At 41.7% G+C, this 121,896-nt stretch overlaps 2 protein-coding genes across 3 annotated transcripts; one reads left to right on the plus strand and one right to left on the minus strand.

Moving 5' to 3' along the window:
• The first annotated feature begins 10,160 nt into the window (after window positions 1-10,160).
• On the plus strand, window positions 10,161-35,937 carry LOC144503492 (neurexin-4-like). Its single transcript, XM_078227861.1, has 8 exons — window positions 10,161-10,290; window positions 11,559-11,716; window positions 17,170-17,296; window positions 19,707-19,892; window positions 25,111-25,260; window positions 31,442-31,596; window positions 32,423-32,549; window positions 34,150-35,937. Exons 1-8 carry the CDS (start codon window positions 10,269-10,271, stop codon window positions 34,344-34,346), a joined length of 1,122 nt encoding a protein of 373 aa, XP_078083987.1. The 5' UTR covers window positions 10,161-10,268; the 3' UTR covers window positions 34,347-35,937.
• A 2,942-nt stretch (window positions 35,938-38,879) lies between these two features.
• nfx1 (nuclear transcription factor, X-box binding 1) lies at window positions 38,880-119,389 on the minus strand. Of its 2 annotated transcripts, none has more exons than XM_078237523.1 (24): window positions 119,177-119,389; window positions 115,205-116,266; window positions 111,271-111,432; window positions 107,691-107,768; window positions 104,271-104,376; window positions 101,884-101,955; window positions 95,084-95,223; window positions 88,196-88,295; window positions 85,136-85,353; window positions 83,003-83,100; window positions 82,184-82,214; window positions 80,858-80,940; window positions 78,705-78,813; window positions 77,813-77,932; window positions 73,276-73,355; window positions 69,848-70,078; window positions 67,423-67,496; window positions 60,135-60,236; window positions 59,733-59,774; window positions 57,773-57,871; window positions 53,586-53,652; window positions 49,988-50,133; window positions 48,977-49,081; window positions 38,880-39,392 (listed from the first exon to the last, which is right to left on the minus strand). In XM_078237523.1, the coding sequence occupies exons 1-24, from the start codon at window positions 119,205-119,207 to the stop codon at window positions 39,314-39,316; spliced, it is 3,435 nt and encodes a 1,144-aa protein (XP_078093649.1). In that variant the 5' UTR covers window positions 119,208-119,389; the 3' UTR covers window positions 38,880-39,313. The 2 variants fall into 2 exon arrangements, with proteins under 2 accessions (XP_078093649.1, XP_078093659.1); XM_078237533.1 differs by having other exon boundaries at window positions 38,897-39,392; window positions 80,858-80,937.
• Window positions 119,390-121,896: the final 2,507 nt, after the last annotated feature.

Genomic DNA, 121,896 nt, shown 5'->3' on the forward strand with positions numbered 1-121,896 from the left:
GTAAATATAAAATCAAACATTATTTTAAATAATAACGAAGAGAAATCATTTGGATCCAGAGTGAACGATGGGATTAAGTTATATGCACCTGTTACTCATAATCCAGAATCACAAGCAACAGTGAGTACCGAAAGCAATGCATATGTAAATGGAATCAGTGAAACAAATACACTTCAACCAATTACACACAGTATAGATCACACATTTGAACCTGTGCTAACAGTAAATAGTTCTGTCCTGTCCAGAATCACCACGTCCGTGGGTAAATTTAAGCAATCCACACACAGTGAAAGTATGGAATCTATCATATTCACTGGAGAAATTCAACCAACCATTTCCAGTGGAGATGCAAGACAAATGCAAAAGAATTTGGCCCCTCAAAGAGAAAACCTAACCAAAGGTAGTCTTTTTCAGACGCTCATACCCTCCCCCAGTGATGTACAACAGTCCATTACCTCTAAAGCAGAAAATAAAGCACCTGTAAATGTAACAACTACTAAGAATAATGTATTCATGAACAGAAAAGTTGGCAAAGTTCAGCCTTCAGTAGACAGAGTTACAAGTACACTCCAGGAAATTACAACTGTTGCCAACGTCTTCAAGTCATCATCCGGACTTAGTGAGATGAGTATAGTGCATCAAAGCTCTGCTGAAGGTGTCAGTGAAGCCATTTCACACACATCCACTGGGACACATAGAGATCAGGTGGTAAAAGGCACAGAAGAGGCTCTGTTACCAAACGAGGAAACTAATCAATTTGTGACACATTTGACAGATATGGAGATCTTTTCCTCATTGGGTGTAAAAGATGCTAACATCACAGACAATGTCACTGAGTTTTTATCCTCAGCTGCCTCGTCTGTGCAAACACCTGCAGCGTATGGACATCTCCTACCTACATTAGCCACTCCTGTTGTCACCACACCAAAATTAGACAATGTACATCCATCTACTTCCTCATTTGTAACTTCAGGTAAGTGAAGGTTTATTTAACAATTCAGAAAATAAATATATTACTTTCAATTATAAAAATGTACCTGATGAAGCCATCAGATTCTGCACATTTACAACTGATCCTGCAGGGTTTCAAATTATTCTAGTAGGCAACTTCCTACCTATAATTTCCAAATTGCTCGCAGAAATGTTGCTTATTCTTCCCCTTTTGCACAGAACCTATTGACAAATCCTGTCAAAATAATATTGGATTCAATAATAAGTCACAAAGATGATACTCATGAGGTAAAGTTCTGGATCACAAAAGTTTGAATAAGAAAGTGCAGGACAAATCTGGAATCCTGTTATTTGGCATGGTATTAAAGCTGTCATTGTTCAGTGATAATTACTTCCAGCATAACATTTATTGTTTTGAATGTTATGGATTACTGTTAAATAATTCATAATATGCAATGTGATGGATTGTACCCAGTAAGCAAACTGCAAATCTCCTTGTGCATTGTGCTTCATTATAAGATTCTTGTGGCAGAGTAATGAGGCAGAGCAAAGGAAGATTTCAGACACCACACTATCCACAATCCTACCCGAGTAATATGAACTGCACCTGGGAGATTGAAGCTCCCCCTGGATATCTCATCCATTTGGATTTTACATCCTTGTTTATCGAAGAACACAGAACATGCAAGTATGATTATGTGGTTGTTTATGACGGCAAAGGACCCAGCAAAGTAGAAATGGGCAGGTAACCATTGATAATTATTCATTCTAAACAAGAAAAGCTGTAGGACACCACAGGGGTGTCCTAAAAACAAATAATTAAGACCTGTAAGAAGATAATTAATTCCTGTAAAATAAATGCTGGTTATAGGAGTCTTATTGTGTCCTGCATAATTACAACGTGTGTAGGGAGTAATTGTTTTTCATGAATTTTTTATTAACTTAAGAACTTCTACTGTATTGAACAATTTTATGAAGCTTAATAGTTCTCAAGCAAAATCATCCACAGCTATAGTTACAATAATCTTTTGTGCAGCTTTTGGTTATGATGCTTGTGATTAGCAGCGATGCGAACTCTAAATGCCAGTGCAGTGAGATATGGAATCAAAATCAATCATTTTGACATTGTAGGATGAAGGTTAAAAAGTAAACTTTACAAAATGTGTTACAACTTTTATTAAGCACCACTGGTCACTTCTGGTAAAATATGGTTTAACCTTACTGACTCAGATTCTGTGGATCTGAAGTGCCACCACAGCTCCAGGGGTCTTCCAACACAATGAGCATCACAATGATATCGGACTCCTCGATGGAACTAGAGGGATTTTCTGCTCAGTTTAGCACTTTTCAAATCCCAGCAGGTAAATGTTATTTTTGTGGACTTCACAAATTGTTCTGTTTGTTTGTTTGTTTGCTGAAGTACAAATGATAACATTTGGAGTTAATCTTTTTTATTCAAGATTTAGAATCTGGAATTTAGCAATCTCCTGGGGGGAGATGGTGGTGTGGTGATTATCTCACTGGATTAGTTATCCAGAAACCCTGGTTAATGCTCCAAGAACATTGGGTCAAATACCACCAGAACAGCTGGTGGAATTTAAATTCAGTTAATGAATCTGGAAGATAAAGCTATTCACATGAAACTATCATTGGTTGTCATAACCCTGCTGGTTCAGTACTTCCCCTATAGAGAAGGAAATCTACCTTCCTTACTTGGCCAGGCCTACATGTGACTTCTGGCCCACAGCAATGTGGTTGACTCTGAAATGGCCAAGCAAACCACTCAGTTCAAGAGCAATTTGGGATGGGCAACCAAAAGCTGGCCTTGCCAGCGATGCCCGCATCTCATGAAAGAATAATGAAAATAAACCTGAAGGTGCAGACATGGTGGTTGGCACTGCTGCCACACAGTTCCAGGACTCAGGTTCAATTCCGACCTTGAGTGACTGTGTGGAGTTTGCACATTCTCTCTGTGTCTGTGTAGGTTTCCTCCAGGTGCTCCAGTTTCCTTCCACAGTCCAAAGGTATGCAGATTAGGTAGATTGGCCAAGCTAAATTGATCCTCAGTGTTCAAAGATGTGTAGGCTAGGTGGATTAGCCATGGGAAATGTGTGGGTTTACAGGGACAGGGCCTGGATAAGATACTCTGCCAGAGAGTTGGTGCAGACTCGATGGGCCAAATGGCCTCTTCTGCACTGTAGGAATTCTAAGATTTTACGATTTTTGTACATTCTCATTTTCCTGCTCTCTATCTCTGATCCCTGTAGGTCATATCCATCTGGTTGGAGGAAAGAATAAATGTAATGGTGTAGTAGAAATTGTGTCCAATGGACAATGGGAAGGAATATGTGCTAAACAGTGGAGCAATAGAGATGCCATGGTGGTGTGTCGTCAACTTGGCTTCAGTGGACCAGCACTAGCTACAAGGTAAATAAAACGTGTGAGCTGAGTGTTGTACACGAAAGGATCTTTTTCATTGTTGGCATTTACAGAAATAGTACTGCAGACCTTGTAGTGTAATGTTTGGGAGATGCTAGCTCAGAATTAGTGGCCTCACATACATAAGTTCTCCTCCAAACGCATTGGAACCAATAGACCCCTCCTCTCTCATTCTCAGAGCTGTTATCTCAGAAATATGAGGGCTGACATAGGATATATTAAAACAGATTTTGTTTTGGTTTTCAAAACCTGAGTGGAACATTATTCATTATTGTTGTGCCTATTTATGGGCATGAAACATACACAAAGATCCTCAAATTAGTAGGACAGAGGCCTGGAAGACTTCTGAAGAAGAGTCATATTGGACTCAAAACATTCACTCTGTTTCTCTCTCCACAGGTGCTGCCAGGCGTGCTGAGTTGTTGCACTTTCTGTTTTAATTTCAGATCTTCAGATTCCGCAGTATTTTCCTTTAAATATCCTGCGAAGCCCATTAAGAATTCTGTCTGTTTCAATTAGATCACCTCTCATTCTTCTAAATATAGGTTACTCAATCTTTCTTCATAGATTCCCTCATCCCAGGATCCAGTTTCACACCCTCCAAGACAACTATATTCTTCCCTAGGTAAGGAGGCCAAGAGTGCACATACTACTTCAGCTGTCTTTCCAATCCCTTTGTAACAAAGGCTGCCATTTACTTAAAAGTGGATAAAAGCAAATTTTGCGGATGCTGGAATCTGAAACCAAAAGAGAAAAAGCTGGAAAATCTCAGCAGGTCTGGCAGCATCTGTAAGGAGAGAAAAGAGCTGACGTTGAGTCCAGATGATCCTTTGTCAAAGCTGTTTACTTAAATAATTACTTGCTGTGTCTGCATATTAACTTTCTGTGGTTCAAATACAAGAACATGCAAATCCCTCTGATCATCAATTTCCTGGTATCCCGCCACCTAAGAAGTACCAATATTTTAATTTTATATTTTTCTTACCAAAGTGGATAACTTCACACGTCCCCACCTTATATTTTATCTGTCGTGTTCTTGCCTGATCACTTAACCTGTCTAGTTATTTTTACAGACCCTCTGCATCCTCCTCACAGCTTATTTTCCCATCTAACTTTGTATCATCAGCAAACTTGGGTAACTTCAACTCGATCCCATCATCTAAGTCATTGAGAAAGATTGCAAAAAGCTGAGTTCTAAGAACTGTTCCTTGCTGCACCTGACTAGTTATTGCCTGACACTCAGGAAAATGACACATTTATTCCTGCTCCATGTCTTCTGTCTGTCAACCAATCCTCAGGCCATGCTAAATGTTAGCTTCAACCACATGAGCTTTAATTTTGTGTAATAGAGCAGTTTGTGGTGGACAGTTTATGGGACTGGGATTAAATTGTGCCTTCTCTTTTTCTCAGGGTCAATGTGAGTCAGCAAGATAAGCCAGAAGCAATTCCTTACATTAAATGCAAGGGAGATGAGATAACACTGCAGGACTGTGATATCAGAAGGACTGGTAAATGTACAACCAAAGAACGTGCTGCAGTGATCTGTCAGGGTGAGCCATTCTGTCCAGTTGCACTCATACCATACTGGCAACGTCTGAGGTTTGACACTCTGGTTTCCTTATTGGGATAGAGGACGGGTTTACAAACAGCCTTTATCTATTGTACTATGATGTACAAATAGAATATACAAATATTTAGATTAATCATTGTGTGACACAGAAACCGAATTTTTAAAAGAAAAATGGACATACTTTTCCCATCTCTGTTATCTTATTCAGAGAGTATTTCAGTGCACGAATGCAAGCTGCATTTCCCAATAGTCTATCCATGTTTACCATAATGAAAGTCTGTAGGTAAGTTTGAACATGATGTGAGCTAAAATGTGTGCAGGGTGAACAACCTACACATATCCTGGATCATGTAACAAACCTACTATGGGATAGCACTCTGACACTCTGAATTGATGAAGAAAATGACAGACCATATTTTTCTAGCTAAACCACTAAATCCCCTTAAGCAGCAAATAAATGTTTACAGAAAGAATAAATCAGCAGATCAGATGCCAATCAACAATATTTTGCACTCAGTATAACAATTCAGTTCAGGCTTCTTCGTCCCTTTGCAGAGTTTGTTAACTAAAGTTACAGGTGTATGTGGGCAAGCCGTACCCTGGTGTTTCCATTCACGGCTGTGATGTGCAGCCAAGTGGATGAGTCCCTTGAATCGAAAAAATATCAATCAAAATCAGAACAAGCACAAAGGTCAAATGCATAGTCACACCGTACAACTATGCAATAAAGGTTCCATCTTGGGAATTCAGCTATCTGTTCCACTTTGTATGATTTTCTGTCCATTGAAACTTAAATTGTGAATTCACAACCTATTAATGAAAGCTGTGAAATTGAATAAATCTGGTCATTATTGGACTAAACTGGCCTCTAAAACTGCTGATTAAAAGCTCTGTTCTTTCACAGAGAAAGACAATGACCACCTCTACCAGGTCCAGCTCTCGTCTACACCAAGTGATTTGACTCTTGTTTGAAGTGATCCTCCAATCAACTCACTTGTAAAATAAAATCCTAAAGGAGGCCGACTATTACCTTCACAAGGCAACTAGGGATGGGCAATAAATGCTGGTCCGGCCTGTATCACTACATCTCGAGAACAAACAAAAATGTACTTTTGATGCATTTAGCTCAGCCTTGAAAATGGAAGCACACCCCTCCATTACTGAGGAAATGATAATCTGTTCCTACATACTTATCGTCCCTTATCTAAACAGTTATCAGATCAACAACCCAGCCTGCTTTTCCACAGATATCTGGTGGTCTGATGAGAACAGTTTCTATTTTAAACCTACATATACACCATAACTTTCTGTGAAAAACAGGGAGGATCCTAAAACTATCACACAGACTTTCAAGCTGTTACTTTGGAGATCAGTAGGAATTAGTGACATGGGGTGATTGAGAGGGTGAAATGAGGATACCATTATTTATTATGTTCTATAGTGAATGAACTGTTTGTATTCCAATGCTACATCCTGTTAGCATGTCACTGAATGCATCTACAGCAAAGCTATGATGGTTGTGTAACAAAGGGCATTGGTTGAGCTGAATTTGCTAATTTTACTAGTAAAGATAGTCATTTGGGCACCTCAGATGTATGCAGGCACTCAGAAAGCTTAACACTCTGTTTCCTGAACAAGGTTCACTGTTAGAAACAATCAGAACTTTTTGAGCTCTCATCTAGCTGCCAGTGCATATATGTTTACAAAACCCCCCTTATCAAAACTGTGTGAAAAGGCTCCTTGGTTCATTTTTCTTCAAACCTTTTTTCCCCTTCCTGGGTATCGCCATGTGATGTTCCATTCCACAGCTGAGAAGGCATGGATGTAGATAAGCTGTGAAATCAGTGGAACAGTGAGATCAATAACTCTCCGTACCATTCTCTCTCCTTCTTGAGCTGATTTGCTTCCAGTGCCTCCCACAGACAGGAAGGAGAGAAAATTGGAGATTGAATCTAAATACAGAGAGGGTGTGAGTTCATGTTGCACCACACGACAGCATTCATCCGGTGCTTATCATGGTTGGATTGATAAATGTGCTAATGGAGTTGACCATCACTTTGACACTGGAAAGCATGGGCTTTAAGCTCTGATTAACCTGTGCCATTTGAGGTTATGCTCCTCCATGCTTTTTGACATTGCAGACTTCCTGACAAGCCTGCCAGTGCACCAAGCATTTCACTGTACATACACATCAGCTTTCTTCTAAAGACATCCCCATTACATTGTTGATCTGTTTCCTCTGCAGCAGAATCCATGTGTGATTTTGCCCTCTGGTGAGCTGGCACTTGTGTTATCCTTGCCCGCGGACTTGTGCCTGATGTCTCACCACATACAGATCTCACCTCTGTTCTTTCCTTTAGATTACTCAGTTTCAGTTTATAGCCGGTGGCTATGCGAGTGAAATCAAGTGATGGTGCATCTTCATCATTACTCCATTCTGGGTGTTCTCCACTGCCTCTCAACAAGAGGATGCATCTCTTGGGTATCTGAAAGACAAAAGGCACAAGAATAAGGTTACAGTGCAAGGAGGGGGAAGTAAAAAGCACATGTTTACACCGTCTGCAATTGTTAATCAGGAGAAAGTTGGTGGGGAGAGGAGTGGGTGAGAGGGAAGTGAGATGTGAGAAGCAGGGTTAGGTAAGAGGATACCATCACCTTTGATGGTTTCAGTACCTTCGTTAACAATGACCTCAGCAATGGCTGTCCCAGTAATGGCTACCACCATTTCTTCCGTCTGTAGGAGGTTGGTTAGCTCAGTTGGCTGATGCTGGTTCATGATGTGGAGTGGTGCCAACATCGGGGGTTCAATTCCTATACTGATTGAGGTTATTAGTGAAAGCCCCGGCTCCAGTCATGTGCACAAAGCAAAATGTGTAAGTGAATGTTATGCAATTTGTTTAGCTGAGGTAGTCATGCTTGAATAGCTAGCGCTGTGAACAAACTGTGAGAAGTTGGTGTGAGGTTTGATTAGTGTTCGCCGTCTGAGAGTACAATGCAGCATCTGAATGTTGAGGGTGAATCCTGACTGATGGAGATTGTTGGTAAGCGATGGGCTGTGCTAAATTGAACAATGTCTGATGCTAGTGGTGCAGTTGGTGGAATATAGATTGTGAGGATGCATTCAATAATGTTGACCACTCATGTGAGATCAATTAGCTTCTTGAAGCTTGGACCTTACGGCTTGACACTTGGCATTGGCCTCCACGGTGATTTGCTCCCACTGCCATTGGAGCTTATATTTGGAGGGTCTCTTAGACACCCACAGATATAAGGCATCTCTCCTTCTTTACCAAGGCCTCCAGTGCAGTGTCCAAGAACCTTAGAGGCAGTTCACTCCCATGTTGCGCCATTCTCGTGTATTTTCCAGGTCAGAATAAGCTGTAGGATAATTTACAGTCCCTGCTCCAACTTCAAGACACTTCCCCTTTAAGAGGTCATAGAATCTGACAGTGCAGAAGGAAGCCATTTGACCCATCTCGTCTACACTGACCACAATCCTACCCAGGTTCTGTCTCCATAACCCCATGTATTTACCCTAGCTAGTCCCCCCGACATAAAGAGGCAATTAAGCATGGCCAATCCACCTAACCCACATATCTTTGGACTGTGAGAGGAAACCAGAGCACCTGTAGGAAATCCACGCAGACATAGGGAGAACGTGCAAACTCCACACAGACATGTGCGGACTGATTTTAAGTCATGCAGGTTAGTTTTAATGTGCTAGCCTCTCATAACTTTGGGCTCCTGCTGAGGCATGCAGCCACTCTAGTGTGATTAGCACTGGCTGCACACTGGAATCATGTTGTTCAGCAGACTGCACAAAGTTGGCACACTGCCTATATCCTGTTGAACAGCTATGGATCAATTGTACATCAAAATCCTTTTGCCCATTTTCAGGAGCTATCAAATTTAGCCCTGTTGGAGCCCAAAACTGATTTTTTAACCCCTTTTTTTCCCTTGATTTTTGTACTCAGCTTGTCAAAATTGCTGTATGGAGGTAAGTTTTGCTCTGTATTAGCATCATAAAAATGGCACACATTTCCCCAAATTTATAAATGAAGGGGGTGACAAGAAGATGTGTTCACCACAGTAATGTTTAAGAAAAACAGAAAACTATGTTAATTTCACCTAAACCTTTGAGGAAATTATGTGGCTGTACAATATAAAAATAATATTTTTCATGTTAAATTCAGTTCATAACCTTTGTTTCAGCCTCTCCTATCATGAGTGAAGCTGTGTTAATTTTGCCAAGTTTTTATTCTAAGAATGGTTTCAGCAGATAAGGCCATGAAAAAGAGCTGCAGTCTGAAGTAGCATCGGCCAGAAGTTGTTAAAATATCAAAAACAAAGTGCTGCGAATGCTGAAAGTCTGAACTAGAAACTGAAAATGATAGAAAACACTCAGCAAGTCTGGCAGACCTGAAATGTTGACTCTGTCTCTCTCTCCACAAATGCTGCCTCACCTGCTGAGTATTTCCAGCATTTTCTGCGGGCGGCACAGTAGCACAGTGGTTAGCACTGCTGCTTCACAGCTCCAGGGACCTGGGTTTGATTCCCGGCTTGGGTCACTGTCTGTGTGGAGTTTGCACATTCTCCTCGTGTCTGCGTGGGTTTCCTCCGGGTGCTCCGGTTTCCTCCCACAGTCCAAAGGTGTGCGGGCTAGGTTGATTGGCCATGCTAAAATTGCTCTTAGTGTCCTGAGATGCGTAGGTTAGAGGGATTAGTGGGTAAATATGTAGGGATATGGGGGGAGGGCCTGGGTGGGATTGCGGTCGGTGCAGACTCGATGGGCCGAATGGCCTCTTTCTGTGCTGTAGGGGTTCTATGATTTCTATGAAAATGTCATCATATTTTTAAAACAGCATTGTGACAAAAATGTACTTTTTATGTCAGTGGTGGATTTTTTGCGATGTATGCTAGAAGCAACATGTAAGAGATTAATTAGTACCAAATGTCTCACATAGGGTTTCTCAATAGAAAAAGGTCCATGCTCATTGTAAAGAACATAAAGATGGCCTGCAAAGAGTAATAAGTGACACTGAATCCAACAAAATGTCTAACTCCAAAACATGAGAATCACAAATAGACCCTGGCAACCCGAAGCTGAATATTAATTGACAATACTAGGTTACATTTTGAGAAAAAGCAGTAGGGTGAAAATATATTGCTCACATTTTACTTTGAACTTATCACAGTTATGGAATCCTGTACAGCTTTAAAGAGTGCAGGCATTCTGGAGTCTGGGGTCTTCACCATAGATCCTGATGGTTTGGAGGGTGGAGTGGACCCATTTCCTGTGGAATGCGACATGATCTCTGACTCTGCAACAGGTTAGTAGTCCGGTGTAATCAGCTTCTAATTAATACTTTAAACATTTGGCAACAAGCTTGTGGAGTATTCTTCAAGAAAAGCCTGTCGTTTATGTGTTTCCTATAAATTATTTTAAAATTGTGTGTTGTTGAAATGGTTTGTAGGAAATTATGGAGGAAAATTCCTCTTAACAGAGAATTAGTTTGTTGATTAGGTTAGTTTTGTTTGCAAAAAAAAAATTCTTTGTATTTCCTGGAAGTAGGCACAACTAAATGATCACATGCCACTTTTTAAAGAAGAGTTTTAAAGGGAGTTTCTCTGATTCTGGGACAATGTTCATCTCTCAATTAACACCATCAAAACAGATGGACTAGGCTTTCATCTCCTTGCTGTTTCTGGAACATCACCATGCATAAATTGGCTGTTGCATTTCAGTACCTAATAACCATGACTAGATTCTCTTTGTGGACCAGCTGATCTTATATGATGAACAGAATTGATCTCAAACATGCCAATGTAGGAGCCAAAACAGAATACAGATAGTCTCTGTCAGTTGAAATGTCAAAAAAATGGCTCCCTTGATCGGGAGAAGGATTACTAAAAATTAAGTTAAAAAAAATTAAAGCATTTTAGCTATTCCTGTGATAGGTGTAGAAGAGGGAATAGGGCCTGGGTGGGATTGTGGTCAGTGCAGACTTGATGGGCCGAAAGGCCTCTTTCTGCACGGTAGGGACTCTATGATTAAGGATTCTAAGAGATTTTCATGTAAAATTCAGGATGATGCTTGAGATAGCTCTAAAAAAATTGAACAAAATGATGATTAGATTTCCAAAATCTGCTGTTTTGTCTCTAGATAAATTTGGCAGCAGGTCAAATATATTTTGTTTACTGCACACCACAGACTGATTTTGTTTCAGTCAGTATTTTATTTGTAATTTTTGAAATGTTATTGAGTTGCATTTTGGGTCTGTCATAAAGTAAATGGGTGATTTACACATTGTTCATTTACTATGGGGTGGACTAGTATTGATCAGGGTGTTTCTGTTCAAAGATTATACTTTAATTTGAATTTTTATACCAAGTAAGTGAAGTGGTTTGGAATATTATGAAACCGTTTGGACAAAATTAATGTACCAAATATTTGTGTGAAGAGAAGAGCAGCACAAACAAATCTTTAAGGATTAATTCAATAGTGAAAACAAACTCATCCCAGCCTTTCAATAGACTATTACATTTGCTTTTAAATGAACAGCCTGTGTGTTGAAAATTACAATCTCTATTTTTGAAGGGATTACAGTGATAGGTCATGATTCAGAGGATCGAATGCGTGTGTCTCCATGTGAAGATGCAGGGTGCTATTCTCGAACCATTAGTTACAATCAGGCATCCCTGGATCAACTTAAGGCTTTAACGGAGACCTCAAAGTACTGTGAACAGTACATCAGCGTAAGTAACTCACACACCATTACAACCATTTCACAGTCAGAGCTAATGCAAAAATAAATGAGCAGTGTGTGCTAACTTCCTGTTCCATTTAAGAGCCTGCACCAACCACAATCCCACCCAGGCCCTATCCCTGTAACCCCACATATTTATCCTAGCTAGTCCCCCTGACACTAAGGGGCAATTTAGCATGGCCAATCAACCTAACCTGTACATCTTTCGACTGTGGGAGGAAACCAGAGTACCATGAGAAGACTTTGGCGGATAGGGTTAAAGAGAATCCTAAGGCGTTCTATAGGTATGTCAAGAACAGAAGGTTGGTTAGGGCAAGTTTAGGGCCAGTTATAGATGGCAGAGGGAAGTTATGTGTGGAACCGGAGGAGATTGGTGAAGCATTGAACCAATATTTCTCTTCGGTGTTCACGCAAGGGGACATGAATATAGCTGAGGAGGACACTGGGTTGCAAGGGAGTAGAATAGACAGTATTACAGTTGATAAGGAGGATGTGCAGGATATTCTGGAGGGTCTGAAAATAGATAAATCCCCTGGTCCGGATGGGATTTATCCAAGGATTCTCTGGGAGGCAAGAGAAGTGATTGCAGAGCCTCTGGCTCTGATCTTCAGGTCGTCGTTGGCCTCTGGTATAGTACCAGAAGATTGGAGGTTAGCGAATGTTGTCCCATTGTTTAAGAAGGGGAACAGAGACTTCCCCGGGAATTATAGACCGGTGAGTCTCACTTCTGTTGTCGGCAAGATGTTGGAAAAAATTATAAGGGATAGGATTTATAGTTATTTGGAGAGTAATGAATTGATAGGTGATAGTCAGCATGGTTTTGTGGCAGGTAGGTCGTGCCTTACTAACCTTATTGAGTTTTTTGAGAAAGTGACCAAGGAGGTGGATGGGGGCAAGGCAGTGGACGTGGTATATATGGATTTTAGTAAGGCGTTTGATAAGGTTCACCATGGTAGGCTTCTGCAGAAAATGCAGATGTATGGGATTGGGGGTGATCTAGGAAATTGGATCAGGAATTGGCTAGCGGATAGGAAACAGAGGGTGGTGGTTGATAGTAAATATTCATCATGGAGTGCGGTTACAAGTGGTGTACCTCAGGGATCTGTTTTGGGGCCACTGCTGTTTGTAATATTTATTAATGATCTGGATGAGGGTATAGTTGGGTGGATTAGCAAATTTGCTGATGACACCAAAGTCGGTGGTGTGGTAGACAGTGAGGAAGGGTGTCGTAGTTTGCAGGAAGACTTAGACAGGTTGCAAAGTTGGGCCGAGAGGTGGCGGATGGAGTTTAATGCGGAGAAGTGTGAGGTAATTCACTTTGGTAGGAATAACAGATGTGTTGAGTATAGGGCTAACGGGAGGACTTTGAATAGTGTGGAGGAGCAGAGGGATCTAGGTGTATGTGTGCATAGATCCCTGAAAGTTGGGAATCAAGTAGATAAGGTTGTTAAGAAGGCATATGGTGTCTTGGCGTTTATTGGTAGGGGGATTGAATTTAGGAGTCGTAGCGTTATGTTGCAACTGTACACAACTCTGGTGCGGCCGCACTTGGAGTACTGTGTGCAGTTCTGGTCCCCACATTACAGGAAGGATGTGGAGGCTTTGGAGAGGGTGCAGAGGAGGTTTACCAGGATGTTGCCTGGTATGGAGGGGAGATCCTATGAGGAGAGGCTGAGGGATTTGGGATTGTTTTCGCTGGAAAGGCGGCGGCTAAGAGGGGATCTTATTGAAACATATAAGATGATTAGAGGTTTAGATAGGGTGGATAGTGATAGCCTTTTTCCTCTGATGGAGAAATCCAGCACGAGGGGGCATGGCTTTAAATTGAGGGGGGGTAGTTATAGAACCGATGTCAGGGGTAGGTTCTTTACCCAGAGGGTGGTGAGGGATTGGAATGCCCTGCCAGCATCAGTAGTAAATGCGCCTAGTTTGGGGGCGTTTAAGAGATCCGTAGATAGGTTCATGGACGAAAAGAAATTGGTTTAGGTTGGAGGGTCACAGTTTTTTTTTTAACTGGTCGGTGCAACATCGTGGGCCGAAGGGCCTGTTCTGCGCTGTAATGTTCTATGTTCTATGTTCTATGTACCCGGAGGAAACCCACGCAGACATGGGGAGAATGTGCAAACTCCACACAGACAGTGACCCAAGCCGGGAATCGAACCTGGGTCCCTGACACTGTGAGGCAGCAGTTCTAACCACTTTGCCACTGTGCTGCCCCCTAATAGTCAGGCAGTTAGTTGCCTGTGGTTGTGCCTTCCATCCCCATTAAGAAGGATGCTCCACTTCCAAAGGCTGCTGATAAATCAGATGGCTGGCAGCTCCATCAAGGCTAGTAGCCACTGCTGGACTGCAGTCAGTCCGCTAACAGGTGTGTCACTGGAGGCTCGCCTTCAGTGTAAGTGTGCTGACCTCACTAGGACCTGTCACTCAGGTTCCAGCAAGGTGGGCGGAGCAGCGAATGGGAGGTCAGGGTAGAGTGGGAGTTCCATCAAGGCGGGGGTGGGCTTTGAGGGGCTCAGGGTGCCCTAAATAGGAAGGATCTCCCCCTGTGCACAAAGTCAGGTTTGACTAGTGACCTTGTCACTATTTATGAGCCACTATTCATTGACCCAAAGGTTAAAATTCTAAATTGGGGCAAGGCCAATTTTGATGAAATCAGGCAGGAACTTTCAAAAGTTAATTGGGGGAGTCTGTGGGAAGACAAAGGGACATCTGGTAAGTGGGAGGCTTTCAAAAGTGTGTTAACCAGGGTTCAGGGTAAGCACATTCCTTTTAGAGTGAAGGACAAGGCTGGCAGAAGTAGGGAACTCTGGATGACACGGGATATTGAGACCCTGGTCAAGAAGAAGAAGGAGGCTGCTGGGATCAAGTGAATCCTTTGAAGAGTATAGGGGATGTAGAGTTAAGAGAGGATTCAGGAGGGCAAAAAGGCGGCAAGAGATTGTTTTGGCAGATAAGGCAAAGGAGAATCCAAAGAGCTTCTACAAATACATAAAGGGCAAAAGAGTAACAAGGGAGAGAGTAGGGTCTCTTAAGGATCAACAAGGTCATCTATGTGTGGATTCACAAGAGATGGGTGAGATCCTAAATGAATATTTTTCATCAGTATTTACTGTTGAGAAAAGCATGGATGTTAGGGAACTTGGGGAAATAAATAGTGATGTCTTGAGGAGTGTACATATTACAGAGAAGGAGGTGCTGGAAGTCTTAAAGTGCATCAAGGTAGATAAATCCCCGGGACCTGATGAAGTGTATCCCAGGACATTGTGGGAGCGAGGGAGGAAATTGTGGGTCCCCCAGCAGAAATATTTGAATCATCGATAGTCACAGGTGAGGTGCCTGAAGATTGGAGGGTGGCAAATGTTGTGCCTTTGTTTAAAAAGGGCTGCAGGGAAAAGCCTGGGAACTACAGACCAGTGAGCCTTACATCTGTGGTGGGTAAATTGTTGGAAGGTATTTTGAAAGACAAGATCTACAGGCATTTAGAGACACAAGTACTGATTAGGGACAGTCAGCATGGCTTTGTGAGTGGAAAATCATATCTCACAAATTTGATTGAGTTTTTTGAAGGGGTAACAAAAAAGGTAGATGAGGCAGTGCAGTTGATGTTGTCTACATGGACTTTAGCAAGGCCTTTGACAAGGTACCGCATGGCAGGTTGTTGCATAAGGTTAAATCTCACGGGATCCAGGGTGAGGTAGCTAAATGGATACAAAATTGGCTTGATGACAGAAGCCAGAAGGTGGTTGTCGAGAATTGTTTTTCAAACTGGAGGCCTGTGACCAGCGGTGTGCCTCAGGGATCAGTGCTGGGTCCACTGTTATTTGTCATTTGTATTAATGATTTGGATGAGAATATAGAAGGCATGGTTAGTAAGTTTGCAGATGACACCAAGATTGGTGGCATAGTGGACAGTGGAGAAAGTTATCTTGGATTGCAATGGGATCTTGATCAATTGGGCCAGTGGCAGATGGAGTTTAATTTAGATAAATGTGAGGTGATGCATTTTGGTAGATTGAACCAGGGCAGGACTTACTCAGTCAATGATGGGGCGTTGGGGAGAGTTACAGAACAAAGAGATCTAGGGGTACATGTTCATAGCTCCTTGAACGTGGAGTCACAGGTGGGCAGAGTGGTGAAGAAGGCATTCAGTATGCTTGGTTTCATTGGTCAGAACATTGAATATAGGAGTTGGGACGTCTTGTTGAAGTTGTACAAGACATTGGTAAGCCCACATTTGGAATACTGTTTACAGTTCTGGTCCCCCAATCATAGGAAGGATATTATTAAACTAGAAAGAGTGCAGAAGAGATTTACTAGGATGCTACCGGGACTTAATGGTTTGAGTTATAAGGAGAGGCTGGATAGACTGGGACTTTTTTCTCTGGAGCGTGAGGGGTGATCTCATAGAGTTCTATAAAATAGTGAGGGGCACAGATCAGCTAGATAGTCAATATCTATTCCCAAAGGTAGGGGAGTCTAAAACCTGAGGGCATAGGTTTAAGGTGAGAGGGGAGAGATACAAAAGTGTCCAGAGGGGCAATTTTTTCACAGAAGGTGGTGAGTGTATGGAACAAGCTGCCAGCGGTAGTAGCAGAGGCGGGTACAATTTTGTCTTTTAAAAAGCATTTAGACAGTTACATGGGTAAGATGGGTATAGAGGGATATGGGCCAAATGCGTGAATTGGGACTAGCTTCGGGGTTTAAAAAAAAGGATGGCATGGACAGGTTGGGCCGAAGGGCCTGTTTCCATGCTGTAAACCTCTATAACTCTATGACTCTATGACCCAAGGTTGGGCTGGCTGTCTGGCACTTACCCCATCACTGGTGAAATAATAGCAGAGGCAGATAAGTGACAGGCAGCACCCCATCCCTCCCACCCCCACCCAACCCACCACCATAATTTGTACAATTTTCTAATTCTACCTGTTCAAACCAATTTTCATGTGTTAATTTTGAAAAAAGCATCTTTATTCTTCTGTTTCTCTGGTAAGCACTGCATTTTACAGATGGAAGAAAAGACAAAATGCACTAGATGATTTACTTTAAACTGACGCTAAATGGCAGGGATATCAATGATTGACAGGCTCCAAACATAGAAGTGCCAATTTCTGATGTATGTAAACCATGAAGAGGGCTCTTGACAAGTGTACCTGCTGCAGTCCCAATTGTCCCTTCTAGTCAACTCGATCATGGAACTTGAAGGGTTAAAGTAACTCCAGTCTCATTGTGCAGACCTGCTTACATGATTGGAATCTTGATAGGACTGTTATGCATCAGCGGATGGGGATATAAACAGTACAAGAGCACAGATAGGAAAAGCAACAAACTTGGACCGCTGATATTGTCTGTCACACCGCAGTGCAGTTAGAAATGTGCTGGACTATTCATCCTCATAAGGATATAATCATTAAACAACTTTTTCTATTTTGTATTGTTTAGTTGGAATGTCGCCATATCCGCTTCCTTAAGCTGAGCTGGGGTTGGTGGATGTCTCGTGATGGGCATAAAATACATTCCTGGGGTGGAGCCTCTACTGATAGTGGCAAATGTGCTTGTGGGGAGAATGGTAAGAGGAACTGTGCATAATCGGTAAAAACAGGTAACCTTTTGTCCTCGTCAATGAATCTGAAACACCCCATTCTTTTTAGAAATGCAAGTTATCCTTTCTTTCCTTCAAAATTATTGGGAAAATTGAAATCATTGTCCTCAGTCCCTGCTCCAAACTCAGTTCCTGACCAATTCCATCCCTCTTCCTGGCTAATCCAGGCCATTCCCAGCCTTGGTGTCATATTTTATCTGGAGATGATCTTCCAACCAAAGATTCACACCATCACGAAGACCGCCAATTTCTACCTGAGTACTTTAGTCCCATCTCAGTGTATCTGCTGCTGGTACCTTCATTCAAGCCTATGGTATCTGTAGACCTGACTACTCCAATGCACTCATAACTGATCTCCCACTCCCTACCTTATGTAAATTTGAGCTCATCCAAAACTCTGCTGCATCTCTTCACTCGCACCAAGTCCTGTTCCCCTATCACCCTGTGCTCATTGACCTACGCTGGCTCCCACTCAAGCAATGTCTTCATTTTAAAATTCTCATCTTGTTGTCAGTTCCTTCCATGGCCTCACCCTTCCCCATTTCTGTAATCTCACCCAGCCCCACAATCCTCTGAGATTTCTGCACTCAGCTACTTCTGGACTCTTGATGATTCCAATTTTAATGGCCTGACCATTAGTGGCCATGCCTTCAGCTGCCTAGGCCCTTAGCTCTGAAATATCCTCCCTACATCTCTCCAGCTCTTTACCTCATTTTCCTCCTCGAAGAGACTCCTTCAAACCCACCTCTTCAACCAAGCTTTTGGTCCACTCACCTAATATCTCCTAACGTGGCTGGTGTTACATTTTGTTTCAGAATACTTTGAGGAATCTTATTATGCTAAAGGCATAATTAAAAGATAAACTGTAGTTGTTGTTTTCTTTCTTTATAACTTGTTCACAAATTATAAATGAATATAATACATCTCTCCCAAATACTTTATTATCTAGTTTCTAGATACTGTTAAAAAATAAGAAATAATGTGAGGTATATTATTTTTTTACAATTGGTCATAATTTATATTTGGAACTGGAGAGTTTCTCTAAATGTTGAGTTTATAAATTTTGGTTATTCTAAGTTTGTCTTTCCCTTCTGTATTAAGTTTCAATGCTGCTCCCGTTAGCTACAACTTCATACTGCTGATTTGTATGGGTCTTTCCTAACTTTCTGGGAAGATTTGCACACATTCCTTTGTGAAAGAATTTGAGTTCAGGAGGAGAGATGTCTTGCTGCAATTATACAGGGCCTTGGTGAGGCCACATCTGGAATATTGTGTGCAATTTTGGTCTCCTTATCTGAGGAAGGATGTTCCAGCTATAGAGGAAGTGCAGCAAAGGTTTACGAGGCTGATTCCTGGAATGACAGGACTGATGTATGAGGAGAGAGTGCGTCGCTTAGGATTATATTCGCTGGAGTTCAGAAGAATGGGGAGGAGTGGGGGAATCTCATAGTAACTTATAAAATTCTAACAGGACTAGGCAGGGTAGATGTAGGAAGGATGTTCCCGATGGTGGGGGAATCCAGAACCAGGGGTCATAGTCCAAGGATAAGGGGTAAACCTTTTAGGACTGATATGAGGAGAAATTTCTTCATGCAGAGTGGTAAGCCTGTGGAATTTGCTACCACAGAAAACAATTGAAGCTAAGACATCGTGTGTTTTCAAGAAGGAGTTAGATATAGCTCTTGGGGCGAAAGACATCAAAAGATACGTGGAGGGCGGGGTGGGGAGGGGGGGGGAGGTGGAGGGGAGGAGGCAGGATCAGGCTATTGAGTTGTATGGTCAGCCATGATCATAATAATTGGTGGAGCAGGCATGAAGAGCTGAATGGTCTATTCTTGCTCCTATTTTCTACGTTGAAAGTTATGATTCTGTGTGCTGGAAGCCAACCTGCAATATAATTGGCAGAGTAAGAAGTCTCACAACAACAGGTTAAGAGTCCAACAGGTTTATTTGGTATTGCAAGCTTTCGGAACACTGCTCCTTCACTCACCTGATGAAGGAGCAACACTCTGAAAGCTCGTGCTACCAAATAAACCTGTTGGAGTTTAACCTGGTGTTGTGAGACTTCTTAGTGTGCTTACCCCAGTCCAACGCCAGCATCTCCACATCATGTAATATAACTGAAACAGTCTTCACGCATCAACAGTATAAAACAACAAACACTTCAATTTGAAACAGTTCTAAGCAGTTGAAAAGCTACTTGGTCAACTGGGTTGTATTATTTGAAGAAGTTTTTTGCATGAATATCCTAGTAGTTAATTTTAGATACATGTACAGTATGTTTAGGAGTCCTATTTTAAAATGCTAAAACTTACTAATCAGAAAATTGTTTCAATGCAGTGAGGCATTAAAATATCTAGCATAACTTTCTTCCCAGGCAACTGTGCCCTGGGTCTTTCCACATGCAACTGCGATGCAAATGATGGTGTTTGGAGACAAGATAAAGGATATCTGACGGACAAAACCGTCCTTCCTGTGCAGGAAGTGAGATTTGGAGATACAAGAGATGTACCTGTGGAGATGGCGTTTCACAAGATTGGCCCACTTCATTGTCATGGACAGGGTAAGGTCAGCTTAGAACACAAAAGTGAAACTCATTTCATTGCAAAGTCTAGGGCTGCTGAAGCAGTTTGAAATCCATCATAAAGTAACAAACAATACAACTGGATAAATATCTGAAGGAACCAAGGGTAAGAGAGTAGAACTGTTAACTGATCTCTGTGACCATGTTGGGAATGCAAGTGGTCAGGCTGAATGACATTGGTTGCCACAGGACTGAGAAATCCCCATCTCCTTGTAGGGGAGAGGGGGTGGTCATTAATATGCTAAATGGAAAGCTGTCACAAGAAGCTAAGAACACATTTGGACTCTGTAGTTTTGCATCAATCAAAACCCAGAAGTCTAAAAACTGACATGGCCAACTCTTGATTACATAGTAAGAGTTAGAGTTAACATCCAGGACTCTTGCTTTGCTCATCATTGAGGTTGAGGAAGATATATCAGAGGTGCTTTTGGTATGTTCTAATGCCTGTCGCTCCTTCCCAATGGAATCAAGTTAAATTGGGGTGGGCGGGAATAATTTTGAGCAAAAAGAGGAGAATAAGGACAAAGTCATGACATCACAAATATTAATATGAAAACATACAAGAATGAATCTGTAAAGATGATTTTAAAAACTGTGGTGCAGCTCTGCGTGTGATCCACAAGGGGTCAAAGTGTTGAGTATAATGAAAAATTAGATCAGGCAATTCCAGAGACTTCCAGGCAATGACTTTAGCTTGGACATCTCAGTAGGGCCCATTTTCATTTCCGTTCCCACAAGGACTGAGAAGTTGGTTTCTTCTTGCCTAGGGCTGAAAGGAGATTGGAGCTGTGGAAATGGACAAAGTGATCGTCTTGGTGTTATATTGTTATGGCACCAGGAGTGGTTGTATCTCTGCCCAGCTTGGACCCACGTCATGACTGATCGCCGATGCTCTTCTGTGCAGAGATCTTTGCATCTCGGTCCTGCCGGACTTTCCTCCTCAGCCCTTCTGACCAATTTACTGTGGAATGTGTCCAATTTCATTACCAGCAGAGTAACACTTACATTTCAGTAGCAGCGATGCTGTGAGAAGAAAAAAGTTGAGATGTTTAAATGTTTTGAAAAACTCAAGGCAAAAGGCCCGTTTAAAAGATTTATGAACCCAATATTTCGATTTTAACTTTGATTTAATAGTGTGTAAATCTTGTGGAAGTTTGTGCCTCTGATTTGATTACAGCTTGATTCACAGCCACTACTTTTCCTGACATGTTAGATCTCTTGCAGTATGAGAAATCCAGCTGTAAATCTTCCCATAGTCAAAAAACATCTAGGGCGCAATTGCAACTAATGTTTTATTACTCCGCTGTGCAATACTCATTCAGTGGTTGTTGTAGATTTGCTGACAGACTTTATGAACTGCAGATGTTCTTGCAAGTTGACTGATTAGTTACAAACTGGAAACATGATTAACCTCAGAAAGCACAAAGGACAAAAAAAAGAACATGGCTTTGTAACATATTTTTCCTTTCCTAATAATTCATAATTTTACTGTGAACTTATTAAAACCAGATTTTACACAAGATACTTTCTATCTGAAGAATATGTTAATTCTTTGTTGCCCTTTTCTCACAACCCACATTAGAGTAGTTGTTTCTCTCCCCACAGCTAGTGGTACACAAGGCAGATTTCCAATTGTTCCTATAGCGAGGTTTTTCCTGGAACAAATCACTAGCCTGTTGCCAGAGGCCTATTTCTTGAGGGGCGCCACTCCTCATCAAGCATGGCTGACCTGGAATCTCTCCAGCTCTTACCACCAGCCATTGGCGTATTGGAAGGATTTTGCTGGTTGATATTCAGTCTGTTTGGCCGGGTGGTGACCTTCCTTGACCATCAGGTCCTGGGGTGGGACTCGAACCCAGAGCTTCTGGCTCCTAGACATGGACACTACCCACTGCGCCACATGACCTATCATTACAGAATTACCTATCATTATTGTAATTTAACTTTTAAGTACAATTCTCAAAAGTAAAATTAAAAGGAGACCGTCTGTTCCCAGGTCAATTCCTTACATTGCTTTTAAACCAATTACTGGAAACTAGAGTTTAATTGTCATTATTTCCTTTCTAGTTGGTTAGACTTTGGCGACAGCATATAAATGCAGTTCTTTCTCTTTGTTTCTTTAATCTTACCTCCCTTAGAAAGTTTGGCAAGGATTGGTAGCTCTTGCTGAGTCAACTGTAGTTATTTACAAGATGGTTTGATCACAAGACTGGGTATCAGGGTTAGCTGGGTAATGTGCAAGATGTGGGCAATCCTGTACCCATGGGTTATATAGGGGAACTACACTTGCAGGAATTGTTAAAGGACTGTGACTCTTGATTAGAACATTGGGAACAATTGTCTATGAAATTCAACTTATGAAGCTGAATTTCCTTGGGAAGCGCGAGGCTGGCAGGTGAACAGGGGGTATAAAATATGATGGGTGCCATTCTTGGAGCCTACCCACCTAGACCTGCCCGTCACAATTTTGCAGGTGAGGTGTCAAGCAGCTGGCCTGCCCACGGGTTAATTGAGACCCTTGGGTGGCCAATTAATAAGGTCTCACCCTGTCTCACTGCAATATTTCCCACAGTGGTGGAGGCTGGCACCAAGTGTGAAGCTCAGCAGCTTTCATGACTCGAGTTGGCGGCACACAAAGTGCGGAGGGGAGGGTTATCTTCTTTTACTGGCTCTCTTGAGCCATCAGAATAACCCCAACAGCACTCCGCACACACCCCTGTCACTTGTCGACACCAGCCCTGCACTCCATTCCACCTACTTGGTCAAGCCCTGACCCCAGTGATGCCACAGTGCTGGCTTCAATAAGAATCTTTAATGGGTATTTCTTGCAGTCCTAGCAGTAACCACCACTCCTGGTGGCGCTGCTGGGATCAGAGTGCTGCTGGCCATTTGATTAAATGCAAGGAAAGCCACTGGAGTAGAGGTAGTTGCGCACCAGACATTTACACCGGGAGGTGTGGGAACCCCAGTGCAGGAAAACATTTCAGCCATGGGATGGGGGAACACCCACGTCACATTGGCGTCATCCCACTGACTGAAAAACCGTCGAGTTGGATAGTGAAATGAAATGGTAAGTAAATGACTGCCAATGATGGGAACAGGGGCATAAAAATGAGGGCAGTCATAATCTTAGAATCCCATAGAATCCCTACAGTGCAGAAGGAGGCCATTCAGTCCACTGAGTCTATACCGACTCTCTGACAGAACATCTTACCCAGGTTCAACCCTCCTTCCCCAACTCTATCCCTATAACCCTACGCGTTTACTATGGGCAACCCACCTAACCTGCGCATTTTGGACTTCTAACACTGTTTTGTAGGTACATGGTTTTTAATTGCTAAGCAGCAGAGAGTGATGGTGAGTCAGGGAGGGTAGTCAAGATTGTTATCACGGCATAATGAAGCAAAGGATTATCTGAGGGAAGAAAAGGGAGACAGAACAGAAAGGTCATAATTATAAAGACTATAAATAGAAGGACCAGTAGTTTTTTTTTTACAGTTATGGCTGGGAGTCGTTGAAGTAAGAGCTGATGACAGAATGGAGCAGGTAGAGAAACTGTACAAAAAGGAGGAAGAATTGTCAGAGGTTTTAGTTCACTTAGGAATCAACTATGTATTGATAAAAAGCGGGTTCAGGATGTTTAAATTAAGATTTAAAGGGCAAGGAATATACAAAAATCTCCAGGATAAGAATCTTGGGATTACTAAGAGTGCACAAGATAGGAAGAGAGAAATAAATTATGTGAAGAAATTAAGGGGATGGTGTAAAAAGAACCACATTACGTTCGGACTATTTCTAGGAAAGGAGGAAACTGTTCAGCCAGGGTTAGTTTCAGCAAAGAGATGCCTATCTTTGCTGAGAAGGTAATGAATAGTTGCAACATAAGATAGATGGCCTTATTTTTCAGTGCAAAATACAGGAGAGTGATTGGCAAACACTGGGGGATAAATCACTGAAGGTATCAACACACTGTGCAGCAGTAAAGAGGGGAAACCAGGATCTTGGGATGTATAAACAAAGTAATAAAGCACATATTTCAGTGATAGGGCACTAGCTCAACCCCATGAGGGGGGACTGTGTACAATCAATCATATGAAAGACATCTAAGCATTGGAGAAGATGTAATGAAGAGCACTAAATTGATCACCAGGATTAAGAACGAATTAGGAAGAGAGATTGTGGAAGTTTTGAATGTTTACAGTGGAGAAGAAAACACTTGATATTAACCTTATCGGAATTCAAAATTCTAAAGAACGCACACTCAAAGCAACAAGAGGAAGAGGAGGACTGAAAAGGCAGTTGAATTTAGTTGCAGAAAGATGATGAGTGTATGGAAAGGAAGCAGTAAATAACGAAACATAGCTGACACCTGAGGATAGGGCAGCTATTGGGATGTGGTATTTCTTAAACGGCGATTGGCCAGATGGACAACAATGGTTTTGGTCTGACACAATACATATATTGCCTCAAACATGTGTGCTTGTGGAATTTTCACTTCAGGATTTATTTCATCACCTTCCCTTACATCAGCTCCCCATCCAACACCTTAAATATTAAATATAAAACTTTTCCTTTGCTTTGCCAAATCTGATCTTGATTATCTCCTCCAGACCCGTATCTCCCCATTCTGATCCTTTGACTCAGACATTTAAATATCACCACTCCCCCCACCCTGTGTTTGGCATGGAGCCATCAGCTATTGGGGTATTACCTACTAGAATTTCCTCCCCAGCAGAGGATCTCTCGAACCTCCCATCTCTTCAGCCAAGCATTCAGTTCCTCTACCCTTGCACCCCCTAAGCATAATACATGGTGGCACATGGTTAGCACTGCTGCCTCACAGCGCCAGGGACCTGAACTCAATTCCAAGTTTGGGTCACTGTCTGTGTGGAGTTTGAACATTCTCCCCATGTCTGCATGGGTTTCCTCCAGGTGCTCTGGTTTCCTCCCACAGTTAGAAAGATGTGCTGGTTAGGTGCATGAACCTGAACAGGTGCCAGAGTGTGGCGACTAGGGGAATTTCACAGTAACTTTATTGCAATGTTAATGTAAGTCTTACTGGTGACTAATAAATAAACTTGAAGAGTGTGAAGGTAGAAACCAAAGCTGACAATCCTTTTCCATTAAGGTGATGATACTTGATATAAATCTTCTTTATCCAGCCAATTTTAAATCTGGACTGTGTTGTGGTTTACAGGATCCAGAGTCTCAGTGCTGGAGTCGTGTGCTGCATTAAAGGAAGCAGGGTTCCAGAAATCACAACATTACATCATCGACCCGGATGGAGTTGGAATAGGAGTTTCGCAGTTTGAAGTTTTCTGTGATATGACCTCTGACCAGTTGACTGGTAATTAGACTCTGTCAAAATGACAAGCAATATTAGCCAACATAAGATGCTCTAGGTCCAAACACAAGCCCACAATCAACTGAGCTGATTTCAAAATCACAGAACAATAACAGGCCTTTCAAGTCAACCAGCCCACCTGTAGTTTATCCTTCATAGAATCCCTACAGTGCAGAAGGAGGCCATTCAGCCCATCAAGCCTGCACTGACAACAATCAGGCCCCATAACCCGATGTATTTACCCTGCTAGTCTCACTGACGCTAAGGGGCAATTTAGCGTGGTCAACCTAACCCACACATGATACATTTTAATAGCATCACATTCTTGCTAGCCTAAAGAACCTCAGGAGGTGAATCTAATGATGAAATCTAAACTTAAATACTTCAATACACATAATTAAATAATAGCACAGGTTTACCAGAGATACTCTCAGCAGGGCAATTATGTTAAAACATTGGGGTGAATTTTCCCTTCTCCGCCCACCACGGGAATTGGAGTAGGCGAGGGGCGGACCATGGAAAGGTCTGTTCTTCAGGCAGGATTTTATGGTTTCAGGATGAGCATAGCTGTAAAACCCCGCCAATTAACTTTTCTGAGATGTAGTACTTCCACACAGGTTTAGATTTCCAGGGATTAGATAATATGGATGCTCCTACAGTCAGCAAACTGCAGTACTAGTCTCCACACGTCATGTATATCTGCACATGATTTTTCAATCAAAAATAACTAATGAAAATCCTGGATGGTGGAAATGGAAACTGGCTGGCAGAGAGAGGTTGTTGTTGGAGGGTGAGGACTGTTGCTATTCTGGCCCAGATGTTTAGTTTGTCAGGCAGCTGAATACTAAAATCAGACAAACATTTACTCAGATGAATTTACAAAAAGGACGTTTGTTTGTATGTCTAGTTGATAAATTTGACATTAGCTTTGTAAACTAAATTTGGAAAATTTCTGAGACACTGACTTGGTCCCCAACCATGTCAACTTAAATCAATCTGAATTCCCCCATCTCCGATTTTGGTACCATTCTGAGTGATGCAGCGACTGGTGAAACGCTGCATGGTTGGCAGCATGAGACATAAGTGCAGCAGTCAAGCCTAGTTGAATGGTGAAAGCTGTTATCGGATCCAATCAATGACTTGCCAATCACAGAAACAGAACCTGCCATAAACTGTGTTAACCCTGTCATATCCATCTCTTCCTGAAAGGCAGTGTTGTGAGCAGGAACTGTATTTTAATGTACAACCCTCATGTCTGAATGACAAAATTCACAGTAGTATATTCTGATGAATGGAGTAATTTTGCCATCCACTAATTTTTTGCTATACTATGCATGAGCTATTCTATATCATTAAAAGGAAAAATGTGTAATTGTTGAAAATACAAAATGTCATGCTTCATCTATTTTCACAAAGCTGCCTTCCAGAAAAAAACAGGTCTGAAAGGTTTAACACAGCATATGGCACATTCTGTTTCAGTATTTAGAACATAGAACATAGAACATTACAGCGCAGAACAGGCCCTTCGGCCCACGATGTTGCACCGACCAGTTAAAAAAAAAACTGTGACCCTTCAACCTAAACCAATTTCTTTTCGTCCATGAACCTATCTACGGATCTCTTAAACGCCCCCAAACTAGGCGCATTTACTACTGATGCTGGCAGGGCATTCCAATCCCTCACCACCCTCTGGGTAAAGAACCTACCCCTGACATCGGTTCTATAACTACCCCCCCTCAATTTAAAGCCATGCCCCCTCGTGCTGGATTTCTCCATCAGAGGAAAAAGGCTATCACTATCCACCCTATCTAAACCTCTAATCATCTTATATGTTTCAATAAGATCCCCTCTTAGCCGCCGCCTTTCCAGCGAAAACAATCCCAAATCCCTCAGCCTCTCCTCATAGGATCTCCCCTCCATACCAGGCAACATCCTGGTAAACCTCCTCTGCACCCTCTCCAAAGCCTCCACATCCTTCCTGTAATGTGGGGACCAGAACTGCACACAGTACTCCAAGTGCGGCCGCACCAGAGTTGTGTACAGTTGCAACATAACGCTACGACTCCTAAATTCAATCCCCCTACCAATAAACGCCAAGACACCATATGCCTTCTTAACAACCTTATCTACTTGATTCCCAACTTTCAGGGATCTATGCACACATACACCTAGATCCCTCTGCTCCTCCACACTATTCAAAGTCCTCCCGTTAGCCCTATACTCAACACATCTGTTATTCCTACCAAAGTGAATTACCTCACACTTCTCCGCATTAAACTCCATCCGCCACCTCTCGGCCCAACTTTGCAACCTGTCTAAGTCTTCCTGCAAACTACGACACCCTTCCTCACTGTCTACCACACCACCGACTTTGGTGTCATCAGCAAATTTGCTAATCCACCCAACTATACCCTCATCCAGATCATTAATAAATATTACAAACAGCAGTGGCCCCAAAACAGATCCCTGAGGTACACCACTTGTAACCGCACTCCATGATGAATATTTACTATCAACCACCACCCTCTGTTTCCTATCCGCTAGCCAATTCCTGATCCAATTTCCTAGATCACCCCCAATCCCATACATCTGCATTTTCTGCAGAAGCCTACCATGGTGAACCTTATCAAACGCCTTACTAAAATCCATATATACCACGTCCACTGCCTTGCCCCCATCCACCTCCTTGGTCACTTTCTCAAAAAACTCAATAAGGTTAGTAAGGCACGACCTACCTGCCACAAAACCATGCTGACTATCACCTATCAATTCATTACTCTCCAAATAACTATAAATCCTATCCCTTATAATTTTTTCCAACATCTTGCCGACAACAGAAGTGAGACTCACCGGTCTATAATTCCCGGGGAAGTCTCTGTTCCCCTTCTTAAACAATGGGACAACATTCGCTAACCTCCAATCTTCTGGTACTATACCAGAGGCCAACGACGACCTGAAGATCAGAGCCAGAGGCTCTGCAATCACTTCTCTTGCCTCCCAGAGAATCCTTGGATAAATCCCATCCGGACCAGGGGATTTATCTATTTTCAGACCCTCCAGAATATCCTGCACATCCTCCTTATCAACTGTAATACTGTCAATTCTACTCCCTTGCAACCCAGTGTCCTCCTCAGCTATATTCATGTCCCCTTGCGTGAACACCGAAGAGAAATATTGGTTCAATGCTTCACCAATCTCCTCCGGTTCCACACATAACTTCCCTCTGCCATCTATAACTGGCCCTAAACTTGCCCTAACCAACCTTCTGTTCTTGACATACCTATAGAACGCCTTAGGATTCTCTTTAACCCTATCCGCCAAAGTCTTCTCATGTCCCCTTTTAGCCCTTCTAAGCTCGCTCTTCAACTCCCTCTTAGCCAATCTAAAGCTTTCTAGTGCACTACCCGAGTGCTCACGTCTCATCCGAACATAAGCCTCCTTTTTCTTTTTAACCAACAAAGAAACTTTTTTGGTGCACCACGGTTCCCTAGCCCTACCAATTCCTCCTTGCCTGACAGGGACATATCTATCACAGACTCGCAGTAGCTGCTCCTTGAAAAAACTCCACATGTCGGACGTTCCCAGTCCCTGTAATCTCCTAGTCCAACCTATGTTTCCTAATTCTCTCCTAATAGCCTCATAATTACCCTTCCCCCAGCTAAAACCACTGGCCCGAGGTTCATGCCTATCCCTTTCCATCACTAAGGTGAACGTAACCGAATTGTGGTCACTATCACCAAAATGCACACCAACTTCCAAGTCTAGCACCTGGTCTGGCTCATTTCCCAGCACCAGATCCAATATAGCCTCACCTCTAGTTGGCCTGTCTACATACTGAGTCAAAAAACCTTCCTGCACGCTTTGAACAAAAACTGACCCCTCTAACGAGCTAGAGCTATAACAATTCCAGTCAATATTAGTCAAGTTAAAATCCCCCATAACAATTGCCCTATTACTTTCACTCCTAAGCAGGATTGACTCCGCAATCCTTTCCTCAACCTCTCTAGAACTTTTAGGAGGTCTATAAAAGACTCCCAACAGGGTGACCTCTCCTCTCCTATTTCTAATCTCCGCCCATACTACCTCAACAGATAAGTCCTCATCAAACCTCCTCTCTGACACTGTGATACAATCTCTGACCAATAATGCTACCCCTCCCCCTCTTCTACCTCCTTCCCTACTTCGACTAAAACATTTGAACCCCGGGACCTGCAGCATCCATTCCTGCCCCTGCTCTATCCATGTCTCTGAAATAGCCACAACATCGAAGTCCCAGGTACTGATCCACGCTGCAAGTTCACCCACTTTATTGCGAATACTCCTGGCATTGAAGTATACACATTTCAAACCCTGCTCCACCCCACCTCTGCAATGCCGTGCATTGCAGTCCCCATCCATGCATCCCTCACTTTCAGCCCCACTACTCAGGATCCCTCCCCCCCCCCGAATCAGTTTAAACCTCCTTGCATGGCCTTAGCAAATTTACCCCCCAGGATATTGGTCCCCTTCTGATTAAGGTGTAGACCATCCTTCTCATAGAGGTCACACCTTCCCCAGTACGAGCCCCAATTGCTTAAGTACCTGAACCCCTCCCTCCTGCACCATCCCCTCAGCCATGAATTCAAACCTTCCCTCTCCCTATTCCTCTCTAAACTATCCCGTGGTACAGGCAAGAGTCCAGAGATAACCACTCTGTCAGTCTTGGCCTTTAGTTTCCACCCCAACTCCATAAATCCCTGCCTAATATCCCCTTCCCCTATCCTCCCTATGTCGTGTGTCCCCACATGTACAATAACTTGTGGTTTATCTCCCTCCCCCCTAAGAGTCCTGAATACCCTGTCAGACACATCCCGGACCCCAGCCCCTGGTAGGCAACACACCAACCCTGAGTCCCTACCTTTAGTTCCGACCCTCCTATCTGTCCCCTTAATTGTGGAGTCCCCAATCACAAGGCCCAGTCTTTTACAGCCCCTAACCACCTGAGCTTTCTCACTCGGCTCACCCCCAGAGATCTGCTCTCTATGCTCAGTTGATTCCTCCTCAACTGTAGCCTCCAGCACCGAAAACCTATTATGGAGGGGAACCGCCCCAGGGGATTGTCTTCCCGATTGCTTCTTACCCCTCCTCCTGGCATTGACCCAAGCCTCATTTCTAGGAGTTACTATTTCTCTATAACTCCTATCAACTTCCACCTCCGCCTCCCGAATTATGCGGAGTTCCTCTACCTCCCCCTCCAGCTCCTTTACACGCTCCTCCAGAAGCTGCAATCTAATGCACTTCTTACAACTAAAATCTCCTGAAACACTACTGGATTTCCTCACCACATACATCCCACAGGAGATGCAGCATACTGCCTGAACTGCCATCCCTGAAGCCATTACCAGCAAGAAAAAAAGAAAACAAAAAAAAAAAAACAACTTCCCCACACTTCCCCAACTGTCACTCTCCACTGCAGCCCGAGCAGCACTCCCTCACTGAGACACCAACTGTCACTCTCCACTGCAGCCCGAGCAACACTCCCTCAAAATTTGGCAAATCATTGAAAGTATTGTTACAACATTTACCATTCAGCCCAGCCTGACTGCTACATTTGTGCGTCGCAGTGCTGCTCCACTCTGAGAAAGATGTTAATGTTTCAAATATTGGCCATTGATCAGAATAGGAAGCTGGAAGATAAAGCAAACTATTTAATGGAACTAAATGAAACAAAGGGTGGGGAAAAGGGAGAACGTGAGAAAGTAAGTGATGCCTAATCAGATTTTAGTGAAAAGGACACAAATTAGACAATGTGAAAGAGTGTGAGGAACACAGTTAACATCCAGAATGCAGATCTCTCTGAGCTGTAATATGATGTAGGCTCCATATATTGTAAGAAAATTAGTCTCTCCGCCTTCATAAACTATTGGACCCAGCAGGCAATTCCCCTCCCACTAAGAAAATGGGAGTTAACTAAGGTTGAAGTTGCTAAGTGAATTGCATTGGATTTTATCAATTATTCCATTTCATCAGATGACTATAAACCAGTGGGATCCAGCAGATTATATTAAATATGTCTTTACATCAAAACACATTCTGTTGACACAAAATCAGCAGCAATTGGTAGGACAATTTTGGTCACAATTTGTAACAAAGACCCTATTCAAGAGTTTTCAATGAAACACTGACTATTATGTGTTTGGTGCAGGTATAACCATTGTAAGCCATGACAGTGAAGGACGGACAAGAGTATCTCCCTGTGAGGAACCTGGTTGTTATAGAAGAGAGATAAACTATGAAGTGGAACTAATTCAGCTGAATGCCCTCACACGGATTTCTGAATCCTGTGAGCAACATGTTAAGGTGAGAGCACTGTACAAGTCCTAAAAAGTCATAGTTTGAAATCAATGCATTTTTTTTAGAATTCTCCCAGGCACAGTTCTCACACCATCCTCATACAAGTTTCAGGCTTTTAAAACGCAGACCTGCTGTTACTTCAGTACAACTTCTAAGTTTATTTGAGGACTGATTCCACCGTTGGATTGTCCTGACATTTGCCTGGAGCACTGACCGGGCAATGATGAACCCACAATGACTGATTTTCCTTTCAGTCAGCTTTCCATTCTGCTCTTTTACTCTCTTCAAACCTGGTGGTGCCCTCCAATATGTGCTTTGGCGGTTTGCATTTGTTTCTTTAATGGCTTCACTTGATCTAAAGATATGAATGTAGTCACATGCTCATCAACATGATGGAAATAACCTTTTCCTCTGCCACCCTCCCAACTCAAATAATTTTGTGGAGGTGATATTATGGGGAGGCAATGGCGTAGTGCTACTATCATTATCACTTTTCCTCAGAAAGCAGCCAGCATAATCAAGGATCCCAAGCACCCAGGACATACTCTCTTCCACCTTCTTCCGTCGGGAAAAAATCTGAGGTCACATACCAACCGACTGAAGAACAGCTTCTTCCCTGCTGCCATCAAACTTTTGAATGGATTTACTTCGCGTTAAGTTGATCTTTCTCTATACCCTAGCTATGACTGTAACACTACGTTCTGCACCCTTGCCTTTCCTTCTCTATGCACGGTATGCTTTGTTTGTATAACGTGCAAGAAGCAATACTTTTCACTGTATACTAATACATGTGACAATAATAAATCAAATCAAAATCTTATTGTGCCTATAGCTGGACTGTCGCCATATCCGCTTCATCCAAGCAGGCTGGGGCTGGTGGATGTCCTGGGATGGAAGGAGAATGTCCTACTGGGGAGGTGCAAGTCCAGAAAGCGGTGGCTGTGCTTGTGGAATGACAGGTACTGGTGGAGCTCAAACAAGCTGCTCTTTGCTTGTATCTATTCTGGAATATGGAGTATTTTATTTTAAGGTTAATTTAAAAAATACAAGATCCCACTTTGTTTATTTTTTTGTGTAAAAACGTATGCATCATCTTTATGAAGCTGAGTTAAAATATTTCCACTTCTGCTTCACTATGGGACAAATATTTTTGTTTAGTTTTAACTTAACAGTAGTTTCACTGCATTAGTTACAATATATAAAATTATACAACAGTTCCATTCAAAATTGGATCCGCAGACTGACTTGAAATAAATGTCGTAAAAAATTGATTTGTTCTCTGAAGTTACAGATTAAAGAGGAAGCCACATTTGAATAATAGCTGCTGCACTTTAATAAATTGATGTCTAGCACATACTTTTGAAACTTGGTGACAGTTATTGAAATCCCTAATTTTTGGGGAATATTTATGAGCGTGGACTTTCAAATCATTGAGTTGATTTGCAGCCTTCAAGATAAATAAATCAGGCCAATTATCTCCTTTTTTGCTGAGGCTATGCAAGAAAATAGCTCTATTAAGTTTAACTGCAAAATAGTTCTGCAAAAATGCAAACATTATTCCCCCTAAGTTAATATAATGTATCTACACTAAATATTTATGCATTATGTTACTGTTATATTTTCAACAGTAATCAATGGTATAGTTATCTGTGGAAGATCACTTTTAACCTGGATTATAGATCTTAACACAATAAACATTTACAAATACACATTACTCCACAGTAGATAACCTGTGCATATAAAGTTCACACGATTATAACGTGGACTTTGTGAAATTAAATTCAGCTTGAAGTTGTGGATTAACAATCTAAAGCTATGGCATGAATATTCAGAGTTTGAAAGGATGCAGAACTTTAAATGTTCTAGATAACAATCTGCCTCAGCTTAAAATAAAAGTGTTGCAGAATGTATGAATCCAAAATTCACGTTAAGGTAACATTCTGTGAAAGAGACTTCGTCAAAATAAGGATTTTTAATAATTAACTGTAAATGCAATTATTGCAAAATAAAACAAAATTATTGTACATCTATTTTTGAAAATTTTCTCAAGCAGGTGAGGGAATTGAGGAGGGCAGTTATCATGGAGAAAAGGCTGAAAATGTGCTCAAAGAGATAAACTTTGAGGAAGTTTTGGAAAGGTAGAGATACAATGAGAAACACAATGCAGAGTAGTTTCAGAGAATTCTGGAGTGTTAGGACATTTTGATCATAGTCCTCACCACCAATGGTGAAGCCAAAATAAAGTATGATGGGACGGAGTTGGTAAAAAGATTAAAGCAAGAGGCAGGGTCAAAGTCCTGGAGCAATTTAGTGAAGGGTAGAGTTCTGAGCAAATGGATTACATATATGAAGGAGGTTGGTGAGGAGAGCTTTTGAACAACCATGCTATAAGGATGATGAAGTTATGGATTGAACTCAACAATGAAAGAGCACCTCTCTGGTTCATATCTAGGGATAGTCCATATCCATGTCAAGATACAATATGATGAATACCTCAGTTAAAATGCATGCATCATTATATGAATTGATAGTCATCAATTCTTTTTGTTGCTCCTCCAGAATCTTGTTCTGTCTCAGGAATGCTCTGCAATTGCGATAGCAATGACCACATTTGGAGAACAGATGAAGGAACTCTTCATGATAAATCATCACTACCTATCCAAGCTGTACACTTTGGTGATACCAAGGGTGCACCGTTAGAAATGGCCTTTTATACCATAGGAAAGTTTATGTGCAAAGGAAAAGCTGGAACATAGAAGATCTACCAATCGTTGTGAAGGGACTGGCAATGGTCAACCAAAGATTAACATATTACATCCCTTGTTTCCAGCCAAGAGAGAAATAGAATTTTATAGAAGTTTAAAAATAAAGAAAAATCTAGTATTCAGTCTTGTTAGGTCTGTATACACTTTCACAAAGTGCAGCTACCTCTGAAATTCCTATATAAGATTTACAACACATAAACATATCATTTGGCACATATAAGTTTTATGTTGCTGTCTATTTAAGCTTCCTTCCCTCCCTTTTCACCCAATCCAATCAACATATCCTTCCATTTTCTTCTCCCTCATTTACTTTTCCACCTTAACTATTTTCACTCCTCCTATTCTTTGTGGGAGCATGTTTCACATTCTTACTACATTTTAGTCAAATAAGTTTTCTCCTAATTTTTTTGTTGTTGGATTTATTGGTTGCTACCTTACATTTATGGCCCCTGGTTTTGATCTCAGCCTTTGGTGAAAATATCTTCTCTACAATGACTACATCAAATCCTTTCTATAATGTTGAAGACTTCATCAGGTCGATGTCAGTTATCTCTATTTTAGAAAAAGAGCCCAAGCCTGTTCAATCTCTCCTGTTCTGTCCCAGGAATGCTCTGCAATTGTGATAGCAATGACTACATTTGGAGAACAGATGAAGGAACTCTTCATGATAAATCATACTATCTATCCAAGCTGTACACTTTGGTGATACCGTTAGAAATGGTGCACCCTTATCTGAAATAGATAAAAAGTTCTAGTCTCGTATGTTTTATTCTATTAAGACCTCTAGTCTCGTATGTTTTATTCTATTATAATCATAGATTTTTAAAATCTAAAACTTTTTTATCATATAAGAATGACAGTAAAGTCAACATCATATCTTTTATTAGCTCTGCAAAGAAGGTATCACTAATCTTTGTAACATCAACATCATTCAGGTACTTAACATGAAGACTGACTTATTCACTTTCACCAACATAAACTCCTTTGGTTTCAGAGATTAACAGAGCAATGCAACAGTGCCAAAAATGGATTTGAATGTTTTCTCCCGATGGTACAAACCAAATGAAAGGCTACCTGATCAGAATGTAATGTTTTACCTGAAGTTTAAATTTTAGGATTTGGGTTTTACATTGACATGTTAATTTTGCAACAAGTATCTATTTGGATTACATTTGGAGTATGAATTAATGATGTCTAGCAATGTAAACATACATATAATTTGCAAAAGTGAAATAATGCAGATGCTAGAAATCTGAAATATCTGATGAAAGGTCATTGACTTGAAACATTAACATTTTAACTCAGTTTCTCTCTCCACAGATGTTGCCTGACCTGCTGAATATTTTCAGCATTTTCTGTCTAGTAGAATATGTCTCCACCATGGACTTAATGGCCAAATGGCCTCCTTCTGTGCTGTAAATGACTCTTAAGTTGTTTGTACTTGGAATACTGGCGTAAAAATATAAAAATGAACAAGATACAAATGATCCTAAGTATAGTTTTTCTTCGCTACCCCTAGTCTCATATGTCGCTTTTGTAATGTGCACGATACAGAATAAATGCCAAATATGGTTCAGATATTAAATAAATATTGTGATGGCATTAACTTTTCAGAAATAACTAAATAAGCACAACTTATATTTATATGGTGTCTTTGATCTAATAAAGCGCTCTAAGACACTTCAGAGCAGCAATATGAAACAAAACATGACACTTGCCACACAAGGAGATATTAGGTCAGATGACTAAAAGCTTGGTCAGAGAGGTAGGTCATAGCTAGAATTGGACATAATAATTGAACTGAAGTCAAACTTGATTTAAAGAGGTTTAACATAGCTTACTTTATTTTGTCTCTACTTAGAGGATCACTTTTTTCCCCCAAAAAACCCTATTTAGTTTGTCCTGCCCCCATCAAAGATTTGTGGATGTGAATCCCCAGATCTCTCTTTGCTCCACATCATTTTAAAAATTGTACCATTTATTTATATTGCCCCTCCTCATTCTTCACATAATTCAACCAGTTAAATTTCACCAGTTTGTCTATGTCCTCCTAAAGCCTGCTACAAGTTGGCATTATTTGCAAACTCTGAAATTATGTCCATATAGGTCAGGTCATTATTATACATCAAAAAGAGTTTACCTCTCTCCTTGATCTGTGTCTCCAGTTGATAGAAAATATCAAGTGCATTAGTGTAGTGGGCGATGTGTAGTGGCTAGTCTGTTTGTCACTTCTTGTTTTCCACTCTCACCAGTGCTCACAGTACAACTATTGTGAAGGGGGCTGAATGTGTAAGCTTCTCCTATTAGTACATAACCTCTTCATCAGTAAACCCCATGTGGTGCCACCCTATGTGTAAACTGGGTACCTTGCAGACTCAGGCCAAACTGCAGGGACTCAGACGCATGGTGCACAGGCCCATTGGCATGCAATTGCACCCTCAAATCAAACCCCCAGTTATGGGTAGTCCCACTGCCTTGTGGATGTCTCAGTAGAGAAGTAACCTGTTTGTAAACCCTGATGCAGGCGGTAACTTATCAGACTGATTCCTGGGATGGCAGGATTGTTGTATGAGAAGAGATTGGGTTGGGTTTACAAGAATGAGTGTGGATCCCATTGAAATATATAAAATGCTGATAGGGTTGGACAGTCTGAATGCAGGATTTAGAAGAATTGGGTCACAGTCTCGAATGATGGAGTAGGCCATTTAGATCTGTGATGAGAAATTTCTTCATTCAGGAGGTAAGAAGAACTCAACAAAGAAAACACCAAATACAAGCAAAATACTGCGGTTGCTGGAAATCTGAAAAATAGAAAATGCTGGATAAACTCAGCAGGTCTGGCAGCATCTGTGGAGAGAAACAGTTAATGTTTCGAATCTAAATGATCCTTCTACAGATGTCAGGCTAACTGGCCTATAGTTTGGTGGCTCAAATGAGAATGTCTACCTGCATGCCATAGTCGACTGCAAGCTGTTCAACTTGGTACGGTTGCGCACCAAGACCAAAATGCATAATGTCCTGGTCTGTTAGTTGATGATGCCATGCATCCCAACTGAGGTTCACTTTCAACAGCTTGTAGATCTGTTCTCCCAGGCTTGCAAGGCATTTGGACTGACAATCAGCATCAGGAAAACTAAATTTATGGGCCAGGACACAGACTCCACCTTCTATCAATATTGACAACCTCATTCTGGAAATCACTGACAGTTTCACATACCTTGGGATCAACAGCAACTCGTCTGGTCTCTTGATGATGAAAATAGCACCAGGATTGTCAAGGCTGCAGCTGTCATGTCAAAGTTGAGATGTCGAGTGTAGACCAATAGTAATCTAACTGAAAATACAAACCTCGGGTGTCCTGGGCTTGTGTTCTCAGCACTCTCCTTTACAGTAGCGAGGCATATACAACTCATGCAAACCAAAAAAAAGCAGCTGAATATCTACCGCTGCCTCAGAATGTCAAGCATCTCTTGGCAAGACAGAGTGCCGCATATGGGAGTACACTAGCTTAGAGGGATCTATAGTATGTTTGCCTCTTGATTCAGCATTGAATCCATTGGGTTAGCCAAATGGATGACGGCTATGTTCCCAAAGACATGCTGTACACTGAGCTTGCTATCAGTACAAGACCAACAGGTTGCCCATGTCTGCAGTACAGGATCATCTGCAAGCTAGACATCAAGTTGGCCAGGGTTGGATGGAGTTGATGCATGTGAAATTCTCACTGCTGACTGGTGTGTCTGAAGACAAGCAGTGAGGTGGGATGTGGGAAAAAAAAGATCGGATGATAAAAGAAATGACCAGATGGTAGAAGAGAGCTTGTCAGAAGGAAAAAGGGTCAGTCGACCTCAGGCCAATGCTGTTCAACTGTGCCAGCTGTGGCAGGGGACTGCCACTCTCAAATCAACCTCTGCAGCCACAACAAATGACATTCAATACAGACATATACATCTATCTCCTGAGATGGACAGGTGCCACCATCCCTCCTTTTTTTTTTGAACAGGAGTATTACATTTGTGACTCTCCAGTCTTCTGACATAAGCGGGGCAGATCCATCAAATGGTCTCTATGTCAGTGGTGGTGGGTGTTTTTGAATGATGCCCAGAAACATTAGCTGCAATTAAACACAGAATCTCAGGTATAACCAAGGTTAATTTCAAAATGCATTTCCACAGCTAAAGAGCTTGCTGATATTCAATATGACCGTGCATTGAGATATCAGAGACCTGCCAAAGTCTGTAAGACAATATCCAATTATGTCACAGAAGTTTCAGGAAGGGAGGGGTTGGGGTCAGTGGAGAAGATCAAATTCAAAAGGGATCAATATATTATCTACTGTCTCAGTGAAGGCTCACATGCTGGGCTTCCTAAATCACTCACCTCGATGGCATTTTAAAAAATGTTAACAAATGGGAAGAGAAGGGAGTTTCACAAAAAGGATCACTTTGGTGCTCCAACTACTTGCAACTAATCTCACTGTCAGGTCCTCACTGCTGAAGAAGGTTTATTCACATACAGCTCATTGAAAGACAACATAAATTATCTGTTGAAATTTATTTCATCTTTATTGAGTGCAATTATTACACGTCACCTTTAACATCACGCTGGTTGATTTCTTTCAAAAACATAAACCAAGGGGAAAACAATATTAACCCTTTGTTCAGCACCGTTTACAGCAGCAACACAACATCTGATAGAAATGCATACATAATTCATTCCACAGATTCTGATTTAATTTCTCGTGTGTTTAACTCATGCAACAGTGGTAGCCTAACAGCAGAGACTAGCATCTTACTTTGAAATGCAGATTGAAGTTTAATAGATTGACACAATTGTATCTCCCTACAAATCTTCATTGATTCTTCTTTTGTTCACTACTGATCAGGTTACTTCCTACCCTCTCAATTTCTAGAGGATGTGAGCCAACATTTCAAATGTATTTGAAAACAAGTGATCTTCTAGTCCTGTACGTCAAAGTAATCAATGATTGGTGGTTCTTTGAATGACTTTTGCAGGGCGACTGTTCCATTGTCAATCCTGTAATATTTCAGAAAATTATTTCATTTGTGCATTTCCAGTTAAAAACACACATCACAAACATGAAAGCTTAAACAGTACTTTCAATACTCATTATTTGAATCCGTAACAATGGCAATGTAATAATTGTGGGGACTTTAATCTTCATATAGACTCACAGTCATATAGACTGCAGTAAAAGCTCTATGAACTAATCATAACTGGTCATAATACAACTGGATTCCATGTTAAGCTTGAAAGTGACATACTCCAATTACAAATAAGAATCTTAAACTTAATCAATGCAGGTTACATAAGTGCGAGGAGAGACCTGGCTAAGTTTGAATGGATAAATAGATGAAAAACTATGGACATAAATAAAACAAAGATACGTTTAATTGAAAAACAGGAGGGAAGATCCACCCATGGCTTACTCAGGAAACTAAGAATAGTATTAGATTAAAAGAAGACGTTTAGAACATTGCAAAGGATAGTATTTCTGACAGTTGGAAGTGTCGTAAGTGAGCGAAGTGCCCCCAAAATGTTGATTAAAAAAGGGGGAAAAAAATCAAATGCAAGAGCAAATTAGCCACGAGTTTTTACAAATAAAGGGGAGAGAGATTGGTCCCTTCAAATCAAAGACTGAGTTAATGTTGAGTCCATTTCACCCTTCTACAAAACACATGGACCGGAATTTTCCCCCCAAAAATTCGAAGTGTCGAATTCGCGTGAAAACTGGAGTAATTCATGCTGTTTTTTTCAGTGGGAGTTCAAAGAATCTCCCACACTCTGTGCACTGCAGAGGCCACCAGCACGAATATCATTAAATTTCAGGGGGTGGGGCCTATTCCCACTGGAGGGGCTGAAATCAGCACGCTAATTGGGCCACTGTGCACACGCTGATCTGTCAGTGCCAAAATTGACCCTGCACTGATGGCCCCCTGACTGTTGGCCAGCTCGATCGCTGGCCAACCCACAACCCCTACATCACTGGCCCTCCACACCACCCATGACCCGATCGCTATTTCCGGTATGGAGCTGATGGCGCCAGAAATCTGGTGCTGGGAGAATTGCTCGGGGCTGGACACCTAGCGCAGATCGCACTAATCTAGCCCCGCTGAAATAAATTACTGCATCAGGATGGGAGAATCACCCCCATGGATTCAAAACATTAACTCTTCCTCCCTCCAGACCCGCTGGGTTTATTCTGCACTTTCTGTTTTTATTTCAGAGTCCCAGCATTTGTGGTATTTTGCTTTTATTTGAGAAATTTATTATTTTAAAAAATTCATTCATGGGACATGGGCGTCGCTGGCTGGCCAGCATTTATTACCCATCCCTAGTTGCCCTTGAGAAAGTGGTGGTGAGTTGCCTTCTTGAATCGCTGCAGTCCATGTGCTGTGGGTTGCTCACAATGCCATTAGGGAGGGAATTCCAGGATTTTGACCCAGTGACTGCGAAGGAACGGCGATATATTTCCAAATCAGGATGGTGAGCGGCTTGGAAGGAAATTTGCAGGTGGTAGTGTTCCCATGTATCTGCTGCCCTTGCCCTTCTGGATGAAAGTGGGCTTGGAAAGATCTTTGGTGAATTGCTGCAATGCATCTTGTTGATAGTACACACTGCTGCTACTGAGTGTCGGTGGTGGAGGGAGTGGATGCGGTGCCAATCAAGCAGGCTGCTGTGTCCTGGATGGTGTCAAGCTTCTCGAGTGTTGTTGGAACTGCATCCATCCAGGCAAGTGGGGAGTATTCCATCACACTCCTGACTTGTGCCTTGTAGATGGTGCAACAGGCTTTGGGGAGTCAGGAGGTGAGTTACTCGCTGCAGCATTCCTAGCCCCTGACCTACTCTTGTAGCCACTGTATTTATGTGGCGAGTCCAGTTGAGTTTCTGGTCAATGATAACCCCAAGGATGTTGATAGTGGGGGATTCAGTGATGGTGACACTACTGAATGTCAAAGGGTGGTGGTTAGAGTGCCTCTTATTGGTGATGGTCATTGCCTGGCATTTGTGTGGCGCGAACGTTACTTGCTACTTGTCTGCCCAAGCCTGGATACTGTCCATATCTTGTTGCATTTGAACATAGAACATAGAACATAGAACATTACAGCGCAGAACAGGCCCTTCGGCCCACGATGTTGCACCGACCAGTTAAAAAAAAACTGTGACCCTCCAACCTAAACCAATTTCTTTTCGTCCATGAACCTATCTACGGATCTCTTAAACGCCCCCAAACTAGGCGCATTTACTACTGATGCTGGCAGGGCATTCCAATCCCTCACCACCCTCTGGGTAAAGAACCTACCCCTGACATCGGTTCTATAACTACCTCCCCTCAATTTAAAGCCATGCCCCCTCGTGCTGGATTTCTCCATCAGAGGAAAAAGGCTATCACTATCCACCCTATCTAAACCTCTAATCATCTTATATGTTTCAATAAGATCCCCTCTTAGCCGCCGCCTTTCCAGCGAAAACAATCCCAAATCCCTCAGCCTCTCCTCATAGGATCTCCCCTCCATACCAGGCAACATCCTGGTAAACCTCCTCTGCACCCTCTCCAAAGCCTCCACATCCTTCCTGTAATGTGGGGACCAGAACTGCACACAGTACTCCAAGTGCGGCCGCACCAGAGTTGTGTACAGTTGCAACATAACGCTACGACTCCTAAATTCAATCCCCCTACCAATAAACGCCAAGACACCATATGCCCTCTTAACAACCTTATCTACTTGATTCCCAACTTTCAGGGATCTATGCACACATATACCTAGATCCCTCTGCTCCTCCACACTATTCAAAGTCCTCCCGTTAGCCCTATACTCAACACATCTGTTATTCCTACCAAAGTGAATTACCTCACACTTCTCCGCATTAAACTCCATCCGCCACCTCTCGGCCCAACTTTGCAACCTGTCTAAGTCTTCCTGCAAACTACGACACCCTTCCTCACTGTCTACCACACCACCGACTTTGGTGTCATCAGCAAATTTGCTAATCCACCCAACTATACCCTCATCCAGATCATTAATAAATATTACAAACAGCAGTGGCCCCAAAACAGATCCCTGAGGTACACCACTTGTAACCGCACTCCATGATGAATATTTACTATCAACCACCACCCTCTGTTTCCTATCCGCTAGCCAATTCCTGATCCAATTTCCTAGATCACCCCCAATCCCATACATCTGCATTTTCTGCAGAAGCCTACCATGGTGAACCTTATCAAACGCCTTACTAAAATCCATATATACCACGTCCACTGCCCTGCCCCCATCCACCTCCTTGGTCACTTTCTCAAAAAACTCAATAAGGTTAGTAAGGCACGACCTACCTGCCACAAAACCATGCTGACTATCACCTATCAATTCATTACTCTCCAAATAACTATAAATCCTATCCCTTATAATTTTTTCCAACATCTTGCCGACAACAGAAGTGAGACTCACCGGTCTATAATTCCCGGGGAAGTCTCTGTTCCCCTTCTTAAACAATGGGACAACATTCGCTAACCTCCAATCTTCTGGTACTATACCAGAGGCCAACGACGACCTGAAGATCAGAGCCAGAGGCTCTGCAATCACTTCTCTTGCCTCCCAGAGAATCCTTGGATAAATCCCATCCGGACCAGGGGATTTATCTATTTTCAGACCCTCCAGAATATCCTGCACATCCTCCTTATCAACTGTAATACTGTCTATTCTACTCCCTTGCAACCCAGTGTCCTCCTCAGCTATATTCATGTCCCCTTGCGTGAACACCGAAGAGAAATATTGGTTCAATGCTTCACCAATCTCCTCCGGTTCCACACATAACTTCCCTCTGCCATCTATAACTGGCCCTAAACTTGCCCTAACCAACCTTCTGTTCTTGACATACCTATAGAACGCCTTAGGATTCTCTTTAACCCTATCCGCCAAAGTCTTCTCATGTCCCCTTTTAGCCCTTCTAAGCTCGCTCTTCAACTCCCTCTTAGCCAATCTAAAGCTTTCTAGTGCACTACCCGAGTGCTCACGTCTCATCCGAACATAAGCCTCCTTTTTCTTTTTAACCAACAAAGAAACTTTTTTGGTGCACCACGGTTCCCTAGCCCTACCAATTCCTCCTTGCCTGACAGGGACATACCTATCACAGACTCGCAGTAGCTGCTCCTTGAAAAAACTCCACATGTCGGACGTTCCCAGTCCCTGTAATCTCCTAGTCCAACCTATGTTTCCTAATTCTCTCCTAATAGCCTCATAATTACCCTTCCCCAGCTAAAACCACTGGCCCGAGGTTCATGCCTATCCCTTTCCATCACTAAGGTGAACGTAACCGAATTGTGGTCACTATCACCAAAATGCACACCAACTTCCAAGTCTAGCACCTGGTCTGGCTCATTTCCCAGCACCAGATCCAATATAGCCTCACCTCTAGTTGGCCTGTCTACATACTGAGTCAAAAAACCTTCCTGCACGCTTTGAACAAAAACTGACCCCTCTAACGAGCTAGAGCTATAACAATTCCAGTCAATATTAGTCAAGTTAAAATCCCCCATAACAATTGCCCTATTACTATCACTCCTAAGCAGGATTGACTCCGCAATCCTTTCCTCAACCTCTCTAGAACTTTTAGGAGGTCTATAAAAGACTCCCAACAGGGTGACCTCTCCTCTCCTATTTCTAATCTCCGCCCATACTACCTCAACAGATAAGTCCTCATCAAACCTCCTCTCTGACACTGTGATACAATCTCTGACCAATAATGCTACCCCTCCCCCTCTTCTACCTCCTTCCCTACTTCGACTAAAACATTTGAACCCCGGGACCTGCAGCATCCATTCCTGCCCCTGCTCTATCCATGTCTCTGAAATAGCCACAACATCGAAGTCCCAGGTACTGATCCACGCTGCAAGTTCACCCACTTTATTGCGAATACTCCTGGCATTGAAGTATACACATTTCAAACCCTGCTCCACCCCACCTCTGCAATGCCGTGCATTGCAGTCCCCATCCATGCATCCCTCACTTTCAGCCCCACTACTCAGGATCCCTCCCCCCCCCCGAATCAGTTTAAACCTCCCTGCATGGCCTTAGCAAATTTACCCCCCAGGATATTGGTCCCCTTCTGATTAAGGTGTAGACCATCCTTCTCATAGAGGTCACACCTTCCCCAGTACGAGCCCCAATTGCTTAAGTACCTGAACCCCTCCCTCCTGCACCATCCCCTCAGCCATGAATTCAAACCTTCCCTCTCCCTATTCCTCTCTAAACTATCCCGTGGTACAGGCAAGAGTCCAGAGATAACCACTCTGTCAGTCTTGGCCTTTAGTTTCCACCCCAACTCCATAAATCCCTGCCTAATATCCCCTTCCCCTATCCTCCCTATGTCGTGTGTCCCCACATGTACAATAACTTGTGGTTTATCTCCCTCCCCCCTAAGAGTCCTGAATACCCTGTCAGACACATCCCGGACCCCAGCCCCTGGTAGGCAACACACCAACCCTGAGTCCCTACCTTTAGTTCCGACCCTCCTATCTGTCCCCTTAATTGTGGAGTCCCCAATCACAAGGCCCAGTCTTTTACAGCCCCTAACCACCTGAGCTTTCTCACTCGGCTCACCCCCAGAGATCTGCTCTCTATGCTCAGTTGATTCCTCCTCAACTGTAGCCTCCAGCACCGAAAACCTATTATGGAGGGGAACCGCCCCAGGGGATTGTCTTCCCGATTGCTTCTTACCCCTCCTCCTGGCATTGACCCAAGCCTCATTTCTAGGAGTTACTATTTCTCTATAACTCCTATCAACTTCCACCTCCGCCTCCCGAATTATGCGGAGTTCCTCTACCTCCCCCTCCAGCTCCTTTACACGCTCCTCCAGAAGCTGCAATCTAATGCACTTCTTACAACTAAAATCTCCTGAAACACTACTGGATTTCCTCACCACATACATCCCACAGGAGATGCAGCATACTGCCTGAACTGCCATCCCTGAAGCCATTACCAGCAAGAAAAAAAAACAAAAAACTTCCCCACACTTATAATTAGGTTAGAGGAGGATGGAAGGGTGGGATCCTCTACCAGTGTAGAGGATCGGGTATCTCCTCTGCACCAATTTATAGGGCTAGGGGCCCGAGAGAAAAAAAAACTACTACTGAGGGGGAACCACCCAGGTAACTGACTTTTAAAGTTAAAATAAAAACCCTTCCCAGACTCCTTTGCTGCCCACTTCTAGTTTTCACTTTAATGCTACACATGTACTGACTGCTTCAGTATTTGAGGAGTCCCGAATGGTGAACATCCCCACTTTTGACCTTATGATGGAGGGAAGGTCATTGATGAAGTAGCTGAAGATGGGAGGACACTACTTATTATGGAAGTCTTAATAATGAACTTAGAAAAGCACAGTACGGTCAGCCAAAATCAACACTGCTTTACAAAAGGCAAATGGACTTTGCAAAATCATTACGGGTATTGAGGATGCAACCAATAGGGTGGATAAAAGGGAACCAGTAGAAATAGGATACCCAGATTTCCAAAACACATCTGATAAGTGCCACCTAATAGGCAAGATAAGGGTTCACTTTGCTGGCAACCTTTGCTAAGTTGCACTTTATGACCTAGACCATATACTAGGAAAGCCATGGGAGGGAATGACAACCCTGATCGTGGCATATGGTAAGTCAAATAGCACTGATCCTGATGATTCCTGCACGATAGAACAGCTCTGTCTACAAATTGGAATTTAATTTGTCCCATGTTGAAAGTATGGAGAAGATTAGAAATAATTGTGTTAATTCCCTACAAGGTTCAGAAGATGGCCAGGTGGAAATTCAATATTTGGCAGGCATCCTTATTAAATTAGGATAGATTCAATCAAAATTATGATTCCCTTCCTTTCAACACTCTCCATATAATTTAAAGATCAATGCAGTAGTAATCGAGTCATGGAAAAAGGATACTCCCAAGTTGTGGAGATCAACAACCTGTCCTGGTCCCTCCACACTGACATTATATTAAGAAAGCCCACCAACGCCTCTACTTTCTCAGGAGGCTAAGGAAATTTGGCATGTCCGCTCTCATCAGCTTTTACAGATGCACCATAGAAAGTATCCTTTCCAGATGTATCACACCTGGTATGGCTCCTGCTCTATCCAAGATTGCAAGAAACTACAAAGTGTCGTGAATGAAGCCCAGTCGATCACGCAAACCAGCCTCCTATCCACTGATTCTGTCCATACTTCCCACTGCCACAGAAAAGCAGCCAGCATAATCAAGGACCCCACGCACCCCGACACACTATCTTCCACATTCTTCTGTCAGGAAAAAGATACAAAAGTCCGAGGTCATGTACCAACCCACTCAAGAACAGCTTCTTCCCTGCTGCCATCAAACGTTTGAATGGACATACCTTATATTAAGTTTATCTTTCTCTACACCCTGGCTATGACTGCAACACTACAGTCTGCACCTTCGCCTTAATATTTAATAAATGTATGCAAGTTGCTACATAAAGCAGCTTTACTGATTTTGTTAATGGACACTTATTTTAAGGATGTGTAAGAGATTACTCTAGCATCGATAGAATTGTTTCTGAAGTCATTGAAATTCCAAATATGGAAGTGAGAATCATATTCCACCATCCATTTTTCAAGTCTTTGTTTGTTGAAGTGATATTCTTAGAGCCTTGGGATGATAACAGCTAGAATTATTTGATAAATCCGTTTGAAGGGCGTAGAGTCTATGCCCCCACAACATTAGGATCATTCAATTCAGATTTATAGTGCAGGAAAAAAATGGAAAATTATCTTGACAGAAAAGACCAGTTGGCCAGAATGTCAAGTAAATGACTAGTAACAATATCTTATTAAACTAATGAGTCAAAACCAGAGCCACTGAATGTGCAGTTTTTCCAAATAAAGGTAATTCGCACTGAGATGTTTATAAGAGAGTATGTTAATGTATGCAGGATCAGATTAAGATCCCAATGGGTGAGGGTAAATCACTAAAAGGTAAATTGATAAACACGCTTCAATGATCTCTAGACTTTGCTAGGTTATCTATGCACAGCCAATGCAGGTTTCATTTGATCTCAGGATTCCAAGGCTGGATGATAGTGAGGAAAGCTATCAGTCATTTCTGACCCTGTTAGAAATTTCATCTGCAAATGGCAGGCATTGGACCAGAGATGTAGACAGGGTTAGGCTCAACTATGATATCCCCCAAGCTGAATAACTTGTTGATGTTTGTTGACTATGGTCACACATTGAACTATTGGACATCAGCTACATTCTGCAGAATGCTCAAGATACATCAAATCCAACGGGTCATCAAATTGAATGTCTGAGCCAAGGCTCTTAATTGGCTTTCTTACATGAACAAATCATAAACAGCATTTCCAAGAAATGAAAACAAATGGATGGGGTGAATGTAGCAATTCTACAATGCAATGTGGCAAGAATTAAAGTTTGTTTAGTCCAAGTACTGGTCTACAAATTCTTCAACATGGAAAGTAGTGAGGAAGAGGTGAAGGACTCAGGCCAAAGACTGTGAGGAGCTCAACAGTCCCTTTACTACATTGTGATCCCTGTGTAGGGATCACCCCTACACACCTGCAGTCAAATTCTGAGCCCATGAGAAGTGTGGAAAAGGTGACTTGCCTAATTTCAATCTAATACTATCTAATATATCAAGTGAGCTGGTGAGAAATGAATAGGTGCAGGGCATCAGGGGTGGCACAGTGGTTAGCACTGCTGCCTCACAGCTCCAGGAACCTGGGTTCGATTCCCGGCTTGGGTCACTGTCTGTGTAGAGTTTGCACGTTCTTCCCGTGTTTGCGTGGGTTTCCTCCGGGTGCTCTGGTTTCCTCCCACAGTCCAAAGATGTGTGGGTTAGGTTGATTGGACATGTTAAATTAACCCTTAGAGTCCTGGGATGTGATAGGTTAGAGGGATTAGCAGGGTAACTAAGCGGGGATAGGGCCTGGGTGGGATTGTGGTCGGTGTAGACTCGATGGGCCGAATGGCCTCCTTCGGCACTGTCGGGATTCTATGGTCAGTCTCAACAATCTTGTCAGATATTCCATTGCTACATTTAGAAGGAAGAAATTCTCTCACAAAAGTAAAGGGAGAAGGCTTTCTAATAAATACAGTAGTCAAATGTATCTTACAAGATTGGTTTTGTGTTACAGTTTGGATCAGGAAGATGGAGATTGCTTGACTAGAGGTCTTCAACCAGATTGTTGCAATCTGTATGGTTTGGGTATTGCTCAGCCTCGAGCTGGCTCTTGGCTATCAATACTGGATGGATATTTCCATTGCTTCCACTGATGCGGCAAGCATGCATGTCTGGCCTGTCATCACGAATATATCTTTTCTTCTTTTTAGCATCAATGCCACCTGCACATGAAGCAGATGCTGGAAATACTTTAATGAGAAATCACCTTTCTACGATTCAGTTCATCGGCATCAGGTTCACCTTTCTTTGACTCCAGAAATGTGCAGAGGATGCCACAAAAAAATTACATAATTAAGAGTTTTCCTTGTTAAAGATTTAACTTGCATTTGTACACAAGAGTTTTTTCTTGTGAATTGCCAGACTGAAGCTGGTACGCCTCATGATACTTACTTAAGTGCCTGTTGCCTGTAATGTGCGATTGGTGGTGGTGGTCTTGCTGCCATCTCTCTTTCAATCAATGAAGTCAGTGAAACATTTGGACATGCAGATTTTCCTCTGGGAAGAAATGTGATTTGTTGAAATAAAGAGTTAAAATTGGAACACAAGTCATGATCAAACTTTTGTCTTTTTAGCATATAACTGGGCAGAAAATCAGTCTCTTCCTTGTGGTTTACCAGAAGAAAGAAGCAACCTGGGATAACTGAATTAAATTAATTCAATTCTCTACTTCTACAATTCTGCCCAAAGTGTGGATGGAAAGTCCAGCACGTAGAAAGGAGATAACATTAGCAATAACCTTAAAACTATCAGCATATCCACAATTACTTCATTTTTTTGTGCTTTTTAAAAAATTCTACCACCTGTATCTCAAATACACACAGAAATTTGCCACCTTTGGGGCTGTTTCTCCCAGTCAGTGAAAATTAAAGTCTGCCATTATAACCTGCCTGCTTTTTCAATATACTCCTCTGAACTCCCCTACTTATTCAGTCAGCTACTTTATCAACACTTTCAAGGGATCTGCAGACAACTGCAACCTTACCTCAGAGTTGTGTAAGGCAAGGTCTATCAAACAGCAATGAAATAAATCAAGCTGTTCTTAATCATTAACAATGTGCTTCTGTACTAACTTTAGAAGAGTGCTTTCCATATTTATGTGACATTTCTCCATTTCCAACTGAAATCTTCCTGTGACCTTTGAGATTGCCAGTCATTGCTGAGTCGGGATAGTTTAGTGCTGTGGGCCTAAGCCCAATAGGGACTAATTTGTCAAAACTCATTTCATCTAGAACCCATTTTTCCTCGAAAGGAAAGACAAATATCTTTTCCAGTGAGCAAACTGGTTCCCATGCATCAAGAAAACTGAAAAAAAATTTTTTTTTACTGCTTTTTGAGACAGGAGGATGGAAAAGAGAGAAAATATATAATTTTAAAGAGAGTTTTATGATCACCAACACTCACTTCATAGCAGTTATAACAACATTACGCTTGGGTTCACTGTCGTAACTGACACTTTCAACTCCATAGACTTCAGCTAGCTCATGAATGATCCTGCGATGTTCCCGGTTCATTGGGGGATAGCAACGACTTTTCTTCTGCTGTTTGCCCTGGATGAAAAAGAAGAAACCATTTATTATTTCAGGGATGAGCGTGCTCAAGAGTAATAGTCTGAAATTGAGAGATAAGCAATCATGTGCACATTATAGCGCAATCAGCAAAGTCATTGCAGCATGAAGAGCTGGAAAATTATGATCTGTATGAAATGCAAATGCTTTTAGGCCATTTCAAATGAATGAAATTATTAGACTTCAGGTTTATTGACCTTCTATTACCATCAAGGCTGGACCAATGCATCTGTATAAAATCACTAAAGCGACCTCAGAAGTTCAGCGTTCAATGCAGTTAATGCATGTAATATAGGATGAAGTCCATACTCTCAAAGCAATTGAAAAGTTACTCAAATTTTTCAGTACCAAAGTTATACAAATATTGCTTTAACTGGCTAATTTTGTTTTGCCTTTTAGCCTGAGGTATAAACAGAGTGACTCAAATCTATCATGCCACTCAAGAATAACTTGCATCTAGGATTTTAATGTTAACAAAAGCATAAGAGAAAAATTGATACCAATGCAAAACAAGAAATATCAGGACAGGTGACTAAATGCTTGGTCAGAGGTAGACTTTAAGGAGGGTCACAAAGAAAGAGAGAGGTACTGACACCGAGATTGAGGGAGACTCAGCCCTTGAAAATATCATCAACCTTAATTTCTATTGGTGGAGTGAACAAGTAGTCATCACACCCCTAAGTGAGATACACTGGTAGGTAAAATAATGGTGCATGTTTAAGTTCTCGGCCAGAGATTTCTATCTTGACAATGTCAACGTTATAAATTATATACTCTAAATTGTAAATATTACCTGCACACAAATCATTGAAAAAGGGAAAATCAGAGCCCTGATAAAATCATCCGAGACCTCATGTCTGTGTTGTGATTCAGCTAATTTTTATGAGAGAGCATTTTTATCTGTATATTTGCTGCTGGTCAAAGATAATTTCTAGTCATATTGCTTAAAATGTTTTCTCAGTGTGCGGTTGCTCAGGAGGACATTTTACAGACAACTTCAGGTGAAAAGAAAAATCAGCAAAATCATAAAATATTCTTACCTGACTAAGTTCTGGATAAGTGTACCAATCATTTAATAACTACTGCAATTGCTAGTGGTTTAATTACTACTATTAATTACTGCAAACTGGTATCTTTGGACTGGCAATTTGAATGCACTAGGAATTGTAAAAATACTGTGCAATGAATTCAGTTCAGCTCATTTTTGGAGTTTCAATTTACCAGCCACCTGATATAGCCAGGATACTGGCTTTCCAGTTACCTTTATTATAAAAGGAACAGAATGTGAACCCTACCAAAGTTTTAGTGGTACCCAAGTGATGAGAGTGGGCTGTGCCTCCTTTGCCTGACAACCAACAGAGGAGATGCTCATGTTGGGTCAGCACGTGGCTCAGGACCATGGAACATCACCACTGCTGGGGTTCTTTTCTGGTTCAGCAGTTTGTGTGTTCAGGACAGGCTGATACCCATTATTGAAAACCACGCGCTTACATCCAGGGTCTGAAGAAAATGCCCACTGAATCCTTCACTTACACATCAAAAAAAAATCCACCACTAACGCCCAACAAACAGAGCTCTCCTGACGTGAAACAGGAAAGGAAGGGGGGATTGAGGAATTTGGCACATGCTACTCCAGCTATTGTTTCAATAATCGTCAAAGCAGCCAGTGGCACTGTGCGGAATCAATCAAAAGTGGAACAAAACCTTTGTTGAATTACATACATGTGAAGTGAAGCAAACGACTATGAAGAGGGGGGAGGGGGAGGTTAGTAAAACATTTCAAAGGGTGAAATTCCATAATCGAAATTCAGAATTCTGTCACAGGGTGGGAATTTCTCCCCCCTGACATTTCCAATTATATAAAAGTTAATGCTAACCTGTATTTAGCTTTCCGGCTGCGACTCAATTTGGTACCATTTTCAATTAATCAGGAGAGAATCATAGAATCCCTATAGTGCAGAAGGAGGCCATTCGGCCCATAGGGTCTGCTCCGAAAGGGTGGAAATATTGCTGTTATCATCAGTAAATTAAGAATGCAACAACTTTGCAAGTTAGTTTCTCCAACTGAGATATACCATTATCTCATTCAAAGAGCAGCAAAGCAACACATTCTCAAAGTAGTTTTGAAAGGGTCAACTGGCTTGCCTCATTTTCTCCAAGTATTTAACCTCTTTTTGGAACTTCCTGAATTGGAAGGAACAAAAGCTCTAAATGAGGCAATTTCCTCAAGAGAATTTAGGTGCTTAAAAAATCTCCAGAGTGGACTAGGTGGTTAAGCTAAAATGGCAATTTAACTAGTGCTTAGCACAAGGTAACACCTTGGAAAAGGAGTTGAATGGCTACCTGACGGATTGTCAAGAGGCCGATTGCCTGCGAGCACGTTAAGGAAATTACATAGCATTTTTCTGGCGAACTCCTGACCCAATAACCACATCGAACGATGATCAGTTAATTGGGAGTAATCTAGTTATTGCAGAGGATTGATTGCTGCTACAAGTAAATCGTCTTTTACTATTCAATAGAATCATAGAATCCCTGCAGTGCAGGAGGCGGCCATTTGGCCCATCAAGGCTGCACGGACCACAATTCCACCCAGGCCCCATCCACATAACTCCACTTTTTTATCCTGCTAGTTCCCCGACACTAAGGGGCAATTTAGCATGGCCAATCAACTATCCCTCTTTGGACTGTGGGAGGAAACCGGAGTACTGGGAGGAAACCCATGCAGACACGGGGATAATGCGCAAACTCCACAAAGTCACCCGAGGCCGGAATTGAACCCGGGTCCCTGGCTCTGTGAGGCAGCAGTGCTAACCACTGTGCTGCCCTAGCTGCTGGAGGTTTGATGTGGACTTCTGTCATGAGACTTTCCGGGAAACTTTTGGGAAGATTTCACTCACACTCCATTAACATTTGTTCTGGAAATTCTCTGAGGACATGACCTAAAAGGTGTGATGTTCTACTCTACCGTAACTGTCACCTTACAGAATTCACCAGGAGAAAGATCATTGGCATCTCCCTAGTGATTTCCCCCTTCAGCTTCTGGAGAAGGACACAACATCGAGCAGGGCAGCAACTCCTGCTGCAAGAGAGAAGGACAGAGGGCAGATTCCTACCCCATGTGGACCTGCTTTCATCTTTTCTCTCCATTTAAACGTCTTCTGCCATTTTGATTCCCAATATTTACAAAAGGGTACATTTTTACTAAACGTGATAGCATATCCCATCATCACACTGGATGACCACTTCCAAAATGGATTGTGGCTCAACATTGAACTCCAGTGATAATATTTTCCTTTGTGTGGCTCTGCCTCAAGGAGACAACGATCAGCCATTACATTCTAGCTGCCCTTTAGTATACAGACCTTTGGGACAGGATGATGGTTTTGCAGGTATTTTAATAATAAAGGCATATTATTGACTGCAGCACTAACCTTACTAACAGCTTCCACAAGAGCTTTAATTTCTTCTTCCACTTCAGTTACAAACTTCAGATCTTTCCTTTGGTTGGGGATAAAGGAAAACAGACCCATGATTGAATGCATTAATAAAAATCAGAAAATTGAGAACATGCTAATACACATTAGATTATCATAAACTTAATTCAGTCAAATTTCCAGGGCATGTCATCTCCTGATGAATTTAGTAGTTATGAGCATTATACACAATTAGTTTCCTATAAGACTATATTTCTACACATCATTTTTGATCACTCCAAATGGATTCATTTTTATAGTTAGCTTTTCACCATTTCATTTTCATCCCCAAATACGTGGGCAGCACATGCTCAGATTGTGCAGTCCCGCTTGAACACATTACAATATCATAACCAGATATTCACAAAATGTGGAGCTTTCAGTGAAGAGAATGGGAATCATCAACTCAACCAAAGGTAAGTTGGTTGCTTTAGGATTTTTTTATTTTGCTGGAAAAGGGACATGCTGTTAAAGCCTTTTGTCTTGCACACATTCGGACAGGCACAAGAATGCCACATTTTAAAGGGAGCAATAATGTACTGCATAAGAGGGCTACTGATTGATTGGCAAGTCAACCCCGATTGGTCGAGACGTTGCAATGGAGAATGCACCAGGCAACCATTATCCTCTGTATTTTTAATTCAAACACCACAATGCCTAGACATGCTTCTTTTGCCTACAGAGGACTGGCCCCTGCCTATGAATATATGCAGCTTCTAGTACGTTTAAGTAAGCCACATTGCAAGCCCAACTGATAATGGATGTTAATGCAATTCATGGCACACTCAGAATTGTTCAAGTGCTGCCCAGTAACAGAATCATATCTAATGTTAGACATTATGTTTGAAGTTTTGCAAGCACAGACTGGTTGACTCAATCTGTGATGCATTCTCCATGGGAATACCTTGACCAGAGTCAATTTGCCAACAATCAGCACACTTTCTTACTCAGTATAAATTAATTTCCTTTTGAAATTTAACATTCTAGAATCTGTTCTGGGGAATGCAAGATGAAATGCTTTGACAGCATGTCTCTTTTTTCAGCAAGTTCTCAAGTTCTGCACTACCAATGTCTATTCTTCTATTTTGCAAAACAAAAATTATAAGTCAAACAGCATACTTGATTTATGTAGCAGAGAGGGGAAAGTTGATGAATGGTATTCAATTGACAACTCTCAAGAACATGAACAAGTTCATTTATGTGTAAATCATACTTGAGCAAATAGCACTGGTGTTGTCTATGGCAAAAAATGCCCGAATCCCCAAAGAAAATGAAAAATTAGTGTCTGTATAAAAACACAACCATTAAAGTTGGTCATAAAATAAAAACAGAAAATGCTGCATGTATCAGGTGAGATTCATCAGAAAAGGGTGAAGGATTTCATCAAAACTTGTCTCTTGCTCACTGATCATCTGTTACTCCAGCATTTCGGTCACTCTTTTTGAGCTGTGAAAATTCTACATGTGGCAGTGAGCATTGAACATAGAACATAGAACGCCACAGCACAAACAGGCCCTTCGGCCCACAAGTTGCGCCGATCACATCCCCACCTCTAGGCCTATCTATAGCCCTCAATCCCATTAAATCCCATGTACTCATCCAGAAGTCTCTTAAAAGACCCCAACGAGTTTGCCTCCACCACCACCGACGTCAGCCGATTCCACTCACCCATCACCCTCTGAGTGAAAAACTTACCCCTGACATCTCCTCTGTACCTACCCCCCAGCACCTTAAACCTGTGTCCTCTCGTAGCAACCATTTCAGCCCTTGGAAATAGCCTCTGAGAGTCTACCCTATCCAGACCTCTCAACATCTTGTAAACCTCCATCAGGTCACCTCTCATCCTTCGTCTCTCCAGGGAGAAGAGACCAAGCTCCCTCAACCTATCCTCATAAGGCATGCCCCCCAATCCAGGCAACATCCTTGTAAATCTCCTCTGCACCCTTTCAATGGCTTCAACATCTTTCCTGTAATGAGGTGACCAGAACTGCGCGCAGTACTCCAAGTGGGGTCTAACCAGGGTCCTATAAAGCTGCAGCATTATCTCCCGACTCCTAAACTCAATCCCTCGATTAATGAAGGCCAGTACGCCGTACGCCTTCTTGACCGCATCCTCCACCTGCGAGGCCGATTTAAGAGTCCTATGGACCCGGACCCCAAGGTCCTTCTGATCCTCTACACTGCTAAGAATGGTACCCTTCATATTATACTGCTGCTTCATCCCATTGGATCTGCCAAAATGGATCACCACACACTTATCCGGGTTGAAGTCCATCTGCCACTTCTCCGCCCAGTCTTGCATTCTATCTATGTCTCGCTGCAACTTCTGACATCCCTCCAAACTATCCACAACACCACCTACCTTGGTGTCGTCAGCAAACTTACCAACCCATCCCTCCACTTCCTCATCCAGGTCATTTATGAAAATGACAAACAGCAAGGGTCCCAGAACAGATCCCTGGGGCACTCCACTGGTCACTGACCTCCATGCAGAGAAAGACCCCTCCACAGCCACTCTCTGCCTTCTGCAGGCAAGCCAGTTCTGGATCCACAAGGCAACAGCCCCTTCGATCCCATGCCCTCTCACTTTCTCAAGAAGTCTTGCATGGGGGACCTTATCGAACGCCTTGCTGAAGTCCATATAGACCACATCCACCGCTCTTCCTTCGTCAATGTGTTTGGTCACATTTTCAAAGAACTCAACCAGGCTCGTAAGGCACGACCTGCCCTTGACAAAGCCGTGCTGGCTACTTTTGATCATACTAAACTTCTCTAGATGATCATAAATCCTGTCTCTCAGGATCCTCTCCATCAACTTACCAACCACTGAGGTTAGACTCACCGGTCGGTAATTTCCCGGGCTGTCCCTGTTCCCTTTCTTGAATATAGGGACCACATCTGCAATCCTCCAATCCTCCGGAACCTCTCCCGTCTCCATCGACGATGCAAAGATCATCGCCAAAGGCTCCGCAATCTCCTCCCTCGCCTCCCACAGTAACCTGGGGTACATCCCATCCGGTCCCGGCGACTTACCAACCTTGATGCCATTCAATAGTTCCAACACATCCTCTTTCTTTATGTCCACATGCTCGATCCTTTCTGTCCACCGCAAACCAGCAGTACAACCACCCAGATCCCTTTCCACCATGAATACCGAGGTAAAGTATTCATTAAGCAGCTCCGCCATTTCTAACGGTTCCGCACAAACTTTTCCCCCTTCACCTTTTAAGGGTCCTATGCCTTCACATCTCATCCTTTTACTCTTGACATATTTGTAGAAAGCCTTGGGATTCTCCTTAATCTTACCCGCCAAGGCCTTCTCATGACCCCTTCTCGCTCTCCTAATTTCCTTCTTAAGCTCCTTCCTACATCCCGTATACTCCTCTAAATCCTTAACACCTCCTAGCTCTCTGAACCTTCTGTACGCCTCTCTTTTCTTATTCACCAGGTTCATCACAACCTTCGTGCACCACGGTTCCCGTACCCTACCAACACCCCCCTGTCTCATCGGAACGTTGTCATGCAGAGCTCCAGACAAACATTCCTTGAAAATCCTCCACTTTCCTTCGGTACTTTTCCCCAAGAATGCCTCCTTCCAATTTACCCGTCTAATTTCCTCCCTGATGACACTGTATTTCCCTTTACTCCAGAGAAACACTTTCCTAGCCTGCCTGATCCTATCTCTTTCCAATGCTATCGTGAAGGAGATAGAATTATGATCGCTATCCCCAAGATGCTCACCCACCGAGAGATCCTCCACCTGTCCAGGTTCATTAGCCAGCACCAGATCAAGTACAGCCTCTCCTCTAGTAGGCTTATCCACATACTGTGTCAGGAAACTCTCCTGGACACACCTAACAAACTCCTCTCCATCCAAACCCCTAGCCCTAGGGATATTCCAATCTATGTTTGGGAAATTAAAATCTCCCATCACGACAACTCTGTTATTCCTACATCTCTCCAGGATCTGTTTCCCCATTGATGCCAAGTTAAAGTGAGTCATTGTATTAGCATGAAATACCCTTACATTAAAACTGAACAATCCATCTGCTTCGTAGCCAGGATGTCATATATCCAGATACAATTTTAAAATTGGTTATCACATATCTGTATTTCAAAACTTCCAATCATCAATCAATGCCTACCTTGCATCTTCCTTCAGACTATCACTGTATTTGGATCCTAAGCTGCGAACGTGAAATGGATCTGCGGCAGGGTTAATATTTAAAGCATCTGCTAGTCGCCTGTTAAAAAACATGCAAAGTAACATAATAAATACTTGGGAATAGCAAGGAGGAATTTAAAGACTTTTGTGTGCCAGACAGGTTAACGCCATATACATCTGAGCGGCACAGCATTGCTGCACCTATAAACCAGGGATTAATCAATCGACAATGTTCTCCACAAGCAGCCAGGTCAACTTTTTAATGTCAGTTGTAGCTCAATGCTAGCACTATTGTCTCAACCCGAACATTGTGGGTTTAAGTCCCACTCAAAACTTGAGTACATAAACTAGACTGACAACTAGTGTTGTACTGAGGGAGTACTGCTACTTTTGGATGCCATGTTAAGCCAGAGCTCCCATCTGCCTCTCAGATGGACACAAAGATCCCACGGCACTATTTGAAAAGCAGGAGGGGAAGTCTCCTGATGCGCAGGCCCATATTTATCTTTCACCAATAAATAAAACAGGTGACCCATTCAGTTTATTTGTTTGTGGGGGCTTACTGTGTGTAAATTGGCTACTGCAAATTATTCTAGCACTACACTTCAAAAGTACTTAATTAACAGTAACTTTGGGTGAACTTACAGGCTTTTGGCCGAGAGGTGAGAGTGCTACCATTGAGTTAATAGCAACACATCAGCAAGGACAAGGCTCATGGATGAGCAGTATTACAGATTAGGAAACCAGCAGCAGGGCTGGGGTTGGAAGCTTAGCTGGAGGTCAAATAGGACATGGAGTTTGGGTGGTGAAGGAGGGTCTGGGGCAGGGGAGTTGTGGTAACTGGCTTACATCCACAAATACAGATCTTGTCAAAGGCAGAAAACAAGATGTAGGTGTTAGCATTACTCAGCAATTAAATGTACATATACATAATAGAAAATAATTTGTTACTCGTATTCCATAAACTCATCGAACCTTGATTTATGGTCAATCTCCACAAATTAAATAAAAACAAATGCAGTGTTCTATTAATGTAGCAAAATGTATTTTTGTTCATAAGGGAGGGCATTTATTCAACTGATTTCACATTCACAGAACACAGAAGTTAAGCGAGTGCTTTCTTTGCACAAATGCACAACACAAAGTAAACAGAATATGAGCATTAACATGCTAATTAATGCCAAATTATGGTTAGATATGGAACACAATTGTTGAAATACAGAACCGAGTAAGGAAGGAAAGGGTAAAAGTTGAGGAGAGAATGCAGATAAAATATATAATACATGTTTAAGAACATTAGAAAAAAAACATTTGAATATTTCTGTTCATTCAGCCTAGTATTCAAATTTAACTCCTCTAACTTCTTTAACTCAACTACCTTACCTAGATCTTTTTAAGCATTCACCAGTCTTAAGAATATAGTTCAAATTTACTTTTCACTAAGGTCCGTGTCCTCCACGCTGACTGGCCTGACAAAGCTAGCAGGTGATTATCTTGGCTTCATGTTAGCTAAGCAAGTTCATGATTTATGTTACTCCCTTTTCTCTTCCCCCTTTGGCTTTCTTTTTGCTAGATTTTGGAACTTAAGCTTCTCTTAAACCTTCCTCATATCTCATCCCCTTTACACTTCTTGTTCTTTTATGCCCCTTCTCCAATGAATGCATCATTGCATTACATTTGAGGGTTGGCCACAACAGTTGCACACAGTATTTAGTCCAGGATATTAACGCTATTCTTAATGTTTGAACAAATCAATCACCGTAACAATGGTGTTTTTTTCTTTTATTATCCAAGTGTGAGCTATAAAATTAAATTAGGCTTAGGCAGTCTTATATTAAGCCAAACGAAAACATGCATTTATTTCATGGGAGTACCAGAGCACAAATTAAATTTCAAATGAATATGTCTGAATGAATAGCATTGACAGTTGAATAACGCACCTGTTTCTTTCCACTGTTGCACATTCTTCATCACACTCCAATCTGCATGGAAAAACAACAATTTTATACCAATACAGCAATCCTGGTAATTAAACTTTACTTCAAACATTGAACAGTTTATAAAAACACTTCTAAAAAGTACTTATTTCTGACCACTGGGATTTCTCATAATTGATGCTAAATGCCGTTTAAACCTTTTAACACTGGAAAAAGTAATACAAAAATACGTCCTGCTCACATGAATAATACAGGCCAATAATTCATTAAGTTTTAGTCCCTGATGCTTTTAGCTAAGATTCTGCAATTTTACATTTTCAGTTTGGAAAATTACAACTATTAAACACGACTAACATAATCTAATGCTCAAAAGCTACATACAAAATGTGTTCAAGGATAATTTACCTGGTCTGTTTCATTTCTTTCTTAGAAATGAGTTTACTGATTTCCACCGAGTCTCCAAGATGCATGTCAGAGAGTTTACTGGCCATGGAAATAGCAGTTATCCTTCAGAAAATATAAGAAAAGAACAAAACAAAAAAAGGTAACTATGTCAAATGATTATGAACATCAACCACAAGTGGAAAAAGCCACAAACCAGAGGGAACATGTTCAAAGTTACTCTGATGAAATAACTATGCCATTGTCTCCAACATCTGATAGTTCAAAGCATTAAGTGCAGATCATTAGGACGTTTCACTTTGTTTCTCCCTCTAGGACTACCCTACTGATTAACCTGCATATGATCTAGAGTCAGTGGTTAGCATCCCTGCCCCTATTTCCAGGGTCAATTCGGGAGCCAGACTGGATGGTTTAGACAAGCCCAACTCGGACACTGTATTACCAATAGTCAATTTGGTTCTGAACTGCTATCATCAGTTGTTGTTTATAATGAGCTTTACCCTAATTAGGGTAAATTAATATTACCTTGCCTCTCCTTCCAATCCACAAAGAGGAAAGTCAATAGCTTGTCAAAAGACAACGAACAGCAGGTATGAACTCTTGCAAGTTGGGCAGCAGAATTAGTTCCTCATAACAGGAGTTGGTTACCATCATATATAAACATTTGAAAAAGGAGATGTAAGCCATTTGGCCCTCAAGCCTGCTTTACCATTCAATGAGATCACAGCTGATACGTTTGGGTCTTGAATTCCACCTTCTCATTTACCCTTTGATTCCTGCCTAACAAGAATCTATCTACCTCTGCCTTAAAAATATTCAGTGATCCCACTTTCACCACCTTCTGACGCAGCATTCTAAAGGTGCACAACCTTCAGAAAAAATTTCTCCTTACCTTTGTCCTATGAGGGCGACACCTAATTTCAAAGGAGTGCCCCTAGTTCTGGGCTCATCCACAAAAAGTCATTCTTGTCCACCTTGTTAAGATCATTTTATATACCTCAATCAGTTCACAACCCAATGTAAAACACACGGACTTTATCATCGCCTTCTGTACTTTCATGAACCCAATTAGTTAAGAATTTTGGTAATAGCTGTTTACCCATGTAACCTGATGATCGGCATCAAGTTCCTGTGATGTGAACGCATATTCTCACACCTACCACAAAGTAACGCCCTTCAGCAGCTGTCATTAAAAGTTTGCTCATCAGCTATATGCAATTGATATTTGCCTTCAAAATAGCATAAGAACATACATGCAGCATTTTCTAGCATACCAGCCACAATGATGATCCATGTTCTTATTCATTAGCAACGTCCTAATCCAGAGTCTCAGGTCTTTAGCAAAGGAGCCCCCCACGTAGACTGATTCCCATCCCAAAGTACTCAAGTTACAGGTTTATGTATCCTGATGAAGGAGCAGCACTCTGAAAGCTTGTGATACCAAATAAACCTGTTGGACTTTAACCTGGTGTTGCGTGACTTCTTACTGTGCTTACCCCAGTCCAACGCCGACATCTCTACATCAGGTTTGTGTTTGGCAGTCTTCTCTCATTTCCTGTCATTTCCTCTGCCATTTCCTATCTGTGCCACAGATATAACTTATACCTTTGTCCTGAATTTCACATGGGCTGAAAAAGGCCCTTCTTTCATAGAATAATACAGCGTAGAAGAGGCCCTTCAGCCCATCGAGTCTGCACTGACATGTGAGAAACACCTGAACTCTGACCTAATCCCATTTACCAGTACTTGAATGTCATGATGTGCCAAGTGCTCATCCATTTCAATGGCGAGTTATGCACCATTAAGGAGTACTGTGTAGATATATTTTGCCCACTGAACGGCTAATCTACATTTGGACTTTGCAAAGTTCTATTGTTCCTCAATAGTTCTAAAGGACAGCATCCTGGCCAAAGCTAGGACCCCTAGGTACCTACATTATTCAATGATTGGATAGGCAATTTAAAGGACAATTTCATTCAATAGTTTCAAGACTATATAAAAGAACTACAAAACCACCACGTCAGACTTGAGGACATGCACCATCATATACCACTGGTGAAAATGCCATTATGTGGAGATGCCGGCGTTGGACTGGGGTAAGCACAGTAAGAAGTCTCACAACACCAGGTTAAAGTCCAACAGGTTTATTTGGTAGCAAATACCATAAGCTTTCGGAGCGCTGCCCCTTCGTCAGATGGAGTGAAAATCTGTTCTCCAACAGTGCACAGTCGAATTGGACTCCTCCGGAAGGCAGCTGCACTCGACTTGACATGTATGCCCAAGCCATCAGGAGGTGCGTCAACACCAAATTCATCAGCCGCACTCACAAGACAGCACCGAACATCACCCAAGCACAACGCAACGCCATCCACGCTCTCAAGACCAACCGCAACATTGTCATCAAACCAGCAGACAAAGGAGGGGCCATCGTCATACTGAACAGAACGGATTACTGCAAAGAAGTGTACCGACAACTGAACAACGAAGAACACTACAGACAGTTACCCAGAGATCCGACCAAAGAACACACCCGTCAACTCCACACTCTGATCAAAACCTTTGATCCGGACCTTCAGAGCACCCTCCATGCTCTCATCCCACGTACTCCACGCGTTGGAGATCTCTACTGCCTCCCAAAAATACACAAGGCAAACACACCCGGCCGTCCCATCGTTTCAGGAAATGGAACCCTGTGCGAGAACCTCTCCGGCTATGTCGAGGGCATCTTGAAACCCATTGTACAAAGAACCCCCAGCTTTTGTCGCGACACTACGGACTTCCTACAGAAACTCAACACACATGGAGCAGTTGAACCAGGAGCACTCCTTGTCACAATGGATGTCTCGGCACTCTACACCAGCATCCCCCACGAGGATGGCATTGCTGCAACGGCCTCAGTACTCAATGCCGTCAACTGCCAGTTTCCAGATGCAATTTTACAACTCATCCGCTTCATCCTGGACCACAATATCTTCACCTTCAACAACCAGTTCTTCATCCAGACACACGGAACAGCCATGGGGACAAAATTCGCACCTCAATATGCCAACATCTTCATGCACAGGTTCGAACAAGACTTCTTCACCGCACAGGACCTTCAACCGATGCTATACACTAGATACATCGATGACATTTTCTTCCTTTGGAGTCATGGTGAGCAATCGCTGAAACAACTATATGATGACATCAACAAGTTCCATCCCACCATCAGACTCATCATGGACTACTCTCCGGAATCGGTTGCATTCTTGGATACACGCATCTCCATTAAGGACGGTCACCTCAGCACCTCACTGTACCGCAAACCCACGGATAACTTCATGATGCTCCACTTCTCCAGCTTCCACCCTAAACACGTAAAAGAAGCCATCCCCTACGGACAAGCCCTCCGAATACACAGGATCTGCTCGGATGAGGAGGATCGCAACAGGCACCTCCAGACGCTGAAAGATGCCCTCATAAGAACAGGATATGGCGCTCGACTCATCGATCAACAGTTCCGACGCGCCACAGCGAAAAACCGCATCGACCTCCTCAGAAGACAAACACGGGACACGGTGGACAGAGTACCCTTCGTTGTCCAGTACTTCCCCGGAGCGGAGAAGCTACGGCATCTCCTCCGGAGCCTTCAACATGTCATTGATGAAGACGAACATCTCGCCAAGGTCATCCCCACACCCCCACTTCTTGCCTTCAAACAACCACGCAACCTCAAACAGACCATTGTCCGCAGCAAACTACCCAGCCTTCAGGAGAACAGTGACCATGACACCACATAACCCTGCCACAGCAACCTCTGCAAGACGTGCCAGATCATCGACACGGATGCCATCATCTCACGTGAGAACACGATCTACCAGGTACACGGTACATACTCTTGCAACTCAGCCAACATTGTCTACCCGATGCGCTGCAGGAAAGGATGTCCCGAGGCATGGTACATTGGGGAAACCATGCAGACGCTACAACAACGGATGAATGAACACCGCTCGACAATCACCAAGCAAGACTGTTCTCTTCCTGTGGGGGAGCACTTCAGCAGTCACGGGCATTCAGCCTTGGATCCTCAGGTAAGCGTTCTCCAAGGCGGCCTTCACGACACACGACAGCGCTGAGTCGCTGAGCAGAAACTGATAGCCAAGTTCCGCACACATGAGGACGGCCTAAACCGGGATGTTGGATTTATGTCACATTATCAGTAACCCCCACAGCTTGCCTCCTGATCTTGCAGAATCTTACTAGCTGTTCTGTCTGGAGACAATACACATCTCTTTAACCTGTGTTTAATGTTCCCTCCACCCACATTATCTGTACCTTTAAGACCTGGCTGGCTGTAGAGATTTGCATTCTAATTAGTATTCTGTAGCTTGATGTTGTGTCTCTGTGCACTGTTGGAGAACAGATTTTCACTCCATCTGACGAAGGGGCAGCGCTCCGAAAGCTTATGGTATTTGCTACCAAATAAACCTGTTGGACTTTAACCTGGTGTTGTGAGACTTGAAAATGCCATTAACATGTCTGCAAAAAGAAATTCCACAATATTTTTAGAAACAAACCCACCGCCCCTGAATCATAGAAACATAGAAAACTACAGCACAAAACAGGCCCTTCGGCCCCACAAGTTGTGCCGAACATATCCCTACCTTTTAGGCCTACCTATAACCCTCCATCCTATTAAGTCCCATGTACTCATCCAGGAGTCTCTTAAAAGACCCTATTGAGTTTGCCTCCACCACCACTGACGGCAGCCGATTCCACTCGCCCACCACCCTCTGTGTGAAAAACTTCTCCCTAACATTTCCCCTGTACCTACACCCCAGCACCTTAAAACCTGTGTCCTCTCGTAGCAGACATTTCCACCCTGGGAAAAAGCCTCAGAGTCCACCCGATCTATGCCTCTCAACATCTTATATACCTCTATTAGGTCTCCTCTCATCCTATGTCTCTCCAAGGAGAAAAGACCGAGCTCCCTCAGCCTATCCTCATAAGGCATGCCACTCAATCCAGGCAACATCCTTGTAAATCGCCTCTGCACCCTTTCAATCTTTTCCACATCCTTCCTGTAATGAGGCGACCAGAACTGAGCACAGTACTCCAAGTGGGGTCTGATGAGGGCCTTATATAGCTGCATCATTATCCCCGGACTCCTAAACTCAATCCCTCGATTGATAAAGGCCAGCACACCATACGCCTTCTTAACCACCTCCTCCACCTGCGAGACCGATTTTAGGGTCCTATGGACCCGGACCCCAAGGTCCTTCTGATCCTCTACAGTACTAAGAGTCTTTCCCTTTATATTGTACTCCTTCATCTCATTTGACCTGCCAAAATGGACCACTATGCATTTATCCAGGTTGAAGCCCATCTGCCACTTCTCCGCCCAGTCTTGCATCCTATCTATGTCCCTCTGTAACTTCTGGCATCCCTCCAGACTATCCACAACCCCACCAACCTTCGTGTCATCGGCAAACTTACCAACCCATCCCTCCATTTCCTCATCCAGGTCATTTATGAAAATGACAAACAGCAAGGGTCCCAGAACAGATCCCTGGGGCACACCACTGGTGAACGACCTCCATTTAGAAAAAGACCCATCTATACCCACTCTCTGCCTCCTTTGGGCAAGCCAGTTCTGGATCCACAGGGCAGCAGCACCTTGGATCCCATGCCCTCTCACTTTTTCTAGAAGCCTTGCATGGGAAACCTTATCGAACGCCTTGCTAAAATCCATATAAACCACATCTACCGCTTTCCCTTCGTCAATGTGTTTAGTCACATTTTTGAAGAACTCCACCAGGGCTCGTAAGGCACGATCTGCCTTTGACAAAGCCATGCTGAGTATTCTTGAGCATACTAAACCTCTCTAAATGCTCATAAATCTTGTCCCTCAGGATCTTCTCCATCAGCTTACCAACCACTGAGGTTAGACTCAGCGGTCGGTAATTTCCTGGGCTTTCCCTATTCCCCTTCTTGAAAATAGGAACAACATCCGCAATCCTCCGGCACCTCTCCCGTCTCCATCGACGACGCAAAGATCATCGCCAGAGGCTCTGCAATCTCTTCCCTCGTCTCCCAGAGTAACCTGGGGTGCATCCCATCCGAACCCGGCGATTTATCTATCTTGATGCCATTCAAAGATTCCAGCGCAACCTCTTTGTTAAAGTCCACATACTCAATCTTTTCAGTCCACCGCAAGCCCACAGTACATCCACCCAGGTCCTTCTCCTCTGTGAAAACCGAGGCAAAATACTCATTAAGCACCTCTGCCATTTCTACTGGTTCTGTACTGATTTTCCCGCCTTCACCTTTTATAGGCCCTATTCCTTCACGTCTCATCCTTTTACTCTTCACATATTAATAGAACGCCTTAGGGTTTTCCTTAATTCTACTTGCCAAGGCCTTCTCGTGACCCCTTCTGGCTCTCCTAATTTCCTTCTTTAGTCCCTTCCTACAAGCCGTATACTCATCTAGATCCCTATCTTCACCAAGCTCTCTGAACCTTTTGTACGCTTTCCTTACACTCATAGGAGTGTATTTTCATGGGGAGGCCCAGAAATCCCATGAAGGTGACAGACTTGTTGAATTTAACGGCAGGACCTGTACATTTTTTTATCCTGCTACCAACCCAGCAGCTAGTTTGGCAGGTTGTCAGTCAAGAAAGTCTGTGGTAGAAAGCCACAGATTGGATGCAGAGGGCTGTTGGACTGATGATTGGAAATCTGGGAAAGATGGTGGGATTGTGGGCATGCGTGAGAACAAGGGGAGATTGATCAATTGCAACACAAGGTTTCCTTGAGACTCCTACTCCTTGCTCATAAGCAATGCTTCAAGCTGGTGAAGGATCAATTTAGTCCAGATCTATAAATATTTCCATATTTGGCGGGTCCGACAGTCAGAGAGAGGAACAGGAAAGGTAGCTGAGGCCAGAACACCGATACAATTTTAGAAACAGATAGGTGATGCAATGGGAAGTAGCTACAGTTGAAATCAATTAGGCTGAAGGGCCTTCATTAGAACATGCCATCTATGCGTGCAATGGTCGAATCAAAAGTTTCATAAACTGGACAATACAAAACATTTTTGGATAATATCTCCTCTGGGTATGGCTTAGGAAACAAAATTGGTTGTTGCTGAAGAAAGGAATTTAAACAAAAAATGCTTTATCCCAATCGCCAGAAAGAGGAAAAGTATGGTTCACTGATATTGGGATTCCTCATCGATTAATCAAATTGCATGTCTGATATACAAATTTCACACAGCAGCATCAGCCAGAACTGGAAGCAGTACAAACCTCTGGTAATTACTGGAAGCTTCACTGCAGATCATGACCTCTTTCCTGCGCTGACAGCTGCAATACAATGTCACCTGCAAGACAACAGCTATAATCATTATTATTAGCCTAATGTCACTAATTTGTACTCTTGCATCCTTATTAAAAGCCAGACTATCAAATTATTTCATTTAATCAGATTACTATTGAATTGGTCCTGTACTTTGCATTTATAAAGTGTAAACTAGATTTTCTGCAACACCTTCCTCCTATGTTCAAAACACTGATATCTTATACTGTAAGGCAATTATCATAAGAACTAGGTGTAGGAGTAGGCAATTTAGCCCCTTGAGCCTGCTCTGCCATTTAATATGATCATAGCTGATCTCATCTTGACCTCAACTCCACTTACCTGCCCACATTCACCATAGCCCTTCAAAAGCTTTATTAATTAAAAATCTGTCCACCTCTTCCTTAAATTTACTCAAAGTCCTGGCATCCACCTCGCTCTGGGTCGTGAATTCCACAGATTCATGACACTTCGAGAGATGCAATTTCTCCTCATCTGTTTTCAATCAACCATCCCTTATCCTAAAACAAAGACCTCTTGTTCTAGATTGCCCTACAAGAAGAAACATCGTCTTCATGTCGACTTTTTCAATCCCCCTTATCATCATGTACATCCAGGGAGTATAGGCCTAAACTGTCCAATCTCTCTTCACAAGTCCAATCCCTCATCTCTGTAACCAATCTAGTGAACCTCCTCTGAACAGCATCCAATGTAACTACATCCCTCAAGTAAGAGGACCAAAACCTAATACAATATTCTAAGCGCAGTCTCACTAATGTTTTGTACAATAGCAGCAATTTCACTACTTTTATATTATATTCCTTTCGCAATAAATGCCAAGATTCCATTTGCCTTTCTTATTATCTGCTGTACCTGCATAGTTTTCTGCGATTCATGCACGAGGACACCCAGATCCTTCTGTAGTGCAGCACTCCCGATTTCTCTACATTGAGATAATTTACCTTTGTATTTTTCCACCAAAATGGATAACCTCACACTTATCTACATTAAACTCCATCTACCAAATTTTGCCCCATTCACTTAACCTGCCCCATATCCATTCGTAAGTTTCTTATTTCATTATCGCAATTTACTATCCCACCTATTATCTGCAAATTTGGCTATGGTACCTACTGTCCCTGCATTCAAATCATTAACATAGATTGTAAATTGTTGGGGTCTGAGGACTGAACCCTGTGGCACTCCGTGAGTTACACCTTGCCAACCTGAAAAAGAACCATTTAGCCTGGTTCTCTGCTTTCTGTTGGTTAGCCAATCCTCTATCCAAGTTAATAAATTATCCCATGTCACCTAACCTTTTGTGTGGCACCTTCTGGAAGTCCAGAAATACTACAGTCACAGGATAACCATTATCCATTTTGCTTGTTACATCTTTGAAGAACTCAAGCAAATTAGTCAAACATGATTTACCCTTTGTAAAACCATGATGACTTTGATTGATTGCATTTTGACCTTCTAAACCTCCTGTTATTGTTTCCTTTAAAATGGATTTTAGCAATTTTCTAACGACAAATGTTAAAGTAATTGGCCTATCGTTTCCTACATTTTGCCTCCCTCCCTTCTTGAATAAGGGTGTTATATTAGCATTTTTCCAATCCAATCATTCTCACATCCAGGAAATTTTGGAATATTGTAACCTATGGATCTACTATCTCCATTTCCTTTAAAACCCCAGACTGTAGGTGATCAGGCCTTTGGGACCTGCCTGCCTTTAATCTCAGTTAGTTTGCTCAGTACTTTTTCCCTAGTAGTGATGATAGTTCTAAGTTCCTCCCATTCTAAAACCGCTGCATTTTAATGCAACCATTTCTTTCCTCTTCATTTTCACAACATTCATACATACTTGTACTACTTTTAAAAAAGATGCACAGGCAAAATCATGGTACACACTTCAGGGAGATACTGGGGGAATGCTGGAATGCACCATCGTTAGGATAAGATGTTAAAGCAAGAGCACAGCTACCTGCTTAAGGGATGCAAAAGAATTCCATGTTACTACAGCAAAGAGTTCTCCCAGTGCCCAGGCTAAAATTCTTCTCTGAGACATTACCACCAAAAACAGATGAAGAGGTCACTCATTCATTTACAAAAGCAAAACATTGCAGATGCTAGAAATTTGAAATAAAAAAACAGAACTTCCAGCATTTTGTGTCTTTAGTTCATTCATTCATTACTGTTAACGGGGAAGTTTTGTGCATTGACTGTCATATTTGTCGACAATGATTGCATTTCAAAAGTAACTCACTCGCCTCAAAGTGTTTTTGGATGTCATGACATGTTATGCAAATGCAATTCCATTTACTTCCACTAGGCTAATTTGATTTTCTGAAAGGAAATCATACACCATAAACATACCTCTGCATAACATGGGGTCTTTGGACAAGGTGTACCTTGATGACATGGAGATGAGCAAGGATGATTGCAGTCAGGCCGTGGAATGATGCACAGCTGTTTACACTGTTCCTCGGTAACACAGTCACCTTTGTGGCAAATCTTCTTACATTTGTGCATTCCACAGGGTAAGAGTTTGCTACAAGCAAGCCCACAGGAAATGCCTGTAAGGTGACAAGGAATATTGTTCCGCATCTGGGAAAGAAAGCAGAGTTTTAAACCACGTAACATCAGATCCACTGCAAACGACATGCTCTACCAACGACAAGCAAGCATCCAAACTGACATTTAATCAAAAGATAGCTCAGTGAATTCTGCTGTTGGCTCTGAAGGTGTACAATTAGCCATTAATGAGCAGTATAGTGTGATTGATTCATGGTTCAACACACATTATGTAACCATCAAAGCAAAGCTACTAAACACTACTAACAAGCTGATATCCACAATAAACAAGTGAATGCATCCAAAACGGGAAGTCGCTTATAACAATAATTTTGACAAAATTCTTGAGCAATAGAGAAGAAATGTTTGCATCAATGTGCAGACAGTTCTCAGCCAAAAACTATAGTCAATGTGGCAACTTCTTAACAGCAGTTACTCTTCCAAAAGAAAACAGCTACCTTTTTTTATTACAGGGTCCCTCGCTACCCTTACAACATAGCATGGGAAAAGACTTTGATCTTCTTTACTGTCTCAACATGCCCATTCTAATGATCTATGATTAACAATCCTAACATTCCGATTATAGAACCATAGAAAGGTTACAGTGCAGAAAATGGCCAGTCAGTCCATTGCATCTGCATCAGCCAAAAAAGAGAAAAAAGAAACTAGTTACTAATTTTAATCTCATTTTCCAATACTCGGTCCACAGCCTTACAAATTACAGCAGTTGCAGATCCAGATACCTTTTAAATGAGTTGAGCATTTCATTCTCAATCATCTACTTAGGCAGCTAATTTCAGATGCCCCTATTCTCTGGGTGGAAAAGTTTTTCCTCATGTTCCCTCTAACCCTTCGATCATTCACCTTAATCTATTCCCCCCTAGGGGAAACAGGTCTTTTCTATCCAGGCCCCTCAATTTTGTAGATCTCAATTCAGTCACTCCTTAGCCTTCCTGACCCATACTTTCTATAAAATAAATGACATTTGAAGCTCCTTATAGTGAACTTGGATTAAAACTGTCAATGTTCCATTAGCTTGGATTTTGTAGTCAGCAGTGAAGGAACATCACTCGCCATCCTTTATAATTTTAGCTACCCATATAGAATCAGAGAATTCCTACAGTGCAGAAGGTGGCCATTTGGCCCATCGAGTTTGCATCGACTCTCTGACAGAGTATCTTACCCTGGCCTTCTCCCCCACCCTATCCCAGTAACCCCACACATTTACCACTGCTTATCCTTCTAACCTACACATGTTGGGACATTAAGGAGCAATTTTAGCATGGCAAATCCACCTAACCTGCACATCTCACTGTGGGAGGAAACCAGAGCATCCCGAGGAAACGCATGGAGATATGCAAACTTCACACAGACAGTCATCCAAGGCTGGAATTAAGTCTGGGTCCCTACCGCTGCGAGACAGCAGTGTTCACCATTGGACTTGCGCGTAGGCTTTTGCACAACAAGTGATGGTTACAAGAGAACCGTTTCAGCAGACACCCTCTACAGAGGATTTGTGGTTTGCGTGAGCAGGCCAAGAAACCATGGGCTGAAGTTAAACACCACAGAGGTGGTGCCATCTATCAGCTAGGAGGTCAGTGGCAGCCCTAAATTGGCCATTTCCAGAAGTCCCAAGAGGTTTAAACGCCTATCTGACAAGTTACTGCCAGCTCTAAGAGTTGCTGGCGAATCAGAGGGAGTGGTAGCCATGGTTGAAACTGCAGCAGACAGTGATGGCGAGCTGGGGTCAGTCAGGCAGGTCCCAATGAGGGGTTTTGGCAGAGGAAGGAATCGCTTTCATCAGGGGCAGCTGTTGCCAGTAGGGTCAGCACTTCTGGGCACAGGGTATCCAATCCGGTGGGTCCCTGCAGGGAGATCTCACCATGTGGTGTACTGTTCCTGTCCCCACAACCACTGAAAAACCACTGGAGGAGGCCTATAAGTGGCCTTTAATTGATCAACTGGCCTCTGTGTGGTAAAATCATCCTTGACCTTCGAGCCCCTGATGTAATTGGGGTGTGGTGGGGTGTCGTTGGGAAGGCATTAGACACTCCATCGCATGACTTCCCACTCAATTCTTCAAGTCTCCTACTTCGCAGTGCACTTCCGGTAAGAGAGGAAGGAAAAATTAAATCCATCCTGACTGCCTCTTCAACCAGAATAAAGAAGTCTCACTAAGTCAAGTGTTCAAACTAGCAAGTACCAACTAGAATATTTAATTCAATGTAAAATCACGAACAGAATGCAAAAACGGGAGATTGAGAGTTGAAATTAAGAGATAAAGAAACAAAGAGAGGTAACATTTTTTAGTTTCTAATTTGTCTTATATCTCCAACTATAATTAAATTCTGGAGACAAGTTAGCTGATATTGGAAACATTTCTCTCTTTTCAAGTATCATCCATCTCTCTTTAAATCTGCTGCCATCACCCTTTTCCTCAAAATTGGCCCAACCCTTGATCACATCATCCTTGCACTTGTTCCAAGAGCTCAGTCACTCTACCCCTGATGATAGATTCAAATACCTTCTCTGCAACGTATGTTGACAGGTCTATAGTTCTTGGTTTTTCTCCCTTTGCCCTTAAATAATAATGACATTTACAATTTTCCAAACAAAAGGTATAATTCATGAATTTTGCGATTCTTGGAAAATCATTATTAATGCATCTAGAATTTCTGCATGCATTTAAAAAAATAATAATCTAGGGCAGAAACTATCAGTCCTTAACCCACCATATGTTCCATTACCACATTTTACACTAAATACATTAAGTACCTCTCCCTGAACTTATTTTGAGGTTCCCTTGTAGTGCTGGTATTTTGTTCTCTTCCTCTACTGTAAAAATGAATATAAAGCGCTTATTTAGCAAGTACGTAATATATGTCACCCGTGTCGGTCTTCAATACGCTCATTTTCCCTTTTACCACTCTTCTTTCCTCAACATATTTATAAACACTTTTGCTGTTTGAAGTTTTGATACATCTTGCAAGTTTTTTTCCATTTTCCTAAGTTATTGCAACATTTGTATGTTTTTCTAGATATCTCTAAATCTGCTGAATTCCAAATAGAATTCAATGGCCAGAACCCAGTGAGATTTTCAGAAGTGATCAGCTGGTACTGCCAGGAGGGCCTGAAAAGAGATGGGTGTTCAGCAGTTTTCTTTCAAACGTATGGTCTGACTAGGAGCGATAAATCTCAAAATAAGTTGAGTTTCTTTCAGCTATACTTACTTCATGTTTCCCCATGCACCATTTTTGAGTGAGGTAGGTACAAGGTGGACATTTCTCCTCGCTGTGGCAATTGTGGAACACTGTAGAAATGTAAAATGAACATAATTAACAGTCTAAAATACTTATGCACTTCAAAAGCACACCACATTTTAGGAATTAAATGCTTTAATTACAGTTTTATTGCAGTAAACTGAGAGTGCCATACTGAGACTACAAACTCAGGCGATGAGAACATGAATAGAACGAATAATTTTAAAGTATATAATAGAAGTTTTAGCTCATCTAACCTTCTCCTATGAAGAGGCACACTCCCAAACGAGAGTTGTGTGTGTTTAAAAAAAAGAGTATCTTGAGGTATAACAACATTTACAAGGCAAAAGGAGTACTTATTGTTCATTCATAACCAAGTGTGGAACTGAAGTGACCTGTAGCCAGACCTGCTAGGAATGGTCGAGGTCAAATATTAACAGTCTCAATCATCGTGATTTAAAAAAAATCAATTTCACATACCTGCAGCAAGTATTCTTTGATCTCTAAAGGTAACTGAGGTTAGCTTCAGATTATCTTTCCACCCCCACATCATCAGTCCCTTTAAAATAAATCCTCCCAACCAGGTTTACTAATCTGCAACTGTTCAATCATAACTAAAGGACCTCAAAATTGGTGCAGGATCAAGAGGAACACAGAACCAAAACGACTGGACATAAAGTTGAGGTAACAAAGACAAAGCGAGACCAGGCAATGGAAACTCAATTTTGATAGAATTCAGTGCTTCCAGGTGAATTAGACTTTGTTCAGTCACAGCACATTTTTCTAGCATGCTTTTTACTTCAGTGTGTGAAAGTTCATGAAAACAACAAATTGCATTGCAAACTTTTCAGCAAATGATAATGTCTTAACCACACTCCTGCTCTTTATAGTGGAGAAGGCATCAGAAGCTTATCATAGTAGATATAGTTCAGTCTAAATAAAACCCCCAAGAAAAAACAATTTCAGTCAGGTAAGCATCATACATCCTGGATTCCAGGAAATCAAATAGAGGCTCTGAGAAGGGAGTATCAACAAATTGAACATGATTATAAGCATACTATAGGAAGAAAAGTGACTTCAGGGAAACATACAGTTTTTTGAAATTCATCAAGGAGACAAGAATGTGAAACCCTTCATCTAGCTGGCATCTTTTCTTTCTTCTTCCTCATATGTTAGTTTGCATTTGAGACAGGAATTTCCATATAAATGAAATCACTAATCATTTTGCAAGACACCCAAGAGAAGGTGAATATATTGGGAAAAGACAAAGGGAAGTGGAGGATGCATGAAATAAAGAGTTATCAATGACATGGAAAAAGAAAGAAAATATTCAAAAGCACATAAGAAAGCAATTTATAGCATTACAAAAATTAGAGCCAGGCAACAAATACAAATAACTCTTTGGAATTATTTTCCAGTGCTTGAACTTGCTTAAAAGAAATGAGTTAATTGTAGGAGACCAGGAAGAGACTTAACTCCTGCACCACAACAAGCTGTCTCACTGCATAAAATGAATGCAGATCTGCAAGTTTAATAAATTTAGTTCCTCTACTGGAAGTCACTGCTTCATCCAATCCATTAGAAACCTTTTATTTTACATACCACAACCTTGGACTCTGGAATTCATCATAGAATCCCTACAGTGCAGAAGAGGCCATTTAGCCTATCATGTCTGCACCAACTCTCTGACAGAGTATCTTACCCAGGTCCTATCCTCGTAACTCCACATATTTACCCCGTTAATTTCCCTAACCTATCCATCTTGGGACAGACATTAAAGGGATAATTTAACATGGCCAATCAACCTAAGCTGCACATTCTTCCATTGTTATTTGCCACTTCTATCCATGCCTTCAAAAGAATCCCAAGAATCTCTCTCTCTCTCCAACTATGTCTTTACACTTCTCCCCAACCTCCTGCTCTCCAATTCTTTAACTTCTAGGTTGACATCCATCTTCTATACAGTCAGCCAGACTGTTACTGCTGTGGAACACCATCAATGCTAAAATTAACAGCACACAGTACTTTATCATCCTGGTGAGTTAGTTGAAAGTCAATTAGTTAAAACTTTGAATTTGAAATTGTAAATATAAATTATAGCTACATCCAATTTACATCATGAGGAAATTTGTACCAGTACATGGATGAAGAAAGAATAAGCTACATAACTCTGAAAACTCAAATACAGTTAAGAAAGCTTTCCAGTTCATTCATGTCCATCCATCAGAAACAATTTAGTTTAGTTTATTTATTAGTCACAAGTAAGACTTACATTAACACTGCAATGAAGTTACTGCGAAATGCCCCGAGTCGCCACAGTCCGGCGCCTGTTCGGGTCAATGCATCTAACCAGCACATCTTTCAGAATGTGGGAAGAAACCGGAGCACCCGGAGGAAACCCACGCAGACACGGGAAGAACGTGCAGACGCCACACAGATAGTAACCCAAGCCGGGAATCAAACCCGGGTCCCTGGCGCTGTGAGGCAGCAGTGCTAACCACTGTGCTATCGTGCCGCCTTGAGAGACTTGTATAACATGAAGCAATGATCATGGTTAGATATCCTATCTAAAGCACTAAAATAGAAAATTAACCAATAGCATTATCATACATTAGTTAAAACAAATCCATGCTGTCAATTCTCTTCATCACAGCATCCAACATTTCTTGGTTTAATTCATGGCTTTTAATCCATTTTAGCCCCAGGATCTGGAACTCTCTCTCTCAAATTCCACTCTGTTACATCTCCCCTATACTTTAAAGGCCTCCTTAAGTCCACCCCTTCAATTGAATATAGGCCACTTCTTGTAATTTCTCTCATTACCATCTGAGTTTGAGCCAAAAGTAAATTGTCTTGGAATATTTTGCTATGTTAAAAGTGTTGATTAAATACAAATTGCTGTTGAAATGTCCCCAGTCCACCTTTGCAAAGCGTAAATCATTATCTGCCTGAAAGCAGTGGTCACACAGCTCTTCTCTCCAGCACTTTCAGGCCCCAACTATCTTCCTTGCATCTCAGAGACCAGCCCTATGCTCTATTAAAAGTGTGGTCTGGCCAATGCACTGTATTATTTCTTTATAGTAAGAAGTTTAACAACACCTGGTTAAAGTCCAACAGATTTATTTGGTAGCAAAAGCCACACAAGCTTTCGGAGCTTGGAGCTCCAAGCTCCGAAAGCTTGTGTGGCTTTTGCTACCAAATAAATCTGTTGGACTTTAACCAGGTGTTGTTAAACTTCTTACCGTGTTTATCCCAGTCCAACGCCAGCATCTCCACATCATTGTTTCTTTATGACATTATCAGAACTATACTTCACTATTTCAGCTATATAATTGTTTATTTTGATTTCTATTCAACAGTATCGTGACATGCTACAGCCAAGTTTAGTAATATTTCTAGATCTTTCGACAATAGCCTGTCGCTATGTAACACCATTCATAGAGTCATAGAGGTTTACAGCATAGAAACAGGCTCTTCGGCCCAACTTGTCCACGCTGCCCTTTTTAAAAAAAAAACCCCTAAGCTAATCCCAATTGCCGCATTTGGCCCACATCCCCCTATACCCATCATACTCATGTAACTATCTAAATGTTTTTTAAAAGACAAAATTGTACCTGCCTCTGCTACTACCTCTGGCAGCTTGTTCCAGATACTCACCACCCTGTGTGAAAAAATTGCCCCTCTGGACACTTTTGTATCTCTCCCCTCTCACCTTAAACCTATGCCCTCTAGTTTTAGACTCCCCTACCTTTGGGAAAAGATATTGACTATCTAGCTGATCTGTGCCCCTCATTATTTTATAGACCTCTATAAGATCACCCCTCAGCCTCCTACGCTCCAGAGAAAAAAGTCCCAGTCTATCCAGCCTCTCCTTATAACTCAATCCATCAAGTCCCAGTAGCATCCTAGTAAATCTTTTCTGCACTCTTTCTAGTTTAATAACATCCTTTCTATAATAGGGTGACCAGAATTGCACACAGTATTCCAAGTGTGGCCTTACCAATGTCTTGTACAACTTCAACAAGACGTTCCAACTCCTGTATTCAATGTTCTGACCGATGAAACCAAGCATGCCGAATGCCTTCTTCAGCACTCTGTTCACCTGTGACTCCACTTTCAAGGAGCTACGAACATGTACCCCTAGATCTCTTTGTTCTGTAACTCTCCCCAACGCCCGACCATTAACTGAGTAAATCCTGCCATGAGTCACTCATTTTTCTTCCTACTTGCAATACTTTACACCTGCTCATACCAAGCTTCATTTGTCGTTGTTCCAATAATTGCTCGCAGTTCAAGTTGGGAAGCCTGAAGTCCCCAAGAGAATGCGATTTCTCAGTCCCATTTCCAATCCCAAGTTATTCTGTAGGTCTTTAGTTTCCCTTTCTTTAACATCCTCTGCAAATTTAAGTTGCTAAATTGAACTTTGCATTTTTAAACAAGTATGCTATGATCACTGTTCCTACAATAAATTGATTTAACGAACAAGCTGGCAGAGCCATTCTCTTACCTGGATGATCACATTCATGATCCCTGATGCAGGGGTTTTTGCATTCTGGAGGTCTGGTGCCACATGGTACTGGAGGGTAGATTACCGATTTGCCACAATGACATGTTAGTTCATCGAAACCTAAAACAGCAAATGTTGAAAGAATTTTAAAATCTAGATTACAGCAATCTGTGTTGCCATATACTGGGAACCTATTGCTTACATGGAGGCAATGACTGTTGTACTAATAAAGTGGGCTAGGAAAAGGGGAGGGGAGGGGAAGGGGAGAGAGAGAGAGTTCTCAGGCAAATTTAACATCAAAGCAGGTTTCCAGTGGGAATTCACTTCCAGCTTGATAAGGTAGCAGGAGAGCATGTCAATTTTAACCACTGAACCTCATTTAAATGCTGTCCATCCACTTCACCCCTGTAACAAGTGCAGAGCTCTTTCTGACAGGCAAAGTCAGATTCCTCTTGGCTGCCCACTGGCTTCCAGGAAAATCTCAGGAATAGATTTTGTGAGGGTCAGGGTAGGAGGCATCTCAACTTCCCTTGTAGGGAGCAGAGAAGCATTCTTGGGCACACATAAGATAATTTTGAGACTTGTCTATAGGGCTTCTTCTGTCCTCACACTAACTACAATGTACATAATTAATCCTAAACATTAATTTATTTTCCACTTATAAGATATAGATCAGCTAAACAGTAACTGAAAGGGGTTTCACTATTTAAGGCAAACTGGAGATTGCTACCCCAATCCAATGATACTTTCTTCAGCCATGAGATTTGCTTCTGATTCACAAGGAAATGTTACAGATGTTGTGGTGCAGTAGATTTAAAAGCTCACTTATTTAAAAACTTATGAATACCAAGTCAAATTACTATGCAACCAAATTTTATGACTTTCCACGTACTACTTTGCCAGCAATTCTGACAGTTTCCACGATGGCAAGGCTCTTCACACTTGTGCTGCCCACAGTTAAGCTTGCGTCCACAGAGAAGGAGACACTTATGCTCAGTATCCTAAAAATAATGAAAGTAACAAGTTATAATACACTAAGCATAACAGTCTCTCAGTTATTCTAAAAATCTGATTGGCTCACATCCTGTCATTCAAAATACTACTCAAACACTTGCTAAGCTTAGAGATTCAATTATTGCCTTTATGGAAATATTAGTGGGTCTGTTGTGGTATTCCATGAACCAGGGAGCAATAAGTGAGATGTAGAAAGTAGCACTAAAATAGCAGAGGTGCAGAAAATGCAGGAAGACTATTTTGGGAAGCAGAGGAAATTGTGATAAGCTGGTATAGAATGAGCAAAGTCAAGTGCAAGTTGGGTACTGGCTGCACCTTAAAGGCCAGAAAGTCAAATTGCTCTAACTGAACAACCTCTGATGTCTTAAGAGTTTAAATGTTGTCTAGTGGAGGAATTCTGCATATTGTAACATGTTGCTTGATTTCAGGAACACCTAGCATTTTAAAATTGTTATAGGTGCAAAATGAAGTGAGGGGTCGATATGTTAGTTGTAACTACTAAAAAAAATGGATAACAAATAGAGCATAGATACTCCGCAACATCAACAACCACGACAAAACTATTAAACTCAAAGAAGAAATTACTAACAGAGAACATCTGAAAAAAGAGTGGGAGCTAAGAGCCAGAGGGGAAATTGCAAAGAGTCGGGGTTGAGAACCAGAGGGGAGGTTGTAAAAGGTGGAACAGGTTCAAAGAGCCGAATGGCTTCCTCCTGCTCTTAATTCATATGTTTGTAACCCAACGTCAGCTGTAGGCAAAATGTGAGAATCTATTATAAGGGACTTAGAAATTCACAGTATGATTGAACAGAGCCAACACGGATTTACGAAAGGGAAATTGTTAACAACAGAGCTGTTGAACAGTTTTTAAGAATGTCATTACGTGGATCAATGAATGGGAACCAGTGGATGTATTGTATTTGGATTTTCAAAAAACATTCAAGAGGGTGCCACATGAGAGGTTATTACACAAAACAAGGCCTCACAGGATTGTGGATAGTATAGGTCAAATATCTTTAGCCGAAACCCTGGGTCAACTGCGGTACAGTATTCTGATATTTTTGGATCTACCATATATACCAGAGGCCTATATACATTCTAACAGCCTAAACTAGGTATAGTCAACAAATATTAGGTTGTTTCTCCATTTTCCAACTCTCACACACCCTACTTCTTACCTGACAACACTTACTGAACCTGCTATATAATATTACATTGTTTTATTAACATACAAATTAACTGCTAAATATTTGAAAAAAAGTTTGGTTTTTGGATGCATGAATAAAGGATATTCTACCTGTATATTAGCACGGATTGAGGATTGGTTCATGGAAGGACGCAAAGAGGCTGCAGCAGGACAGTGAGCAAGAACATGACAGATAGGCTAGAATGCAGTACATTTACAGGGACCTGGGTGTCCCTGAAAATGAATCACAACAAGTTAACGCAGAATTCCTTTACTCAAAGAGTTTTGAATCTTTAGGATTCTAAACCCCAAACAGCTTTGGATGCTCAGTCACTAACTATATTCAACATAGAGATTGACAGATTTTGGAATATTAAGGGAATAACAGGGCTCAGGATAGTGCAGGAAGGTGAAGTTGAGGTAGAAGATCAGCCATGATCTTCATGAAGAGCCTTATATCCTATTCCAGCTCCTGTTTATGTCATCATGTCATTCCGATATTATTTCTGTACTGTGAAGCTATGATTACTCCCATTGTGCTCTATTGTTTTTACTTTGACCTGGTGTCATGGCACAGTTCATGGTAATGAACCCTGCTAATGCATGACAATTTTGCACTGAAGGATTAACATTGCAAATTTGTCAATGATGATTCAGCTGATTAATGAATATGTCATAAATTACATTTACTGTCCTTTAGTGTAAAGAGTGACAGATATTTATGCAACTAGATAGATGCATCAAAATGCTGATAATTATCACAATGTAATATATTTCTGCATTACACATATTAAACAAATAAAGTGTGCAGTACTGAAGCCGCAAACGCATTTTGTTCCACTTACCACACAACAAACTTCATTACATTTATGGCGGCCACAAGAACGCTTCTTATTGCAGCGCTTGTCACACAAGAACAGCAGATCTGCTACATAAGAGATTTACAGCAAAGAGAGGATATTCTAAGTGACAATATTACATGGCAGCTCATAAGGCTTATCACAACACAAAGGGCAATCTCCTTTTAGAAATGCAACTGCACAGGTACTACAAGCATTCAGTAACAGTGTCTAGCAAACCAAAATCAATAGCATCTCCAATAATGTCAAAAAGAAAACAAGCTTGCATATTTGTACGGCATTTGACAAAGAATTGAAACACACATACAGCCAATTTCTTTCCCACTTCCCAGCAAACTTGTTCTTGACATAAGAGAATTAAATGCTTCTATTTAAGAATCCACAATGATGCTTTAAATATATGCCCTACATTACACAAGTATTTACATTATAGGTAGCTTATAAAACAGAAGAATAAAAAAACAATTTCCAGAATTTTTCATTGTCAATGGTAAGTTTAAATATAACATTGCAATTCTAATTTACAGTTCTGGGAGTAAACTGGCTGTATTTTTGCTGAGGCAATCACAGACCCGTATCTATGGAATGTGATACAAAATCAGCAGACCCAGAGTTGAAATGGTGATAACACCAATGTCAGTCATAAAGCACATCTGCACATGGTTCTTGGATGCATGCAATTAATATCCTAGCTCCTTCTTAAAGAATCTATTTTGAGAGAGCAGAGATTCTTTCCTAACCCAGATACGCACTTAATAACTGGAGTGTTATTGCAGCCAATGAAACTCAATGTGATGTAAAATCAATGCCAGAGGCAGTACATATCACTGGACAATGGGTGCGCTTGAGAGCTTGATGGGAACCAAAGGTTTTGTATTGTGCAGATATTGTACAATTACAGTACAAGTCAATAATCGAAGCAAGTGTTTTTAGTGTTCATTTTTCAGCCCTTAAATAAAGACTAATTATAAACCACTCCATATGGCATATTTTGAAATTCAGCATTTGTGCAGTGGGAAGACTTCTCAACAAAGAGGGACAGGATGGGCAAAAGCAAGTTAGCTCCCACAAGCATTTGTCAAATACTTGTAGGAAATATTTCATAATAGCCTTTTGGGACATCATTCAAAAATCATATATGGTGTGGGGAAACTGAAGAAAAGGAGAAAAACAGTGTGAAATTTCATTGGGCCTATTTTAAAAATTCAAAAATATTAAAATTAAACACATCAAATAATCAGCGTCCTATCACATTTTACCTGAATGTTAATCACTCCTTAAAAAACAAATTGGAAATGCCTCTGTGCTTACCTTCCTTCGTGATATTCACACAGGGAACATCCTATGCAGAATTAACAACAATTATTAAACAAGCTGAAATTTTTGGCTCAAAATTATTTTTCTTAAACTATAAAGTTTTTTCCAAGATTGAGTAATTAATTTGAAGTTATTACTGCAAAATTAAATTCTTCCACACGTCAACCATTGAAAACATAAGTAAACAGCACTTATATTAACCATTGATATTGGACAACCACTTACAAATGGCAAAGTATAAAATCTTTAGTCATACCATAAGGACTAAGAATGAATCTATTATTTAATGGGACATGCTACGCTAACAATTAGTGCCAAATACAAGAAGTTTTCGGTTTTAGAATTTGACATCATCTGTTTATTATCTTCTGATGTAGCTAATTTATTGTAATTATGCTCTGCATATTTAGTCTGGGGAGTTATGTAGATGGAGTGGATGTTGGATGGAGTTTCAGATGGGAAATCTGAAGACTGGGTTTCCTTGTGTGCTGGGAATTGTTTTAACTCCACAGTATGCATCTTCTCACCATGATAGGACTTCCACTTGGAACTTAGCCTGGTTGAAAGGCTTGGCTCTTGGCATTTAGTCAGGCAGGGAGCACTCAGAAGTAAGCTACAGGACTAGTTCAGCCCAATCCTCAGCCCTGGGAGCAATCCTTGGGGGAAGCTGAAGTCCTGGAATAAGCACTTAACATCTCCCTGAAGCTGTTCTGGTCTTACTGTAACTTCAATGCCTTGAATGCATTAATACTGGAAATAAAACAGATAAAGTAGATACAATACGTTTTGCTAGAGATCTATGTTTTTTCTTGCCTTCTTTTTAAATCCACACCGACAGCTAACAGTTGAAGTTCCAGCACATGGTCCACATTCACCTTCATGGCAAAGGTTACTACAAGTATGAATGGAATCTAGATTTTAAAGACAATCTGTGTTAGTTCTAACCATGAAGCTAAACTTCAGAATTCCTGTAGCTAGAAAATTTTCTGAATAATGTTGAAAGACAGCGGCACTAATCATACAGTATCATCAGAAATGGCAATAACGAAACAAGTGTTTTCAGTCGCTAAGCCAAACTTCCTTCAAGCTGTTAGCCTGGAAGCAGGCTATCCACTTTCTTGGCTATGCTTTAGTATTTCATAGTTTTATCATACTGTCACATACTATTTATTTGCATTCAGTGATATCATGTTGTATTTTCTGCTCATGGTGTAGCCTCTTCAACAATGAGGATACCAAATATGTATTCGAACACATTTTCTAAATATCTGTATTTTGTTTGCAAACGTGACTTGGTTTGCCATTTCACCAGCACATCACCCACGCTCCACCTAGCTGCCAACACGGCTTTAACTAAGCTTAATACAAGCTACAGGAACAGTAATTCCCATTTCTCTAGTTCAAAAATAATGACCAGTAGTAATAAAAAGCCTTTTAAAAAAATCTGGGAGTGCTTAAGAGGAATAACATCCATCTCACAATACACAGGTGGGAGACACGGTGGCACAGTGGTTAGCACTGCTGCCTCAGTGCCAGCAACCCGGGTTCAATTCCAGCTCAGGTGACTGTCTGTGTGGAGTTTGCACGTTCTCCCCGTGTCTGCGTGGGTTTCCTCCGGGTGCTCCAGTTTCCTCCCACAGTACGAAGATGTGCAGGTTAGGTGGATTGGCTATGCTAAATTGCCCCTTGGTGTCAGGGGGATTAGCAGGGTAAATACAGGGGGTTACAGGGGTAGGGCCTTGGTGGGATTGTGGTCGGTGCAGGCTCGATGGGCCGAATGGCCCCCGTATGGATTCTATGATTTGTCTGTATTTGCGATGTAGTCTTTCCTTTATTTCAGCATTTCATTCCAAACCTACCTCAGGAAGTTTCCTTCCCTATTCTTCAATCTTCTCTATTTCCTCAGTTTGTTTGTAGACCTCTCCTATGTCTTTTCATCTTCTGAATCGTTTCTGCTCTCACTAATGATTTCTACATAATCAAACATTTTTCTATCTGCAGGGCTACAGGGAAAAGGGGGAGGAGGACTAGATGAGTTGTTCCTGCAGACACCCAGCACACAAGGTGTGGCTTTTGCTACCAAATAAACCTGTTGGACTTTAACCTGGTGTTGTTAAACTTCTTACTGTGGACACCCAGCACAGACATGACACATCTAATGGCCTCTTTCTGTGCTGTAACTATTCTATGATTTGAATTAAGCAATTAGCAGATCACCAACAAAGTTAACTCCCTCCCCCTGATTCTGTTATTTCTCATCCTTTCCTTTCTAGCTTTGCCAAACTGTTCATCTAACCAAAGTTTTCAGTTCTGATGAGAGTTTCATAATCAGAATTGTTAATGTATCATTTCTTTTTGCAGATATACACTGACGTGCTATGCATTTCCAACATCTTTCATTTTCATCTCAAATTTGCAACTTTTTTGTTTCTAATTATTACACTGCGTTTGAGCACCAAATAAGGGTTGCTCTGAACAAAGCAAAATGGCCAACAAACATGAAGCCTATAGTAACTGCACCCTCAGTATGGTCTGCTCTTTCGCACCATTAATACACAAACATAATTCTGACAAGAATAGGTTAGAATCAGCAAGGTAGATTTACTTGCTTTAGAAACTTTAATAGTTAGCTTGGAAATAGGTTATTTCTCCATATCATGCATCTCAATATATTGAAAATAAGAGAGAGCCCTAGTTATTTTAAGAGTACAGAAAAATTATGAAAATATAGTTAACATTTTAACAATACTATTATCAAATGTCACAGAGAATGATCAGTACATGTTATATTAGAATTGTCGAGTTACTTATTCATCATAAGTTGTGAATCTATTTTTAAAAGTTTAATCAATAAACCCCCAAAATGATTAAATAACATGAGAATTTTAAAAATCTAATTTTAAAAAAATTATTTCAAAAACAATCAAAGCTATCTGTTGTCCTTACCATCAGAACAACAGGGTAGGGGTTTGCCACAAGTCTTCCCACAGGATGGTATAGATTCAGTGCAGCTCCTACGCTCAGGGTAACCAAGCTCCAAAAGTTTGCACAAAGGAGTCTGCCCACAAGGGCAACTGTGCACCAATTTTGGCAGGCGAGGACATGGCTGACATGCAGATGGATGGCATAGCTGGAGACAGTTATGGTTTCCACAGTTGAGCTTCCTGAGGGAGTGAACATGCTTAGCATCCATGAAACTTTTAAGGTGAACAACAGGATGTAAAAGTCACCACCAGTCATGTTATAGAATGTTATTTGCTAATGATTTTTAATACTGATAACAACAATGACGCCGCACATTCTAAATTGAAGGTACACTATAGAAATCTGAAAGTTTACAAGAATGGCATTTGTAGTCAGAGCATTAGATGTTCATAATCAAAATCATAGAGTGGAAAAAAGTATTTATTTACAACAGGCTTTGACAACACAATGGCCCTGATTTTACAGGCATGGCTGCCCGAAATCAGGGTGGGCGAGGCTTGCAGAACGGCATTCCCCGTTGGCCTCAGGCGCGATCTTATGAGCCTCGGGCAGCCGTGCCAGTAAAATCAGGGCCAATGTCTCACTGGATTTCTGTTAAGTGAAATCTTTCATGCACATTATATGATTGAATAATACCCCATTTTTCCAAATTAGGCAACATAACAATGTGACATAGATTGAACCAATTGTGGAAGGCAAACAATTCACTAATCTATTCCTCAGTGCTGTTGCGTACATAGGAATATCTAGAAAGACTGTACTGAAATGCTATGTTCTGGATGCATCTCAACAGTAGTCCCAATTATGAGGTTACACAAGCAACATTGACTATAGTTCCACTTGTGACAAATACTGGCACTGGCCATACTTTACCATGGCAGCAAATTTCGTATGGCCTTTCCCATTTTCAACATAAAAATGTCCATGTTATCTTTTATCCACCCATTAACAAACCCAGCCCCCAAAAAATTTACAGTGTCAACATTAATGTCATCATAATGGTCAAGTGGTCTTTTGTTTTATTTGAAAAAAAAGAATACTTTAATCCTAACACTCTTGCTGTGGAAAACATTTTAATTCTGGAATCACAATTCACTTTCTCAGACAAACTGGGGTGAGTTTCCAGTAGGTTGCCTTGGTTTTTCCAGTGTAATTCATCCAAAAATCGGGCAAACCAGCACAAAAGATGGAGAAATTTGCAGCATTAATCAAGCTTTCATGATCTTTTGCAAAAAATCATGCTAGAAACTGACTCCACTCTCAAATCAAATTAATCACTGTGGCAAGTTACTGCTCATTGTGACCATTTACAAGTTTTCAGAGGTTAACAAAACAAAGCTGATGTTTATTGGGTGCAAGGGCACTGTTAGGTATCTTTCAACATTTTTAAATATCAAAAGAATATTCTATTTACTACCAATGAATCATGTAAATGGTTCCATGTAGCTTATTTTAAAGTCACTTCTAATTGTATAAAATTGAGTTACTCAAACGCGGTGGACCAGACACATTTTTTGTGATGACCCCATTTCCAGCTGTATTCAAATATATCAAGGATTTTTTAAAAAGTTAGCTGGGATTTTGCTTTGCTGATAACAGCAACACATCAACAATCACTGTTATTGCGCATTGGAGTGGCCAGCGACTTTTATAATGCGCATCCCCAAAGTTGCAGCCAGCCAATCAAGGTTACTCCCAAGCTCAAAACTTCAATCAAATGGAAGGTAGGAAGCATGCCAAATTCCATTAAAAAATTCTGACACAACCTGCCTGCACGTCATCATGTCATAATTTCCCCAATGTTTCTTTTGTAAGCTATACTTTTCTTTTGCCTCTTCCAAGCAAGCAGGTAACACTGGGGGGCGGGGTTGGGGTACATGCTATCTAGTTGCAACATGTCTGAACGAGACAGATTTGATCTTTTGATTTTTGGTTGACCATCTTTTTGTAAATTTGTATGTTCATAACAACACAAAAAAAACCACACTCCTCTCCCCACAGTTCAACAGTCCCACCTGGATAGTGCAGCATGACTTTCAGAGGCACAATGCAAACAAATATGATACATAAGGATTTTGTTGATGTAAAAAGTTTAGAATTCTCTGAAATCATACAACACATGCCACTGCAATCTGCATCATATTGCAAATGCTTATTCACCGAAAAGGCAATACAGATGAAGAACAAGGAAAAAGAAATCAATGTAGATCAAGCAACACAAAATAAAAGGCACGTTTTAAAAAACTTAACAATATCCTAAGCAAGAGGATAGCAAAAGGTTCTAAGAATTAACTGTTTAGTCCGAGCTCCAAGAAATTTGAAAAATACTAATATAATCAACAACATGCACACTTGCAATCCTCCTCCAATGAAGGAACCTTCTACTTTGTTTCAGGTAGAGATTGGGTTGATTTGAAAATACATCCATTCTGTGAGGGAGAAAAAAACGGATAGGTACTGGACACACCAGACGGTGTTTATTTTGTTTTTAACTGCATTTTAGCAGCAAGGCTAGTGGGAGAAATAACAACAGAAAATTGGGGATAAGACAAATGCTAAGGGGATCCACAGACAGGGGCTAAACACAGAATAACAGGGATTAGAAAAAAGCAAAAAAGCAGAGAGAGAAATAAAAAGCAAGAGCAAGACACACACATTTAGACTTAAGCAAGGCAAGAAGGAACACGCAGTAAGAGAATCCTAATTCTTGGAAGCAGAGAAAGAGATTGCTAGCTTCACTTAGCAAAACAACTTTTATTAGGGGTGCACAGTATGCAACAGTATATTAATATAAAAGCAAAAGACTGCAGATGCTGGAATCTGAAACAAAAACAGAAAATGTTGGAAAATCTCAGTAGGTTTGACAGCATCTGTGGGGAGAGAATAGAGCTAATGTTTCGAGTCTGGATGACCCTTCGTCAGAGCTCAACGGTATATTTTCTGACTGACTCCAAGTGCTACGTCACGGATATCTACAACGCTCAGTAAAAGGCCACAGTGTACATCTGTGTCTCAATTCACCTGTCACAAGGTTTCTGACAAGAAAAATAGCCGATGCCATCATATTCTTCTTTATCTGTTCCACACAGAACTTCTCGAGAGGTAACTCCACAATAGCAGGCTAGAGAGGCAAAGAAAATAGACCTAATCATTTGATGACATATTTTAGGCATTTTTCTGAGTCAACAGATTATCATGATACTAGATTACTGTATTTGAGCAGTTTCACGATGTAGAGGGAAAGTTAAAATAGCCAAAGAATTGAATCACATCACATCTTCATTATAGAAGCAGGCCATTTGGACCAACTTGGTTATCTCAGCGTTAAAACACCACAAGAGCATCCCTTCTTCATCTAGTCTCATCAGTACATAGAACACCAATTTTATACCTTTGTTGGAGTAGCTACCCTTAACTTCTGCACTTTGTTGTTTTGTAGCCAGCTTGATATTTATTCCATTACCGATTCCATGCGATTCCCAATCTATTCTGTTTCAGCTTCAAAGAAAAGCAGGGAGAGAGAGAGTATGGGAAACTACCGTGTAGTCAAAGATGACCAGGCAGGTAGTGCAGGAGGGCCCCTGTGTGCATCTTAATCTCCAATCAGTGAGTAATGATTCATCTGGGGTGTACAGCCATAGCCAGATCACACAAGATATCACAGAAATAGGAGGATAAATGTGCGGTTGGAAGATGGTGAAGGAGGAAGGCTTTAGATTTCTGGGACATTGGGGCCAGTTTTGGGGCAGGGATGGGACCGGTTCAGGCCAGACATGTTGCACATAAACAGAGCCGGGACCAATTTCCACATGGGGTGATTTGCTCATGTTACTGGCATTAAACTAACTTGGCAGGAATGTAGGAACCAGGAAATAATAGCCAGGAGAGAAATATGAAGGCACACAAGGAATTAGGAGGGGCAGATGACACGTGGGTAGGAAATGGTAGGCTATTGGGTGGAGTCAGAGTGAAGGACTATAATGAAGTCTAATTTAGGGCCACTGTACAAATATGTGGAATGTGGTGAAAAAGTTTGGTGATCTGCAAGCACAGATAGCAACATGGTATATTGCGTGATAATGGAGACCTGGCCTAAGGGGTTGGACGGGGTATCAAATATTCCTGGATTCAAGGTACTAAGCAAAGAGAAGGAAAAAAATGGAGATGGGCTAGCAGTTTTGATTAAGGAGAAAAGAAGAGTGTTGGAAAGCGAAGGTGTCTCAGAGGCGTCAAGGACAGAATATATTTGGCTAGAGTTAAGAAACAATAAAGGCACCATAATATTAGGGATCACAGTGATGTAGTGGCAATGTTACTGGTCTAGTCATTCAGAGGCCTGGGTTAATGCCCTGGGGACACACGTTCCCATATCAGCTGGTGGAATTTAATAAATAAAATGTGGAATTGAAAGTTAATCTCAGACCATGAATCATTGATCTTCATAAAAACCCATCTGCTACACTGATGTCCTTTGGAGATGAAAATCTGCCATCCTTATCTGACACAAGCAATGTGGTTGACTCGTCACTGCCCTCTGAAATGGCCTGGGAAGCCACTCAGCTCAAGGGCAATTAAGGATGGGCAAAAAATGCTGGCCTTGCCAGTGACGCCCACACCCCATGAAATAATTTTTCGAAGACGCTCAGTGTATTCAATAGACCACCAACTGGTGTGAAAGATGTAGGGGAAAAAATCTGCAAGGAAATTGGAAAGTGCAAAAACGGGCACTTCATTTATCCTAATATAGACTTGGATAGTGGTTGCGTTAAAGGCAGAAAAGGGCAGAAGTTTCCAGAGCGTGCTGAAGAGAATTTTCTACATCACTCTTTCCGGCCCAATGAGAAAGGGGGCACTGCTCGGCCTGGTTCCTGGAAATGAGATAGGCCAAATGGATCAAGTGTCAGCTGGAGAATATTTAGGGGACAGTGATTAACGCATCACTACCTTTAGATTGGCTATGGAAAAAGGACAAAAAATTTGTGAATCAAGCCGTTTCACTGTGTTACAATGCAGTAGCAACATGAGAGGTATTCTCCACTAACAGGATGCTGCCGTCATGCCAAAATGATGTTCCACCTATCACACAAAAAAGTAATGAGATATATGAATTTCAGTGTCAGTGAGATGCTAGGTATGTAGGCTGTACATCCAAATGACTGGTGGATAATAAACAGCAGGTGCTTTCAGCTGTTTGCAACAGATAATGTACTAAGTAAACCCAACCAGACCCTGTGCGCAAAACTCAAACCATGGTGTTCAACATAAGATGTGATCCTGCAATTGGACAAACAGTTTTGATTCTGCTAAGAATTACACTGACAACCAATTTAAGATTACCAGTCGGGCTCGCAGTGTGGCTCACTTGTGTATGCTAGAGGCTATATATCACAAACAGGGCTCTGTCCTTTTCAGACAGAAGGAACAGGCATTATGCCTTTTCCCAACTAAACAAAAGCATGGGGGAACAGTCCCCAAGGCAATGCCTTGACCAAAGTCTGCTGACCTAGACTTTGGTTCATATGTGCACAAATCATTGATGTTGTCAGGACACACTAGGAGAGCAGTTGAAAAATCATACAAGTTCCTGGGCTTTAGAAATTGGGCATAGGTGCAAAAGTAAGGAATTTATGATGAACATGGATAAATCATGGATTCAACCTCAATTGGAGTATTGTGTCCTGTTCTGGGCACTATAGGAAGGATCTGCAGGCATTAGGGAGGGTATAAAAAAGATTCATAAGAACGGTTCCAAGGACGAAGAACTTTACTTGTATTGATAGATTGGAGAACTTTTCCAAAAGAAAAAGTTGAAAGGAGATTTGATAGAGGTATTAAAAATCATGAGGCGCCAGAGACAGAAAGAAAGCAAGAAACGTTCCCATTGGCAGAAGGGTTCACATCCCTCATTCCACGAATGAATATTTTTAAAAAGGATCAAGAACCAGAGGGCACAGATATAAGGTAATTGGTAAAAAAGCAAAAGTGACATGAGGAAAATCTTTTTTGTAAATGCATTGTGTGGTTCGGGACAGGGATACAGTGCCCGACAATGTGGTGCAGGTAGATTCACTCATGGCTTTGAAGAAAGAATTGGATTATAAAGAGGAAGGAACTGTAGGACGTCAGGGAAAAGGCAGGAGAATGGCACAAGGTGAACTGCTCTGGCAGACAGCTGGCACTGACAAAACAGTGAGAGAGTAACCTCCTTCTATGCTGGAATCATTCAATGTAATTGGTTCAGTATTACATAGAACATTACAGCGCAGTACAGGCCCTTCGGCCCTCGATGTTGCGCCGACCTGTGAAACCAATATAAAGCCCCTCTAATCTACACTATTCCAATATCATCCATATGTTTATCCAATAACCATTTGAATGCTCTTAATGTTGACGAGTCTACTACTGCTGGGCAGGGCATTCCACGCCCTTACTACTCGGAGTAAAGAACCTACCTCTAACATCTGTCCGATATCTCTCACCCCTCAATTTAAAGCTATGTCCCCTCGTGTTAGCCATCACCCTCCGAGGAAAAAGGCTCTCACTATCCACCCTATCTAATCCTATAATCATCTTGTATGCTTCTATTAAGTCACCTCTTAACCTTCTTCTCTCGAACGAAAACAACCTCAAGTCCCTCAGCCTTTCCTCATACCATCTTCCCACCGTACCAGGCAACATCCTGGTAAATCTCCTCTGCGCCCTTTCCAACACTTCCACATCTTTCCTATAATACGGCGTCCAGAACTGTATGCAATACTCCCAGTGCGGCCGCTCCAGAGTTTTGTACAGTTGCAGCATGACCTCCTGACTCCGAAACGCAATCCCTCTACCAATAAAAGCTAACACACCGTACGCCTTCTTAACAACCCTATCAACCTGGGTGCCAACTTTCAGGGATCTATGCACATGGACACCCAGATCCCTCTGTTCATCCACACTACCAAGTATCTTACCATTAGCCCAGTACTCTGTATTCCTGTTATTCCTTCCAAAGTGAATCACCTCAAACTTTTCCGCATTAAACTCCATTTGCCACCTCTCAGCCCAGCTCTGCAGCTTATCTATGTCCCTCTGTAACCTGCCACTTCCCTCCACACTGTCTACAACTCCACCGACTTTAGTGTCATCCGCAAATTTACTAATCCATCCTTCTACGCCCTCATCCAGGTCATTAATAAAAAATGACAAACAGCAGTGGCCCCAAAACAGATCCCTGCGGTACACCACTAGTAACTGAACTCCAGGATGAATATTTCCCATCAACTACCACCCTCTGTTTTCTTACAGCTAGCCAATTCCTGATCCAAACCACTAAATCACCTTCAATCCCATGTGTCCGTATTTTCTGCAATAGCTTACCATGGGGAACCTTATCAAACGCTTTGCTGAAATCCATATACACCACATCAACCGCTTTACCCTCATCCACCTCTTTGGTCACCTTCTCAAAGAACTCAATAAGATTTGTGAGGCACGACCTATCCTTCACAAAACCGTATTGACTATCCCTAATCAAATTGTTCCTTTCTAGATGATTATAAATCCTATCTCTTATAATCCTTTCCAAAACTTTGCCCACAACAGAAGTAAGGCTCACCGGTCTATATTTACCAGGGTCGCCCCTACTCCCCTTCTTGAACAAGGGGACAACATTTGCTATCCTCCAGTCTTCTGGCACTGTTCCTGTAGACAATGACGACACAAAGATCAAAGACAAAGGCTCTGCAATCTCCTCTCTAGCTTCCCAGAGAATCCTAGGATAAATCCCATCCGGCCCAGGGGACTTATCTATTTTTACCCTTTCCAGAATTGCTAACGCCTCCTCCTTATGAACCTCAATCCCATCCAGTCCAACAGCCTGCATCTCAGTACTCCCCTCGACAACACTGCCCCCCTCCTGTGTGAATACCGACGAAAAATATTCATTTAGTGCCTCTCCTATCTCTTCAGACTCCACGCACAACTTCCCACTACTGTCCTTGACTGGCCCTAATCTTACCCTAGTCATTCTTTTACTCCTGACATACCTAATAGAAAGCTTTAGGGTTTTCCTTGATCCTACCCGCCAAAGACTTCTCATGTCCCCTCCTGGCTCTTCTTAACTCTTTCTTTAGGCCCTTCCTGGCTAACTTGTAACTCTCAAGCGCCCTAACTGAGCCTTCACGTCTCATCTTAACGTAAGTCTCCTTCTTCCTCTTCACAAGAGATTCAACCTCTTTAGTAAACCACGGTTCCCTCACACGACTGCTTCCTCCCTGCCTGACAGGTACATATTTATCGAGGACGGGTAGTAGCTGTTCCTTGAACAAGCTCCGCATTACAATTGTGCCCATCCCCTACAGTTTCCTTCCACAACCTATGCCACCTAAATCTCGCCTAATCGCGTCATAATTTCCTTTCCCCCAGCTATAACTCTTGCCCTTCGGTATATACCTATCCCTTTCCATTGCTACGGTAAACGTAATCAAATTGTGGTCACTATCACCAAAGTGCTCAGCTACCTCCAAATCTAACACCTGGCCTGGTTCATTACGCAGTACCAAATCCAATGTGGCCTCGCCTCTTGTTGGTCTTTCTACATACTGTGTCAGGAAGCCTTCCTGCACACATTGGACAAAAACTGACCCCTCCAAAGTACTCGAACTATAGCTTTTCCAGTCAATACTTGTAAAGTTAAAGTCCCCCATAACAACTACCCTGTTACTTTTGCTCCGTAAGGAGTCTAACAACACCAGGTTAAAGTCCAACAGGTTTATTTACTAGCAAACCAAATAAACCTGTTGGACTTTAACCTGTTGTTGTTAGACTCCTTACTGTGTTTACCCCAGTCCAACGCCGGCATTTCCACATCACTTTCGCCCCTATCCAGAATCATCTTTGCAATCCTTTCCTCTACATCTCTGGAACTTTACGGAGATCTATAAAAAACTCCCAACAGGGTGACCTCTCCTTTCCTGTTTCTAACCTCAGCCCAAACTACCTCAGTAGACGGGTCCTCATCAAATGTCCTTTCTGCCACCGTAATGCTGTCCTTGGCTAACAATGCCACACCTCCCCCTCTTTTACCACCTTCCCTGCACTTACTGAAACATCTAAACCCTGGAACCTGCAACAACCATTCCTGTCCCTTCTCTGCTGCCTATTTAGTTTTTGGTATTAAGATGTTATACAATTACATTTTTGAGCAAAATGACCTTACCTATCATTGACATTAAGCCAACTGGTTTATAGTTCTCTAAACTTCTACAATCTCCCTTTTCAAACAACATAATTCTCTGGCATTACTTCCTTATATAATGTCTGTGCTAACAAAACCCCATGGCTTCTCTGCCACACTAACAGCTGAAAAATGTCCACTTCCCACAGCCAGTGTTAACAGAATTATCCCGTGGAAATCCTATAAAAATAAATTAAGTCACAAGAAATTGTTTAGAAACCTCACTCACATCAGTAATGTATAAAATGAATTTATACTGAGCAACTTTAGTAAGCATACTGCATATTGAATATATTGAGCAAACTTCTTATCATGCTACTTTTTTGAATTTTTAAAAAACTAATCCAAAAGAAAGTTTACCAACAGGATTGTGAAAGTAACTATTAAAGTCTAGCTTCTTAGATGCAAGTTACTCCTCATCAACCTTCGTATTTAAGATGCTATTAAATTAAAAATGCCAAATCAGCCTTCATAAATGTCCACAAAAAATTGCTTCTAATAGTAACATTAGATTTACTCAAACCTTTTTAATTAATGCAGCCTGACATGATTTTTATAATAGTAGTTGCAACTTTAACTAAATTCTCCGCTATAATAACGACTGCTATTTGAGAGAGCAAAATCAGCTCAGCAAAATCTGCTAGCTAACAATCAGAATTTGTTCGTCAGGAATAAAGACCCTGGCTACTTACCTTGCTGAACAGTAAGCGGACAAGGCTGGCACTTCCCTGCATGGCATACCTGGGCACATGTATGCTTTCCACAATTTAGGAGATTATCACACACGTTACTACAGTGAATGGTCCCAGGTTGACCACAACGAACTGACTGGCTATGGAGAGAGGAAAAATTAAACTCCCTTGAAAAGATTAAAAAGTTTATTACACAGAAAGCAAACAAGATAATACTGAAGCACCAGAATAGTTATGAAATACCTACGGTCACTTTTTTAAAATCTTACATGTCTAAATATTGTCTCATTTTTGATTTTGTTCAAGAAAGTCAACAAGGATATCATTAATGCAAAATCTAAGTTCGATGCTTTTTAACAAGGAAATAGCTGGGGGTTTGACCAGTCTGTCAATGGGTATCAATCACATGAATAAAGAATTGCAAACTTATTCAAAAACTGGGGAAAGGAATAAGACTGGCAATTACTGACCACCCAGACCTGTTAGAAAATGACTAGACACAATAATCCAGACCAAAATTAACTGGCATTTTGGACAGTACTGGCTGGTAATGAATAGCAGTGGTATATTAAAGTTAAATGGTGCTTGACTAACTTGAATTCTTTTATAAAATAATAGAGGGTTGATAAGGGTGGTGCAGTTGAAGTTGCACATAGGACTTTCAAAAGGCATTTGGTAAAATGCCATACAAAAGATTTGTTTATAAAGTTGAAGGGGGCAATTCTCCCAGCTTTAGCAGCGCAACAGACCAGGAGACTCATGCGAAGGCCATTTAGCGGGCTCTTCGTGGGTGCCATGGCCTCCGCAAGTCTCCGGCCGCCGGATTTCCGGCACTGCCAGGTCCGCACCAGAAATTGACAGGGGCTGGCACTAATGCCCCATCTGTGGAGGTTGACCAAGCAGGAGCCTTGGCCAGTCCTGAGTCTGTTGAGGGTGGACCACTCTTTCCTTGGAAGGTTGAAACTAGGCAGCTGTTGGGTTGGGTTTGAGACCAGCTACTTGTTTGTCATGTCCAATGATTCCCATTCATTTGTCCAGGTGGAATTTGCGCTCAAGTCCTGTGTGGGAGGGTTTTTCCAGATTGGCTTTCTTGATGGGAATCGTACATTGGGTGGGCTGAATAGATCAGCATGAAGTGGCAGATGGGATTCATTATGAACCTTTTCTATCATTTTGGGTTGTTGCAAGTCAGCGGATATGTGGAGGAGTGATGTTTGCCAGGATAGGAAGCCAAGGGAATGGTAGTGTTCCAGTAATAATACGCATGGTAGCATTCAGCTGAGTGTCAACTCTTTCTGCTACTGAGTATGAGTGCGTGAGTGCGGAGGTTCAGAAGGTGGTGATAGCAGCACCCAATGTTGAGCCGGCTAGTTTGTCAATCAAGTTGTTTCTGGACTTGACTTTGGCTGCAGTTTTCTTTGGGTGTTCCCAGAAGGTCAGTGTCCTCTCTAAGGTCACTCCGAGGTATGATTGAGTTGGATCGTGCTTAAACTTGGAGCCATTTATTTGGATGTTGAGCTCTTTACTATCTTTTGCATCGTGAAGATAGAATAAGCTGGATACTGATTTTGCTGGGTTTGGCTCGAGTTGCCATGTGCTGCACTTCTGTTCAGGTTTTGACAAGACCTCATTTAGGGTCTGGTCCAAGGTGTCGAATTTGAGGGTTTGAGTTATGAGATGCATGTCGTCGGCATATATGAATTTTCAGGAGTTAGTTTTTGGAAGATCATTTGTGTTAGGTTGAGCAGGGTTGAAGCCAGTACTGAGCCTTAGTGGAGTCCATTGGTTTGCCTTTTCCATGTACTTTTTGCCTGTCAGGAGAACTCTGAATCTTAGATTTTTCAACAATCATGTTCCAAATGCTTTTAGTTGCCCGGGGTGATGGCTTCTAGTGGAGGCGAGTGAGCCAAACAATGCCATAAAGGGCTGTGAGGTCAAGGAACACAGCAACTGTCTCCAGGTTTTTCTGAAAGCTGTTTTCAATACAAGTGGTAAGGGCCAGTACCTGTTCCCCTGCGGGAACCAGCTTGGTCGATGCCAAGGGCTTCTATGATTGGGGACATGCGCTGAAGGAGGAGGTTTTCAAGGATTTTGTAAGGGCCTGATAGGAGCGAGATTGGACAGTAGCTAGCTGCAAATATGGGGCCTTTCCTGGGTTTTGGTATGGTGATGACTTATGCTGTCCACCATTTCTTTGGAATGGTGTTGGAATTTATGACCATCATGTGAAAGCAGGTCAGCCGGGCAAGAGCTCAGGGCCCCAGGTGTTTAATAAATTCTGGTGTAATATTGCCATATCCTGCTGTCTTGCTTAAATGATAGAAAGCTATGAATAATTGCTCTTCAGACTAGAGCAGGGGTCTCCAAACTCCGATCCGGAAGCTGCCCGCTGCGGGCCGGATGTGGCCCGCAGGCCGTAGTTTGGAGACCCCTGGACTAGAGGAAAGGGTTGTTCTCCAGAGTTATTCTTTCAGGGAATGTTGGGAATCACTGCAAGGCGAGCATTTATTTCCCATTCCCAATTGCCCTCAAGTAGGTGGCGATGACGTTACTTCTTGAACCACCATAATCCATGTAATGTAGGTACACCCACCATGCTGTAAGTGACGGAGTTCCTGGATTTTGAAATGGCAACTATGAAGAAATGGCGACAGTCCCAAGTCAGGATGGCACGTGGCTTGGACGGGAACTTTCCAGGTGGTGTTCCCATGCATCTGCTCTCCTTGTCGTTCTAGGTGGTAACAGTTGCAGGTTTGGAAGATGCTGCTGAACGAGCCTTGGCAAGTTCCTGCAATGAATCTTGTAGATGGTAGACACTGCTGCCACTTTGCATTGATGATAGAAGGGGTGGTGGTGAAGAGAGTGGATATTGAATGTGGTGGATGGGGTGCCAATCAGCAGGCTACTTTGTCCTGGATGGGGTTGAGCTGTTTGAGTATTGTTGAAGTTGCACTCAGGCAAATGGAGAGTATTTCGTCACAGTCCTGACTGTTGCCCAGTATATGATGGGAAGCTTTGGGGAGTCAGGAGGCAAGTTATTCTCTCCTAAATTCCTAGCCCCTGATCAGTTCTTGTGGCCAGATAAGTATGGCTGGTCTAGTTCAATTTCTGATCCATGGTATGCCCCAGGATGTTGATAATGTGGAATTAAATTATGGCAAAGCCATTCAATTGAATTGTCTCATGTTGACAATGATCATTGCCTGGCACGAATGTTACTGGTCACTTCCCAGCCCAAGCCTGAATGTTGTCCAAGTCTTGCTGCATACGGGCATGGAGTGTTTCAGTATCCGAGGAGTTGCAAATAGTGCCGAACATTGTGCAGCCATCAATGAACATCCACACTTCTAACGTTATGATGGAGGATGGACCATCAATGTAGCAGCTGAAGATAATTGGGCACTCCTGCAGTGGTGTCCTAGAACAGAGATGATTGACCTCCAATAACCACAACCAGTTTCATTTGTGCTAAGTATGACTGCAACTAGTGGAGAGTTTCGATTTCCACTGACTCCAGTTTTGCTAGGGCTCCTTGATGCCACACTTGATCAAATGTTGCCTTGATGTCAAGGGTAGTCACTCTCACCTCACCTCTGGAGTTCAGATCTTTTGTCCATGTTTGACCTAAGGCTGTAATGAGGTCAGGAGATGAGTGGCCCTGGCAGAACCCAAATTGAGTGTCAGTGAATGGGTTACCGCTGAGTAAGTGTCACTTGATAGCACTGTCAATAACACATTCCATCGCTTTGCTGATGATCGAGAGTAGATGGATAGGTGGTATTTGGTCGGGTTAGATTTGTCCTGCTTTTTATGGAAAGGACAAACCTGGGCAGTTTTCCACATTGCTTAGCTCTGTCTATTACTTGCTGCTTATGATGTTTGGCACTCAAGTAGTCCCGTGTTGTAACTTCACCAGGTTGGTAACTGATCTTTAGGTCTGATGTTGCTCCTGGAACACCCTCTTGCAACCTTCATTAAACCAGGGTTGGTCCCCTGGCTTGGTGGTAATAGTAGAGTGAGGAATATAGCAGGCCATCAGGGTACAGATTGTGCTCGAGGACAATTCTGCTGCTGATGTCCCACAGCACCTCACGCATGACCAGTTTTGAGTTGCTACATCTGTCCAAAGTCTACTCCATTTAGCACGATGGTAGTGCCACACAACAGAGAGGGTGTCCTCAACGTGAAGATGGGACTTTATCTCCACAAGGACTGAGGTGGTCATTCCTTCCAATACTGTTAAGGACAGATGCATCTGCAGCAGGCAACCTTTTGAGGATGAGGTCAAGTATGTTTTTCCAACTTGTTGGTTCCTTCCCCACTTGCTGCAGACACAGTAGAGTAGCTATGTCTTTTAGGACCAGGCCAGCTTGGTCTGTGGTGATGTTATTGAGCCACTCTTGGTGGTGAACACTGAAGTTTTTCACCCAGAGTACATTCTGCCCATGCTATGCCACCCTCAGTGCATCTTCCAAGTGGCGTTCAACATGATAAAGTGTTGATTCATCTGCTGGGGCTACTGGGGAGAGAGATGGTGTAGGTGGCAATCAGCAGGATGTTTCCTTGCCCATGTTTGACCTAATGCCATAAGACATCATGAGGTCCTGAGTCGTTGCTGAGAACTCCCAGCGCATCTCCTTCCTGATTGTATACCATTGTGCAGCCATCTCTGGTGGCTGTGTCCTTTCAGTGGGACAGTACATCACGATGGTGGTATCTGGAACATATGTCAGGCTGTTGCTTGTCTAGTCTGTGGGACAGCTCTCCCAATTTTGGCACACACCCCAAAATATTAGCATGGAGGGCTTTGCAGGGTTGACAGGGCAGGGTGCGCTGTTGTATTTTTCAGTGCCTAGGTCGATGTTGGGTGATCTATCCGGTTTCATTACTTCTTGTAGATTTTGTAGCAATTTTGTGTGGCTTGCTAGGCCATTTCAGAACACATTTAAGAATCAATAACATTGCTGTTGGTCTGGAGTCACATGCAGGCCAGAACAGACAAGAACAGCAGATTTCCTTCCCTAAAGGACATGAGATTGGTATAAGGACCACTGCTGTCTTAAATATATTTTAATGACCTGGGTATATAGGACAAATCTTCTCGATGACTTGAAAGTCAGAAATGTAATAAACAATTAACACAGGGACAGACCGCCACAGATTAAATTTTATGCAGTGACACAATCTAACACTGGTTGTATGACAACACTATTTGTCAGGAAGAATGAAGAAAGGTAATATAAACTGAACATTTTGAAGAGGTGCAGGAATTGGGAGGTGGTGTATATACACAAATCATTTAAATTGGTAGGACAAGTTCAAAAAAAGTGATAAAAAATGGGTTCTTTGCATTTAAAGTACAAATAAAGTACAAAAGCAAGGGAACCAAAGAACAAAGAAAATTACAGCACAGGAATATGCCATGCCCTTTGGCCCTCCAAACCTGCACCAACCATGCTGCCCCACTGAACTAAAACCCCCTACCCTTCCAGGGACCATATTTCTATTCCCATCCTATTCATGTATTTGTCCAGACGCCCCTTAAAGCTCACTATCGTATCTGCTGAATCATGCTGAATCTTTATGAATTACTGTTTAGGCCTCAGCCGAAGTGCTGTATTCAATTGTGATTACATTTGGGAAAAGTGGCAAGGTCTTAAGAGAAGAAGCATAGAGATTCAGAAAAATGATGAAAAACTTATTTGGAGAGGCGAGAGAGAAATTGGAGCCGCTCTTCTCAAGCAGCAGAGCTATGAGGCGATTTTTTAAAAATGCATTCAAAATCATGAAGCGTTTTGACAGAACCACCAGAAACTGTTTCCAGTGGCAGAAGGGTCAAGACACCAGAGGACACAAATTCAAGGCAACTGATAACAGAGGTGTCATGTGGAAAACAAATTTTCACAGCGAGCTGTTGCAATCTGGAATGCGATAATTGAAAGGGTGGCGGAAGTAGATTCAATCATAATTTTCAAAACGGAATTGAATAAATAATTTTAAGGCAGGTTAAAAAACAGATGAGCAATAAGCAAGGCAGTGGATTAACTGAATAGCTCTATCAAAGAGTCTACAGTTCTGGTCACCCTATTACAGAATGGATATTATTAAACTAGAAAGAGTGCAAAAAAGATTTACTAGGATGCTACCAGGACTTGATGGTTTGAGTTATAAGGAGGGCGGGATAGACTGGGAACTTTTTCTCTGGAGCGTAGAAGGCTGAGGGGTGATCTTAAAGAGGTCTATAAAATGAGGGGCATAGATCAGCTAGATAGTCAATATCTTTTCCCAAAGGTAGGGGAGTCTAAAACTAGAGGGCATAGGTTTAAGGTGAGAGGGGACAGATACAAAAGGGTCCAGAGGAGCAATTTTTTCACAGAGGATGGTGAATGTCTGGAACAAGCTGCCAGAGGCGCTTGTAGTAGAAGCGGGTACAATTTTGTCTTTTAAAAAGCATTTAGACAGTTACATGGGTAAAATGGGTATAGAGGGATATGGGCCAAATGCAGGCAACTGGGACTAGCTGAGGGTTTTTTAAAAAAAGGGCGGCATGGACAAGTTGGGTCGAAGGGCCTGTTTCCATGCTGTAAACCTCTATGACTCTAAATGCACATGGGCTTAATTAGCTACCTTTGCCTGTAACATTCTATGATGTTTTGAGAAATAGGAAAATATACAAGATTCAAGTCAACAATTTGCCTTTATTGAGTATTTTAAAAATGACACATTCAAAATATTCCCCAACAATTGAAATGGACATCACAATGTTCAGAAAATGAGAGCCACCTCACTGGCTGTCTTACCTGGTCCTGCCGCATTCACATGTTTTTGTCACAAACGCAGGACATGATGGACATGGTCCAGGATGACATAGGCTGGAAAGAAAGATTCTGCTTCAGAGACTTTTATTTGAGAAAAGTACAAAATTAACTCTGCTGAAAAGTAACACTTCTGAAACACAAAGTTAAATGTTGTTCCATTTAGTGGGAAAATGGTTTAATGACACTCACACTTGCAAAAAATATCCTACTCAGGCTACACAAACCCTGGAGATGACCTACAAATTTGATATAGTAATTTAAAACTCTGCCATATGGATTTAATTAATTCTCTCCTGTTATCAAATTCTTTCTGACCTGATATAAATGAATCAGATTGACTTGATCACATTGTACACTAATATATATATAACACAAACCTGTAACCATTAAGATTTCTGAGTTTCATTTAGCCGAGTCGATTTTCAACCATAGGTCAAGATTTCCAATGTTGGTTGAAACAGGGTATATTAGAAATGAAGCAAATGTTAAAATATAGGCGATTGGGCAAGAGAAAGGAATGAGGAATAAAGGCAAGACAAGGTGATAAATTGAAAATGTTTCGGTTTATATTTAAAATTGTTTACATGTGTATATTCCACCTGCAAAAACATAGTCTTCAAAATAATTAATTTTCGCCCAATTATTGGAAGATCCATTCATTTGTTGGCATTCTGAGGGTCACTCTTAACTATGAGAAATCCCTTTCTGCCAGATTTTCTAAAAGTGGTTCATTGTTAAGAAATTCCCTCAATTTTCTAATTCACCAGTTATGACTCAGAAGCTCTCAGTATAGTGCAGGCACTGGAGGATCATGGCCTCTCAACCTTATTAATAGTGGACTGATTTAAAAAAACAACTTTAACTGGTTATATATGAACATTATTCGAAAATCTACAAACTCTGAAACGTTATAGTTATACTTAATTATTAAACACCCAATTACTCAAATTGCTCTTGCAGAAGTTAGGCTGGAATCCCAGCAGAAGTCAGTTATAATTCTTTCCTTTGAAGTACAATATAGTGGGGTCAGTCGAGCAGCATGAGTTGGGAATATCTGTAGGAGTGATGTTACTCACACTTAACTACTGTTAACTTTTTCCTTATTCTGGTGTCTCCATATATGGTTGGAGAAGAGCAGATTGGAACAGCAATTTTCATTTATGTTTATTGTGAAGAAATGTAAGCAACCCAATAGCATTGAATAAACATTAGATTAAAACGTATAAACTTCCAAGGTTAAATTAAGGTGAGCTATTATTTAATTAGGGTTGTCGTCTATGGAATTTGGAAGGTTTAGGATGGGTCAAACATTTCAAGCTGAGGGGAATAATAAAGCTAGACAGTGTGAACCTATTTTGGAAAACTTAGGACAGGGAAACATAGTCTAAAAATAAGAGCCAAACTTTCCAGGAGTGAAATTAGGAAACATTTCTATTTTTAAAGGGTGGTAGAAGGTTGGAATTCTCTTCTGCAAACAACAATTGAGGCTAGGTCAATTGTAAACTTTACAACCCGAGATTGATATATTTTTGTTATCCAAAGGCATTAAGGCATATCGGACAAAGGTTGATATATGGATATAAATAAAATACTGTTAAAAACTGCAATCTGATACAAGAACAGAGGATGCTGGAAAAAACTCAGCATATGGTGTTGGGTCACAGATTAGCCATGATGTTACTTAATGATAAAACAAGTTTGAGGCTAAATGGCCTACTTCTGTTATCATCAATGCTTTTAACAAATCTTGTTGACACATTTTACATTCATTTAAAATTCTTCAAATGAAACTTTGCCTAGCTTAAAGTTTCTAAACAAAACAATTAAGGAATATGCAGAAACTGAAATTATAATGATACTCTTTATACTCATTAACTTCCTTTATATGGTCAAACATTTATCATAAGTGCAATCAGGTGAACCAAATCCACTTATTAATGAAGATAAAATTATTTTAAAAGTGCTTATGTAGTCTTTCTAGCGCACTTTATTTTTGTGGAACTCTCAAGTATCTCCTGATGTTTATTTTCCAATGACACAGGGAAGCATCCACATTAGTAGATAATTTAGGTTCCATAGTGCTAAAGACACTATAAGCAAATATAGTGGTGGCCCAGGCTCATTTTGTAAAAGTCTAAGGGAGGTGGTACCAGGGAAAGTTGGCACTGAAATTAGTAGCATGCAGAAACTGATTTCTATTAGAAAAAATGGATGCAACTATATTTGCTAGTAATGTGTTCTTATGAAAAGCTAAAAAAAACTTGTTCAGAACACCCATATTTCAAAGCCATTGAAGCAACTTGTCAAATGTAAAGTAACATAAAAAAGGTAGGAAGATCCAAACATCCCCATATATTTTCTGTGCTTACATATTACACGAGTGAGGACAGTCGTTGCCAGATCGTTTCTTTCCACAAAGCTCTCCACAGCTGTGAGGTATTTCATTCCTATTCCACTCCGGATTGTTAACCTTACCTTACAAGTACATAAAATAAAACATTACCAGAAGCATCAACTTCAGTGGCATTCATGATCTTCTGACTCTTTTTAATAAGAGCAAAACAACTGCAATTGAAGAGTATCTCAACAAAGTGCGAATTCATGGCTAGAGGTTGCAATCCATCATATTTTGCTGAGAGCATTAATACCCAGAAAATAACTTCACTGAATCTAAAGAGGGAAGGTGCTGCTCAATAAATCTCAACCGCTTTGAAAAATTTGAGTAATAAAACAGTTGAGCTCACAATGATATTGCTTACTTAGATGACAAGGATCCATATATATAAGAAAACTCTGCCTTAACCATAGAATGTGTTTGTGTAAACAAATGTGACAAACGGCTAAAACAGTAAATTTGGAGCAAACAAAAATAATGTATAGAATCAATATTGTGTGTATTGCTCAGCATAGATCCTGAGGCAGAGTGAGAAGTTGGATTATGAATATAATTCTCACTTTTGTGAGAGCTGCAGTGTCAGGCTAGGGGAATTTAGATTAATTATGCAAGTAAACCAATGTTTTTGCTTCCACGATTCCACCTTGATCCTCATTCCACATGTTGATCACTCTTCGTGCAAAGAAGAATTTTTGTTAGTGATCATAAAGTTACCTTTCACTAATTTGAATTTTTGCAATTTAACTGAAAACAATATTCCAGGTTTACCTTTTCTATGCCTCTATATGATCACCTTTCAGGCGCCCTCTTTCCAAGCAAGAGCTCTTGGAAGTCCTCTGGCTTTAGTTATAAAATCAGGCCAATTATTCTAGAAGCCAACTTTGGCCTCTTGGTTTCACTGACTCCAGTGCTTGATTTTTGTCTTACTGCCTAGAATTGGGCACAGTACTCAAGATGCAGAACACCATATTAATTTGGGCATAATTTCCTCTGAATTATACTGTTTGTTCTTACAGACAACATCCCAGACATAAACAACTCTATTAATTAATTGTCATGGATATACATGTACTCTACTAGAACCTAGGCCCCAGTAGATACCAAAGGAACATCACTTGTCACAATTCACCAATCAGAGCACATTCCCTTTGTCTTTACTAATGGTTTCCTACCTACTCACCAATTATCTACCCTACTTTCAAATATCTCCATTTTTATTTTTGTCAATAATCTTGTATGGAACTTTAAATAAATTTGGGAAGTTCATATAGACAACATCCACTGACAATTATGTTAGTGACTGATTCAAACAATTTAACTGCATTAGTCAGACATGACCTAACCTTTATAAGTTCATGTTGATAATATTTGATCAGTTCATATTGATCCAAGTGCTCTCCCTGTCACCCTTTCCCTGATGAAAGATTCAACCTGAAAGGTCTATAATTTCCTGGTCTCTCCTTTCTTAAATAATGGAGCGATATTGATATCAATTGATATTGATATCAAGAGACATTGATAGGATGCAGAGCTGGGTCAAAGAATGGCAGACGGAGTTTAACACTGATAAGTGCGAGGTGATTCATTTTGGTAGGACAAATTTGAATGCGGATTACAGGGTCAACGGCAGGGTTCTGAGGAATGTGGAGAAACAGAGAGATCTTGGGGTTTATATCCACAGATCTTTGAAGGTTGCCACTCAAGTGGATAGAGCCATGAAGAAGGCCTATAATGTGTTAGCGTTTATTAACAGGGGGTTTGAGTTTAAGAACCGTTGGGTTATGCTGCAACTGTACAGGGCCTTGGTGAGACCACATTTGGAATATTGTGTGCAGTTCTGGTCACCTCACTATAAGAAGGATGTGGAAGCATTGGAGAGAGTGCAGAGGAGATTTACCAGGATGCTGCCTGGCTTGGAGGGTAGGTCTTATGAGGAAAGGTTGAAGGAGCTAGGGCTTTTCTCTTTAGAGCGGAGGAGGATGAGAGGTGACTTAATAGAGGTTTATAAGATGATGAGGGGGATAGATAGAGTGGACGTTCAGAGACTATTTCCTCAGGTGAATGTAGCTGTTACTATGGGGCATAACTATAAGGTTCATGGTGGGAGATATAGGAGGGATGTCTGAGGTAGGTTCTTTACGCAGAGAGTGGTTGGGGTGTGGAATGGACTGCCTACTGTGATAGTGGAGTCGGACACTTTAGGAACTTTCAAGCAGTTATTGGATAGGCACATGGAGCACACCAGAATGATAGGGAGTGGGATAGCTTGATCTTGGTTTCGGACAAAGCTCGGCACAACATCGAGGGCCGAAGGGCTTGTGCTGTGCTGTTCTATGTACAATTTTTCAAACCAAAAGGCATAAATTCCGACAAAAGTATGGCAAGTTTTGACTAACCCAACTGTAATTTCCCCCACCTTTCCTTGTTGAGGGTGGAAGCCATCAGGTTCTGGAGATTTGCCCACCTCAAGTTCCATTACTTTCTCTTTTTTATTTTACTTAATAAACTAAATTTAAGCACCCTCCTCTCGACTTGCTTTACTCTTCCTCTATCTAAAAACAGATACAAAGTATTCGCTTATAAAATCTGCCATTTCTTAATTACCCAGTGGAATTTCAGCTGCTCCTGTCTTTATATTGAAGCAAAGTAGCAACATGAATAGCCCAACACCAGAGTCCTAGGTTACGTTACCAAGTTTACTTTTCCCCTCCCTCCACTTCATTATTTCTCCAAAAGGTTAGTTGACAAGGTGGAGAACAAGAACTTGGATCACAGATAATCAAATAAGAAGCAAAACAGGCAGAAGCCAGAGAATCAAAATCAGCTTCAGAAAGACACATTAGCAAGGGGTCAGGAAAGGAGATTTTTCATGCACCGGCAGGAAGTTTACATAAGCATCGAGTGCAATAATACAGGAGTGAAAGGCCTATGACAAAATAATAATGAAAAGCATTAAATTGCGAAGTATTAGTTATGACAAATAGAGAAATACATTTTTCTTTTTAAATGCGAGGCAGCTTTTTCTTGTATAAGTAACTTAGTGCTCAGTTTCATTAGGACTAGAGTCCCCAAAGTGTGAGTGTAACTACTTTAATACTTGAATAATCAAACGCTCCAAAGTAGCACTGGGCCATAAATAATCCATCATCCTAAAGTTCACACTATTCTAGAGGTATACATTAAAAAATCAAGCTTTAAAAATCGGATGTATAATTTGCACCCTGGGTTTATTTCATACACATCAGAATCATCTTTATTTAACATTAAAAGTAAACAAATTAAATACAACATTTCATATTATGTGCAAAAGACTCAAGACACTCATTTAGTCATTTTTCAAAAACAATTTACTGCTGAATAATTTCAAGCAGTTCCATAGATGTTTTCTACTTACCACAAAAACACATGTAAGAATTGGGGACTCGTACAGAGACATTCTGGCATGCAGGACATCGCCAACCGCCATTCCCATCTAGCATGCAAAATAAATGTAAATATTTCATTCAGCACTCTAGTAGGAACAAACTTTATTCCCATAACCTTTCAGTCCGCGTAGTTATTCATTGCAAGAGAACACAAATTTGCGAATAGCAAAATACTCCTGTGCTCGTTCTTGAGCCTTACTGAAACCAAACAGCTTCTGAAAGGTTTATTACTTTTCTTTAATTTTTAAACAATGCTTTGGATGAAAATTGACTATAAACACCAACTTGTCTGAAAATAAAACTTGCTAAAAAAACATTCCAAGAGAACGCATTGACTTTATCCAAAGGCTTGGCTAACTAACAGGAAACAGTGAATCAGGAAACATGGGTCATTTGCAAGTTCGCAAATGGTATCTAGTGGAGGGCCACAGGGATCAGTGCTGGTGTTCCAACTACACGTTCTAACGGATGGAATTTCAGCAGAAGATCTCCTGATCATCTTCCAGACATATAGTGTAAATAGGTGTCTATAGTGCTCCACCAAAGTTACAGTAGGTGCTCCCCAACTTACAATCTATGTTAATGGCTTGGATGAAGGGACCAAGTATATTGTAGCCAGATTTACTGACAGTATAAAGATATAGGAAGGAAATCAAATTGTGAGGAAGATACAAAGGGTCTGTAAAGGGATACAAATAGGTTAATTAAGTGGGTAAAGTTTTGGCAGATGGAGTATAAAGTGGGAAAATGAGCAGTTGTTCACTTTGATTGCAAAAATAGAAAAGCAGAACATTATTTAAATGGAATCTACAAAATGTGATAATAAAGAGGGATCTGGGTGTCCTTGTACATGAATCACAAAATGCTAGCATATAGGTTCATCAATTAATTAAGGTGGCAAATGGAATGACAGCTCTTATTGCAGGGGGGGATGGAGTATCAATAATAATTCATTCATTCATGGGATGTGGGCGAAGTTGGCTGGGCCAGCCTACATTGTCCACCTCTAATTACCTTTGAGGGTGTAGTTAAAGAGTCAACCACGTTGCTATGGATCTGGAGCCACATGTAGACTAGACCATAGAACATTACAGCACAGAAACAGGCCTTTTGGCTCTTCTTGGCTGTGCCGAACCATTTTTCTGCCTAGTCCTACTGACCTGCACCTGGACCATATCCGTGCACACCCCTCTCATCCATGTACCTGTCCAAGTTTTTCTTAAATGTTAAAAATGAGCCCTCATTCACCATTTCATCTAGCAGCTCATTCCACACTCCCACCACTCTCTGTGTGAAGAAGCACCCCCCCCTAATATTCCCTTTAAACTTTTCCCCCTTCACCCTTAACCCATGTCCTCTAGTTTTTTTCTCCCCTAGCCTCAGTGGAAAAAACCTGCTTGCATTCACTCTATCTATACCCATCATAATTTTATCACCTCTATCAAATCTCCCCTCATTCTTCTACGCTCCAGGGAATAAAGTCCTAACCTATTCAACCTTTCTCTGTAACTCAGTTTCTCAAGTCCCGGCAACATCTTTGTAAACCTTCTCTGCACTCTTTCAACCTTATTAATATCCTTCCTGTAATTAAGTGACCAAAACTGCACACAATACTCTAAATTTGGCCTCACCAATGTCTTATACAGCCTCACCATAACATTCCAACTCTTATACTCAATACTTTGATTTATAAAGGCCAATGTACCAAAAGCACTCTTTACGACCCTATCTACCTGTGACCAGGTAAGAACGTCAGATTTTCTTCCCTAAAGGACATCCTTCCTTAAAGAACATCAGTAAACCAGAAGGGTTTTTACAAAAATTGTTTCATGGTAATCATTGGACTTTTAATTCCAGATTTTTGTTGAATTCAAATTTCACCATCTGCCATTGATCTCCAGAGCATTACCCTGGTTCTCTGGATTACTAGCCCAGTGACAATACCACTATGTCACCACCTCCCCTCTTGCTACAGCTGTACAGGATATTGGTGAAACCACACCTAGAGTCCTGTCTAGAGTTTGGATTTCCTTATTTCAGGAGGCATGTACTTGCATTGGAGGCAGTTCAGAGTGTTAGCTTGGTTGATTCCTAGGCTGAAGGGGTTGGCTTATGAAGAAAGACAGAGCAGGTTCAGTCTGTACTCATTGAAGTTTAAAAGAATGAGAGATGATCTTACTGAAACATGAGATTCTGACAGTAATTGACAAGGTAGATGCTAAGAGGATGCTTCCCCTTGTGGGAGAATCAAGAACTGGGGGCACAACTTCAAAAGGAGGATTCTTCCATTTAAGCTGGAAGTTGGAAATTTCTCTTCTGATGATCATTAATGTTAGGAATTCTCAACTCCATTTTTACCACAAGATCAACTTAAAGACAATGTGATGAAACAAGGTCCCTTGAATTCCAAAATAAAATTGGAGAACATTCTGGAAAGGGGATGAATTGGGCTCATTAAGTGTGGCATCATTTCAGAGAAGTTCAACTCTGGCTCAGATTGCTATGGGGGAATGAAAGATTAAAGAAATAATTAAAGTTAATTGAGGTGCTGCTGAAACGCAGCCTGTTCAGAGCAGCTGAACTCGGTTGCAGAACGCAGAATTCATGAGCTGCAAGCTCTATAAAAAGGTCAGTTTTCTGTTGGCAGTTAAGATGGACAATAGAATTCCAGAAGCTCTTAGGGAAACAATGTACAGAGACCTAAAAGTGACTGAATCCTAAAAGCAGTGTAAATAGCTCCAGTATGTGAAAGAGCCAAGATCAGAGGCCCAAACCGGGAACCATGCTGTTGGTTAACTGGTTTAAAATGAACCCTGGAAAGCCATCAAGACTGACATGAAATGAGTAGAGATGGGTCGTAGCAAATGCCTTGTTTGTTTTAACTATATCTTGGGACTTTGATGGAATACGGCTGCCAGTGAACATGACTCTAGGGTCAAATTGATTGAGTGGTAAAGTGAGAGATCCTACATAGAGGCCAAGTTAGAGAACTGTGGAACTACATGTGGTGCCATGTATGTGGGGAGTGATGTGGATGTTTGTGGTTTTATAAGATGCATCTTTGCTGTACTGACTATTCAGAATGAAAATTACCCTTTTATTTTAAGTATCATTCACCTATTAATGTTTGTATTATATTGATTTTGGTTTGATTGTTATAATGAAAGCTTTAAAAAGTGAAATCTTATTCATCGGTTTTCACTGGCATTGTGGGGATTCCTCTTTTAAAATGTTGTCAATCGCTAAGGGGATAGTAACAAGTAGTTATGATGACATTACTTGTGATCTTAGAGCACTTAACAGGGCTGAAGGATAAATCACCAATAAATCACCTCTGATCTGATCTGGTCTGCAAAAGACCTGACATTAATTAATCTCCTAAGAAAGGAGTATACATCGTATTTCATAAAACAACAAAAACACCAGAACTCAAATGGAACAAGCAAACTAAGCAGCAACTTAACAGTAATAAAAATAGAAAATGCTGGAGTGAGGAACACAGTTAGTGTTTCAGGTCCATTATCTTTTGTCAGAAGTCAACAAACTAACCTTCAGCCTGAGAAGCTGGTGATCTTGCCCATTTCTTAATACAATTCAAATGAAACACATGATAACAGCTTTGACAGCTCCAAACAGGTACCATCACACGGATCACCTCACAGCAAACCATACATTCATATTTCTCAGCTGTAAGTTGTTCGATCAGCGATCCTGACAAAAAAGGAATAGCTAATTAGACCAAATAATTGCTGGAAGGGAACAGACATGACAATAGAGTCAAATAGTTACTGGATTGAAACGTGAACATTTTAGAATATTACACTGCAATGTAATATTCTAAAATATTTTATCTGCTAAATGATATGAAAGGTATAACAGAGATATGAGTGCTATTATTGGCTTTTTTGATACGCATTGCTGTATTAAAAAGGAGTGTAGGTACGAAGCAAGCAAATGCATTTTATAAATAAACCTGTTATCAAGAAAAATATTAGTATCAAAACATGGCTTGTGAGATACTCCTAGATCACCACCTTAAATTGCTGCCACCACTAGAAGTGCCGCACTTATGTGCAGAGATTCTCTACGAATGTAAACACAGCAGGGTGCAGTAATATAGCAATTAGGGTGGTGGATTCGAAAACCAGAATTGTGAATTCAGAGGCGAGCATGCAACTTGAGAAAATCTCAATTGAGTATAGCGAATTGTGGCTGACAACCAGATAATATAACCAGGAAAGCTGCAGATTGTCTTAAAAACTCAACTGCTTCAATAATTTTCTTTAGAAAGAGGTACTTATCATTCCTTCCCAGTCCAGCCTGCGCCTGCATGATTCGATCGTAGACTGTATGGTTGACTGCTGAGCTGGAATTTTACCAGACCTTTGTAATGAACTACAAAGTGGGAATCTCAGAATCATGAAAGGTATAACAGAGATATGAGTGCTCTTATTGGCTTTTTTGATACGCATTGCTGTATAAAAAAGGAGTGTAGGTGGCCATTTGATTCATCATATCTTCACCGGCTCTTCAAACAAGCATCATGACCGAGTGCCATTCCCCAACCTTTTCCCCATATCCCTGTACATTGTTTCTGTTGAAATAATCATTTAATGCTCTCTGGAATGCCTTAATTGAACTTGGCAAAACCGCACAGGATGACATCAGGGGAAGATGTGCCTGACATCTTTCCACATCACGCCATTTTGATAACTGTGAAAAATAGCAAGTCTGCCGTCTGCCTGGAGGCCAATTGAGCCACTTATGTGGCCAATTTAAGATCAATGCCCACCTCAGGGGGCATTGTGCATATGTCAAGGAGGTCCGTCATTGCAAGGAGGCTGTCCAGAGAAGTCCAGAAAGGGCAGGGAGGGGGACCTTTATGTGGCCACTCCATGTCCAACAAAGGATCCCTGGAGAATGTGTTTCCCCTGAGGGGTAACAGCATCGTCTGTGGCTCTCAATTTCACTCACCCAACCCACTTATTCTGCTTTGAGCCACTGAAGTTGCTCTTTACTTATAACTGCTGCCTCAGCACTGGCCACGACTAGTGGTGGCGCTGCTGACATGTCTGTCTATTAACTGTATGTTAATATAAGGTATTGCTTAATTACTGGGCACTCTGCAACCAGTGGGGTGCATCATCATCCCTGGAAATTATATTTTGGTTTAGTTAGTTAAGTTTCCTTTGACGTTTTGTTTCAGTTAGTGCCCCACCAGGTGCTGTCACCCATCTCATTTGTTCTTAATTTTTGTTATTTGAGAAGAGAGAGACACCGCTGGGGCACAGGAGTGTAGGTACGAAGCAAGCAAATGCATTTTATAAATAAACCTGTTATCAAGAAAAATATTAGTATCAAGTTTTGTATTTCACCAACTAGCTTGAGATTGATTTAACATTGTTCAGTGATTGGACCTGCAGCTCTTGGGGTGGGTTGCCATCTTTAATGGGGATGGCAGATACTTAAATGGCCAATGTTAGGTCCTGCCACCAGCCAAAGCAGGCTCATCACTGCTAGCAGAACCTCAGCTATTGTGGCAAAATTTCAGCCTCAATTTCCTCAGGATAAATAAGGGTGGGCAATTAACGTGGCAATACCTGCATCATCCATATCTCAATAAATAACAAGAAAACACCAAGAACCTGCTTTTAAAAGACATCAACTTCCCAAACATATGCGCTCTTAATTCTAAAATGGTTAGTTTTGAGCAACAGACTTAATTGCAGTCAACAAAAGAGAAAAAGGCGAAAGTCTATGAGAGCATCTCAGCCTTTAACTCCATGATTAGATCTGCTTACTCGGTGTTAAAGGGATCAGATGCTTTAAGCACTGCATGCTGAGAATTTCTTCCCACAAGTTAACATCCTATTTGCCTTTAGTCAAAAGAGTTTAGTTCATGGAGCCAAAGCTTTGCGACTTCCCAACATATCAATCTGCTACAGCAACTTTCAATTAACTGGGCAGCCTGGTCTAATCAGTTGAACAAAGGGAACATGTGGCAATGTTCACTCTAGCACAGGAAAAGGTGCGAGAACAACATTTAAAACCACATGCCATGGAGAGAGGGAAATTTTGCCGTGGGCAAAACCCCGATTTCCAGAACAAATGAATAGGCATTGTTATTACCATTTATGTTGCCTCAAACTAGATATTGAGGGAATTTCATGAATTCTACAAGAATTTAACAATAGAATGCTACAACACAGGAAGCTGCCAGTTGACCCATCATGGCTATGATTTTGTCAGAGCTATCCAATTAATCCCAATTCCCCCACATTCCTGAAGATGTATTCCCATTAAAGTTTCCTCTGAGCTGCAGGGCCATGCAGGAACCAGAAAAGTTTGTGCAGTTGCATAAAATATTTAAAGATACCGCATATTTAGATGCACTGGTCAAGCACTACAAAATAAAATTAGAGGGGATGTTGCCTTCAAGCATTTATCAAATTTCCTTTCGAAAGTTATGACTGAATTTGCTTCTACCAGACCTTTTAGGCAAATTCATACTAGATCACAAAATTTGCTATGTAAAAAAACCTTCATCACCTTTGGTTCTTTTGCCAATCACTCTAAATCTGTGTTTTGTGTTATAAGCTTTTCTGGCACTGGAAACAGTTTATCCTGATTTACTCTGTCAAAATCCACCAGAACACCTTTCTTTAAAAAAAAAAGCCCTCAAGCTTCTCTGCTCTGAAGAACATAGCATCAACCTCTCTGGGCTCTCCACGTAGCCCAAGTCCCTGACCTCCACTGCCATTCTGGTGAATCACCTCTGCATCCACACTTAAGGCCGTCACATCCTTCCTAAATTGTGGTGTTCAGAATTGAATACAACTCCAGCTTAGGTGTAACTAATGTTTTATAAAGATTTAGTGCAACTTCCTTTCTCTTGTATTCTATTCCTCCATCAACTTCCAAAGATTTTTGTACATACAGCTGCTCAGGACTCATGTTCCAACACCTTAAAAATGTTATCATTTAGCAGCTTACATTGCCTCTGCTCAAATTTTCTGCCAAAATTATTCACTTCTCATCAACTAAGTAATCAGTACAAATGTTAAACTATGTCTTTAAATGGCTGAGAACCTCTCAACACTGGCAACTAAGTCTCAAACAGCCTGTTAACATTTCACAACATCATTTTGCAAATTTTAAGGGTTTATTTTCTCACATTTTAAATCTTCACTTCACCTGTTTCTCATGATCACTTTAGTGAAACTGGAAGCAGAAAGATATATTCTTCTAACTGGAGAACTTCTTGATTCTATAGCTTGCATTATTCTTCACTTCTTAGAGGACACCGGAAGCAATTGCTTGGACTGTATAATTGCTTGGATTTTAGACAGAGGACAAGGTGAAGTAAATGTATAAAATGTCACAACATACTACAACTGGTGAAATTCAAGAATTCCTTCTTTAGTTATTTGTAAAAATATATATATGTAAATAGGTTTTAATCAATGAGGTTTATGAAGCTAACCTGTGTGAGTCTCCTTGCTCTTGTGCACTTCCATCTGTTTTTTCCAAAATGTCTTCCTTCCTGAATCAAAAGATTTTTTTTGCAGATCTTGTGGTCGTTTTCTTCTTCTTTCAACTTCACTCACTTTCCATGTTTGTGTTCGGTGGCTCAACCGTTCCTGCAATTTGGGATTCACTCTCTCTTCATCAAAATTAGTCTTGGTATCCATTGCTGAAGCAGTCTTGGAGAAACTTGAGTCTGTCCTAACATTGTTTGAAGTCCGACTTCTGTACACTTCATTGTCAGAGTACTCTTTTCTCCAGGTGAATTCTCTCTGACTATTTTTATTTTTAAGGAACTTTCTCTGTGACTCATCGTACTTTTCATCATTTTTATCCATTACAGAAAGTTCTTCAGTTTCATTTGCCTCCAGTGGGCTCAAGTTTTCAGTCATTTCATTGGTTTTGTTTCCAAATGCTCTGTTGTCCTTTTCAAAAGTCAGTCTTCCTTGATTAACCTTTGCTCGACCTGGTTTGTGCACTTGTAGGTTAATTTTCTTTGGTTTGGCTCCTCCACGACTTTCTGGTGCTCGCCAATTTTCTTCTTCTAAATTGTGAATCTTTCTGTGCCCTACCCATTCTGCTCCCACCTCCATTGTGTCTTTCTGTGTAATATCTTCCACCAAATCTTTTTCCAATAAATTTGATTGCAAGTTTCCAGCAGTTTCCTGCTGTGATTCTTCAGCAATCCATGTTTCTCCAGAAGAAGACTTCTCTTCTCTCATCCGGTGACGGCGCTGATTTTGAAAGCTATGCATACCTGTTTTATTTTGGTTGGTCTTGCGTCCCTCACCATCTGTCCTAGAATTAGGGGTGGGATCTTCCTCATAATGATTTCTTGATTGCTGAGAATATTCCCTCTTGTGTGTCAAACCACAACGATAACTACGAAATGGCTGCTGCCTTGATGGTGGTGGATTTATGTTATTATTTCTGCTAAAATCCTCTGGCTTCTTCTTTTTCTGGGTTTCCTGCATTTCCCGAGGAATGAAATCTGCAGCATCTGGATTAAGCTCCAGTCCACCTGTTGAGCACAGATAATAAAAGTTTCACGTGAGCTGCTGGAAACAAATATTTGTCTCAGAGCTTCCTCTTCACTACCATCCTTTAATAAAATCTAAACAATGTGACTACCAATAATGTTGAGAATAATGAGAAAAAAATCTCAAGTTCTAAAACTTTCAAAATAAAACGTGAGAGATAGCCCATTGTTCAGCTACCATTTTCCTGCCAAGCTTTGAATCCTATTTATTTGGCCCAGATGTTAGCCCATTGAAATTTGCTTTCCTTGAATTAATTATTCTTATGCGTTGTTCGCTCTCCTTTTCCATAGTTAACCTTAACCTTATGATACAATGATCACTGTCCACCAAATATTTTCCTACTGATACTTGATCCACCTCATTCCCAAGAACCAGGTCTAGCAATGCCTTCTTTCTCCTTGGGTTGGAAACATACTGCTGCAGAAAATTTTCCGGAACACACTACTACTATCCCAAGCTACATTCGGATAATTAAAATCTCCTATTATAACTACCCTTATGATTCCTGCAGCTCCCTAATTTCCTTGCAAAATTATTCCTCTACATCCTTCAACTAGTTGGTGGCCTACAGACTATGCTGAACAATGTAATTGCATCTGGTTTGCTTCTTATCTCCAGCCAAACAGATTCTGTCCTCGAGCCTTTACTCATTGGAGTTTAGAAGAATGAGAGGTGACCTTATTGAGACACATACGGTTCTCGGGGACTTGACAGGGTAGTTGCTGAGAGGCTGTTTCCCCTTGTGGGAGAGTCTAGGATTAGAGGGTATAATCTCAAAGAAGGGGTGATCCATTTAAGACAGAAATGAGGAGGAATTTCTTCTCTCAAAGGGTAGTGAATCTATGGAATATTTTCTGCAGAGGGCTGTAGAGAGTGGGTCATTAAGTATGTTCAAGGCTGAGATAGACAGATTTTCAAAGAGTAAGGGAGTAAAGGGTTATGGGGATAAGGCAGAAAAGTGGAGTTGAGGATTATATCAAATCAGTCATGATCTCATTCAATGGTGGAGCAGATTAAATGGGCTGAATGGCTGTTCTTACCTCTTGTGGTTTTAAAGGTTACTGCTAACCTGTTCAACTTCAGCTGAAACTTACAAAATTCACCACCTTCCCAGTTTCACTTCAGCTACCCTTGACAGATTTTAACTTCAGATCATTTCACCTCAAGATGAACATCAAATCTCAAATTTCAATCATCGAAAGTGCATAATTTCATCTTTATGCCTTCATTATCTCCTTCTACAATGACCTGATTGCTGTCTTTTCAAGCTCCACACTATATGAAATCCAATTTGCTCAAAGTTCCACTGCTCTCACCCCATCTCACAATAAATGCCACTTACCCATTACTTTATCCCCTCAACTTTCCATTGGCTCCTTCCCCCCGACCACACTGAATTTAAATTCTCATTTACAAATCCCTCATGGTTTTACCCCACCATCTCCCAGTTTTGTGCCTTTGGTTACACCCAGCAATTTTTCCAAGTCAGGTGTAAGACGTGTATTCCCTCCCTTTATCACTGCATCAACATGGCCTTCAGCAGCTACACTTCTGTGCTTACCCTGACAAGTCACACATTGTTTTGGAAATATACTGAGGTTCCTTCATCATTGCTGGATCAAAATCCTGGAACTTCCTATCTAACAGCATTGTGGCTGTGCTTACACCACAAGGACTAAAGTAGATTCACCACCAGCTTCTCAAGGGGCAATAAATACTGATCTTGCCAGCAATGCCCACATCCTATGAATGAATAAAAAGTGTGGCATCTCTTCCGCAACCCTTATTCTTGCTACATCTCTCCCCTTTTTCAAAAGACTCCTGAAAACCTACCACTCCTCCACTACATTCTTGGTTAAATCTAACCCCTACTCAGCATTCAGTCTACTTTGTGAAGTGCCTGGAGATTTGTCAGAGCATTCAATATGCTCCCTAAGTGCAAGTGACTGTTCTGACAACCTTTTATGTTAACAGAATAAAGTTTGACCAGCTAATGCTTACAGCCCAAACCATAAGACTGGAATATAACGTGGCATATTCATGGAAAGCATAATAAATAAAGACAACACACTTGGACATATTGTGCTTGATTATCATCTGAAGATAGCATTTAGCTTGAAGATCAATCTGTATGGAGTATCGCTACAGGGATTAGCAACTGATCTTTGACAGGAGCACATTTCCATCATGAGATGCACTGTGCAAGGAGCAGTCACATTTATGAACACATCCGGCATGAACTGGTGGTCTAAGACTCCATCATTCATACCAGTTTTGGACATCCTAACCTGGGTCTTTACCAGACTGTTCTATTTGTTTCAATGTATTTAAAACAGGTTTATATATAATAACTAGAATAAACTTAACAGCACAAAAACAAGCCACTCAGCCCAACCTGCGACCAGATTTATATATGAACCTCATCCCATCAGCACCAACACCACGCCACCCGCACACAGACCCCACTAACACCCCCACACCCTGACAGAGACGCCTCACCACCCCACCGGGACACAGACCCATGGCGCACCCCCCCCCCCCATCACCATCAACTGGACACAGACCCACTCCCCCTCCCATCTGTCAACCCAGACACAAACGTCTCCACTACCCCACCCCCACATAAACCCCCCCACCATCCGACCCCAACACAAACCCCACCCACGCCTGGACACACATCCTCCTCCATCACCGCCCCCACCCCACCCGGAGCACAGAGCCGACACACCGCCCCCAGCCTCCGCACTCACCGCCCCCCCCCCCCAAGTCCTATAGCAAAATCGGACCCAGAGCCGGCACCCCCACCCCGAGGCCGCCCCTCCGCCCGCAGAGCTCCGGCCAGCTCTGCTCCCGGTCTCGGCACTGCGTGCTGGCCTCAACCCGGCCTGTACCTGGCGGCTCTCCCGCCCTCGGGGTTGCCATCGTGTCCCCGCGGCAGTCATTCACATCTTCTCCTCAACAGTCAAGGCCAGAGGCCGGCTCCCGATTCAAAGGAACAAAAACCCAAACCCGCCGAGGGACGGGAAAAGTGACAGGAAATAAACGGAAAACTACGGGCCTCAACTCTGATCCAGCCAACTGCGCATGCGTCTCGCCCACGGCCCAGAGCAGTGATTCCCCCAACCGCAGGGGGCGGTGCTCAGGGAGAGCCGGCAGCAAGGGGCGGTGTTCAGGGAGAGCTGGCCGCAGGGGGCGGTGTCCAGGGAGAGCCGGCAGCAGGGGGTGGTGTCCAGGGAGAGCCGGCAGCAGGGGGCGGTGTTCAGGGAGAGCTGGCCGCAGGGGGCGGTGTCCAGGGAGAGCCGGCAGCAGGGGGCGGTGTTCAGGGAGAGCTGGCCGCAGGGGGCGGTGTCCAGGGAGAGCTGGCCGCAGGGGGCGGTGTCCAGGGAGAGCCGGCAGCAGGGGGTGGTGTCCAGGGAGAGCCGGCAGCAGGGGGTGGTGTCCAGGGAGAGCCGGCAGCAGGGGGCGGTGTTCAGGGAGAGCTGGCCGCAGGGGGCGGTGCTCAGGGAGAGCCGGCAACAGGGGGCGGTGTTCAGGGAGAGCTGGCCGCAGGGGGCGGTGTCCAGGGAGAGCCGGCAGCAGGGGGTGGTGTCCAGGGAGAGCCGGCAGCAGGGGGTGGTGTCCAGGGAGAGCCGGCAGCAGGGGGCGGTGTTCAGGGAGAGCTGGCCGCAGGGGGCGGTGTCCAGGGAGAGCCGGCAGCAGGGGGCGGTGTTGGGCAGCAGGGGGCGGTGCCCAAGGAGAGCAGGCAGCAGGGAGTGGTGTCCAGGGAGAGCCGGCAGCAGGGGGCGGTGTCCAGGGAGAGCCGGCAACAGGGGGCGGTGTTCAGGGAGAGCCGGCCGCTAGGATGCCATGTTCCTGGAGCACTAGGTTGCATTGAGCAGTTGTTGGCACAGTGGTTAGCAATGCGGCGTCACAGCACCAGGAACCCGGGTTCAATCCCAGCCTTCTGTGACTGTGTGGAGTTTGTATGTTCTCCCCATGTAGGCGTGGATTTCTGCCCACACTGCAAAGATGTACGGGTTAGGTTGATTGGCCATGTTAAATTGCCCCTTCGTGTAAGGGACTAGCAACATAAAAATGTGAGGTTATGGGGATAGGGCCTGAATGGGACTGTTGTTGGTGGAGGCTTGATGGGCCGAATGACCTTCTTCTACACTGTAGGAATTCTATGATCCATTGCTGGAGAGCCGGGAGTCTGATCCCCAAAGTGCAGCAGATTTGATTACCTTCAGATAATTATCCAAGATCCGTGAAGGCCATAATTGAATCTGCCTCCAACACAATCTCAGACTGTGCATTCCATTTCCTAATCACTTGGTGTGTAATATCGTCTTTCCCCCTCGCCGCTGGATCTTTTACCAATCACCGAGCAAGTTTCTTCTGATTTTCAACCAGTCCCCCAAGGCAAAATTTCTCCCTGTCTACTCTGTCCAGAATTCTCCTCTAAATCCACTCCTCTTCTTGGAGAACAATTCCAGCTTCTCTGCCTAGCCACATAACTATTGTTCCTTGCTTAGAACCATTCTCATATATCATTATCACATCGTCCCTAAAACCTTCACATCCTTCCTATCATGTCCAATACTCCAGTTGAGGCCAACCTAACGTTTTTCAGAGATTCATCATAAGTTCCTTGCTTTAGTATATATCTCAAATTATAAAGTCCATGATCCCATATGCCTTTCTAACCAAATTCAATGATTTGTGCACAGAAACCCTGTTCCTGTACCCTATTTAGAATTGTGCCCTTTATTTTATATTGATGCTCTTTGTTCTTCCTACCAAAATGTATCACTTCACAATTCTCTACTAAATTTCATCTGTCACAAGTCCGCCCATTCCACCAGCCTATCTGCATGCTCTTGAAGTCATTCATTATCCTCCTCAGTTCACAATACTTCCAAATTTTGAGTCAGCTGCAAATTTTGAAATCTAACTTGTACACACAACTTGTACGCACAGCTTGGTATGGCTCCTGCTGTGAGCAAGACCGCAAGAAACTACAAAGTGTTGTAAACGTAGCCCAGTCTATCACGCAAACCAGCCTCCCATCCATTGACTCCGTCTACACTTCCCACTGCCTCGGAAAAGCAGCCAGCATAATCAAGGACCCCATGCACCGCAGACATACTCTCTTCCACCTTCTCCCATCAGGAAAAAGATACAGAAGTCTGAGATCACGTACCAATCGACTCCAGAACAGCTTCTCCCCTGCTGCCATCAGACTTTTGAATTGACCTACCATATATTAAGCTGATCTTTCTCTACACCCTAGCTATGACTGTAACACTATATTCTGTACCCTGTCCTCTCCCCTATGTACTCAATGAACTGTATGTTTTGTCTGTGTAGCGCGCAAGAAAAAATAATTTTCACTGTATCCCAATACATGTGACAATCATAAATCAAATTAAATCAAATCGTTGCCAGTGTTATTTTCCTTTGAACTATTTAATTTTAGCCTGGTTCTCAGTTGAAGAACTTACCTGACTTGTATCTGACTCCCTTTTGTTTCACCATATTCCCTCTCTCCCTCCAAATGCAAGAAAGCCTTGGTTTCGGTTTTCCTACCTTTCGCTCTGTTGGAACGTGCCTGACTTGTATCTGAAATATC

This window comes from Mustelus asterias, chromosome 2 (genome assembly GCF_964213995.1).
Source record: "Mustelus asterias chromosome 2, sMusAst1.hap1.1, whole genome shotgun sequence".
Lineage (NCBI taxonomy): Eukaryota > Metazoa > Chordata > Chondrichthyes > Carcharhiniformes > Triakidae > Mustelus > Mustelus asterias.

Bases quoted from the DNA above. Each gene is read 5' to 3' on its own strand.
- LOC144503492 (XM_078227861.1), top strand. From the start codon at position 10,269: ATGATCTCTGACTCTGCAACAG. The intron at 25,261-31,441 runs GTAATTAGACTC...TGTTTGGTGCAG, and splicing joins GACCTCTGACCAGTTGACTG to GTATAACCATTGTAAGCCAT. The intron at 31,597-32,422 runs GTGAGAGCACTG...TTGTGCCTATAG, and splicing joins CCTGTGAGCAACATGTTAAG to CTGGACTGTCGCCATATCCG.
- nfx1 (XM_078237523.1), bottom strand. From the start codon at position 119,207: ATGGCAACCCCGAGGGCGGGAGAGCCGCCAG. The intron at 49,082-49,987 runs GTGAGTGTTGGT...ATTTCTTCCCAG, and splicing joins GTTGTTATAACTGCTATGAA to AGGAAAATCTGCATGTCCAA. The intron at 39,393-48,976 runs GTAAGTATCATG...GAAATATTACAG, and splicing joins TACAGGCAACAGGCACTTAA to GATTGACAATGGAACAGTCG.